The 135853-nt window shown below is 37.9% G+C and overlaps 4 protein-coding genes across 12 annotated transcripts in view; 1 reads left to right on the top strand and 3 right to left on the bottom strand.

Moving 5' to 3' along the window:
• Positions 1-24804, bottom strand: part of kif6 (kinesin family member 6) — a 48800-nt gene extending 23996 nt beyond the window's left edge. Inside the window, exons 1-12 of the mRNA XM_017431709.3 lie at positions 24645-24804; positions 22857-22966; positions 21834-21908; positions 17691-17838; positions 17363-17472; positions 16001-16130; positions 13007-13213; positions 12388-12531; positions 11910-11996; positions 7928-8031; positions 6538-6643; positions 5118-5265 (exon numbers count right to left, since the gene is read on the bottom strand). Of these exons, the coding sequence (XP_017287198.1) occupies positions 5118-5265; positions 6538-6643; positions 7928-8031; positions 11910-11996; positions 12388-12531; positions 13007-13213; positions 16001-16130; positions 17363-17472; positions 17691-17838; positions 21834-21908; positions 22857-22966; positions 24645-24704 (1429 nt within the window). The 5' untranslated portion in view covers positions 24705-24804. The remainder of the gene's footprint in view (positions 1-5117; positions 5266-6537; positions 6644-7927; positions 8032-11909; positions 11997-12387; positions 12532-13006; positions 13214-16000; positions 16131-17362; positions 17473-17690; positions 17839-21833; positions 21909-22856; positions 22967-24644) is intronic.
• Positions 24805-37785: 12981 nt separating this feature from the next.
• On the top strand, positions 37786-119573 carry daam2 (dishevelled associated activator of morphogenesis 2). Of its 7 annotated transcripts, none has more exons than XM_017431734.3 (26): positions 37786-37956; positions 68611-68898; positions 76714-76803; positions 83397-83471; positions 87252-87346; positions 95157-95490; positions 96413-96523; positions 96984-97087; positions 97364-97430; positions 97566-97683; positions 97814-97952; positions 100156-100214; positions 100303-100487; positions 101230-101535; positions 102554-102661; positions 104040-104069; positions 105384-105490; positions 106460-106544; positions 106833-106939; positions 108298-108386; positions 110552-110720; positions 111908-112015; positions 112242-112302; positions 112510-112641; positions 115499-115669; positions 115747-115959. In XM_017431734.3, the coding sequence occupies exons 2-26, from the start codon at positions 68731-68733 to the stop codon at positions 115957-115959; spliced, it is 3231 nt and encodes a 1076-aa protein (XP_017287223.1). In that variant the 5' UTR covers positions 37786-37956; positions 68611-68730. The 7 variants fall into 7 exon arrangements, with proteins under 7 accessions (XP_017287223.1, XP_017287224.1, XP_017287222.1 ...); XM_017431735.3 differs by having other exon boundaries at positions 37787-37952; XM_017431733.3 differs by lacking the exon at positions 37786-37956 and adding an exon at positions 56144-56418.
• A 4399-nt stretch (positions 119574-123972) lies between these two features.
• Positions 123973-130210, bottom strand: LOC108245081 (interferon-inducible GTPase 5-like). 3 transcript variants are annotated; one of them, XM_037977981.1, is made up of 5 exons: positions 130060-130210; positions 129831-129980; positions 128069-128135; positions 126509-127060; positions 123973-126198 (listed from the first exon to the last, which is right to left on the bottom strand). In XM_037977981.1, the coding sequence occupies exons 4-5, from the start codon at positions 127050-127052 to the stop codon at positions 125561-125563; spliced, it is 1182 nt and encodes a 393-aa protein (XP_037833909.1). In that variant the 5' UTR covers positions 127053-127060; positions 128069-128135; positions 129831-129980; positions 130060-130210; the 3' UTR covers positions 123973-125560. The 3 variants fall into 3 exon arrangements, with proteins under 3 accessions (XP_037833909.1, XP_037833911.1, XP_017287208.1); XM_037977983.1 differs by having other exon boundaries at positions 126509-127696; XM_017431719.3 differs by having other exon boundaries at positions 129831-130170.
• Positions 130211-131260: 1050 nt separating this feature from the next.
• Positions 131261-133098, bottom strand: LOC108245076 (interferon-inducible GTPase 5-like). The gene is made up of 2 exons (XM_017431714.3): positions 132464-133098; positions 131261-132043 (listed from the first exon to the last, which is right to left on the bottom strand). Exons 1-2 carry the CDS (start codon positions 133005-133007, stop codon positions 131406-131408), a joined length of 1182 nt encoding a protein of 393 aa, XP_017287203.2. The 5' UTR covers positions 133008-133098; the 3' UTR covers positions 131261-131405.
• Between the last annotated feature and the right edge of the window lie 2755 nt (positions 133099-135853).

A 135853-nucleotide genomic window follows, 5' to 3' on the forward strand; every position in this document is an offset into this window, starting at 1 on the left:
ACTTTTAGGTCAGAGTAAGAAATCCTGACTGTCTAAGATATGTTTCATACCAGAAGCCACCATAGTTTACTTCAAATCATAAGCTGTAATTGTAATGTAAAACTAAAACCCGTTCATTTCCCTTAGACTAAGTCTAAATCAAAAGAGGACCTCAATCATAATGACTCAAGGTCCATAAATAATTTATCCTGTTATCTCAAGAAATTATGTGTTTCAGAAGGCTTTGATAAACTACATTATCATCTTGATTTTGGATATCAAATAAGAAAACACAAGTATAGAACAAACTTCTTTGTTATTATAAAAATCTAATATATTCAAGATGTATGTACTGTCAATAACTTGCATGAAATCAAAATTTTATTAAGAAAAAAAATCAAAGCTTTCCGGACAAAAAACAAACACATTATTATTCACAGGATATATTATTTTGAAATAGCTGGTTCACCTAAAGCCTGGCATGCATTATGGCCTCCTAAGGTAAATTCTTAGATTTGCCACCTTTGACAATATTATATCTTACAAGCAGTTTTCTTTTAACATGAGCTGAGTGTGCCAGTATGTTTGAGAAATTATTTCTTTATAGTTTTCACAAATACATAACCTTTCAGTGAGACAAACTGAATATTTTATAGCTGTTATACAACTTTTGAATTTTTTATTATGCCTTCCACAACCAAATGGTTGTTTTGATTAAAAAAAGAGAGGTTAAGGTGTGTTTAAAACACAGATTTGTGAAAGCAGAGACAGTTGTTCAACAGACATCAACGACATGTCAATCCAAACTCTTCTGTTAAGACAACACTTCCTGAGAACCAAGTAATATTTGCCTGTAATTAATATATATTCAGCAGTTCTAATCTACACAAGTTCCAGTTAGGGTATTTTCCCTCAATCGAAACTCTTGCCACCATTTATATTTGCTAGTTCAGTTCAGAACCTAACCTGAATGAATTTCATATTTGACTCACAAAACAATCAAATGTCTGAAAAACCAGCAAACAATTCTGATTTAAGTATAAGACTTGATGACAGATTTCCATATTCATCAACTCAATACAAAGCCTTGTAATTATAATTACATATCAAGATTGTTGAGATTCTGCTTTAGCTGTCTCATCTGTATACAAAAAGCTGTCAAGCTTTCAAACAATATGTTAAAATATGAGGATGGGGTAGTTTTTCCATACGTTTTTTTAGTGAGCAGTAAAGCATAATATAAAGTAAGGATGTTTTCTTTGTAATCTCTATTTTAAATCATGAAGTATTATTCTGCTACATGAAATCACACACTGTCTAGAGAAAACATGTGTGTCATAAATTTTGCCACATCATCTGCTGAAGTGAAAGTACTCCTAAGTCACTGTAAAAAAAATATGTGCATAAAAATAAAAAAAAGAATCATATGCCGTATCAAAATACTATATTTAATCTCTTTTTTATATTTATATTTATATTTATATCTTTTACCCTCCTTTTTCCATTTCACTTGTAAAATACAACAGTTGACTGGCTTGGTTCTGTTTCTGCAATAAGTACAAACTCTATATCTGAAGTCTAAATCTTGCACATTGCTGCACAAATCATGAATCATCTCTGAGTCCTGCTGAGATTGTATAAGAGCAAAGCCGAAGGGGTTTGATAAAACCCCTGCTAAGCTCTGTCAACTTATGAAACATAGCAGAATATGTCTCATGTACAGTAAAGCTTGTTGCTTTAGGTTGAAATAAAAATGATAAGGTCCTATATTTTGGGTTGCTTAGTGTTCAACACACTAAATAAGTTTTCACAGAACAAAACGGTTGTTAAATCATTGCTTTATGAACACTGTAGTTAGATTTATCAGTTGACCTACTGATAACAAGCATGTTTGATGTTGGTGTAATTAAAAATGTAAATAGTGTTAATTAACAAAATCCCCAAAGTGTAAGCACTTTTGAGTAAGACATCAACATGGAATGGAAATAAGATCAATCTGTTATGTATGAGCAACAGTTGGAAGCTTAAAAATGTTTAAACAAGTTTCAATAAATCAAAAATGAAAAATGTTTTTGAAGAAATGAATGTTATGGGGTAAAAATGATGTCTACTTATATACTATCTACTTAGATTACATGTTAAAGACCAGTAGAACAACTGTTGCAAAATATGGGTATGTGTAATTTATTTCCTGGGGTTTTTAATTTGGGGTGTGGTGTCTCTGCATTTGTGCACAAATTCCACAAGGTCTCACTAATAGGCTGTGGACTATGCAGTGAAAATATTATACTGCCATACATCATGGCATGATAAACACAATTATCAGATATGGCAGATAATTAGCCAGTTATTCGTGGTCACGGTTGTAAACTACCAACATAAAACAATTAATAAAACAGAAAATATGCGGGGAAAAAATAGCATTTTGTCATTTGAGGCAAACTTGGGTAATAAACTTTATAAAGGTAAAGGCCAGCAATTTAAAGCAATTTAGCTTTTGAGTTCAGGTGCCTGTATAAAATATATCACTTATAATTTATTACATTAGTTTGTGAATTATTTCCCTTTTATGAGACTCTTTTCTGTTAACGAGGGAAAAATGAGATTGTGTGGAGCATCAGTGATGAATTAAAAGTTGATCATAGATGTGGAGATTGTTGTACTCCTCTTGACTTTTGATGCCAAAGGCGTCAACTGAAGCAGGATTACTCATGAGAGTGGGTTTTTTTTTCAAAATGTTTGCAGTGTTTATTGGTCTCTTTTGTTCCACCATTATGTTATTAGCTAATGTATCATCCCACCAGCAAAGTCCGCTAAGCAGTACCAGGTGCTCCAATTCCCTGGCAGAGTCAACCATGTTTGGAAACATGCGGGGGTAGAAGATAGTTATACACTTTTACATGCAACATTCCTACTATTACCTGTGTAAATACTCAGTGTAAGTGTGGGAACAGTGAACCTGCAGCACATACAGTGGCTCACAGAAACAGCTTTACAACATTAAATTTCATGATGTGAACAACTTATGGAGCCATGGACAGCATGCTAATCAGTTGGTGGATACTAGTTTGAATCCCTTGGTGGTGTGGCTGGAAATGGTGTCACACCTCTATAGGCTTGGTACACCTATAATGTTACATGCTGCAGACAGACTACTCTGTCTAAAGGACTGGTTGTTTAGGCTACTGCAACTATACATACAAACTTCACTATGAAGGAACATGAAAGCAATATGGTCAGTAGCATGTGTGCGTTACTGACTGAAATATGTGCTTTTTAACACGCACAAGGACAATTTAGGTAATTACATTTGCATCATGTGAAAACCAGTATGTGACAGCTTGAGAGGGAAAATATACAAAGGAGTGAGGAACTCACATTACATATATTTGGTCCAAGAAACACTATGGTAAAATATCTGCATGATAATGTTGAGTTTATTTTAGAGAGCTGAGGTTTGGTGGGTTAAATAATCAAGCAGATATCTCAGCTTACCTTCTAATGTGCTAGGATTTAACAACAAACCACAACGAGATGGGCTGAGTGCAGAATAATCCATTAAAGTAAGTAGAAATGCCATATTTAAACACAAGAACCATAATTACGATCAGTAGCATTTATCATTAACAGTAGACATGGAATTAAGATTTATATGCACAAACATGTTAAAACAGGGTTCAAGTGTTTGTTGGAGCATTGGCCCTGATTATAAGACAATTAATATTTCATTATTTAGGTGTATCAAGAAGTGCAGTGATCCAATAAAGTAACAAGGCAGCCAAGGGTTTTTCTGGTAATGTGGATTATCCTAATAAGATGCTCAATTAAGTTTTCTAATTGGTTACCCTATTAATGAAATTGCTATGTATTACCTTACCAATTTTTTATTTTTCCTATTTTCGTGCCAACTGCAAAAGAAGAAGAAGAAGAAAAAAAAAACAGAATTGTGCCATATGTTATAGGTTAGCGGAAGATGCTGTTTTACTCATGAAAAAGGTAGTTTGAATGTAATGTGCACATTAAAGCAGGCCATAGAAGAGTTATCTCTAGAATCATTGTAGATCTAAATCTGGATCCTATACTGGAAGCTATACAAAGACTTTTTACAATGACGTTATTCTTGGAGCTACTCTTTGATTAAGCTATTATTCATATGAATGGTGATCGATATCCAGGCATGTAGCATTTTGTGAAATTTTCCTTCCTCTGATCACTTTTCATGTAAGACTTTCTAGGTTGTTGTGTAACAAATCATCTGTGATGTGATATCATGATGTGAGATCATAATACGTCTGCTGGAGATGGTAAAAGTGATCTAAATGTAAAGCTGGAAACTATCTGGTGTTGCAAGTTTAAGGCAATTGTTGTGTGTAGAAATAAAATGTGTTGCTAATAAATTTAAGACGAAAAAGAAAAGGGGTGTTGACTTTCTGTGATTTACAACTCTCCTTCTCAGCGACACAGTGGCATAGAAGCAAATTTAGGCCTTTAAGAGGCAAGTGCCAATTTTCAAACAAAACTTAACGTTAGAATGTGCTTAAAAGGTAAAAAAAAAGCTGTACTGCAACAGATATAGGTAGGCTGAAGGGCCATAACACAGAAGGCTTGTTGTTCTGCAAAGAATAAAATGCAATTTGAAAAAAAGAGCCAACTCTACCACCACAGACAAAACCACAAAAAAGGGCCTTTTTAAGGAGAGCAGATGTTTTGCTGTTAAGGCACAAGCCATTCAAATGGTCGGGTATGTTGGAATGTGTTCTAGTTCAGAGATCCAACATACTGCTGATGTGTCTGAACTGAAGGCTACATGGATACCTCTGTGAGAAAGAATATTTGTGTTTTTTTTCATTATTTGTCCTGTGTAGATTCTCATACATTTTCTTTTTAATTTAAGGGGCTTTCTTAGTTCTAAATGATCAAGAAGTTCAATCTCTGATGAAGTCAGTAGCACCCAGCCTACTATAGTGAGGAACTTCTACACTACATGAATACATATTTTACTGTCTTCTACATTGTCCCCTTGGAATATCTCAATATATCCTAAAACAAAACAATTCAAACTACACACCTTGACCAGCAGTCTCTCAAAACTCAGAAAATGAAGTTATTAAATCTGGCTGAACCATTTCAAAGGATACTAATCTCATTATCTCGTTGCTTAAGTATCTCCTTTAATTTGGCCACTTCACTTGTGCTGACAATGCTGGCGTCTTCTCTGTTTCCTGTTGGCGACGGTTGTTGCTTACTGCACACATTTCTTTCACTTTGGTTGTCCAAAAACATTGACTGTAGGGAAAAAAAAGAAAGACTACTGAGTTATGAAAAATAAGATTTTGTTTGTCCAAACTACCTGCTGATAGAACAAAATGTTAGTAAGGGGATGAGGATGGTCCAAAAAACAAAACGGAAAGGTATGTGGATGAAATCATATTAGGGAAGAGGAGGATTCCCTGGGTTTATAAAACAACATCATTTTTACGTCATCATGCAGCTTTGGAACCCTTAACTGAGATCACACTGTACATTAACAATAACAGACCTAAAAACGAGAAAAGTGCACGTCTGTACATCACCCTGAAACCAAAACAAGCCGAGCGTGAAAGAGCAAACCAGTGTTAAAAACAAAGAAGAAATCAAATTTGAAACAGACAAATTCCTACAGAAACACTAGAGCATGATGGGGGTGATTCTTGCTGGAATGTAAACCAAACAGGAGATAGAGTTTGTGGATCATAACAAACTGTAGGAGATATAAACACTCATTCAAGTGGGATCTGGATCTGCATCTGGTGGATGCTGAAGCTTCAACCAAATTATAGCTCAGGAACACAGTAAGCACCCAAGTATCTTCCTTTTGGCTATTAGTAGCAGCAGGAAAACAACAGCTGTTTGAGAAATGAAGGATTGAATATATAACAAACTGTTTTTTTTTGAAAAACAAAAGTATTTTCCACTAAAATTTTGTCAGGTATCACCAAACACAAACATATTTTCTTTAGTTTTTTAAAGCAAATTCTTTTAGGTTTTTAGTTCAAACATTTGCATTAAAGCTGGCGTGTTAATAATACACCAGACATCAAAGTGATTAACACAAAACTGCAAAACATCAAGACTGAGGACATGGAGATATTCCGCAGATCTGGAATGTATTAAACTTCCAAACAGGTCTGAAAATGACAATCATATGTAATATACAACTGAACTATAAAGTTTAATTAGACTACCCTGCTAGAGAAGTTTTGACCATATTAAAAAGAAGTATCTGTAATGAAGGATTTTCAAAGAAATGATCGATGTTGTGCTGCTGAATCACTTGACATAAATGCTAACCAACAAAACTAATGGTCATTTTTTTCAGTCTTTAATTAAACGACCAGAACTGAGAATATCCTTTGAAGTAACACTTGTATGGTAATAGCATGTAAATCATGGTAGTGACTAAAAAGCAAAACAAACTTAGGAAATGATGAATGAATGAAGAGATCAGACAAAAATAAGTTCAACCAGAATAACTGCCTCTACATAATATAAACACAGAGATAACTTTCAATATGTCACCTTCAGAAAGGAAAAACAGCGTTGGATTTTTCTCATGTCTGGTCCCAACGAGAGGGTCACATCTGGATCAGTGTCATTTAAAAAAGCCTTTACTAGCTCCTCCAACCTAAAAAAGAAAAGACAAAGACATAAAAATACACACTTTTACTAATAACAAATCCAGTAGCAAGTTTCAACTTATAACACCCAACCTCTTCTGATCCAGGAAGGCAAATCGTTAAGATCTTTATCCGTATAGTTTAAATGTGGGTCAGGTGAAAAAAAAAACTATTTACTTAAAGCCGTGTTTCAACTCCAGCAGACTGACCTGTTGATAAACTATCACTAAATGATCATCCAAACACCATATGCTGAAATCTGGAAGCAGCCACTGGAAAACACCAGGAGGCAATCGTCCAGACGGATTCAATGTAGACACGCCAACCTGCGGTTTTTATTTTCTGTTGCATGTTCAACCTAAAAACATGCTAAGTTTACATGATGAAGGACTTAAAACAAACGTAGTGGTAATGTTTCAGAGCCCTGGAAAACATCATGGTTTTATGATGTAAAGCTGGATTCCAAAGCATCCCCATTGGATGCAATGTACACTTTGTAGGAAAACAATAAATCAATAAAAACAGTGGGATCTCAGATTCCACAAAGTTGTTCCAATGCGAGGTGATCTGTCATCAAGCAGTTGTAAAACAAACAAACAAAAAAAATAATGAAATTTAAAAAAAAAGTATTTTCTGGAAAGAAAAAAATGCAGCACACCAGAGGATGTACATATGTACATTTAGAATAAGAAAAGCAGTTATTCAGCACACAGGAAGACAAAATGAAGTAACAACAACAAAGAAACTTGTCATGGCCATGCAATGTGGTCACTATAGTCATTACTAAAAATTTCCAGTGTTAGCTGAACCACAAACAGTCCCAAACAGTTGGAAATAAGAGATAATCACCTGGAAATAGTTTGAAAAAATGACTTAGCGTGGCGAATGAACAGGAAATCTATCAGCTCTGCAGTGGGAATCTGTCAAGTTTTTGATGAGCCCTCTGGTCTAAACTCTGGCCCTGATTGATTGAGCCTCTCTGTGTTATATTTGGTTAGACTTCAGAGAATAAGAATTTAGCTCAATACTGACACATCCCCATCTGTATTAGTTATGTTGACACTTCAGGAAAAGATTTAAATAATTACAAACTGTGTCATATATTTGCTCAAGCATCAGCTGTTGTGATCGACACAGACAGCTCTGAGTGCTCTGTAAACATCCGAGGAATCTATGAAGTGATGTAAACATCTAAATCATGATTCTGTGATGAAAGGCCTGTGATGCGTTTATCCCAATATTAGATAGATTAAAAGCATTGAAAGTAGAATGAAGAAGCGGAGGTGGCATACTTCCAGATTTCCTCTGCAGTCAGCTGATCATCTCGCTGCTCTCCCGTCACCATCGCCAGCTCTTCCTTCAGTGACACAACCTCCCTTTTCAAACGTGCAATCAGCTGAAATACACAAACACAAAAAGGACAGTAAGAGGTCACCTGTGTTTGCACAACAAAACATGCACACAATTCCTGGGCACAGACAAGGATTTAGAAAGGGTCCATTTCCCTGCAGCCAGCTGACAATCTTCAAATGACCTTAATCTTGAAGTTTATCATACTTGTACTTGTGACAACAAAAAGCTGTATGTTCAGGAGGAAAAGCAGACAGCTTTTAGTAACTAATCACTGAACATGTTTAGTGACTCAAACTTCAAATATCACACCAAAGCCATACAAAGTTTTTGTCCCATTCCTGTTTTTTGGGAATAAAAGGAACAGCAAAGTAAAAATGAAGAAATGTAACAGTGAAAATGCATATCAATGTCAAAAATAATAACTGCTGGGTGAATAAATCTGTAATTTCCTGCAAAGGATCAATAAAGTATCCATCATAAATTTTCCCAAATACCCCTAAAGTAGTTTTTATGAGAAGTATAAAACATAATCTTCTCCAAAACCAGGGCCCAATGTTTATTTTGATCAGACAAATTAATACATTTTAGACAAAAATGTTATCTTTACACTCAGAAGAAAAAGCAGTAATCCAATATCTACAAAGTAACTATACAGACAATTCATTCACTGACCACTAATTGTCAGAGAATAAAGTCTGACCAAACAGAAACCTTCCAGACAGTAAGATCTGTGTCACTAACTCTTCACTTTTAATTCTTTGTTCTTCATATACACTTATCTGTTCAGAGGGATTAAGATATAATAATCTGACTATGTGGTTTTACTGTGATGCTATGTGACACTTTCCTGTTTTTAAACTTTAGGTGCTGCTAAGAATAAAACTGAAAATGAGATTAAACAAATATAGTGAATTAACAAGATGTAAATTATAGCAGATTTGATGGCAAAAATGGGAACTATGTAATAATAGGCAAGTTTTTATAATGTTGTACTTGATTGTTGTAAATGCCACTTCAAATACAAACACAAACACAAATAAAGCAGTCTTAAATGCTGGAACTGTCTCAGTGTTATATGAAAATAACAACTGCGTGTGAGTCACTCAGCAGTCCTGGCACAAACATGCCAGGGAGCAAAAGGTCAGTGGGAATCGATACAAGGTCAAAGGTCAGAGTGAGTGATCTAACACAAACTAAACGCAGGTATTTCAGCTGGCATATTTTCTAACTGGAAAGCCAAACCCAGTCCGACAGACAGACACTGTCAGCTCAAGATGCTTGTGAAAAGAAACAGACCTGTTTTGTGGTTTTGGTAAGGTGCCACTTTTCTAAACAAAAATTTTGCTCCTAATCCACCCAGATCATATGTTTGAACATTAAACATCATGGCTGACCATTCCTTACCAGAGCAGCTCCCTGTCTCTCTTTTTGGGGGGGAACCACTCCGTCTGATGTTAATTCTCACAGCTGCATCCTCAAAAATCCGACCGCCGGTTGTTGGTCAGCGGAATGATGCAGTTTATTTCAGAGCGCTAGGCCCATGCTGGCTTTTCAAAACCACAATGGGCTTACATACACTCCAAAATAAAAAACTGACTCAGACCATGTGACTGATTATGGTGTTTTTCAAAAGTCATGACAGTGCAACAATGCAACATAATGTAATAAAGATGTAAATTTCTTCAATCTACTACACATCTGTCACTGTCTACATGCTGACTAACATAATATCCAATTAACTTTGAAGCATTAACACAATCCAAACTTGAAATTAACTCCTCTTGTGCACAAAACCACCCACAGTAAACTGTAAGCACTAGAGCATAACCATAGGTTTTACACTAAATGCTTGTATACAATATTGCACAGAGTCCCACTCAAACATGCTGCTATTACAGGGCCTCCTTTTTATGAGGGGAGAGGAGGCAGTGTTTCCCCTTACCTCTTTGGGCGAGGTTTGTATCCTGAACAAGAAAAAAATAACACACGTTCTGTATTACCCATATCACATGGAACAACCACACATTTTCTTTTTTCTAAAAGGATGCTCGTCACGTTGACAAGACAACAAAATGCAGGAATTTTCACACTCACTTTCTGAAAATGTCTCTCTGGTTAGTGATAAGAAGCTTCTGTTTGTTTCACAGGTACATGCTAATAACGAGCTGTCTCTTCGAGCTGACATTTGTGCCTCTGTGAAGTTCGACTGTAGGAGGAAAGTCAACTAACTAGGCAGTTAGCCTTCACATACACTGGCAAACCAGTTCAACTTAAATTAGGCATTCCTACACGTGAAGCTTAAGTTTCACATAAGTACACAAACAAATGCGGCGGCGAGCTGTGAACGCATCTGATACCAGCAGAAAATTCCCACCAACAAAAACAGACCAGGATCTTTCTCATCTAAAGCTGACCTTAGTGCCCTTAGAGAAACTAACAGCCTTATATGGTGTGGCCACTGTGGCAGACTTCATTATATCCACAGGTCACTTTTCAGCACTTCATTCTTTCACTGTTCCATGAGTGACTTGTTAAATATTTTGTCTGGTCTGGCCGGTTTCCTGCTGTTCAGAAATCCCATTAGTACCCTGCAGTAGAAAAACTACTCCGTTAATGTCGCAAACACGCTTACAAAAAGCAAACTGCAGGTTTCAAACCAGTTACCAAAAGCATCAAGTCCAACAGTCAGTCAGTCACCCCAAACCTCAATAAAGAACATTGTTGCAGTTTTTTTTTTTTTTAAACTATGTTGCAGGCTTTGCGATGTTGTCATTTCAGTCAGCCAGAGAGAGAGATACAGTTTGGAAACAGAACCAGCAAACAAAATGAGAAACACTATAAATCCATAAACAGAGACAAGATGTTTGCCCATGGAGCTTGGCTTTGCCTGGAGCTGTAACCATGTCGAACCCAGTTGGGAGCAGCCAGACACTGTCACAATTACTGGGCCAGCCGCAGACTCTCTTAAAAATACCTCTGTAGGGTTTGCAAGTGGCCAGCCAAATCTCAGTAGCAGTAATACAGTAGCAGTTCATTCTGAGGCAGATCTGGGTGGAAGCAGATGACGTGGATATAGCAGGTATGGTTTATAATTGATGCTCTCGGGAGGCCTTTTCAACAACTATTAGCTTTAATAGGTATTGTATATAGAGAATGCAGAAGGTAAATTTTTGTCAGATTGGTGAAACTGCTCTAATTTTGACGCCCACATGTGACAATCTCTAATGCAAAGCAATAAAGGGAGCATGGGTATGAACTGTTAAATGTAAAAAAAAAAAAAAAACTGCAGCGAGGCTTCACTGTCTTAATGTGTGACCAAAAACCGTAAAAATCCCCCCCCCTCCCATCATTTTCTGCTCGAGATGTTTCTCAAACGTACTAAAACACCAATATATGCTGAAAAAAATGTCGGCTATCCCTGTTTTAAAAGTGTCCTTACATCAACTTCTGGACAGAAAACAAGTCACAAACAGGCAATTTGTACTTTCTAGCAACGAAGTGTAGAAACAGTTGTACAGATTACTTCCTAGGTGGATTTTTCTTTCTACAGGATGTTAGGTATTAGAACAAAATATGCTAAACAAGAATCGGTTACATGTAAACAAGACAAAGAGAAAATGCAAACAGGACAAGTGAGCAGTCTAAATATCACAAAGTAAATAGAAATTCAAGTCCTAAAGGTTTGAAAACTTTTCTTTGAAAAAAAAAAAAAAAACTAAATCTGATACTGGAAATTTAAGCTTATTCTGGGTTAGAGTTTGTTACATGTAGACTCTGGGTTCTCGCTACATATAATAAGCTGATCAGTATCAACCATATAACCTAAATGTAGAGTCTGGTCATGTGAAAAAACAAGTCAGCCTCTGTGGTGTGATTGGTATTTGGAGCAACTGGTGAAGTACGAGTGTCTGGCAGTCTCACCAGGGCAGGATCCAGTTCTTCATTCAATATGGCCTCATTCTTGATGAGAGCCACACGCTGAGCGAAGCGACACGTAGAGATGGACTCCTGGTAAAAACAGTTTTAACAACGTCTCATTATTTCTCTGCAAGACAAATAGAAAATTAAACTTTTAAAAAATGTACAGGTTTCTCTTGGAAATGAGACTACCTGTCTCAGTGAGATTACCTATTTCAATAAAAGCAAATAAAATGTTGCCGTTTTAAAAAGCGATAGAAAGTTATGTAAAAATAATTGTAATAATTTGCTAATATTTATGAATTCCCTAAAAGATGCAATCACAATATCCAGCCCCATGTGGCTCAGGATTCTATTTGGAATAGGTTTTATGTTTTGATAATATTTTACATAGTTTTCTGTTTCTTTCTTTCTTTCTTATTGTAATTATTTTCTAACAGAGGATTGTGTATAAAAATGACCACAGGTTGCCCATCCTCACATCAAGGTTCCTTTTGTCGACTGCCAGCGTGGCGATCATAGTTGTCATGCAGTTGCCCCCCAGGCTGTCCCTCAGAACCGACGTCAACATGGAGTTTCTGTATGGGATGTGGGAGCGATTCTTCTCTGACAATGCTATTATCACCTGAAGAAGAGAACAAAGAAAAAGCTCCATTTGTAAAACAAGACATACAGCGGCTGTCAAAGGTTTTGACACCAAAAGCTTTTAAATACTCATTGCAACAATCACATATTCTACGACCCCAAATCGGAGAAAGCTCAGATAGTTAGGAAACTGTCATTGTTACAATTATTTTGACTTTTATTTTACAGGAGACAGCATGAATCAAAGATATTTCTTCAATCAATTAAGCACTTTAGCTGGTATATACCTCATTTTTGTTTCAGAATTTCTTGCTTGGATTTGCTATTTGAGACTTTGACCATCAACAGACATGTAAGACCTTCCAAAGTTTTCAAAACAATCTTAACCAGTGCATGTCAAAAGAAATTATGATGAAACACACACATGCACACACACACTCAAACTGAAAGGGTGAAAATAACTGTTGTGGATTACTTGTAATATTTTAAACAAGAAAACAAATGAAAGCGTTCACCTGTTCCAGGTAGTGGAGTGAGAGGTTGATATATTTGGCTTCAGTGAGCAGCTGCCCGTCTAGACCCGTCTTGCTAACCCTGTCGGACCCAGCCAGGTCCACCAGGTGGAGTTTGGATCGCCGCAGGGTGGCTGAGCCGGGCTCACGCCTGCAGAGGTGCACGGTGAAAATACAGTGTGAGCGAGTGGAAGCCTGGTTCGTGGGAGTCTGAGGATGACAAAAAGAGAAAAGGAGGTTAGAATAAATTTGGAAGCCTAAAACATTGTGAGAGCCTTTTTTTTTGACAGATCTTTTTCCTTCTATGCTTGAAAAATGCATCACAGATTCCCACAAGACACTTTGAGTCAATCAACTTTAAAAAGTGTTTACTGGCTCTGAATTCTTTCAGGCGTAAATGTGCCAACACTTGCTTGTTAGGGTTGTGACAGCTCCTGACAGATCTTTCACTATCTTAACTTGCTGCTGTCATCTTTTTCCTCAGTCCAAATTCCCTTCACTCTGCACGTGTCCAAGTTTGCTCCAAAGGCTATCCTTCTGTAATCTGAGACAGCCTTTAGATGTAAGAGACACAGGTGTAAGGTCAAGGGTGGGGACAGAGAGTTTTAGACTGTGCACCACTAAAGAATAATCAGACTTGTTTATGTGTTTTGTTTGCTGCTGGTGAATGTAAAGAGGCCTAAAAGTCGCCAAACCAGATCAAACGTGTTAGGACATAAGAAAGCCTGGAAAGCACTGCCTTTTGTTTTAAACAAACAAACAAAAACTAAATCTAAAACTTAACCTGAACACAAAACATATTTTACTTATTACAAGATTACCGTTAAAATACTTTTGGCAATATTTAAATACATTTATGCACTCAATTAAGTAAATAAATCCTATAAAGTATCAGTGACTCCTAATTAAAAAAGAAATCTGTTCAAGTGCTCATGGCCAGCAGCTGTTTGCAGATAAGAAGCAATTGTTTGCTCTTATCTTTGACTGTTATGTCAATTGAACCGAGATAATTATCAACACACGAGACACCACGAGAGTCTGAGTGTGCACTTTAATAACTTCATTTTAATTTTACCAGAGGTGATGAAGTTCAAGAATAAGAACAGAGGTATACAGGCAAGACCACATCCGGCACAGGATGTGTTTTTTAAACAATCCTAAACTGTAAGAATGGCCTCAGAGGAAACAGTTCAAAATGTGTCCTTAGCTGTGAAAATATCTGAGACAATGCAACCTTACTGGAGCCTGAACTAAACACATGTTCTGCACAACACACTGACCACACACAGTTCTGAAGTGGATCAGCAGAAAGGAGCAATTTGGTGCTAAAATAGCATATCATTAGGGTATTATTGACTCAATTATTAAGAGCAAGGTTTAAATTTAGACAAACTGCTATGCGCCCTACCCTCCACAACAAGTTCAGAGGATGTTAACATGTCCTACATGGAAAGATGAGCACCTCAGGCCTTGTAGTTGTGGAAAGTGAGAGTCAGAAAAGACCAGATGAGAGGAAACATTTCCTGTTGAATTGACAGAGAGGTGAAGAGTTGGGAAGGTATACTTTATTTCCTGTCCAATAAAAGTGAAGAGGGGATTGCTGAGTCTCAAAGAGAGTGAGCTCATGGTCTGTTGAGTTTGGCATGAATGAATGTGTCATGTTTTATCCACATGGCTGAGATCAAGAGAAGAAAGAAGGCATTGCTGTTAAATTTACTGAAAGTCTCTGGGGAGCACAAACTTCTTGGAGCATTATGTTAGAGATGAATTTACAATTATAAAGATTCTTTGTTTGCTTCAGGCTCCAGAGAAACTTCTTGTGATAGAGTCCCAGAGAGAACAAGTAAGCAAAACTTTCTGTGTGGGTGAACTATTGCGGGGTCTTCTGGTCATTGTGAAACTCATATGCTAAGAATGTGTTTCCACTAAAATATCCCTTCAGTTTTACAATATTCGACACGGGAACAGTGTCCTCCAGGTAACCACAACAAATGCACACTGTTTTGGTAATGGGTTACTTTTGGTTAAAACATTTATTTTTTTTGGTCTACAAATTTACTGTAGTATCCTACGAAACCTTTTCATCCATCCATTTTCTTTACACGCTTGTCCTTTCTGGGTCACAGAGTGCTGGTGCCTATCTGCAGCCATCTCTGTGCGAGAGGCGGGGGACAAGTCCATCACAGGGCCACATAAAGACAAATGAGACAAACAACCATTCACGCTCTCACTCACACCTAGGGACAATTTTAGAATTACCAATTAACCTAACATGCATGTTTTTGGTTTGGGATAAAGGGAGAACAGGCAATCTCCATCCAGAAAGGCCCCAGGTCAGGAAGTGATCCTGCAACCTTCTTGCTGGGAGGTGACAGCTCTAACCACTGCGCTGCGGTTCCACCCAACTACTGAACCCATTTCATTAACTAAAAGAAAGAAATGTCGTCACACATCCAGTAACTGCCATGTTTCTTTGCATCAGTTTGTTTGATGGAAGAATCACAGCCACATCAAAAGTTGACTTAAAAAGAATCTCAAAAATGAAAAGCAAAACTAAATGGAACCCTATTATCCAGTTCACTTTTACTGTCTTCTATTTAGAGACAAACTAGTAACAAAAATAAACAAGGTGAGATCAGCTTTTTGGTCCAAAACCTCAAGTTACAAAGCAAAAGCTGACCCACCTCAGAGTAATCGGTGTGGGGAGTCTGAACAAGTAACGAAAAAAAAAAAAAAAATACCACAACATAAAGATAAATTACAGAGAAACTGCTGTTTTTACAGGGGGAAGAAACTAGTAAAAGGGTAAGAGGACCAAAATAATATTTTAGAGGGGTCTTAAGGTAGCTTTCAGAATGCATATTGCATTTTTGGAACAAAAAATAACCTTCATGGCACTTACCCTGGGAGTGGTCAGTGGCATTTTTGCTTACTGTTTACAGTTCTGATGAAGAACACTGCAAGCATGTTTGCGTGTGTGTGTTCCTCGTTTCTTACTTCTGCAATCATACGATTGGTGTCACCCAGGAAGAGTAGATTCAGCGCCTCCTCTTCGTTTGCTGACTGCTGCAGAGACAAGTTCCTGAGATGGATGTTCTGTTCTGGATCCTCCATTATCAATACTTTCCTAAAACAGAAAAAAAAAACAGTAAAACCTGCTATCAAAGACATATGTAAAATGTATTCATAGCACATTCATGAGACATGACAATGAAATTATAAAACTACATATTTTCAATAGATACTATTTGTAATCTCACATATATATATATATATATATATATATATATATATATATATATATATATATATATATATATATATACACATACACACACACACAGTACTAAATCCAGAGCAGACCAGATATGCAGGTCAGTGTGGGCTACAGCCCTGTCTGACATACAATGTATCTATATGGGGGTTCATAACATAATAACAGGCATGGGTTGGTTTTAAAAACAAATAGGTGGCTGTTTCATGCCCACATAAGACAATCTGAAACACAGGGTCCTTTAACAGATGGGGCTGAATGACTACTGTGATCTTACCACATCATTCAGCCACCACTGATGTGAGAGTATGGCTGTTTGACTGACAAGTCAAGCAGGGAGGAAAGACTGGAGAACACATGCAGACAATTATGTTAACATGTGTAGGTAATTGAGGTGGTCTGATAAAACAGTATTAATCTTATTGTAATTAAGCTCTGTGTCCTGGCAGGGTAACTTTCCTAAACACTCACGCCAACCCTAAATATAATTTGATTATTGTACTTCCACAAAAATGACATAAACATAGCTTGAATGAAGGTAATTTGCAGATCTTCAGGAATTCAAACAATGGAAAGCTGAAAGCACGATGCAAACAGATGAAGAGTAGAGATGTAAAGTAAGAATAAAGAGTGTTGGTATGTCAAAGAGAAAAGAGGGGTTACTATAGGGAGAGGGAGAACCAGTCAGGCAGCTAAAGGGAGAAATTTGTCAGTGCCACAACCTCTGTTTGAATCAGCAAGTGTAGCCACAGCATGGTTAACAACGGGCACTGTCTATTTCCAGAAGACTGTGATTTGTGGGTATTTAAAGTCTGAGTTGGGTTTTTAGCGAAAGGACAAACTTCAAAATTAGGTTTGTGCCTGGAAGTCCTGCTTTAATATTAAGCGTTGGAAATAGAAAAAAAAAGAGAGAGAGAGAGAGAGAGAGAGAGGGCAAAAAGGACTAAACAAGATCAGATGCATTCTTCTAGAAAGCATGAACAGTAAAACAGTAGTCAAGATAACAAGAAATCAGTCAGAACAAGAAACAGGTTAAAACAAAAAAAGAGTCAGAAAAAAAAACAGTTGTTTAGAAAAAGACTGACGGCAGGTCCTCCAGTCGAGATGCCTCATGTCGAGAATCCAAAAGGTCATATCCCAGCTCATTGTAGATTTCCAGGTAGGATATGTGTGTGGTGTACATCATGCTGCTGTCCTGTGAAGCAAAATAAAATTAGCTAAAACCAAAAAAAAGATTGATACATTAACATTTAGGAGAGACTTTTGGCACCGTTTAGTCAGGAATGAATAGCAAATGTTGTTAAAGATTGCCAAAAGGAATTTACATTTCCATTATTTACATATATTTTTTATCACAAGTGAGCACTTTATTTAACAAAGGTTGAACTGAAAAGCAGAAGAGACTCGGCTGACCTGACTGAAGCGCTCGTACAGGTAGGACAGAGTGCGAGGAATGATGCCACGATCACAGTAACGTTCGGCCCCTCCTGTGATGGTGAAGGTTTTCCCGCTGCCTGTCTGGCCATAAGCAAATATGGTGCCATTATAGCCAGCCAGTACACTGCACAGAAACCAATAACAGGCACTGAGGAAACCTGCTACACTTCAACTGTAACACAAACAACAGAATTTGGCTATATAAGCTTTTGTTGGTTAAGACCAGCTGTAAATGAACTTATTTCTTTATTTTTCTTTCAAAATACCAGTTCTGTGACTTAAACATGACTTGAAAGTGTTTATAAATGTTTTTAATTGGCTGCTAACATTGATCAATTCTTTGCAACTTACGCCTCATATGCCATCACCATTTTAACTTCTGAAGCTATTCTAAGCAGGCACTAAGAGTCTATGTGAATCAGAAGTGACACTTGAAACCCACAGAAAAGCGTGGCAGTGAATTCAGAGCTGCTCTGGCGGCAGACATCTGCTGGTGAGGGAGGAATGCCTTGGAGCATGAATGACAGAAAGAGCCCAAACCATCTCAACCAGGCAGGGTCTGGTGAATTTTGCTTTGGCATACAGCTGTCCTTCTGCACGTGCACAAAACCATGGAAACCAGTGATATTCCAAAATAATGGAACTCCTATAAGACATAATCTTTAAGTATAAAAAAAAACCCTGGAAATAAACCAGAAAGAAATGGTAAAATGACAGAGTGGCCTTAAAGCACTGATCGAATGTGTGGATAAACTCAGAGACTCGCCTCTTGTGAGAAAAAAAAATCCATACATTGTATTTTACAAGACAAATTTTGAATAAACTTAATCCTCCCACTTGTAATAAATCTGCCATTCCAGTGTTTGTGCAGTGGGTGGATATGCTGTGCTGTGTGCTGTACAATCCCACACCTTGCATGAGAGCAGTGCGGGGAAAAGCAGCATATCAGTTTATATGAAACACTTGTCCACTCAGGAGACTGGTGGTTCGTTAGTCCGACTTGGACAGCCAATGGGCATCAGTTCAGCCTAGCGTGAGTCAGAGCAGTGATTGGCAGCGGGGGAGAGAAGACACAGGCTCAGTGTTTAACCGAATGTCAGTCCTAATGATGCGGCATGGGTCCTACCACTGAGGCTTGGGCGTCTCTCAGTGCTTGTTCCTGTTTACACCTCAGCTTTCCTGGAAACTCAACAGAACTTTGTTCTTGTTGAAACTTTGTCTGCAGGTTTCACTGTCCTCTGAAGTGGGCTTAGAAGGTAGATAAAGGAGATTGTCTTACCAAACTAGTATTGTTACACTGACTTTTCCTCTCCAACAGTTATTAATGCTGGTTTGTTTTCAAGCTACTGTGTTGAAGACAGAAGACAACTGTTTTATGTTGTTTGTTTGTTTTTACACCACAGCAGAGACAAAGACTAAGCCTTTTTTGGCAAAGAATTTTAAACATGTCAATTATTATGAATGCTACAAACAGAAAGAATTAAAAAAAGAAAACTGACAGCTGATGTGTCTGTAGGCCTGAGCTTCAGTTTGACAGGAAAAATGCAGCTATTTAGAAAGACCCCAGACTAAACCTGAATAAATATTTCCAAGCTATACAGGCTTTATAAAAACATTATGCCATTTCAAATTGGTTTCTTCTCATGAATACTATACAGTATTTCTGCCTTCCAACTGAGTTTCACAAAGTTAGGTTTTAGTCAGTCCCAGTCTCTGTCAAAGCACGACAGAGGGTAATATACAGAGGACAAACTACAGCCAGAACCAGAAGCAGCAGTCTTGAGGAAAACTGACATTAAGTGTAAAATAAACATCTTGGATATCTGAATTTAAACCTTTGGAAACATATTAGGTTTCAAGTTTTATTTGCCTGATTAATAAGTTCAGTGTTTGGAAGAATCAGATAGGAGAAGATGATAAAATAAGTGTTTAAAAATGAGAGAAAAAGACTAAATGTTGGATTTTAAACCATGAGCTGACATCTAAATGTTCTGTCACAAGGATTATTTCAAAGTCAGATTTGTCTTGCAACACCAAATGTTTTTTTTTCTTATTTAATATGTAGCTTTTTGATTGGTTTAAATCAGTTTGATTGATTGTTTTTAAAAGCATTCATTTAGAACTATTTACCCCTTTGCCTCATGGGTTTTAGCTACAGAAGTAGGATTTCAAAGGGCTGGACTCACAGTGGACTAAGAAATGCCTAATTGGTGAGACAGACTGGTCATGACTAGACAGAATGACTCGCGAACTCAACACTGCAGACATAGTACTTATATCAAAAACCAAAAAAAAAGCCCAGCTCAAATTGATAAAAGACATTGTCTGGTTGTGACTTTATCTTGATGTATACCATCTGCCACAACAAAGGGGGAGCTATTAAAATGATGGCCTGGGAGGGCAACCTAATACCAGATCAGTGAACCATTGTGAGTCAAGTCAGACACATCCAAGCCTTTAGTCAGCCATTCCAGATGGCTAACTGTGTTGTTTATATTGTCCTAATAGCCAAAATAATCCAAAGCACTTGTGGGATTCTACAAATAGGTCCCATTGTGACTAAGATGACTGAGTGGAATGTCAAGAAGATGGCAGAGCAAAACTGAGTGGTGAAGGGAAACAGTTGTAGGAAGAAGGAGAGAGAAGAACCTTGTTTACATGACAACGACAAAACCAACATTCGATCACAGGAAATTTCAAGGAAATTCCCTCTCTTGTTGGCTGTTTTCTGTTTTGAAATTATATCCGAGCAGGCGGTGAGCAAATGTCACGAACAGAAAGGGTTTCTCTTTGTTAAAACTGAGTTTAACTCGTGTTTACACCATTCTTAGAGGAACAAGAGACCTAATGTAATTACTAAGTAAAAACTTATACACGGATAGATCATAACAATTACAAGTATTTTATTACAAAACCTGCTAAGATTAATAACTCATTGTACATATAATTTGATTTCAACTTTACATTTTTCACTCATATGCCTACTTTTCCTCAAGTCTTAATTATACATGCTGTATTTTCTCATGTTCTTTTTCCAATGTGTGCAAAAAAAACATAAACAGAAGGGTAACAGTGAGTTGATGCTTTAGGCCAAATTCAGAAAATCACTGACAGGTGAACAAAGTGACATTGTAGGTTAAGAAGGTAAAGTGTGAATTCTTAAAGTTAATGTGATGGAGGCAGGGAAAATGGCTACAGGTAAGGATGTAGCTGACTTTAGTGGCCAAATTGTAATAGTTATTCTGCTCTTGCTGCAGAATAATAAGTGTGTGTGTTTTTGATGAAAGCAGTGAAAGCACTACAGAGCTGCTGTAAAATGCAGAACAACTAATGGAGGCTTAAATACAGCTGTGGATGATAACCTGATGCATTACAGATGACCAGAAATTAGAAACTCAATCAGGGTGTCTACAAAAGAAAAAAAAAAGTCAAACTAATTCTAGTTTGACTTAAGAAACAAGTTCCACAAAATCATAAAATAAAAAATAATTTAAAAAAAAATGATAAAAGAACACAAAATAATACAAAAGTTAGAAGAACAAGAAAGCCAAAACTAGGGCTGGCTAAAAATAAAAACATGCTAAAATAAAGAAAACCAACAGACCATAACAGTACATGCTACATATAACTGTCTTTATTTCATCACTTCCTTTTTTAAGATGAAACCATGACGGGAAAAAAGAAAGCTACATGTAAAGTAAGCCTACATGTAAAATATAGAAAGCATAAAGCTCTGTGTTAAGGCCTAAAAATATTCTCACTCTCAGAATGGCACACTGTGCCATCTCACCTGCCAGCGCCGTCCACTTAGTGGTTTAAGTACTTAAAATGTGCCAAACATCACAGACACCCTCCATTTCCATCTTAAAGAAAGCTGAGCTTTACTGACTTCCTGTCAACAAGGATGGCTAAAGTTTGTGTGGCCTGGCTTCAGCATGGGTGGACGGAAATGTTGCAGAGCAGAAAAGATCAACAATATCTTTTAAGATTTTTGATTTTAGTTAAAATAAATGTGTAGTTGGTATACAAAACTGTTTTCTATCAATTAAATTATCTTTTAAAAATGCCAGAGAATCTAAGCAAATAAATAGAAACATGTCTTTGAAAAAAACATTTTACCTTTCTGCTACTGGTTTAGCAATATCTTCAAATATCTCCTCTTGTTTGGTGTGTTGATCGAAAATCTTTTGGAACCTGGAGAACATTGAGAAGAGCTAAGACAATGTAAACATAATAACTTGGTGAAATAAAAAAAACAGCATCAATTTGGTATTTAAATCCCCTCCTGTCCATGTCTTATAAAGGTCTTATAAAGTAACTATTGCAGCTGATCTGATCTTAATTTCTATAAGTGGATGAGGAAGAAGTTTTTGTGTTTCGTAAAACAATCTCAACCCATCATGTTTTAACTCACAGGGCGATGGGGGAGACATGAGCGGAATCCGCCCAAAGAAGGTTGTTAAATGTGGAAATTTTATTGCTATAAGGGCACAGGGGAACCTCCACAAGCTATTATGAGACTGTGTGGTTTTCGAAGGCTCTCAGCGTTCACTGCTGTCTGACTTTCTGTGAATTTAAGGCTTGGAAGCGTGGCATTGGCCCTGCACAAAGGGTATATGAGGCTGCAGCCCTTACTTTTACCATTAAACAGATGTTCTGCCTCTTCACTTCACTGACAGGACTTGGGGATGAATTATTCATGGGAAAAGTTCTAATGCAACCGCAAGAGATAAAAGTTTGAGCTTTGTCTTTATTTATTGTGGCTTTTTACAGAAGACCTTTGCAGTGCGGAGAACATCGTCTGCCATACTTTAATCTACAGGAAGCCATACTTTATATTCTGCACTAATGTAAGAGTAGTTTCCATTATAAAAACACACAACAGATGACTTTATGCAGATATATCTTTCTCATGGTTTTAGCTTCGTTCACCAAGCTTTTAAAATTTAGACAAATCAGAGACAGGTCTGAGAAAGGACAAGCCTGACATGCTACTAGTGTCAGTGACAAAGACTAATCTAATGTTTACATTATGTAACCTCAAACTCTATTGAATTTTTAATTATTTTTTTAAATGGATGGATCAGTCAGGAAACAAATTAAAGTTTTACAGCAGGCGAAAACGTTTTGTAGAGAATCTACCTGAACTTATAGCATTCCCTCTTGTTGTTAACAAAGCCATCAGCCAGGTCCCTGGGCACCACAAACTCCAGAGAGGCACCTGTCCGCTCCTCACTGTCCACAGAGTACACCTGAGGAAACCAGAGGCAACAGAAGACTCAGTCTGTAAATAGCTGGTAACTAAAGGCAGAAAATTTGCCACAAGATGAAATTTAGGGAGCATTCAAGAGCAGCTAAAAAAACAAATATGTGCTGTTTTGAAAGAGTAGTCTGCTATATATACATAAATTTGTTTTGGTTATTTTTTTCAATTTTATGCTGTTTTTGTACATGGAACTATACATTCAGCCCTTTTTCAACACAAAACAAATATATCATGTTAGGTTTAAAATATAGGTTTGGACACTTGTGGCTTGGGTATTGCAAACCCTCCCCAAAAATGAAAAGATGGAGTTTGCGGAGCACATATCCCGTGGAAAGCAATATAACTAAAGATGAACTCAGGATCAGTGCACAGAGCAGGCAGGCTCTGCAGATTCAAACCAAAACCAGGCCTCAGGGGAGGCAAGAAAATTGTAGAACATTAAACCAATATCAACTCAGCTCTAGCACTGGAGGCCATTTAACAACGAATTGGGCTAGGACAGTCTAAGCACCCCCTTTTACGCTTTTGAGCTTGAACATATGTTCTGTCATATGTTTCCAATGGACACTGATGCAATTAGAAGTCCACAGGGCTACAGAAATGAAAGATAAAACCTAAATGATTAGATTGGTTTTCCACTGTCACCCTGTTTGTTGTATAGCACTCCTGACCAACACTGTTTTTCTTTTCCATACACGTGTGCCAAACCTTGAAAGGCCCTTGAAACGAAGTTGTGCTCATTTAATTTCATTGCATATTGTCAGCTAATGTTAAAGAACCTCAAAAACTCCAATTTGCATGTTTCTTTTTTTGCTGTACGGGCAACACTGAGATGAAAATACATTTCCAAGGTTTCTGCTGATGAGAACTTTTATCTTTACATTAATGTTAAATAAAGACAGCCTTCAGATGTCTGGTAATAAAAGCACAAATGTGTTTGTAATTTTAAAACATCCTTATTTTTTGATATAATTGAATTTATTTGTAGAAAAAATGCAAAAAAAGGATGAAGTAAAACAGCAGAGAAACATCAAAAACAGCTATTGTTTTTTCAGTTGTATAATGCAAGCATATCAAACAAATAAGCACAAAATACTTTTTTAAAAGTATAAAACTTAATATGGTAAAACATAAGAGGCTGTATGGCAACAAACCTGTTTTCTACAGTAAAATAAAAACAAGTTATAGCAAGAAAAGCACAGGTGTAACTAAAAAACAATCTAAGACGAACACATTCCTTTCAGGTATGCCAGTTCCAAAGGCCCTGAAACTCTATTGTAAATTCTTATTCACCTGAATGATTTATTGGGACATTTCATGGAAGGGAGCCATCGTGATTAAAGTCATAGCTGGCAAGCCAGAATTGCAAAATCTCTTTCAGTGTGGAAAAGCTGTCTGTTGTGGGGCAAAAGCAACAAAAGTTAGCAGCAGGCTACTGTATTTTGGCAGGTGTACACAGTTAAACCTGTTTGTGGATTACATTTTAAATACCTGGCGTTTCTTCTGTTTCATTTCAAAAAAGAAGGCTTCTATTAAAACGTCTAGACTCCATAATACTCAGATAAGTTCTAGTAAGTGGACTTCTTGCCAAAACAAACATTGAGCTACTTCAATGAAACGCTTCTCCTTTGTGTGTGTGTGTTTAACTGAATATAGCCACTTACCGCCACAGTTTTCTTTGTGGGTTTAATGCGACCAAATATCTGTATCGTTTGTTTAACCATTTTCTTTGTTTAAACGGCAATTTTTGAGCCTAGCTACTTTTTTTTAGCTCGGAGGCTAATCTTTACTGTCAGCGCCGAGCTGGCAGGGACTTGTTGTACCTTGTTGCTAGGTAACAGCGGTGTCCTCAAAGATCGTCTATTGATGCAAAGATGTGTCCTCAGTGTTGAATAATTGTGGCGAGGATGTCTGTGGCAAAACTATTTCAATTATAGTAATATTTTGGCAAATTACTAATTAAATAAATAAAAAACGTGCATTTTCTCAAAATGTAAACGGACTATTTAGGTAAAGAACTCATATGGTTAACACATTTCTCTGATGTTATTAAATTTGCAACATCCTGTATAGAAACTGCAAAAATGGAGCTAGATTAAAAAAAACAAACAGTAAATTTGCTTTAAGAATTCTGATTACTTACTGCAAGATGTATAAAGCCAAAAAATATAGACAATTGTTTTTTATTGCTAAGTGAGGTACATTTCCATATGAAAAACAGATCTGTCCAAAGAATGGGCTATATGCTGTGCATCATATTTCCATGTGGAAATAATACATCAGGTAGCACAAAATGTAAATTCTCAAGTATGTGTAGAAGAACATATTTTAATTTGTAAAGCCTCTTGTCAGAGGTAAAAAAAGCAAAGCTGCAGAATTGCTTGAAATACATGTTATTCTTCTTAAAAGAAAACCACTGAATATTCAAGACAGGTGACTGCAAGGTCAGTGACTCACTCAGAGGGCATATTGACAGACGTATTTCCAGTACCTCAGTCACTCCCCACATTTTAAATGGGTTTACTTACAATGCAAATACCCATAACCACACCTGCTTGAATTGGAAGACTTTATAATTATTAGTAAAATATATGTATGTGTGTGTGTGTTTGTATTAACAAAAACCAAGACCATACAGCATCCTAAGTATTTTTATAGAAAAAAATGCTCATTTAAATGAAAGAAGGCAATAATCAGTACCATGGAAAATTTTTGTTTTGTGATTTCTCATTTAGAACAGTGTTTATCAAACTTGATGAGCAAGTATGCTGCTGGGTGAAAGACTTCAGGAGGATAGTTGTGGTTCATTATGAAATTCAGTTACATCATACTCATTATTACTCATTTGAGTTACATAAATTCAGCCTGTGAATATGATGATATGTGTATTTCATATGAGCTGCAGATACTCCAACCTTCAAGTTGGGCTGTGTAGATTTGAGATAGTTTATGTTGCGCAATAGTCAGGTGTAACATTTTTTTCAAATTGCTGCTGACATGTTGCAGTTCACGTGAAAATGCTCTACAAAGCGCCACCAGTTGTCTGGCTCAGGCAGCCATCAAGCCGGTGCAACTAATCCACGCATGAAAGAGCAAAAAGCTGATTTCGCAGAAGCCTGAAACCTGTGAGGCAGCTTCAAAGGGATGACTCGCCTTACAGGACTAAATTTAGCAGCAGAGGTCTGCAGTTCATCTGGAATACAATACACAGATCTGTAATATTCTGCATCTAAGAAAAGATCAGTGAATAGATCTTTATTTGTAAACTACTTCACTGTTTTAGCAAAGATTTTAACGAGTATTTTATTGAGTAGACTATTACAGAATGAAACTATTGAGGAAATGACACTGACAGTATCGCCTGTATTTTTTCCTCCCTTTTCAAAATATCTGATTGCGATCTTTCATGACATCTAACACAGTCATCGACTGTGAGTAGACATCCTGTCGACCCAATTTGTTGCCTTCTCTCTTAACAATAAGGAGGAAGTTTAACCTTTCCCGTCAAAGCAAATAGGAACTCCTATCAGCAGTGATCTTGTATAAATCTGCAGATTACATCACATGATGCATACAGAGCGAAACTTTCCTATGAGTCTTCAGTCAGGAAACAGACACTCTACAAATTATCTATAGTTAGATGGGTTTTCATCACAAAAAGTTAGTGCAGTAAACACCAACCAAAACTGGACTGGGCCTCTCAGAGAGTTGTAAACTCCTTTTTTAATATCCTGTTTTTGGTCTTTATGTTATCTTGAGCTTAAGCTGACATAGCTGTGGTTTCTCCCCAAAGGAGCAGCCACTGCTGGAGTCTAACTTCTTTTTCTTTCAATGAACAAGTGAAACTGTTGATCTTTCTGTCTGAAACACTGACATTTTGAATGCATGCATGCATGCTCAAGTCATTCTCCTCTGCTTATCAATAAATCCCCACAGTCCTGACACTGTTTTTTACTTTCAAATTTCTCAATTCCCATAATAGAGTTCACAGGAAGATCAAATGACAATGAGACATACTAAGTTGTCTCAATGGAATTGTTGCTGTGGCTGATAAATCCAGAAGTGCATTCATGCAAATGCACAAATACATGCCTCACTGACTTCAAAAGGCAAAAGGTACATTAAGGAGTCATGTTTTGATACAAATAAAACCACTTGCTTCAACCAAGCACATTTCAAAACTTGCAAAAGCTTAAAGGTAGAAGCACGTAAAGAGGAAAACCTGTTTTTTCAGTGATCTTTGCCAGCAATTTGATGCCTTTGTCTTGAAGCGCTAACCTGGCAGCTGATCAAAAAGGTGTGCTCAGTGCACTCTTTGGACAAACTGTTCAGCTTGTGGTTGGGAGTTTATTTGCTGGATGACCTGGTAAACCAACATCGTTTGCACTTTCACAACACAATCTAATGTGGTGTGACCAAAGATCAGTTGAAGAAACAGTGGCATCATAATGGCACCACATTACCTGGCTCGCCACCTGAAAAACACTAAATAGATTTTCTTCTCTCTGTTCTTTGTCTTCTTTCTTTGCCAGCTTTCTTCCTGTTTTATAAAATCCAACCTCATTCATTAAATGCAGAGAAGTGTATCAGACATTATCAGTACTTGCCACTGCTTGCTCACACTAACTGTAGCCTGACAACCAAACACACAAGCAGCACAAGAGCAGCTCGTGGGAGTGTTTGTGTTCCTCTGCATCGCTGTACGCATTTATTTATGTCTTCATGGGTACAAGATGTAACAGAAGCTGCAAACACTTCACCTTCCACAGCTTCTGGCCAATTGGTCCTTCAGAAAGACATTTTGGTGTTTCTTTAAGAGCGGTTTAGATTTCTCCTTGCCATTATTACAGGTTATACAAAAGGATGAGTAAAGTGGTTGCCTTTTGGTGGCTTTGCGGTTGAGGTTGGATTGATTCCATTGAATGATATGTGTGTTTTGGCATGTGTGTTGGCCCAATTCTGTCAGATGAGGGCCACAGGAGCTTGGTGGTAGCATGCCAAGATGCTCCTTTAATCAAAGAGACAATTAGAGACAAGTATATGTTGCCATGGTACCTTCCATATCTGCAAGCCCTTTACACACACACAGTGGTGGATGGAAAATCACATTTTGAACTCAGAAAAGATGGCGAAAAAGCATCAACTTCATGAAATGCATGAACATCTGCATATACGACATGTGCTTGGCTATATTGGGCCAGCCTGGGAAAAGACGTTTTTTAACACCAGTTTATTTTCAAAATTACTGAATGTTCAAGTTGAAGAGAGAACGATGGTGACTGCTGTGGTGACACGGGTCAGAGCGTACAACGACCCGCACATGTAATTCTGCATTGAGTGAATGTATCTTATTTTTACTGATGCTAAAAAAATGTGAACAAGCTGGAAGCAGTAACTCTGTGTACCCACACTTGCCAACAACCCACATGTGCCTGATGGGTTAGAGGACAGCTAGGAAGAATTTGGAACAGACAGAAACACACTTTGTCATTAAGCTTACAGTTACACTGAAGATATGACTCTAAAAAAATAAATAAATAAAAGGGAAACAATGGTTATTGCAATATTCTTTTTATTTGATAACAAGGTAACTAGAAAAGTAAAACACACATTTTGCTTTGTGCTGTTGCAAAGGCATTGTTAAGTAAACTAACCATCTGATTAAAAAAAGGAGAAACACACACACACACAAACAAGAAAACAAACATGTTTCTCTGGAAACCGTACCGGTAAGGGTATTGTTGCCATGAAGGTAGTGTAAAATGATACTGGAGGTCTACTTTGAATCAAAAAAGCTGCAAAATCAGGATGGCCAAGAAAAGAAAACCAAAACATGTCTCTAAGAATGTAAAATAACCTTTTTTTTAAAAATGTCATTTGTTTTTCACATGTGAACACAAAGCAGCTAAAGACAAAGATGACACTGATCCCTGAAAATGGTCCAGTATTAAATAGAAAATGAGTGAAAAAGCAGCAAATTTCTGAAAAGCAATAAGGACTTAAACATCTGCAGCAGCAAAACGCATGTTCTATGAGAGTGGTGGAAATAAAACAACAGAATTTTGTGGGTTCAGTATTATTACAAGCCTAAGCTGGACACCTATGATCTCTTTTCTCTCAGCACAGCATCAAGAACCATAATTTTCGCCCATAGGCAATAGCAGAGTGATAATGTTTTTACCAGTGACTGTTTCTGTGTGTGTGTGCATGTGGTAGTTGTCTGTACTGTTAGCTAATCATCTCATGAATCACTGAACAAATTTTAATGAAACTCTTAAAAATAATCATTTGATGTACATCTAACATGGATAACCCTTTGGAGTTAACATGATTCAAGATGGCCAACACAACAAAGCAATCTTAGCAAACACAAAAATGTCTATGACTCAGTCAGTTTTACAAATACTGAGATACAGTTTGGCTTTGGTAGTAGCTGAGAGTCATTCACAAGACATATGCCATGCAAGATATTGCAGTAATGCATGAGATTGCACAAAATGTTATTTTTAAAGTTTGAACAACATGGATAACACTCCATCCCTTCTCATCATCGGATGATCTTAATCTAAAACATCCTAACTTTAAAGCTTGCCCTCATCAGATTTCTCATATTGCACTATTTCAAGCTGAATATAGAATTTGTAAGTCATTGCACTGTGATTTTATGTGTGTTAACTTTTTTTTTGGAAAACACTGGTTATAAAGTGCACATGTTAAAATAAAACCTTCAGTCTAAAGGCATCATATTTTTATCCAGTTTCAAGTTTGGCTGGAAACAGCATGAACTGAAGTGCTGAGTATCTATCTCAGGCAATCACCAGCACCAGAGTCCATGCTATTTAGGTTTGGGGTTTCAACAGCTTGCCTGCCCTCTGTTTCAGTGCACAGTTTTCTGGTCGGTAGCTTTTCCAAGGGGATTCTTTAGGGCTTTGGTTATGTGTTATTCTCTAAGGCTTTTGCCCTTTGTTATCCTTGCAAGGCCCCAGCATTTCAGACTTCAGTCTGCATTCCTGAAATACTGTATATGAGCATTCAAGACAAAAGGACCAGCAATATTGTGAGATGGATGTGAGGATGAGCAAAAAGTCAGGGACAGGGTGACATTTAGAGTCTGTCGGTCCCGTCAGCATGCTTCTTTTTTCTGTCAGTAAGAAGAACAATTACAAAACAATTTGAAACAGAGAAGTCTGTACTTCTGAAGGATTTGTTTAGGAATGATTTGCTCTGTTTGTGTTCTCTTTCATGTGGAATATCATGTGTCCTTTCCATGACGCAAGCTGAAAAAAGTACAAACTGTAACATAAACTTCACACAACAATGACTTCTTTTTATTATTTTAAGTTTTATTACAACTCATACTATAAAATATTATTATATCTGTGAGCCTAAATAATACCAGCATCACAGGATCAACATTAGACCCCAGTCTGTATCTTTGTTTCCTCATAAGGGGAGGATTATCTTGAATAACAGTTCCTCCTGTCAGTAAATATTGTGTTCTGACAGAACTCTCTTTGATGGCCCCCAGATAGCAGCTTGATAAATACTCTGAGGTACTTAAGCAGTGTTAGACAGTATAACTTATCTATTTGTCTGGATAGTATGATGCATACCTTTTCCTTTTATAGAAGCTCTCATGCTTGGCATTTTTAGCAAGTGAGGAATTTTTAGACTACCATTGCATAATGAACATCATGACATGCGTTTTCATTGACTGCAGTCCAGCTAAATTAGTTTTTCTTACTTTGCGCAACTGGAATTTATCTTGAGACATCTGTGTAAATAACTTCTTGGCATTCTTTAAACTTCTTTTATTCCCCTTCTCAACTCCCCTGACACTTGTGTTCATTGTTTTGGAGTATCTTTTGAAAAATACAGTAGGTACTCATGAAAAGACTGTATTTTACTCACATGTGGAGAAATAAGAAATCGGTTTGGCTGCAGATCTATGTATTTCAAACACCTCATACAGTTCATGCGAGTGGAATGACTCCTCCTTTCTGCTCATTTCTTTTACCCACAGCATCTCTCCACCCTGGCTGCATGCGGTCAGGAGCTTGGAGAGTGGGAAGGGCTGGGCGGTCCTGTTAGTCCTGGGGTGCTTGGCAGTGAAGGAAAGTGGGTGGATTTTATCCCTCCCTCCCTTCAAAAACCAGGCTCTCTGGACACAAAGCTAACCACTCTAACTACACAGTATAAATAGTACAAACTTGGGTTTGAGAAAGCAACAGGCAGAATGAGTGGATAATGAAAATACGAAGATACTTCTAATGGTTTCATGAGCAGAAGGGGAAGGTATGAAAGCCAGAAGGTTCAAATGACCAAATCACCATTTTAACCAAAATGGCTCTCTTTTTGTTTGTTTGTTTGTTTTGCTGTTTTTTGCACAAGAAGCAGCATGCAAAAGTAAGGACATCACATTTGGCCTCTGCAGTTTAATTGCATTGGAAAACAAATAGTTAAACTTTAATCTATAGATATATGTGTAACCCAGCTATACAAGTTTGCAACAGAAAAGTTTAACATCAATTCTTCCATTTATCCATCTATTGTTTTACTCACCTTCCCATACAGATTCACAGGGGGCTGGTGAATATCTTTAGCATTCATTGGCCTGGGTAAGATTTAAACAACCCTGATGCATTTTGAAAAGACATATAATTTAGGGTTAGAGTTAAACTTTCAAGCTGCAACAAACAAATTAGAAATATAAAAAGGGACCACTTCAAAAGGTTTAAAAGAAAACTCTAAATACCAAATCAGGCTTGTGACTCTTTCTGCAAACAGTGACTCTGAGACTATTTCACTGCCAAAAAGAAGAGTTGATAATCAAGAAACACAAGTACAAAGCCCTCTGTATAAGTAATTCATCTAATTGCTCCATTATGCTGTTTAATCTCCTGCTGTCTAGAAGGAGGTATTTCGTGATTGAATCAAAAACAACTTCAAAGTGCAACAGCTTTATTTCACAGGTAAGAAGACTGTAATGTAAAACATGCAAAACAAAGGCAGTCCTGGCCAGACAAAAGCACAAAAGAAACATTTGTACCAAAGAACTGTAAGGTATGGTGAACCATCAACAGTAAATTTTGAAGTGATATGTCAGAACTAGCCTTGTGTTATCCAGTTCCACTTTCTGACTCAAACTAAGTCCAGGTGAAGTTCTGGCACACACAAACAGAATTATGTAAGTTGGAAGAGCCCATTTGGCCCCTGTGGATTCCTGCAACTATGGAAGTTTCTAAGATCTAAATTCCTCTCCTGGTAGAGTTACAATGAAATACCTGGCAGGGCTGAAATCGTCAGGCTTTGAAGTCCTATTGAAAGTCACTGCTGTGGTTGCATTCCATTCCTCACACAATATGGAGTGTTATGTCACTGTTACCCCCAGCCGGCTTTGGGATGTGAGATTCAGCTCATGCTCACAATGCATTCTGCCATTGGAATGAGCAGCAAAAACAGTTTAGATACAGAATGAAAACCTTAGTATTAAAACAAATGCTTTACAGTACAGGTATAAGCCTTATTGCTTTTGCTATCAGTACTGTTAGACTTTTAAAACCTGTAGCACAAGTAGGCATGTGGACAGTTCATTGAGCACACGTCTGTTTGAATACTGACTGTGTGTATTGATTAGCAGCAATGTGTCACTATCAATCAGACGCCAGTGACGAGATGAGAGTGAGTGAGGTTGCTGCTGCTCTTTGTTTTTCCTTTCATTCACCCAGAGGGCCATTTCTGCTCCAACCGTTGCCAGGGATTGACATTTCTGTCAGATTTAGTGTTCGTATAACGGATTCCCAGATATTCTGCTTTTTGTTTTAAATCACATACATCTGTTACACCATAAACTGGAGGCGATAATAGATCAACTGCTTTGCAGCCAAGAAGGCAAGAGTGACAGATGTAGGGAGACGTAGATAATAGCCAGGAAATGAAAGGGAGTGGATCCCAGGAGACAAAAGTAGAACAGACACGGTATCTTATTGATTCTCAGGTTTTCTGCTGTCATCAGAATACAATGTGTGAAGGGGGTGGGAAACTCAAGAAGAAGATAAATGACGAAAGACTGAGAAGACTTGAGTCCTTTCACGGTGGAAGCTGAAATCAGCCGGAGGTTTAACTGAGCTGCACTTTCTCCTCCTCTTTTTCACCTCCCATCTTACAAAGGTCACATTGTTGAATGATAATGAAAGAATCCTGCTTTATGTCATGTCAGTAGACAAAAACAAACAGATCTTACAGTCCAGTTAAAAACAGGACATCTGTTTAGTGTTACACAGCTTAACCAAGTCATGCCAGGTGAAGAGAAACAAAAAGGTGATGTGTTTGTTAGTTATTCCTTAATTCAACCTGTTAACCTCTGTCTCCTCTGCAATAAATCACATTATCAGTACTATCTTCTCAATTTCTTACAACTGTGTGTAAAAGCTTTTTGATATATATATATGTACTCATACCTTGTTCAAAATACAAAACGACTTAGTTGTAAATTACCATTACCAAAATAAACTCTTCAGCCTATTCTCAGCAAAACAATGGTTGAACTCCAGGAGAGTATTTTGGTTTGCAGCAGGATTTCTTAAATCAAGGCTGCTGCTCTGATGAAAACATAATAATGTTTTTAAAAGTTTAAGATGTTCCCGAGTAAGCTGAAACAGACAATTTTGTCTGGAAAGACTTAAATTTCATCTTTTGTTTTTGAAAACAAAGCAAGCGACCTCTGGTTTTAATCGGAGCACCATCTGATTAGAGTTCAGAATGACTCATTCCAGAAGAGCTATTCAAGTGAAATAAGGTTGAGACTAGTTTGGTTGTTTCTTGGCATGTACAGCGCAACATGTGGCTTTTAAACATACTTCATCTATCATTCTAGAGATCTGCTGCACATGTTTATCTCCATCTTCCCGTTCTTTGGCAAACTGACATAAACACTACTGTGTGGACAGATAACATTGATTCAGAAATTCTTAAATTAAGAAGCTAATTTGTCATCTACAATGTATGAAGTCAATCTTCTTAATTCTCTTTTACTCATCATCATCACTCATAAAAAGAGTGGATCTACAGTGCATAGCGGAGTCATTTTCACCACTTTCACAAAAATGTGTCGGTCATTTATTCAGCTGGGTTACAACTCAGACATTCTGAGGTAAATTTCAGGTGTTCAAGGGCAGAAAAGTTTTTCATCCTGAAAGGCCTGCACACCATTCAACTGCAAGCCATACTATAAAGAAAAATTCTCTGTAAAAGCGTAACGAAGACTGTCTGACATAAAAACATTTATGATTATCAATATAAGAAATCTAAAACAACAGCACAAGAAGATATGATACAAAATGAAATAAATGGCATGATACAATAGAGTACAATATATTACTTTATGTGATACCACACAAACATATGAAACAAGATAAAATAAAAAAGATGGGTAAAAATAGCTTTTTCTGTATTTTGAAATCTAACAATTTTATCTTATTGCAATGTATTGCATTGCATCAAATAGTATTGTCAGTTTTTAAAAATGTAAAAGGTATGAAGTATCACAACAACTAATCAGGTATGATCACCTTGAAAACTGGTCCTTTACATATTTACATACATATTTTAATTCAATTTTAAGCAAGTTCTTAAAAAAGAATGCGTCACTACTAAGCATGGGATTAAACTCATCATGGTTTGGGCTTTTTAGGCTGCCGAAGGGGATGCAGACCTGGGAGGATTTGGAGTACAGCAAATTCTGTAATCAAATCATTTGTGAAGTCAACAGAAAATCTAAAAAGGATGGCTTTTGCCACAGCAATATGATAATTTACCCCTGAAAACTGGCAACCAAAAGAGGGTTTTTCATTATTTGTTTATTAAATATTAAAAACAGAAACAATGACAACACTTTACCCCTGATTTCACAAAGTAAAAATCAGGTAAACTAATCCGTATGACTGTTAGATAGCACAGTTTTACAACTGAACATTTGGCCATATTTTATTCATGTTGGCAATAAGAGAAGAGCTCAGACAGTATAGAAAATTGTTTGCACGCGAGTGGCAAACATATGTGCATGTCAAATGTGCATGTGTGAATTCACTTAACAGAACTGCGTTCTCCCAGACACCCCTGAGATCACGAGGTGTCGACTGGACCTTTTTACATCTGCGGCTCTGTCAAATCAAAAGCATCTCCAAAGGAGCAGGCTCCCGCCTGACAGACGCTCGGAGGATTCTCCTGTAACTGAATCTGTTAGTGTTGGCTTTCTGAGCCACACACAGCAGTTTCACCTTATTAGAATGGTTTGAGTTGAGCTTGATTTGTCTGCAGTGGTTTTTTAGGTCTCCTAAACGTATACTTAAAAGTATGTCAAGTGTACTTTAACAAAGACTGTGCCTGGATCTGTTCTCTCTGAGGTCAGTGTAAAACCTGGAACAATTACCTCTGAGCCTTGGATGGAGATCCTCTCTCACTGGGTTTGCTGGAAAAGTACTTAATTTGTGGTGGCGTCACTAAAGAATTTCTAGGACATGGCTGGTTAATTATGTAAGATTTTATCTCATACAGTGATGTTCCAAACAATGAGTTGGTTAGGTATAATTTGGCTTCAGCAAAATATGCATTTCTGACTTTGGGGGTCTCACTAAAAGCCCCAGGTTACTGTCATTATCTGACATGAATTTAACTCCTCCATGATATACAATCCAATCTGGATTATAGATTTAACTCCCCCGCCACCAGTTTTGCCAAACTGAAGAGATTAATCGAGGTCTCTTGCTTGTGTTTTTTACCCTGGAGTTGAATCATTTGCTTCCACTGGATAATGTCATTTCAGCTTTGACAGGCCAAACCACTGAGCTGCTAGACAGCTCCACTCTGTCTTCCTGCCCCTGAGAGAGCACCATCTCAATATCATGATACATTATTGTGACTCAAGCATTTCATTCATTCTGGCAAGGACATAAAATCTCCTACAGATACAGTCAGAACACATAAAAGTTACCTTGAACGCCAGTAGTTAGTTATTGCATACATCTACTGATGGACTTAGAACATCATCAGGGATAGTACCTGGTGTCACATGGGGTTTCATTAGACCCCTTCTCCCAGGTGACCCAACAAGGAGTGATCAAATTTGTAGCATTAACCCACTGCTTGTCACCTATGAGGCACAACCATCTTCAGGAACTCAACCTTGTGTGGTAGAGTTGAATTAAACAAAGAGATTTGCATCTCGTTGTTGTCTAACAATATGAAGGCATTTAAGGAATGCTAAACAAGTTTTATATTTCCAAAGCTGGCGACTGCTGCCATACCTTGTACCATCATTTTTAAATCAACTTAAAGTATTTATCTCTCAGTGGAGTACAAAATGTGGTAGCCATTATCGGTGGCATGTTTCTTTAAGCAGGTTTGAAAAAAAGAATGGCTGCTTCCAGCAAAGCTGCCGTTGTCTGTTGTTGGATTCTAAAGTCCGTGTGTTGACAGGAAACAAGCCTCGGTGAAGTGCCAGACACTAAACATGACCTCAACGCGTTTTTCCTAACAGATATAAGTCAGATTTCAGTTTCCAGTTCATCCACCCAGACAGGCTCCACAGTATGAATTATCTAAAATGTCACAGAGACAAAAATATGGATTGCCATGAGTTCAGTTCAGGCCACCTAATCCACTTCCCTGCTCCCTATAATGCTCAGCCCTGTTGACTGACCTTCCACTTCTTTGCAGAGGAATTATCTGCACAAACATTACTTTCATTCTCAAACACATGAATATACAATTGACGTCCATGTTTGAGCCCATGTCAAAGCGGATGCCCAGAATTTGCAATAATGAAGGATTACAAAGAGATCAAAACATGTCCGCTTATAGATTTTCTGCGTATTTCAGGGGATTAAATGCCTGGCAGCTGCAACAAAAGAGCCTTTACTATATATTTGGGGAACTCTTGACCTTATGTAGGCGACAAACACAAAATGTGAAGAACACTTTCCAGTGGAAACTATTTCTGATTGCAGTTAGAATAAATTATGTGCAATAGAAACACTGAAACCAAATCTATTGGAGTAACCTAAAACTTGAAGCTGAATGATAATATATATATATATATATTTAAACAAATTGCATTGTTGTGTAATGTAAAACTCTTTTAATATGATGTAGAGAAGTACCTTAAAATCTAATCCTGATTCAGTTTGTACTTTACCTCCAAAAACAAAAGCCACAGGAATTGTAGAGAGACAAAAAATGCAGCAATACAGGGACTCTTGTGTTTATTAAGCTTTTATAATCAATGAAAAACAATGTTGAGCTTCAGTTAAGAGAGACTAGGGAACATTTGAGGAGATAAATTAAAAAAAAAATAAAATTTAAAAAGTCGTTAACAGCTCTAAATGTGTATGAGGGAGGGGATGTTGTGTTGAAGAACGGGCTGAAAATGGAAGATATTTAATGTTTGATGTTCTGTTGTGTTGATAGTTTTTCTTTTATTTTGTGGAGGTTTTGCCTTGAGTTTTAAAAATAGCTCATAAATAGACAAAGATGATATCTCAGGAGAAGAGCTGTTGCTGCTGACTGCACTCTTCTATGATGAAGATGATGAGGATGATTGTCTTCTGAGTGGTGTGTCTTCTATAAACCGACATGAATACCTCTCTATTAGGACGGTGTTCGTTTGATTCGTAAACACGACGATTCGTGGTTAATTACCTGGGATTTGGTTTCTAATGTCTCGTTTTGACATTTTGCCAGCAGCGCGGCGGCTTTAAGGAGGGAGGCGTGGTGCTGCTGTTTTGACCGACTTGTCGGTGCTGTCACTCCCCACCATCATTCAGCTGAATGAACAGGCTCGTGCAGTCAACAGGGGATCGGCTCTCTGCTCCGACGCATTTTCAGAGGTGGTGGTGGATCCTATTTGCCTGCTGACAGCCACACGGGATTATTAGCACCGAGCAGCTGCTGTTTCCTCGTGAAGAATCTGGAAGGTAGGTGCGTGATTTCCCCGCAGATGAATGGGAAGCGAGCCGTCTTCTCCCCCGCAGCTCGGAGCAGCAGCGGCGGTGTTGGACGGACGCGCGGGGAGCCCTCGGCTGGAAAGCGTTTGACGCGTAAATACGCAAACCGGAATTTGGTGCGGGCTTGATTCGGCGTCTTTCTGCTTTTAGAACACCGAGATTACAGCGTCGCTTGTAAGACTGACGGGGAATAAACTGTTTTGCTGCTGCAGATTCCAGTTAAAACCCAACCCTTTCAAGCGTCCCTGAACGCCTCCTGCATGAATATATTTGACTCCAATTAAAATATTGCTCAATAATCCGCCGCTGCACATCAGTTAGGCAATAGCACGTTACAGGCCGCCATTAGACACATATTGGTTAATTTATAAGCACTTCTGTGCATGACATTTTGCCTCCTTTTTGACAATAGCGCAAAATGTCTGCTTCTAGTAATCAGATGTGATATGATGACAGGCTGCAGTGACAATTGGCCTGCTGCTCAATGAATTTGACCTCGATATTATCCGGGCTGCGCGTTCACTGGGCTAAACGGACACGATGTTATCCCTGGGGCGGTCCATAGAGGGCGCTGATCCACTTCAGCTGCTGTGTCATCCCAGTTCTGCTTCACCTGCACTGCAAAACCGAGCTTTTAACAACAACACAGAGGTGATTCCTGTCATTACATCCTGCTTAAATCAAAATATATATATTTTTCTAATAAGATTGAGCTACTTCTATGTCCTTTACAAAACAAAATGTTGTTTAACATACAAAAATAGGTTTTGCTTTTTAATTCTGCTATTTAAATGAAAATGAATTTAAAATTAAAAGAGTTCAGTCATTCTTGTTGTTGTTGTTGTCTGCATAAAGATCTTCAAACTGAACTAAATGCTGGTTGTGATTGATAATTCACTGCAGCGGGCAGCAGCTTCCTTTCTCCTGAGTTAAACTTGGCTGCAGAAACTTTTCAGGTTCTGTTTTACATCCAAACACCGGCACGTCAAAATATTTCTTCCTCTAACAGAAAACAGGTGTCTCCTCACAGCTCGGCTGTCTAAATATCAGAAATGAATGTAGACACTGATTAATCAAGCTGGAGGGTTTTGTTGTGAAAGAAAAAGTTGTATCCAAATATTGTAAAGTAGAATATTCAGCCGAGCTGAATACTTGGACTCTCAAGAGCATCCTTAAGTAACCCAGTCCATGCAGCTTTTTTGGTTTATAGAACAGGAAGGCATCGTGAGGTGTTTAATCTATCTGAACATCTGGCAGTGATGCGGCACTGGATCCTCTTGGCCAGTTGCTGAGGTTTTTACAAGTGCAAAGAGTTCCCCTCCTGCTCACCCACACAGCTTTGCTTGAGGAGTTAGTAGCTTTTGTCTCGTCTGGATAAGCATCGTTCTGCTTCAAGATCGTCAAGTGAAGCTAAAAGGATTCTCGGACATATTGAGAAGTAAGAACATGAGGAGCAATTAAAAAAGAGCATTATGGCAGGAAGGATTTGAATGGATTATTACATAAAGCGACATTTTAATCATGCTAACCCAAAGAGTAAGAAAGTGCTTTGGAGGATTTGTTCATACAAAGGCTGCTGAAGTTGTTTTAAATCGATGTCTACTGCAGAGACGTTACAGGCATCAGTAGGCTGCAAAATGAACCTCTTAAAGTAGTTAATGGATGTCAGCATTGGATGGATTTATTGAAAAACCCTGCTCTTTAGCCAACTGCAATCCACCAAGCCTTTAATACATTTTTTCATCTCCTTGTTAGATTTAACATCGAAATAATGAATATTCGTTTACTCTCAAATCAGACTATAAAAAGCTGCTCTTGTTGAGTATTTTTAGGTCCTCTGTTTTGACTAAAGTGCATAATGCTTATCCAGCTACCTGTGTGTTTTCAGAGGAGTGAGAGGGAAAGAAAAATATGTCTGACATCCAAAAGTAACAGAACAACAGGGCTGAGGTGTTCTGCTCCTGGCTGTGGCTCTGCTGACTGAGGACTTCTGGTTGTCTGTGTTTGTTTCTGTGGGAGGAAGGATGAGGGGGAGCTTTGATCAACACAGGGTGGCTGCGTGCAGCCACACGTGATTTTGGGTTTTACCAGGTCTAAACTACTATGCCACATGGAGGGGTGGCCTGCAGGAAAAAAGACACGATCATTGTTCCCAGAACAGGCAGCTGAAGCAGAAGTTTGCTGACTTCTAGCTGTCTCATGTTTAGGTTGGCTGTTAATTCTGCTTTTTTGAGTTGACGTTTTAATTTAATTATTATTGTTTTAGTAGCAGCAGATGGAGTGTTTCTTTCTTTTCCGTCCTTTGTGCCACCTTTTTGTTGTAGATAAAACATCTGGAACCATAAAACTAACTTGTTGCATGATTCTTCAGTTGCACTCTGAGTTTAGATGTACAGCACTTTTTTTTACCAAAACATGCAACTAAAGACAATTTTTACTACAGGAAAGCACAGGGTACACTCCTTTTCTTATCGCTGGTTATGACCTAGCTTGAAATGATGACAAACATCGTTGAAGAAGTTGGTCTCTCACATGAATGGAAGAAAACTGGGTGGGAGGAAGTTGCTGGATTTGACAAACTGCAATCAAGGTTTATTAGGACCCTAATTGTTGGCAACATAAATGTGCAACAGAAAAAAAAATGCTAGCAATTACCTACTAGTTAATGGACATATTCAGCAGACTTACTAAGTTTACAAACTAATAATTAGTTTAGGATAGAATTTCTGTCCTAAACTAATCTTGTATAGCATTAAAGGTCACGAACTAGCAAGTCAGTGGTTAATTCTTCTGGTCTCACCTCATAAAACTTTTGTTCGTAAAGTTGCCTGCAGCTTTTCAACCTTTATTTTCTGTTTTACTCCTCACTCATCTCACACACGCTAAGGGGTCACAGTTAAGGGATTATTAGGCTTTCTGCAAGTCTGCTCCAGCGTGTTCATCTCTTTGTGTGGCGGTCAGGCAGCTCATTGCAGCTGTGCTGAGTTTCTGGTGCAGACCTAAGAAGTCTGGGAATAATTAGCTGTGAGTTTTTAATTATATACCTGACAAAGTGTTGTGTATGTTACAACCCCATTTTTCTGTCCTCTCAGTCTTCATTAATAAGCAATTCCTTAAAAGTTTTGAAATTTGATCATGTGTTGACAATATAGTTAGAAAACTGACAAGACTGAACGTTTTTTGAGCTTTGTATTAGTTTTATTAGAGTTAGGAGGGGAGTAGTTGTGTCTTTATTGAGCACTTACAGTCAGTTGTTTTAATATGCTTTAAAAACTAAAAATATTTTGGATTGTTTATGATAAATAGTTTAAATTGCTTATAAAGACCAGTGGGCAGGTGGACGTGCAGGGACAGGTCAAAACTGTCGAATGACAAAATGCTTGATCAGGTTTTGTAAGACTGGCTTCTTTTTGAGAAATGAAGCTCTGCAACTGAACTTTTTAATAGTTGTAAAGTTGAGTCTAAAGGTTTAAACTCTGAATAAAAGTATTTGGTTTCAATTTAGCTTTGTAAACATTTCCAAATGTATTTATGAACATGTAGTACTTATTTTCTTTTGGTGGTATGAAAGCTTAGAATAAATATTTCAAGTGGTTCAACTCCAATATTTCAAGAAAGTCACCATTGTGGCTCCAATGGACTTCAGTCTGTTTCTTCCATACATAGTTCAGCTGTTCTCTGCTGTGAAGAACCTGAGATTGAGAGGAACTTCAGCATACCAGGAATGCTCGTGGTGCGCCAGAGACCCTTGGCATCAGATCAGCCTAGGGTTTACCCAAGTATGAAGTGCTGTGATACAGTCTTAACAAATATCTACTAGTATCTTGCATCAGTAGTTTCTCTTTCTTTTTTCTTTTTTTGTGTTATTTTTGGCCTTGTGTGAAGCTATGAAACTATTGTATGACTCTAGTTGCTCAAAGAAAAGCCAGCTCCATGTGTCTTGGATGTTAATAGTATTGGGTCTTTTAATTAAAAGCTTTTGTATAAAATGTAAGAAAAACTGCTAAAACTGCCTAAAAGTAAAGGTTTTGTACACTCCTTTGGTTTGCTACCTTGACTACCTGATCAAATGAACATGTTTCCACCTTTTGTTATAAATATCTAACATAAACTGAAGGCTTTATGGTACTTTAAGGCTTGATTTGCTTTTTAATTCCCCCTACGGTACCCATATAAACTCACCATGAAGCAGCATGAACACTGAATGATTAGTTCATTAATCATATTGACACACAGGGACCAGGTGTTCATGTAAGATTGCCTCTTCAATGTCTTTGACCATTATTTCCCCATGAGTGAGAGTCATTTAGCAAAGGGGGTAATGGGGCTGAGAACGTTCTAATATTTCTTAGCTTTGTGACAAATTTATCTTCCTCTTTGGTCAGTAGGCTGAACCTTTCTTCACCCATCAGAGATCCAGCTCAATTCACTAGTTGTTTCAGTCCACTGTCTTCATGTAGTCACAAGCAATTAGCCTACGTCAAAATAGGCTACAGGAAGGCAGGCTGAGGCTCAGGCATTGCTTCTGCCCCTTGGCTAACATCATCCTGAGTTACCGAGTGAGGTTTTGTCAGTAGATGGAAGTGGAGGGGAGTCCACATGGGACCTAGACTCGTGCTACGTCACTGAGCACAAAGCAGCTCTTTAACTTGGGATCTGGAGCACATATGGAATTATTTATAAAACCTTCAGTGTGTCAGCCCAACCTTAATCTTCAGGGCTGCAGGTTTCCCCTCATCTTTACGTTTTAAGTTCAGTTTGCCTTCGAAAATATAGCAAAAAGTGGTGCCTGGAGATGTTGCACTGCTGCTTTTCTTGGTGCTAATTGATTCAAAGTAATTTAACTGGACTTTGTTCAGTTTCTTAGTAAAAAGTTTGTCATGTTTTCAGTTGAAGTCCACAGTGGCATCACAAGATCTTTTATAGCATCGCCTTTATTCACATGGAACCAGTTGATATCACTATTTACATTAGCTATAACTGAATTTTGTGGAAGTTTAACTGCTTCTGTTTTCTTAAATGAATGAATGAATTATTTAAATGACAATAAATGATAGAAACACTACTTCCATCAGTAACACAATGCCAGTGTGACATCATCTGTAGAGATTGGCCTCTAAACTCTACAGCTGGGTGTAGATAACGGAGCAGCAAAGATGTTTATTTTCCCCCCCTCCCTCTGCATTCCAATGTCTTATTTATAATGGCCATGATCTCCGGCACTGGGGGCTACTTCTATAAAAGGAAGTTTGAAAGCTTGTGCTGACCCTTTTAATAAGAGGCTTGCATGCCACATTTTCTTAAAGATGTAATCTTGAGATTTCAAGTAGAAAGACATCAATCATACAGTGAAAAAACTTCAAGTTTGGCTTTGGTCATGGTCTGAGAGATCAATGGCTGAAGTTTAAGAACAAATGCTTCAGGAGAGTTTTATGTCATAAAAAGGTATTCAAAAATAAACTGTGGTTCTGAACCTTTATTTCTTTTGTCCTTTCTGTCTTACATTGTTGAATCCCAGGATCAAATCCTCCCTCAATTAGTCTTAACTCTTCTGCACTTAACAGTCCAGATGTCCTCAGTGGCTTGACACCCTGTTTAATTTTTGCAGCATATGGCTTTTGTAGCAGTGGATCTTTCTCAAAACTGATTACCTTAATGAGGTCATTTACCAGTTAACTGTATAGATTTGGCCAAGTTGTCTGCTAAAGTCCCTTACAGCCCTCTAGGCTTGAAAATTTAAGCTTACACTTGCTGGTTAGAAAGGTTGGAAAAAGTGTTGAGTCCTTACTTGAATTACTAAGTACCTAATAGATGGGGGGCCTTTTAACAGGAGATTTGGCCTAGCATTCTTTGTTTTGTGTTGTTGTACAGTAACTATCAGATCTTCTTTCTTTCCCTCCCTCCTGCCAACTCCTTGGTGGACAAGGGTTCTTTTTTCTCTGGCCTGTGCAGTTCTGTTTGTATTTCATTGTGGGAAAATTTCTCCACTGTCCGTGAGAGTCCCCCGCTCTCTGGACTGGCTTCTCCCTTGGGGTCCTCCATATTTCGAGACACTGAGCACCACGGCTGTGGAGCGCTGGGGCCCACGTTGTCTCGGCAACCCCTCGTGGTAACAAGTAGAATTAATTTGTCTTGTCTTTTGACTCTAAAGCAACATTTCTAAGATATTTGTTTGACCTGTCCCCTGATGATTGGACTCAACAGTGCAGTTTATCTTTACAGGTGGTAGGGAGGGGGTTTTAAGGCAGAGTCATAAGGAAGATTGGCATTAAGAACTCCCTACCAATAAATCACTTTAGATGGGGGACCAAGATTGGGGCTTGGGTCTTGATGTGCGGTTTTTTTAAGGGGGCCAGGCTATGTCTGGTTTAATTTGGCTCTATATTCAGAGTGTTTTCTGGCTTCAGAGTTGGATATTGACTTTGAGGTGTAGGGTTGTTAGTTTTTTGTTATCTTAAGGTCCCCTTTTTAATCAGACTTGTGATTTATCCCTAGATTAAAAATGTTTTTGACTCTTTTGAATTACATTGTGATGTTCAGTTATCCGTAAGTGTTTTTTATTTATTTATTTTTTTGTCGTTTTTGGCAAAGAGAGTGTTTCAGTTTCAGAATTAGATACTGGCTTTACTTTAATATCTGTGTGGGATTCCCCTGAAATACAGGGTTTTTTTTTTTTACACCAGATCAATACTTAAATGTTCAACAGTTGCTTGAGTTTTGTGTGAATGTGATCTTTCTAAACAGGCTGCCATTTTTTAGTGAAAATAACAGTTTTCTGTCTAGCAAAACCTTCCTGCTCAACTCTAAATTCAATTTAACTAACAGTAATTCACTTTACGGGTGTGACTAATGTGTTTTACTGAAGTTATCTAAAGCAAGAGCACCTAAATTTTAGCAGAAACTTGGATGGAGTTTGATTGCATTTACCTTCTGTTGTCTTTCTAATATATCATAATAGTCTTATCCTGACTCTATCTTCTGGAGCTGGAAATTTAAACAAACAGAAATGAGAAGACTTGGATAAAAATGCCTGCAGTATCAGTGAGAAACTTCTGCAAAGAGCTGACGTTGTGTTTCAAACCAAATGACTAAAACATTTTACAAGATAAAGAACATCATAATTCTTACTCAGACTTGTAGATGACTAAATTTGGCTTCTGTAGCTTCCCATGCATTTCTTTTAAATTATGTAATGACTTCATGCTGCACTTCAAAGCTCTTAAGTAGAAGAGAAAGCTGTGACAGGCACTTTTACTATGTGTGTCAGGCTTTCTCTCAGGCCCCTAATGCATCATTGGAGCTAACTGCCATTGGTTTCTATTTGAGCTGTGAGATGGATGAGTAGTTATGGATTCAGGAACCCTTCTGTCTTTGTGCCATGATCTTACTAAACATAAAAAGTCTGAACAGTAGACCTGAACCATAGCCTTCGTCCCCACAAGTGACTTTTTGCTGAAACGTCTTTACTCCCAATGACAAACCACTTTGTTGGCAGTGGCTGAAGCATTCATGGGTTGAATGAATAAGGTTCTGTCTCCGGAGAGCCTTGTTGAAAGGGCTCTTTTGCTTTTATCCTTCAGTGGAACAGATTGATCTTGAGTAGATTTAAACAGACTGATGAAAGGTAAAGTGTTTATTTGTGCTGTGTTATAAACTGTACCATTTTTCCAGGTTTAGCATCATGGGGGTGTTCTCCATCATCTGGAAACACTAATGGGTTGCCCCATTTCCTCTCCAGTTTAGTTATTCTTACATTCACCTGCAACTGTGACCTCTCAGCCTGCTCTTTAGTGTTTCCTGTGACTCTTTGTATCATAACTGACAACCACATTTTCTTCTCATCTTCTTTTCCTGATGTATGCTGATGAAAAACACAGGTATTCATGAAGATTCTGGCTTCTTTTTCTTTTTTCTTAAGTTCTGCAGATGAAGAGGAAGCCTGTTAAAACAGATGTCATCTTTTTCTGATACGCACTCTATCCTTGTGGTAAATATCACATATGGACATCATGTGACCCCCCCCCCCAGCTGTTCCCTTTAGTTGCTAAGATACACCCTCCCCCATTCCACATCCTCCTCTTCTTCCTTTGCATCTTTCATCAACCTCTCTGTTCAGTGTGCTGTTTTTCTTCTCTGTCCTCTTGTTTAAACTATTTGCCATCAGCATTCAGGAAGTGTGGGGGTAAACAAACAGCAAGAGCCTGCTGGAGGAACTCAAATGACCTGATCACGTCCTAGCAACTGTGAAGATGAGGTTATTTTTGGTCTTTTGGTGTATATTTGTTCCCTTCATTTATTATTGGGTTTAAGCTAAAGGAGCTAGGCTCAGCTTTTTTTTTTATTTTAAGCATTGTAACCCACTTCTAAACAAGTTCTTTTTCCAGTCTTGACACTAAAAAATAATGCTTGGATCCCTTTTCTAGTGGGTGTGCAATGGATAAGGTATCTGTTACCGTTTTATTAAAAAAATGTTCAGGCAAGTGTTTATGTGGGAGATAAACAGCTTCATGTAATGGCTGTCTGTGGGCACTTGTGCGTTGAAAGTTCCATCTTGTGAACAGTAAAGCTATGAAGCGAAAACCCATAAGCTAGTGGTCTGCGGGCCAAACAGTCAGGCAGACATTAAAGCTGCAGGAGGTTGATATCTTTTCCAATAGCTTAGCTTGAAAGCTTTTTCTTTTTTCTTGCTGTATCACAACCTATATATTCCTTCAGGGAGTCATCAGTCCATTAAATGACTACTTATGTCCAGCTGTCCTCCGTTTTTATTAATTTTTGCTTCCACAAATCTCTTATTGTCCAGAGCAGATACTTTCAGACTCGAAATTATTAAGGCCATCCGATTGAGATATAAAGGTGACAGGAGGCCACCATAGTGCCTGCCTGGCTGTTCTCGATGACATTACAGGGGTTGATGATGGCAGTAGGAGGGCGGCTTAAAGGTATTAGGCAGACACACTGGACCCTCGGTTCAGACGTGCTGTAATCACTGCTATAAATGTCCACCCGCACGCCCACCCCTGCCCACTCAATCCCTAGCCCCCCCCCCTGCTGCACTGACGAGCAAAATCCCTTTAAATATGCAATTAAAGCCCAGAGTTATCAGGGTTATTACGATGGCAGCTGCGATATAGGAGGAATAGAAATGAGAGGCTTTTTTTATGGTTGTACCTAAAATTAAGTGGTTATTTAATGCCAGAAGAGAAAGACACAATCAAGGCCTAAAACAGCCTCAGCTCTTTTTCTTTTTTTTTTTTTCTTTTTCCACAGACTCTTTCCCCATCTTTGCATCACTACTCGTCTTGTGCAAAGCCCCTGATTTGCTGCCAGGTTGCCTTGGTGACAGGCCGTAGTACATAAACCAAAAGATGTTTGGAGAATGCAGATCTACAACATGTTGTACATTCCTTATCTTTGAACCGTTGGATAGTGCAGAAACCACATCAGGAAATGGAGACTTTGTGTATTGTTTTGCTTAAATTTCCCCCTTTTTTTTTAAAGGCAACAAAATATATACAAGCTTGAAGTGTGAACAACCCATATTGGTTTTTGAGAAGCTGGGGAAGATAGAAGAAATTTGTGGCAAAAATAAGATTGAATAAGAAGCAGGTATGCTATGAAAACATTGAAGAAATTTGGGGAGTCTATCTGCGTTTTCTATATCGGCAGTCAAACATTCAGATGAACTCATTCTACCTGTCCTGACTTTGTTTTTTGTTACAGTTTATCCAAAAAGTACAAGGTTCTGACAGAGATTGAAGGGAAGAACCCCTGTTGTGATTCACATGTGTGCTGCATACGTTAGTGCACCCAAACTCACTTAGAAGGTTGTTGAAAAAGTATTAAAACAGACATTGATCGTAAATCTGCCTGTCTACATGTCAGTGATGTGCAGAACATTTCACTGACTTATTCTTTTTAAATTTCCTCTTAGAAATAAAGCTTTTTAAAAACCCTTTTCACATAGTGTTAGATGCAAAGATCAAATTTAGAATTTTTTTTTTTTTTTTTATTGTTTAAGTGTTCATATTTTATGTTCGAGTAAAAAGAAGTCATTCAGCCAGAGCCAAGCAGTACATTTATTGGAACGTCAGATTGAGAAATGACGGCAAGTGATGAGCATTAAGTTGCTTCGTCGATCATTGCCGTCAGTCAGTGTTCATGATTGTTGAAATGGCCGCTTTGGAAAGTGTCAGAGGGTCACCCAGGTCTTATATCACATCCCTTAAAGGATGTCAGAGACCAACTGTGTGCAACACAGTGTCTTTGAGGGCATAATAATAATTCCCGTTCCCACTCCAGCCCTGCTGTCATGGGAGGGGGGGAAAAAGAAAAGTCAGACTCATTGTTCTGTGAAGGAAACTAAGATGCAGAGAAAGGAAAAGCAGTGGGAGGAAAATGCTGACCCACATTTTTGTTGCAGTGTGTACTGGGACACAATTTTAGGCCCAAACTGACCATTTAACTTAAATGGCATGTAATCGGAACAATGTGTGTTTGCTGCCAGAGCAGATGTGATTAACGTAGATTTGTACTACTGGGGTCAAGGTGTTTTTTTTTTTTTTTTTTTTTTTTTTTGGGGGGGGGGGGGGTTTCTTTCTTTTTATGCTATAGCAGGTTTTCATCCTGTTGAATGAGACAACTTCTTATTAGCTATATTTTTAATTTCATAGCAAAAAGTTTAAGACATTTTGGTACAATTTAATGCTAGTATGCAAGAGCTTGTAAATATAGAGGCTTTATTCATTTTTCCCCCCTTTTTAAATTTTTTAGTGTAGGGCTTGGCAATTAAAGAAATAATTTCAGAAATAAAATGCTAAATATTTTACCACTGGCTCCTTGTCTGCCTTTAGATTATTTAATTTATTTTTATTGCATATTTTTAAAGTTTTTAGTGGTCTGGCCACATGTTTTCCAGTGGATAGCCAAACAGCACTCTGATCAACCAGATAGATTTTCTTCAGTGCTTCAAGATCCAGATTTTAAAGATAAAGATGATCAAGACTCATCTTTTGTCATTGTCTTTCAGTTTGAATAAACACCTGTTCATAACAGTGCAGCTTTATTTTATTGAGAAGGAATTAACACTGAGTGGAAATACAAGAATTGGCGTAAAAACACGAATAAGGCTGATATGTAAATCCTCTTGCCTATTTAAGATGTGCAATATTAAAAGCAAATTTTTAAATGCATATTTTGTAAATGCATTATAACATATTTTATAACTTGGAAATTGAAATCAAAACCATTTAGAAAAAAGTCTTTCAGCTTTGTTGTGTAGGCTACCAGTGAGACTTGAGACACAGTAAGGCAAGTTTAATTTTGATGTTAGAATTTAAACATTTTTTAAAACCAAATGCAGCTTTGAATTTCAGCTTCAGTGCTGACAAAAAAACACTGCATTTGCCAGAACCAGTCAGTTTCCTATGGTGCTCCTGCTGATGATGATGCCTTGGTATTTTTACACAGAGCTATCATTAGTCAGATTTATTTATTTATATAATTTGCATTCAGGATTAACTGAAAATAAATAGCACTGAAGTTAATCTGTGGGAAAGCCTGGTTTGTGTAGCAGTAGATATTTGTTTATGTGTTTGTCGCTCCATAGAGTGCTAACTTTGCCTCACTGAGCTCTCGTTCTTATTATGCACAGTCTTGTTTGTGAGCTTGATTTCACAATCATTGTGGGTGTTTGAGTTTATTTTTTTTTACACTTTTCGCCACAGAAAATGCATAAACATGACCTTCTGGCCTGTCATTGTGTTCTCAAAAGAAAAAAAAAATAAGATGAATGTCACGTGCACGTGCCACTGGTATGCTCCAGGAGCCTGCTCAGGGCTCAGCTGGCTTTAATCAACACCATCATTTCCCCCTCTGGTGGGTAATCGGTGCTCGATGGACCTCTGAGTGACACCCCCCTCCAACCTCTGCTCTCTAACAACACTGCACACAGCATGGGATGACATTCTATATATTTACACTGTCTCTTAAGCACACAGCTGTAAAAAGAGCCATGCTGAAAGTGTGCTTCCATACTCAGATTAGTTTATTTAGTCATCCCTGAACACATAAACATGTCTACACAGCAGGATTATTTGATTTATTATTACTGATTAACTTTAATATTTTAAATTTAGGCTTACCATCATAATTTTGACCAAATATTCTCTCCTTGGATGAATTTGCTTATATTTTTAAAGGTAAAAGTAAAGTTAACTGTGGTGTATCTCGGCTGCAGATGTGGAGGTTGGGAAGATCTGTAGCCGTGATATCCTTCTGTACTGTGACATGTGTGAGTGTTGCTTATCAGCTAAAACGCCATGGACCTGCCCTGAAACGAAGTATCCTAAGGACCCCCTTGTCTCTGCGCGTTCCCCTTAATTAAGCACAGTTTAATCCTCATGACAATTCGCCGTAAGGGAGCTCCCTCCTAGGAGGGGAGCAGAATGGTGCAAAGGGTTGCCTAATTTAATGGGACACTAAATCAGTGTAACAACATGTCTGACCCTTCCCACCATATAAGAGGCAGCTGGACAGACAGGCTCGCTGTGTGGCTGGTTGGAACACAGTACACGAGTTTTTGAGTGATATTTTTTTGACGATAGGTATTTGCTCCGATGTGTTTTCAAAACGGACTGCATAGTTGTAGGTGAAGTTCTTCAGTCAGTGCTCCAATTTATTTTATTTTTTTAAATGTTAGCAGTTTTTTTTTTTCCAGATTATTTTAGAATTTCTTAATTTCAGCATTAATTTTTTTATTTACTTTCAATGATGTAAGAAAGTAAAAATCACTGTATATGTGTTGGAATGAGCAGTGGATCAGAACAGACCGTTCTAACCAAATGTGGAGATAAACAGGAAGTGTTTGTTATTCTTCTGACATCCCCGGAGAGCTCATAAGATTCAGTCCAGAAAGTACAACCCCCATCTACTACTCCAAGCATTACAAAGCATAAAACGACAGACATTAGGGGGGAAAAAATGTCCTACATAACTTTTATTTTCAGCAGGAGTAATCCATGGATTTGGCTAGATTTATTAGTTCCATAATGGTCACTCCAGACCAAATGATTTAAAAACAAAATTGTTGACCCATTTTTAGGGACTCCATCTCATCTGGTTTGTGATTAAATCTTTTGAAAAAGGACAAAACTTTGTTTTCTTTTCACAGTGGCTTCAAATGTATACCAGTTGTTTCTTTTCCTGCTTAATTCTTAATGTTTGTTTTGGTTCTTTGCACACATTATGGCCCTAGCTAATTGTCATAGCTCCTCAATTTTAACTTGTAATTATATAATTACGAGTATTAGGTTGTATGTTATCAACATTTGTAAAGCCCCGAGCTGTAATTTTGAAGCACTGAACAACAATTATGCCCTAATTACTGGTGGTGTAAGTCTAAGGAAAGGTGACCTTGATTGTAGAGACTGCCTCTGTTGTTACTGCATTTCAAAAAGCTCCATCCTTGTATCTAGAGCTCAGAGGTCATGAAAAAGGGCAAAAAAAACAAAACAAAACTTGGATTCAGACACACACCTGTTCATAAGAGGCCTCTGTTGGCAGGACAGATGACTCCCAGATGTTTTCAGAGAGATTGTGTGACAGCCATGACCTTCTGTGTGGTGTCACATTGAAAAGGGGGCATGTTCGCTGTTTAGAGTTGAAACACTTTCGTCATACTTCCCAATGTACTTCACCATTCATGGACTTTTGATTTGCTTTTGAGGGATCCAGGGGTTGTGATTTATGTTTTCTTTGAATCACTTCACAGAAGAGAAATTATTACACCTGGAATGGCCGAGGTGGGCTTAAGTTCTGGGTTCAGACAGCAAAAATAATTGTTTTAAAAAGCTTTTTTTAGGCTTTTTTGGATGGCAGGATAAGAAAAAGTTATAAATTACAGTGTCAGTTGTACAGCTGAAGTTGGTTCCCTATAGATGGAAGACTCTTTGTTGCCAATATAATAGCAGCTGAAATGTATAAAATGGACTTTTGAATGAAAGCATCTGGAAAAAGAGCAAAGGCTTCAATTTTACCATCAGTCCTTTTTCCCTATTACTATTCTGTCAGTCACTATTAATCCCTTTTATAGTTCACACACCTGGATTCATAGTGGCCTAAAGGGAGCTATGAAAAATGAGTCATTATAATAGAAGTATGGTTTTCATGTGAGCTGTTTTACTTTTAATTTCATTTTTTTTATGCTAAAGGTGTCAGCTGCAGTGAGAAAACTGTGCTTTGTTCTATTATTCTATCTAGAGATTCAAAATGTTATTTGGAAAGCCCAGTACAATCGGGTTACACATTTTATTGTTGTAAAAACACAATGCTTTGCTTATTGGTAGCTGGCTTTACAAACCTTTTATGCATTCTGTCCAAAAAAAAACTCTGTTAAAGCTTCTGTCTCTTTATGGGCTCCTGCATGAAATGCTAAGCCTGCTTTGATAGTTCAGTTGGCAAAGACAGTTACACTTGTAATCCCTTTTTTATAGTTGCAGCACTTTGTTGGGGCTGTTTGATTTAACATGAATCAATTAAGGTTTGTGTTCATTAGAAATAAAGAAAAAGGGTAACTCAGTAAAGAGCTCAAAAATGGAATATATCATTGAATAGGGACAATCAGAAGGCTTAAAATTGACTTTTTTTGTAGCTGCAATATTGGATGAAACTCTGGCACAAGTAGTCAAAGTTTCAATAATGATTGCCTTCATGCACGAAGATCAAGCTATTACATCATTTGTTAACATGATGAAGCTGTCATGAGTCAGTCAGCGGAAAGCTGGACCATTGTCCAAACATAACAGCATTTAGCTGGCACACATCCACACAGACACAAGTGGCACTGTGGAAGCAGGCAGTTGGATGACCTTTGACGCTGCCCAGTCTGCCTCCTATACAAAAGGGCCATTCAAATATTTGGTACTTTTTGCAAAATATGGAAAAAAAAAGGACTAGACGGGTAATTTTAGGGTTGAAGTTAAAAAGGAGATTGCTAGTCACACTTTTCTAAAAAGACTTAAAGAGTTAAAAGAGAAGTTTTATTTATAAACTAAAGAGTAGAAATAAAAATGAAAAAAACAAGGGTGTAAAGAGAAGGAAAGAATGTCACGCTGATTTATTGTTGACTGCTTTGCTATGATTACTTTTGAAAGATGGATGGAAGAGTGCTACCCACTATCATGATTTATAGCGAACATACAATTAGCCTGTGTGTAAAAATGTGCCCTCACATTTAAGCTGTCAAGAGTTCAGGCTTTGTGACAGCAGTAATATTTTTCTTAGTGGCAATTTATCTCTGGGCGGGTGTGAAAGAATTGGTTGTGTGCAAAGGGTTGTCATAAGGAATTCCTGGCTTAAACAAAACAAACTGAAGTAAGAGCTGTCTGGTCAAAAGAAACCCTTAATAATACTGTAAGGAACAAAATGTTGTAAAACATAACTGTTTGCCATGTTGGCTTTGGCAGTGGCAGGCTTGGAGGAGAACCTGCCACTTTTCTTCAGTGACAAGTCTGAAGAATTTGCAATAAACTAACTTTTACACACTTAGTCACAGCTGTTTCTTTGCTTGTTAATAAGTCTGATTGCAACTGTACTGAATAAAAGCCAACTAAGAGAAAATGGGGTCTGAGCGACTTACAGTAACTGTGTAGTGCGTTATTTCATCTTATCCAGTATTCCATTCATGCTTTGCCCTATACTTACCAATTTCTATTTCTTACTGCTTCCTTTCTTTGAATAAATGGGATATCGTCAGTTGTTCATGTGCATCCTCACCTTTAATATCACATATTTTCTTTTCCTCAGCATACTTTGCAGCTGGATATCTGTTGTGACATTTGTCTTTCAGTGTGATTTACTGTGGGCAAACAAATCACCAGCTTTGCTTGTGTATAAAGGAATAACCATTGGAGGCTGTGAAAGTTCACCAATGTCAAGCCACAATCTGCGGTCATCTCCTCAGCTCACAAAGTGACAATGTGGAGTTGCACATGACTGTCTAACCTCTTATTTTCTTTCATTTTTTCTTTCATCAAAATATGTGCTGTAAAGGACAAGTGAAAACAAATATGTCCTCAAAATAAAGAAGCAGATGGCCTTAAAAATTGGTTTCATAAACTCCCCACCCACCTTTTTTTGCAGGGGTTGTGGGGCATGATGTTTATCACAAGCATGTCAAACAAACTCCATCTGCCTCAATTACCAGACTGTGATGGATGATATAGGAGTAGCTGAAGTGCACTTAGCTGGACTGAAGCTTGAGTTTATTCTGCTCCTCGGGGCTTCATCAGGGTTTCCTCCTGTGCTTTGGGGATAGCGAGGTCACCCTGGAGAGAAAGTAGAAGTGATGCAGCAGAGAAAGAGAAAGGAAAAAGCCAGGAGCGGAAGTGGACATCTTGGAGATAAGATGGCTTTGTCTCTTAGTTGGGTTAATGGACACGTCCCCAGGGCTCTCAGGAATGCACATAGGCATCACTGCCAGCAGCTTGGTGTCATCTGTCCTTTGTCCCCAGAGAAATATGACAAATGGTTTATAATTCCTGATTTTAATCTTTTAGCATATAAATAATTGCAGTTTGTGTGTGTGTGTGGTAAATGCTGGTTTTATCACAAATGGATGGTTGTTGCATTTAGCTGTGTAATATATTTATTCAATGTGAACTATTTTCAATCAAAAAATGCATCAGATTCCAATGTGACTTTATTTTAAAATCTCTTCATTCCCAATAACTGCTTTCAGTGCATTACTGGTGTTCACTAATTAGGGCTAAGGAACATAACAAATGAAAAATAATGTTTTAGAATAACTTCTGAACTCCTTTAATAATGTAGTCAAATACAATCACAAGACAAACACAATCAAAGATAATTTTGATTGTGAAATAGTGCAAAATGACGTGGCAAGTCATTGGGTTTCATCACTGATTTGTCTGTTCTGGTCAAGAGGTAATCAATAATGTGTAAAGGTCTTTATTGACTTGTTTTTCCACCTACACATTTCATAAGGGGAACAGCGGTCTGCACAATAAATCAGGTTCAGCAAATGGGGGATGTCACATTGCTGGTTATAAAACTTAGGAAGTTTGTCCAAGTCTTTCCAACTTTGAGTGGTTTATACGGTGATTTGTGTTGGACATGAATCACCAATTAAATACAAGTTTAGAGATGGATCTTAATAAAATAAGAAACTCTATTGGCCAATAGACAGTGGTTTGTCATGTGTTGCTGTGTTATTTCAGACATAAGGTTAAGGTTTGCAAATCAGTTTACCATGTTAACAATGCTGATTGATTTATAAAAACCCAGGGGCCAAAAATTAAAAGTGCTTTGTTGTAACCTTACCTTAAACACAGTTAATAATGTTTAATTTTATAGTGAGTGATTCATAGTGACTTGTTCCTTAGTTGTGGTTTCATGGCACCAAAATGTTGTACTGTGGATGTTCAGGGGTTGTAGGTTGTCCAGAAGTGGGAGTCATGGGTGTCTTGAGTTTCTGATGCTGATCAGTCACTGACCCTTCATTTTTTCCACAACTTGAATTCTACTTTGCAGACCTGCCTATAGAGTGGCCCTCCAACTCACCCCCTAGCAGTTTAATGCATAACATTAGTCTGAGCTAATGCTCTGAACGAGACAAAGCCAACAGTGCTTTGTATAATCAAACCTGCCATTTCACCTTCTCAATGAACACTGATTGGATCACAGGAAAATCATTTTCCTGTCTGAGTCACTGAGACGATTACTAATGGGTAATGCCACGTTTGAGACATTTTTGTGTTTGTTCGTGTGTTGATGAGACAACCCAACAGGAAAAGGGCTTTCCCTTAGCATTTTTGTCATATTTTTCCTTCCGTAATCTTTGTTTTATGCTCACTCTGTAAAGAACTTCATTGGGTGGAGTTAGTATTACAGGCAGGGTGGGAAACACAGGTCATCAAGGGGCACTTCCTCTCATCATGCCCTTTTCTCTTGGCCTCATATAAAACACATGTACTGTACATGCGTGCATTTTTTTTTTTTTTAAAGATATCTCTCACCTTGTAGCTGAACTTCACATGGATGCTGTCATAGGCTGGGGCTGGAATCCGGAGAGGGAGAGGAGAGGAGATGAGTGATCAAAAGACAGAGAGGGTGGGAGAGAGTGGGGACAATGTCAACAGCTCAGCTCCCAGCTCAGTCAGCTGAAATCCAGAGCCAGACTCACAAGCTCAGAGAGAAAGCAGACAAAACGCAGCAACTTCACTCAAAATCTACAGGAACATGAAGTCTAGACCTAAAGCTCACATTCTGAAAAGGGCAGAGGGTTTTCTAAAACGAGAGGATGCAGGAATGCTCTAAATTTCTTTTTTGAAGCTTGCGTTGTGGAGTAGCTCTTTTCTCCTTTTGTTAGTAAAGGGACACAAGGACATTTTATCTCAGTGCGGAGTCTCCAATGTGGGTAAGTGTGAGATATTTGATCTTGATACCTTTACTCGTAACCTCCTTGATCAGAGAGTGATACTGAACTGCTGTTAACACACACAAGGCTACAGATAATCAGTCCATTTAGTCCGTACACTGCATCCTGCTACTTAGTCCTGCCAAAGACAGACTATTACTAACCATAAAACAAACAGCAAGTCAGAACATTCAGTAGAAAAATTATAGGAAAAACACAGCTGCACAGCAACAAAGGATTATGTTTCTTTGTAATAAAATTTTGAAATTTTATGTTGCAATTTGAGGACAAGTTGGCATTTTACACTACTTTTTTGGTATAGTACAGTGGCTTTATAGGTCATAAACACCAGGAAAAGCAAGGATGTGAAATGTATGTGGTTTTCATGTTTGGGTTCTTTATTCAGCACTGCTGACAGCACTTCTTCACCCTCCAGTCTGGTGCAGACTATAAGCAGAGTTTGCGTGCATTACTGATATGCTTGGGTTTATTTTTAGCTGGAGTTCCTTGAATTTTGAGTCTGAGGATTGTAATTCTCTCTGGAAAAGTTGCAAGATTTCATGAATTATTCTGGGTTGAGTGTACTTGTGGTCAGAGACATTGGAACAGATCATCAGGTTTCAGTTTAAATCAAATGAGATGTGATGTGATGACATGGACATGATGTGAAGTTCAGGGAAATGTTTGATGTTTGACAAAGGTGGATGGAACATGTCACGTTATGGGTACAGATCTATTTCAGGTCTGAGACCACAGCTCATTGCACATCAATCATATGGTCAAAGCCTTTAGTGCGAGTACCATCCTGACAGCCACACATTCCATAGCTCCTCTAAGAACCGAATATGCTGACATCATGTTCTGGACTATCCTACCTCATTACTATCAAGGAAATCTATAGAGGCCTTTTGAAACAAAAACAAGGGAACTGTTTTTTTTTCTTCTTTTCTTTAATATTTGAAGTATCATTTTCCACACTGAAACATTTTCTAGAGATTTAAAAATTCATGCACAACCCACTAAAATCACTGCATGTGACATCAGTCATACAGCTTAGCTTGTGGTTCCTAAATGTTCAGTTTTTGACTTAAAAATAAACTTTGATAAATAACTACAACTTCATTTTTCATTGGTTTAGGACTCAAAAACATAGCAAGCTGAATTAATATATAAATATTTATATAATATTAATAGTTAATAATATAACACGCACTCCTTCCTCCTCTAAAAGTCTTACAGACAACAGTGAGGCCTTGATTCCCACTTTGAGAAACCACTGGTTCATCTGCTCAGATGATTTATTGATGAAAAGCACATCAACCAAAATGTCAGTATTTGTGGACGTTTTTTTTTTCTAATGCTGAGCTTTAAAATTACTGGTTTGAGAGATGTTAGTAATGAGAAAAAGCTTGAGACGAATGCTACTCGTTCAACATGTGACTGGCCTGAACTTTGATGATAAACTCTTTCATGCACTCAAAGGGCCGTTCGTGAGTGAACAAGATATTATCCATTTCCACCACATTAAAGGCTTATGCTTCAGGCTGCTGGAAACCTCCCCACATTCACGTGCACCAAGGGGGCAAGCAGTGTGATGCCTCCAGAAGATTCATGATGTAACAAAGGCATCAATGAACGTAGATGACTAATGCACTGTACGAACACCCTCTGCTTCCGTCAGCACTGGCAGGGATTTTCATATTCTATCAACCATTATGGTTAGATGAGCTGATCTGTCAGGATTAGAGGGACTCTGAGGGAATTTTATCCCTTCAGTCCTGCTACCAAGTCGATGATTTTCATTTGCACAGACAGGACTAGATGAAGTCTGTAAAGCTGCTTTAATCTGATCTTTTGGGATAATCTTTGTTGTGTTTTCAGTAGACTGGTTTCAGTGTCTGAGGAACAAAGCTATTTGAGACTTCACAAGAAAGGCTACTTACTCTGCTTTCTCTCTGGAAGTCCCCACACTGATTGTGTGTCAAATGGCACTATTGTATGTGTGCCAGTGACACACTTTCTGCAGCTTATGATGTGTAAGCATATCACTTCATTACAGTGCCTCAATTCAGAATAGCACTCCTGAAGGCTATTTAAAAAAAATTGGTCACTTCAGAGGACTGTTCCTATATGCCTTGCTATAACTGTCCCAGAGGGGCATTCTCGGCATTACGCAGAAGCCTTCTATCCTCCATACTGCAGCTGCTGACTTCTCACCCGGGCAAGATTGGTTGCTATTTGGACTGTGATGCAAAGAATGAGAAGTCAAACAAAGGCAAGGTGAACTGCTGACCTAACCAGTTTTAATGTAAGGTTGTTCAGAAGCAAACTTGTGAATCAATGTTTTATTTTCTCTACTTGTTCAAAATCAGATCTTTAAAAAGAAAGAAAAAAAATTAAGCATCTGTGTAATTTGGATGAGGTCACTGTAATTCTTCAAAAAGACAGAACCCTGGGGTGTTCGAAGAACATGGAGCCTCTGGGAAGTTTGGCATCCTTTCTCTCCTGAGAGTCATGGTAACCAGCTCTGAGGCTGAATTCATGCCAGCTTTTCTCCCCACATAAAATAACATGTCTTTAGTTAGAAAGATCTCTTGAGTCTGGTGCGTTCCTCTCAGATGAAATAAGAAAGCAATTTGACACGGCAGGATAGTGCTTTGGGATTCGAGGGATAAAAGTATTGAATTTCATTCCGAGCCCTGTTTATATGTGGGAATGTTGGGGCCTTTGGAATGTGACATGGCCGACTTTCTTCTCATTCCCAGTATTAATAGTAGCTGATCTAGTCTGGTTCATCAGCAGTGATGCACCCACTGCCCAGTACAGAACTGGGTCAGCAACAAGTTTGTATTTCTGTTATTCTCACCACCTGATTCAGTGTAGACCCAAGAATAACATCTCTAATGCCAGAATATCATGCGGCATTTGGCCACACAAGCTTTTTTGTGCAACATTAAAATACAGCCACAAGTACTTGGCCTTAAATGTAAAAAAAAATGTATATAAGATGAAGAAAGTCCTTTTGTCAAAATCAAATAAAAGTTTGCAAATCTTTCCAAACTTTTTTCTGCAAAGTTACCCAAGCTATCTGCTTCTGGCTAGATTAAACATTTTTTGAACTTCTTGTGTCTCATGAGGTTTGTGGCTCCTATGGAGGTTTCATTGTTTTTAGAATAATTTCCCTCAAAGAGCAACTGTGCGTGGCTGGGTGACAGCTGTATCAAACTCCAACATTTGGTTTGGTTAAAGGATCAAGCTCAACAGCACCCTGCTACTTCATGTGGTCTGTGCAATAATGAATGTTCCTTACATCAGGAAATGACATTTTTTTAATGAATCAAACTAAATGAAATGGCTTTTAATGGCATCCCTGGAGGATTGGAAAATCTCCCCCCTCCTCTTTTTCCAGTGGTTTTAGCTAAGGTATTTCCGTTTATTGGGTGAGGTGGGTTACTGTTCCTCATGGCCTTGTTAAAAGCAACAGTGCTTATACAGTGCTTATGTATTTGTTTTCAGTGATGTTGTAGCCAATAAGACCCTCGAGAGTTCTCAGACTCTGGACTCTTTCACAACCATCAACTAAAAATTCATTATGTCATGTTGAAATACTTTCACGTTGGGATGGTGAACATTGATCTTTGTAGTGTATTTCATTGAATTGGAAAAGTGGGGCTGAGCCTGAATGATAGGGTAACACCTTACTGACTACAGTAAAGCGTATATCTGAAAGATTATTTGCCTAAATTTTAAATAAACTGTACACATTGTTTGTTTAGATGACTATAGTCCAGCCATATCTAGACATTACATCTTTATGTAATCTTAGCAAAAGTGGTATCAAACAAAACTTGGAATTGATGTGTCCTGATTTGTAAATAAAATACAGCTGGAAGAATAAAAATACTATCCAATCATGAGCCTTCAGAATAAAATCATTGTCTTGGCATAGTTCTCCATCTGCTTGAAGCTTTCAGCTGCAGCCACTTGGGGGTTCAGTCAAAAGTATGTGGAAAATTTAGCAATGTAGGCTACTCTTACTTGTGTTTGGACTGAGGGACTGCTACGGAAGTGCTGAGGATTAACACATTGAACTCAATTCAGTGTACATACCTGAATGATGTGCAATTTGCTACTGTTTGCGAGAGGTAAATGCAAGTGTTGGACTGAGACCTAACTTTAAATAATCCAAATCAGTAGTGGGAATAAAAGATTCATTACAGACTTACATTTAGTATTCAGTTGAAAATGTATATTAGTTTGACTTGATATGGGCACAAGATTGTGGATCAATCATGCAGCCATGTATTCTTCTAACCAGATGACATTCACTTTTTTTTTCCTTTATAATCATTGAATATTGTGCAAACATGAGGCAAGTACATGGATTCATGCATTTATTGGATGTCTTACAAATGTTTGTAAACAAAAAAAAAAAAGAAAGAAAAAAGCTTCTTGGTCTAAGTGTGATTTGTATTTGCTTTGGAGCCTGTCTGGAAATATTTAGGCAACACTAATAACCACAAGCTATTAAAGTAATTAATAATAATTGTGGTTGTTAGCAATTTAAGTGGTGCAACTTTGGCTTTTCATCCTTATACATGGTGCTAGCTCTACACTTAAGTCTTAACTTATAACCCCCTTCACATTGTTCTCTTGCTGTTTGGAAATGTTGTTGCATGGGTCATATGAAGAAAAGAGCTGCTTTAAGGCTTTGTTGTTTCAGAAGTATCATTCCACTATAAAAATTTCCTGGTGCGTGTTTTGTCACCGACCCAGACGGCCTTTCCTCTGACTATGTCCCGGTGACACCATTTGCAGACACCACTCCCAGGTCAGAAGTTGTCTACATTCTCAGCTGTCTCAGCCTTGCAGCTTCCTCTGACTGCTTGCAGAGCTGACAGGAAGTGACTGCGGAAGAACATAAGCATTAGAATTGGCAAGGTTTAGAGGAATCGTGGCAAACAGTAGAGCATGAAGAAAATGGTGGTATTTTGATCTTCTGATTCTGGACTCTTTCCTTTAAGATGCACGTAAGCATATAAGTTAAAACACTCATTATCAGTAACCTCCAAACCCTTCAAGAGCCCGTATGTATGGGGTACAGATGAATATCATTTCATACAATAAGGCAATTAGCTTAGATTGTAATTCTGTCAGATATGATACAGAGAAAATATTTGGGTAATTTGTCTGACAACAAGGTCAAGACAATGCCTTCAACACAAAGAAGAAACTTTTCTCAGATGCCTACGAATTACAGTAAAAGTTGACTACCTCGTTTGGCCCCAGTAGAATTGCCCAAAACAAATCAACTGGTCTATTGTCTGGGTCCATGGGAAAGCAGTGTACAGACTCATGAAAGCACTGGCTTTACAACATGAAATCCCTAACAGAATGTGTGCTTTCAAAGTGAGTGCAGGAATTCAGTGCTTGCAAATGCACCATGAAATAATGGCACTTCTTCCACTGTCAGCTCTGGTCATTTGTCAGTTGTGCCTGTAGCTCACTGCACACCATTGAGACTTTCACAAGGAAAGATGGGTGGTATTCCCTAATTTGTGTTAAGGATTTAGAGCTGTGTTTCTCTAGCACATGTGTATGTTTACATTAATTAGACCATGGGGGTATCTTGGCATTATTAGTGCCAGTTGTTTCAGATCAATCACATTGCTGTTTCTTTACACAAAGCTGACCACCCATGCTACTAAAGCCCTCATAATTGGAGAAGTTATGCATGAACAAGAGGACTTTAATCTTTGTTTTTAGAAAGAACAGACAGTATTTTGTATGTTTGCATATGTTCATCTGTGTTGTGGCAGATTGAGGGGCTGCTTATACACATGTTGCTCAAATGTAACTGATTACCCATGTGGCCCCTGGCTGAACAGGGTGAGATGAATTATGTGTACATGGCCCTACTGTGGGTGGGCCATAGATCTGATGGGATCCATGGGAGAATTAATTTGCAGTGTCCCAGTTGATTTGGCTTGCAGCAAGTTGTTTTGGAGTAGGGAGGACATAATTGAAGAGTGAACCTATCAGTCATTGAACAAACAGGCAGTCAGTTGGGAGGACAAGAGAAGGGCATGTTGGGAGGGTACGTCTGGGGCAGCAACAGCCAAAAAGTGGCATGGCTCCAATGGGTTCAGTGGCGCGAGTGAATAGCTACTTCATGTCGAATTAATGAGTGGGTAGTTCACTTTCAGTTCAAAGCAGTTTTCAGAAAGGAGTACCAAACAAGGACAACACACAAATATGGGTCCTTTTAGATCTCCTCAAAAAACAATTGTCAACTTTTTAATTATAAAAGTCATGATATCTTCTGCTCCACAGCAAAATAAAAATAATAAAAAGTTTCCAATGGGTTATATTCCCTTAGTTAAAGAATTCACAGAACCACTTAATGAAAGACACTTTTAGGGCTCTTATGTGCCCTCTTGATCCTTCAGATCTAATAACCATTTGTGTTTAGTTGTCCCGAGGTCCAGGCTGGTCTACAGAGGTGATCAGGCCTTTTAAGTTGTAGATCCTAAACTGTGGAACCAGCTGCCCTTCCAGATCAGACTGACTTCATCTCTTGGTGTTTTTAAGTCTCTTCTTAAAACATATTTGTACTCATTGGCTTTTAATAAGGCATGAGAGTTGAGGAATGGACAAGTAACTTATCCTCATGGGTTTTTAAATTTTTTTGTTGTTGTTGTTGTTGTTTGTAATTTGTTGTTTTTGTGTGCAGCACTGTGGCCAACCACAGTTGTTTTAAATGTGCCATATAAATAAATTTGATTTGGTTTGACTTCATTCCGGCAAAGGTTGTTTTTTTTCTGTCTGGATCAAACCAAGTATCCTCTTAATTTTATCAAAAAGGAAGTTTATTCAAGCAGGTTTTTTACCTCCTAGTAAGTTTTGATGCCATTTTTAAGGTCACCTGAAGATTTATAATAATAAAATGTTGAGGTCGCCGCATCATTAAAGATCAAATTGTAAACATCTGCCTAAAACTCTACTCTTCCCCTCTACAGCAAAGCCAATTCCTTAATCTGCTTTAGATCTTTACATTTTCTTCATGTTTGTGCCAGCATGGCACGGCTTCCTCCTCTCTTGCATCGGATGCTTACATAAGCCTGCCTGTTCCTCCTTCATGGCCCAACACCCTGCAAGAATGGTCCTTATTTGTGGAACCCAGAAACAATGTGCGCACACAAAAGTGCTAGCTACAGGCTCAACTCTGATCTTTTATTCAGTGCCACTTGAAAATGCAGACTTTCTTTTTGGTGTTTGTCCATTCTGCTCATAGCCAGTTTTATTGTTGCTGCTTATTTTCCTCCAAACCAACATCTGATGGATAAAAAAGGGTTAGATTAGGAAAAAACTCTTTGCATACCACAGCATCTGTTGTTTAACAAGAAATTGGGGAGTGAATTATGCAGCTTTTATTATTCAGTCCTTGTAAATTCAAGCTGCTTCACAATTTTATTGTACACTTGTGCATTTTTAACCTCTCTGCATACTTTGAGTGTGAGAAGCAGTTATTTTTACTTAAGTTTTCTATAAACCACATATTTTTATAACCTTGCATAAACCGTCTTTTGTGCACATAATCTTAGCTTTCTGATTTATTTCTGATTATGCACTTGTGTATTGTGTGTCTGCGTGTGGCTGAAGTTGAAAAGTTATACCAGTACAGATATTTGACGGATATTCACCTTTTATTCTGTCCCTTGGTCTCACACTCACACATTCACACACCAGCAGCAGCAGCAACAGTCTATTCTCTCCTCAGCACCACACCCTCCTCCTCTTCCTCCTTCTCCACTGACCTACTTCCCGACGCTGGGAATGAGAAAATGAGGTAGTGTTCTGAATAAAAAGTGGCAGCAGCTTCTCGCTTTATCCTCGTCTTCCTCATCTCACGGTCTTCATACTTGGCTGCTCCTTAAACCCACAGAGCAGTGGCAGTCTTCTCTTTTTGCTTCAGGGCTTTTGGCGTGTTTGTATTTGAAAACTGCATGTGTATGTGCTTACATTGGAGTTTTTAAGTGGGTGTGCCTGAATTTTAACACACATGTGCACAGCTTGCACAACTCAGTGGCCTTTTTAGTTTAGTTTTGTTTTTCTTTTCATCTCCATAAGCTATAAGCAGAACTTGTCAGCATTCACACTTTATACAGGCATACATCAGTGGGTGAAGAAAGTTCATGTATGTTATAAGAAGCCTGTGACAAATGCCAATTCATCAACTCTTGTATCTTCCGGTTTCACACATAAAACTGATGGTTTTATGTGATATTAGAATCATTACATGTCCACTCATTAATCTATTCCAGTTCATTTTATGAATTTGGTCAAATTGTGGTCAATACTTTAGTTATGTAATAATTTTCATATTTACTTAACTCATTGTCTTTAACATGACAGGGAGGTTAAAATTAACCAAGAAGTGTTGGTGTCTTCAAGGGGTGTCTCATTTTGTACTGAAATATTTTAACTACTAACCCCATGCCTTCAAATTAAAGGCCAAAGGAACACTTTAGTTGTAGGTGTAAATGAGAACCAGTGAGAAAGTAAAATGTAAAAGATTATGCTTTCTTCAACAGTTTGTCAGACTCGTTTCAGTTGTTGTTCATTACTGAGGTCATACATTTTTTAAAGAGTCTAAATATGCTGTCTGTTTAGATATAATTACACATAACCTGGTACCTTTTGTGACAAACCCTCAGGATGAAGTGCACTTTCCCTGCTTATATGAGAAGTAATTTCAACATGTGGAACCCTTAAAAATAAAATATCTATGTATATATTTTTTTACTATAAGTGAAATTTCCAGCAAAATTAGGATATCCTGAGTGTCCTGTTGAGGTAGCCAAACTATTCCCTCACTCCAGCTTTAAATCTCTCCCTCAGAATAACAAAAACATCCATTTAAGTTAAACCACTTCCAGAATAAAGTAAAACAACCTTGAGCGGAGAATTCAACAGGGAACAGAAGAGGGATTAAAGATGGATTTAGACGGTAAGCAGTGGCAAGGAAAAATGACAGATGTTACTGTCAAAAGGAGGGAGGGAAGGCGGGGTGTTGGAGAGAAATGTCACTCTGACTTACGCTGAAAGAGAGGGAAAAAATGCAAGATGACACAGGGGCAGGGTGAGAGTGCGGAAATGAAAAGCCCAGAGATGGTCAATCTGGATTGACATTTTATACAGATAAAGGTTACACAAACAATCTGGTATTTTATTTCCATCTGTATACAAGTCCTACTGTGTTACTCTGTGTATGGGGTGTATCTTGTGTGTGTGTTTGAATTTATTGGCCTGCTTTTCGTGGCCATAAGCTGGAAGGAGGCCAACAGGAGATGTGTTGAGTGAGGACTGCCTGCGCGTGGCCTTCAGTGTGAGAGTGAATATAGAAACTGAGACCCCAGGACAGGAGGTTTAAGTTGTACGTTATGCTGAAAGGCTTCAAAACCCCTGCAGAGTGGCCTCTTTTCTATTCGGCTGGGCCAGCTGTCCACATCACTATAAAGATTTGGCTCAACTTATAGCAGTAAAGTCAGTGTTAACACTCCTTGGCTCTCCAGGACTACCTTCCTGAGGTGTAGTTTGGTTTTGACCTCTAGTTAAAATCTGTCTTCGTCCACGTCATACACTGGCTAATTTTAGTCAGCATTCTCTGCTTAGCTATAAATAGGTGTCTTTGCAGATTTTCTTCAGTACTACATGCACATTGATCACCTTTTTAAGTTATTGGCAATTTTGTCTCTATTGGATTTAGGTGAAAGTGTAAGAACCAAAGTAGATATTTATTTTGTGCTATGGCACAGGAGAAAATTGCATCGTGGGCTTTTGGTGTTTTAGTTTTGTATTTTAAAATTAATTTAGTGTTTTCCAGTGCAACTATTACTCCAGCATCAACCAGGATGTCACAGTTTGGAGCTTACTCAGCTGATAAATAGATGTTTTTATTAAAGGAATTAATTTTTTTCTTTTTAGTTTGTGACTACTTTAGTATCAGGATTTCAGAGAAAGGCTCATCACTGTTACATTGGCTGGTATTGTGTTTACTTTGGCATGTGTTCAAGATGAACAACTGGTCTTCTGACCCTAATTCTCAGGAGCCTGTGAAAACTGGCAACAAGCATTAAGGTAAAGTTGGATATATTGACGGTCATCAGTGCAGTATTTTAAGCAACGATGATCCAGAAAATTATTTTATGAGCTTCTAAATTTAAATCATATAAAAAGTTCACAAATTTTCATCATCACTTCTTTTAAGTAATGTACTGTTGGTAGTCTTTAAGGAAAAAAATGAATCAGATCTTTCAATGTGTATTGTTAATCCTTCAGGTATTAAATAACTCCAGCTTTATTCAAAAACAGTAACTTTTGGCTGCATAAAAGCTCAGATGGCATTGGTCAAGTGCCAAACAGTGTAAATTGGAGGTATTTTTACCATCAATCACAGTTCTACTCAGTGAGAGGATGATGGATAAATCAGTAATGTCCATTCTAACCAAATAGTACTTGATTTAACCCCCCTGAAGCCCTCATGACTGCAGAGAGGAGGAGAAGCCCTTGTATCTTTGGGCCAATTTGACCCAAAGGCCACAGGAGGGTTAAAGGCAACAAGATGGATATAATCAATAAAACTTCAATCCTGCCCTGGCAAGAGTAACTGAGAGATTTTAACCTTGGATATCACAACTCATGAGGATAAGTTACTTGTCCAATAACTATGAAATGATCCCCACATAATAAAGTGAATATATCTCCATATGTTAAAGTGAATATTGAAAAGAATTTGAACCAATTTTTTTTTCTCATGATTCAATATTCAACAAATAATAATAAAAAACAAAACAAAACTAAAGTTCCTTTTAAACCGACCTCCGGTTTAGTTTTAGCTCTGTTCTTTGTACCTTGAGAGCAGTGGCTGATTTAAGAAGTCAGAAGAAGCACACAGGCAAAATGGAAATGTGATGTTTTCTTTTTCCTCTCTCCTTCATGCTTCTGTTGAGGACCCAGTGCGTTCATAAAGAATTTACCATGCTGCTAATTTTAGACAGCACACTGCAAACTCCTCCGCAGAACAAGTGAGGGATGGTGGAGAGTCGTGCTTAGTCGAGATGTGGTAAACTGTGGCTTCTTATGAAAACTATAGGCAAAGTTTCACTCCTTCCTAAAATGGATAAATATAAGGCTACAGCTTTTACCCAATTTCTCTCAGGTTGTATAGTTAACAGTTGTCAGTGACAGAACATTTATGGACATTTGGTTTTCAAAATGTGGCCATTAGTCTTTGTTTTTGAAATTGCATGGTCCTTTTTTTCAGTACCTTACGAAACTTTGATGGTCAAATAATTCTGCTGAATTTGCATTTCTAAGGTATTTGCATAACAGGTGTGAGGTCTGTTCATTCGCAAATGTGGAAAACTGAAGCATCTGAAAAAACTGTGGCAACTGCAAGATCCGCTGTGTCTGTTTACTTCTCATAGGACAGAATATACTGCAAAGATAGATGATACCTCCCGGTTCTCTGTGAAGTATTAAGGAAATCTTTTGAGGCAATTTTCTGCTGATATTTTATTGGTATTCACTTTGTTTCTGCACACTGCACATGCATCAGTATCTCGCAGACCAAATGTTTTTTTGTTTTTTTTGTTGTTGTTGTTGTTTTTTTAGTGGCATAATGACAGCCACTGTCAAGATGAGGATACAAGGATACAAGGGGATTCTTGTCACCAAAGTGCTTTCTTGTCACAAAGCATAATCTCTTTGTACATAAAAGCAGTTAAACAACCTGTAAGAAAAATACAATTGGATGGCCTTTAGGCCAGCATGTACCACATTTCAATTTCTTGCTTGCATATTTTCTTTTGATGTAAATTCTGCAGGTGCCTTTACATCTTTGTTAGCCTGTTGGGTCTGTTGCTGATGTATTTATTTAAAAATGATATCAAGCTGCTAAAAACATAGATTGCCTTGCTGCCTTTGCACTGTAGAAAATAGCTTTTCCAAGTACATGATGTCCAAACATGGATCAGCAGGAATCTTCAAAAACTATTTGAAGTTTGTTTGATCTGTACTACAATGGTTTACTCAATGCATCATCCTTGTCTAAATGCATGTAACATAACATAGGACATCTGGAATGGTCTGTATTTTAAATCCTTTCTTGTTTTTTTCTTTCATTTGTAGATCATGCCCCCTAGATAGCAGCCTCGTCCTCCTCTCCACTCCCCCTCCCTTGCCCCTCGGCCCCTTCCTCTACCTTCCTGGTTAAGTGCCACCACTGCCACCTTTATCGCCACAACCACCATGCCACCCAGGAAAAGGACGCGGCAGGGCCTGGGCTTCCTGTGCTGCTTTGGCAGCAGTGAGCCACCGGAGATCAACCTGAAAGACACTGTGCCGCTGCAGCTGCTGGAGTTCAGCTCCCCAATGCCTCCTGCAGAGGAGCTGCATGCACGTTTCTCTGAACTGGTGGTGAGTAAAGATTTATTGATGTTTATATATAACTGAGAAACATGTTGATATTTGGCACCTTTTCAGCAGATTAACTCACTGATTGGTCAATAACTGGTTTTATTTACTTACTGCTGCAGCAATAATAGCCTTACATGTTGGTGCATGACTCAGATTTATGTTATAGTTAATATATAAGATAATTGCCAGTAAGCTTTTGAAGTTTTGCTGCTCAGAAAAAAATACATTCTCATTTTTTCTCTGAGATTTGATGCACATTATGAGGATGCTAAACATGTATAGAGAACGTTTTTGCCTTTAAGCCACATCTTTCTGTTGTGGGTACTGCACTAAGGAGGTTTTTTTATTTCTAAAAAAAAATGAAAGTAAAAGCAAACTACGAAGTTTGTTAAAGATATTTCATAGTTTAAAGAAAAATCCTGGATTTTTGTTTTTTCTTATTTGCCACACAGCCTAGATCTCCTCCTTTGCATGTTGGTTATTATCCTGAACAAATGGGATTAGAGACAGGAATTAGAATGGTTAAGTGTTGCAGAAAACATCTTGATGGTTGGCTGCGGTCAATCCCCAACCCCCCCATACCAGCCTCTCCATCCACAAATGCAAAGAAACAGTTCACATCCTGTGCACAGATCACACTTGTTGGCAGAAGCTTTAGGTCTGTACCAGTGCCAGATTGGGAATAGCTGTGCTGACATGTGTCCATGCTGCAGAGAGAGATCAGGGCACAGCTGTTAACGGAGAGGTTTGCAGTGGCTTTCAGCTGCCTCACAAACTGACCCCAAATTTTCTGTTTCTGTCTGACTTTGTTCCTGTCTCATGGTTGCTTTCAGTCTTGTCTGTCCCCATCTTAGCTCCCTTGTCGCTTCCCTTCAGCCTTAAATTTCCTTCTTCATTCAGACTCTCTCAACATAGTGTTGAGCGGAATGACTCCGTAGTTAGCTTTGGGCCGTCAAAGTCCTCAGGAATGCTAAACGTCACCATCTGCAGGATGTGTCACTCTACTGTCAACTTAAATTCAGAAGATAAGGAGAAAATTCAGTTATGGTAGGAAATTGTTCACTGCTATCAAGGCAGATGTTTTTCCAGCTGACTGACAGAATTGACCCTACTTCTGCTGCAAAGTCTTCCTTGTAATAATGTGAAAAGCACAAACTATTGAACTTTAGTAGCTGCAGGATATTTGTTGTCTTGATTGAAGACATTTTTAATAAGATTTTAGCAATCTTGTCAATTATTGTCCCAACTGGTAACCTTAGAGTTGAATGACCAAAAGGCCTTGCAGCTGCTTAATATGAGCAGCAACAGACTGCTAGTAAATACTTAACATAAATCACGTTTTGCACAAAAGAAATCTCTTTAAAGTGACCTCATTGTTTTGAGATTGGCTTTTAAAATTGGGTTAAAACAAAGACATGTGCATCACATGGGAGCATCTAACCAAATCGAAACAATGGTTGAGAAGATTAAATGAGCTTCAGTTTCTCAAATTTGGATAAAAGTGATCCAAATGCAAAAGTCAGCAAGAAGGACAAAAATATCTGCCCCAGATTTTAAAACCTCTTGACTTATCAGGTGAGGAGAGATATTTTAAAATGTTCTCATTGTATCATGATCCTTCCACTAGTTGAGTCAAATTCATTAAGATAGTAGTTGGTTGTTACGTTTTATTGCCCATCTGAAAAGCTTATATGTTTTGTCTTCAAAGTAATGTCTTTGTTTGGTTAAAATTAATGTTTTATGCAAAACTAAACTTGGATCTCCACATCTGTTTTACCCATGCTGTGGCAGACATGTTGACGCAGATTTGACCTGTCATTCAAACACTAGTACAACCCGACCATAACAGTCAGCCAAGGCTTTCTGCTTCTAACTGAAGCAGAGACCAGATGTAAGGAGGAAAGGAGCTGTGCCACAGGGCAGGAAATAAAGAGAAAGAGAGAATAAAACAACGTAGTGTGTTTCTGTGGAAATGGGAGACAGGGATTGTTGTTCTGAAACTCTTTTCTGGTGAGCTGAATGAGAGTCTGTAGAGACTCTACAGTGGGAGCAATAGATCTGGGCCAAACAGAGGAGTAAAACACCTCTGTGTGTTCTCATATGCATAATGGGGTCTTCTTTCACCGTGACAAGAGACTATAGACTGCGCAGGCAGTGTGTCCTTTCTTTGTGAATGAATAAAAAAACTCCAGCTAACTTCAGCCATGAGAAGCAAAACTTCTTCAACTACAGAATAGAAATCCAGTTGTTTTTGTCTTTTAACCCGTTTTTGGATTTACCATGTCCTGGATGACTTAGAATCTACACCAGCATTCAGCTAACTTGTTTTAGAAAAATGAAAAATCAGTTTAAATGAAAGTAAAATTTACAATACGATCTGTTTGTTGGTTGGTGTTCTTTAGGATAAAAATAATAAACATGTATATTATTCTGGTTTCTGGTTTTTCGCAATAGAGTCCTAGCTCAAGATTCTATAATCTTGAGTTGTTGGTCATGTGAGATGGTAGAAATTTGCTGTTGAATGAGCCCCACTAGCTGTTAATTTGATATTTCCCAATACAAATTCCTCGCAGTGATTTTCCAAACTGGGTTTTGCCTGACTGCTGTCTACTGCAAGTGAGTTACTGACTGCTCACAGGCAATCCATAGAACCTAACTTGAAAAACGTATCCCTTTAATCAACAGTCTGTTTTTGCTTCATGAGAAGTGTATAGAACATTGAACTGTAATGAAGCAAAACTCTCATGACATTTTCTGTGGTCTGTAGCTCACAAATCTGATACTGCAGACTGAGCATGTGTGGGATCCATTTTGGTTTTATCTATAAACATTTGACCCTCTGTCAAATACACAGCTCAAACTGAATAAAGTCTAAAGAAAACCCTCTTCACTTTGTCAAACACCGGTATGAAAGCCTCCTGTAAACCTGGATGCAATCGCTGCAGATTTTGACACATAAGCATCACATCAGTTAAGCTTCTGGCAGTGTTTGCCCATGTTGCTGTTCTGGGTCTGTTTTTTGGATCATGGTACGATTTTTAAAATGTTTTTTCCACCAGCACTTCAAGGCTTGCATGCATAGTTGATATATAGGCCATGTGTGAAGCCTGGCAGCTCACCAAAGAATACTGACGGCTTTATTTTTGTTTGTCAGAGCCATTCGCCGCTAATAACTTTTATCATCAAATGAGAAATTGCCCTCATAGTTTGGTAATTGAAAGGGGGTTTTCCTAAATAACTTTGGTACTTGGGTTCATTTCTCATTGGTGGCAGCTCGGTAAACTAAAATGAACCTTTTGTTTCTACAGGGAGAAACCAAGTGTGAGGTTGTTTGGGGACAGTTACGCTGGCATTTTACAAGTTTCAGCTGGTAATAAAAAGCTTGTGCTGTGGAAAAGTCAGCATGTGGCCGCAATCTGTCGACACATTTGCAAAGGTCCAAAAAGAGCTGCTACTACAGTTAACCAGTCAGATTTTCCAGGGCAAAATTTAGTTGTGAAGAAATAGAGCTGAAAGTCTTAGTTTTAAAGTATTTGTTTATAAATACTGTTTGTAATTTTTGTCACATTTATTTAAGAAGAGCCTGTTTTTGTTGTTATCCAACTGTGCTGTTTGCTAAGAGGATGTACAGTATATAAGCCAAATTGAATCAGGTATTCTAGGCCAACATCTGGAGTTTACTATACTGGCAGGCATGAGATTATTGTTTGCTTTGCTCTTTGCCCTCTTTTCCTCTGTATATGTGTGTGTGCCTTTCCTTCTCTTTCTGTTGCATGATTTAGGACAGTTTTAATCCAACCATCCTGCTGTGGTCCAGACAGAGTCACTTATTGTATCGTGATGCAGTAACCTTTAATAGTATCCACACTGTGTGTTTTCCCATCACCGATTTTAAGAGAATGGAAAACTTTTCCTCAGAGCAGTGACGATAGAATTAGCATTTCTGATTTGAAACCCCATCATGTGTTTCCAGGAGAACATAACTCTTTAAAACATAAATCTTCTTCCAATTTTCCATCCAGTGTGACTTTGTAGCCAGACGCAAATCGAAATTGTTGCATAACAGCAGTGAATGGAAATGTTCTCTTCCCTCCGGGCAGTGGGAATGGTTTCCTTCCCTGTGCACGTCCTTGGGATGCACCCATCGTTCCTTTCCGTTTCCCCTCCCTCCTTTTTTTAAATTTTTTTTTATTACAATTCAGCCTTACTGACTTCCAATTTTTTAATGCTTTCTTTCTGCGTCTGTTGCAAAGCCAGTGCTTACTGTCCTGAGTCAGTCTTATCATGTAAGGGGCCAAACCTTGTTTAGACAAGGGCTGTCAGCCAGCAACAGCTACTGAGTGATTCATCATAGAGTGGATCCTGTGACTCATCTGAATACTTATGATAAGAATGTATCTGAGAGAGCATTTATGTCCTGCAAACACAAGTAATGTGACAAATTCATTCTCACTACATGGTGGTGTTTGTTTTTTAACTGTTATAAATTACTCAGAATTGATATTTTGTTAAAAGACAACTTTAACTCTAAGTAGTGAGGTCTTGTATTCACAGTACAAGCAAATGTATTGTATCTTGTAGGGGGTCAATAATGGCTGCTACAATTTCCTGTGGGCTCCCTAGAGGCCTAATATGACTTCCTGCCATCTTGTCCGTCTTTCCTCTGCTTCGCTGTCTCGCCCAGAGACTGCTGCATTATGTACGTGCAGTGAATGTGTGTGTCTGTCCTCCCATTCTGTAATACAAGGTTAAACATGAGGTAAAGACATCCATATCCACCCTGGAAATACCACTTCATAGACCCACGTGCACGAGGGTGGATGTCACATTTCTCATGTATGTGGAAACTCAAGCATTTCCAGTCCACAAAGACACTCCCACTTTAACTTTAATGCAAGTCATTCACACAAACTCACTTTTTGTCTTGTCATTCCTCATGGTCTCTTATTTTTAGTTTCAGTTGTTTCAGTCTTAGGAATTGAAACTTGCACTTGCTTATATTTGCAAAACTATTTTTTTTTTTTCGGCCATTTCTACCCGAGTTTTGGTATTTCCTCTCTACATATATTTCTGTTCTTTACTTTTGCCTCCATGAACTTGACTTCTCATGAATAGGATTTTTGTTTTCTTATAGTATTGTGAGGTGTCCACACCCAAGTTAGCCAATAGTGACTAAGATGCTAAAGCACAAGGAGAGTTTTAGGTTTTGTGAAGACAGACCAAAAAGAATAAAAGCAAGAAAAATGTACTCTTTGTTTATCACAAGCTATGTAGGCTTTGCAATATTTAACTTCATGTTTTTCTTTTTACAACTCTGCCTATAACATTAAACTTCTCAGAAATGTATCAGTCTAAACTTTTCAAAACTTGTTTTAATTAATTAAAGTTGCCTTAATTTAACCCTGCCACATTTTCAGATTTTATCAGCACATTTGAGAAGCCCGCTAAGCTTTAAAAGCAGGAAATGAAGTGACAGTGTAGATTGTTATGCAGGAAAAATGGCAATCAGAGCTCATAGCCACAACACTTAAAGAAAAGCTGTAACAGCGTGTGGTTGGCTGTTGTTCATGAAATTTGAAAAGATTTGGAGGTATGTGCTTTTCCCTCTCAAGCAGCAGGTGAAACAATATTAGCTTTGGTTTATGTGATTTCCCGACTAAAACGTGCTGCTGTTGGAAAAAGAGGGGGCACATCAAGGAAAAGTTTTGCTCAGCAAAGAAGAAATTGCTGTTTTTGTTTTGGAAGAATCAAGGAATTGCACGTGTTCTGGGGTGTTGCTCAGGTCATGAGGCAAATTACGTGATGTTGGAGCACGTTTGGAAAGTGAATGGAAGATGGGGGGGGGATTTGGAAAACTGAGCAAAATTGCATAACTCGGAAAAAAGTTCTCAAACTGTCATGACAAGAACATTTTTCTACTTGTCCCATCAACTTCCTATTTTCTTTTTTTCTATGAGGAGATGCTCTGTGTTGAGCTGCTTCTTCTCCACATTGACAACAATCAGTTGAATTGGTTTGGGACTAATCAGGACTCTGCCTAGCTACTTCCTTTTGGAGCACTTTATTTCTGGTGTTTGCTCCTAGAACTGTTGCTTCTACAACCTCACCTCAGATAAAGAAACTTGATAGGATGGACCTTAATGATGTACTTAGCAGTGTGTACTAAAACAAAAAGCCATATTTAAGACATTTCAAGATAAAGTTACTTTGTAGCATGACTAGTCAGAACACAAACTAAATTTGATTTCACAACTTGACAGTACTGTGTGTGTAGCACCATCTTTTCCAACCTTTAAATATGGATGTTTTGCATTTGGTATAGTTTTTTGAAATATGTAAAGAACTCCATGCTGTTTTTATTTAAATATTGCACAGCCTACAGTATTTTTGGATATAATGTTACAGAATGCTTATATTACACTTGCCTAAATTCTCATTTTCCTGTATCCCGCTCTTACATTTCTCCCCTTCATGTAAAACTCTCAAACTGAGAAGCTTTAGTAGCAGCAGAAGGGAGAAAACAAGCTGCATAGAGATCAGATGCTGGGCTCAACTCCCATCTGGTCTACATCCAGGGGTCTCATTCCCACAGATTCTCACCAGCTCCCAGAATTTAGCTCCTCCAGCGAGCAGCAGCTCGGACAGCAGAGCTTTGACCCGGCAACCAGGCAACTGGCCAGAGACTAGCTGGATTCTAACAACCTAATTTCTGTGCCCAAAGATGCAGAAAGAGGACCGTGATCCGAGCTGGGAGCAAATCTGTAGATATTGGAGGATACTGAGTCTGAGTTTAGATATTTAGCCCCCTCTTAACTGAAAGCGAATTGTATTTATCTTAGCAGGCCCTGTAGACCCCAAATGATGAGCTCTTCATGTGAGTCACCAGTAATCATTGAAATCATGCTGCTGGAATAAGAAATGCTTTGACCAGAGATTCTAAAGCTTCTTTGTGGTTTCCATCTCTGTTAGGCCTCCTTTAAATTCACACCCTTCAGATTTATTTTCCTGTTTTCCAAAACAGTAATGCTTCTGCTGTTTATCCCATTGAAAGGATTGGGTGAGAGATGATGTCATTCTTCATAGAGTAAAATTCTTGGAATTTAGGCTGCCTCAACCCTCCCTGTCCAGCAGAATGGGTAAAAAAAACAAAAAACCCTGGGTGGCTTGAAGGGGCCCCACCTCTGTCACCAGTGGCCATCTTCATTCTGGGAGCCCCAGGAGGCCCACCGCTCACAGCTGATGTCATGGTAGCACCGCTATTATGAGGAGATTAGTTTGAGTTGAGTGCAAAGCCTCAGTACTGAAGCCTCTCATCCTTTTTTTTTTCTTTTCTTGTCCCATTAGTTTCCACATCCACACTTTGCTCGTTTTCAGTGTGTTTCTCTTTCTCCACCCATCCTACATTTGACTCCCTTCAAGTTTGATTTACCCGTCACTGTTTTCCAAGACTTTACTTTTCCTTGCTGGCACACAGAGACTCATTTCCTGGGCTCATATGCATTTCAAAAGGTGCAGGAGGCTCTTTGCATTAAGATGAAGAGCCGAGCAGAGCAGCAGGGTGAATATTAAAACTATCCTCTGCAGTTACTGGCGACGGCTCTCAACCAGACAAGGTTGAACAATCAAATGTTTCTGTGTAAACTTTACATATCCAGTGATCTGCTTCCTTTTTAAAAATGTTTTAAAATCTCTTGAATATCTTGAGAGAGTGGATGCTTATATACATGACTTTTTCTTTGTCATAGCTTTTCCTAATCATTATATTCTGCACATTAATGAGCTCTATAGATAAAGCTTCTCTTGTTTATTTTGCAGGATGAGCTGGACTTGACAGATAAGAACAGGGAGGCAATGTTTGCTCTACCCGATGAGAAGAAATGGCAGATCTACTGCAGCAAGAAGAAGGTGAGTTGGCCTCTGTTGTACTTTTATCATACATCAGCTCTGATCTCTGGACGGCCTTCTGTTGACTGGCTGCCTGAAGCCACAGTTTAGAGTTAAATGTCAGTCTTGAATGTAGAAAAAAAAGCAGCCTCCAACAATTTCAAATCAGCTCGACCACACAGCCAGCTCCTTTTCCTGCTTCTAATTTCTTCTTTGACGTAAAAATATCCACATATTACGGCATCAGTATGTTACACAATACTTTTTGCAGCCTTTGGTGTGTCCAATATTAAGAATTAGGGGGCCATAACACTGGGTTCAAGAGTGCATTTGAGCACTCCTGACCCCAGTAATAATATTTACTCAGCAGTTGCTTTTTGTCATTTAGAAATTGGAATCATACCATCGGTGCTCTTTATCGTTCTGGGTAGCCCTCTCTTTCACCCGTTTCCCCTCACTAAAACCTCCTCATATAGTTCAGTGAATCTTTCCACAACAACTCTGGTCCCATTTTGTGGTTGAATATCTTGTAAAATGTTACTGTTCTTAAAATAAGATGACAATTTTTCACAGATTCTCTTAGTCAATAGCAACTTGAATACATTCGTAAAGCCACCCATGTGTCTTCATTTGCTTCTTTATTTTTTTTTGGTTGAGGATTTTGTCTTAGGAGTAAGATGAGGATCGGACCACTTATTTTGCTTTCCAAGACATGCAGGCTTAACTTGGCTTGAAATGATTTGACAGTCCTTTAAAAGGGAGTAAACAACACACACTGCTTTCTGTGTTTTCATGCATCTCTATGTGCCTGCATGTTCAGAAGTTTTGTTTTCTGACTTGTAAGTGGTTAATGGTAAACTAAAAAGGAATGGGGGTGTTTAGAGGGATGTCAGGGTGAAGATGGAAGCTGCAGTATAAGTTGGAAAAATGCAAAAAGGAAGATACAGTATGTCTTTATTACATTATGATAAGCTGCTGTGTCTTTGAATGCACTGCATAGTGTCAAATGGGATTGGATTCTTGGCGGAATTTGCTTTTGCACATGTGAAGCCACAGAAAAGTTCAATAATACTCTAGAATCAGTTATTGAATAACTCACTTAAGCAACCACAGACATTTATGAGGACTGTCTGTGCCATAGTAGAAGGTAGTGGAAACAAAACTTTGGCAGCAGCATAGGCACTTTGGAATTGTGCACAGCTAAACCGGGTTCAGAGTTGGGATATATTAGTTTGTCATTCCACCCCCATCTCTCCCAGTCAGAAATCATTTCCTCTGCAAAGCTGAAGTAAAAAAAAAAAAAGAAAGAAAATGGCATCGTGTCCAGGCCAGGAAACACAGAGCAAAACCAAGGTAACGTTGAACAGCGGAAAGCCGGAGGAAAATCCAAACAAACCCCTCATTCATGGACAGAGGCGGCGTAATGGAGAATGAGGGGAAAGAAAAAACAACTGGGGTGCAATATCAGATAATAACCTGCCTGTGCGTGTGTGTGTTTGCATATGCATACAGGAAGACATGAAACCTCCCTTCACAAGCACACACCCGCACAAGCTTGAAGAACCACACACATTTGGAAGGGGAAAAAAAAATGAATGCATCACTGCAGGTTATTCAGACACAAGTGCACCACACAGTAGTGCCCTCTATTGCTGAGAATTACTGTAACTCATGACTGTGATTTGAATGGAGAGCAGCGTTTTGCTCAGACTGTTCTGTCCGAGACGAACACTGGTTCCCTTGTTCACACCAGTGGAGCAACGGCTCCAGTTGTTGTGGTTAAATAACACTTTGTCAGAGAAACAGAAGGAAAGTCCAACGTTGTTCCCCTGGGGGCAAAAGAAATAAAGTAACTTTTGACTGGTTAATTTCGGAGGAAACTAGGGAATGTCATGAAGAGCAAAGTCTTTTTCAATTAGTCCAAGCAGCAGAAACCTGGCATGAACCTACTGTGTTGTTAAATATATATAAATTTTCTTTGGCTCAATTTGGACCCTTAATTACACTGACTCAGAAGTGCAAAGCAAACAAAGGAATCAAAAAAAAAATGACAGAACTTATTTTCAAAGGCCAGTTTTAAATAAATCTAATTAATTTAATCAAGTTGACAATTATTTTTGCGAAATACATAAACCTGAAAGAGAAGGCATTTTTGTGTAATCTTGAATATTTGAAAGATTTTAAAACAAGCTGTAAATCATTTAAACTTCAATTTCTTGTCATATTACTATTGTAACTGTGCCAAAACTGTAACCTAGGAGAGACTAAAAACCTGCAGATTCATTATGAAGTAAGTGGCTTAGGCAGCATAAAACATATTTTCAATATATTGCCGAATCATTGAGGCAAATATTGGATACACACACTAATGAAGCTTTTGTGTTTAAGACTTACAGAATATGAGTGCACCATATACTTTTTATTTATATATATATATAAACTTATTTAAAATCTGCACTTCTTACCTGAGCCACATCCATATGTGTCATTTTGGTTAGCCTAAGAACCAGATGCTGATATGACATTTTCTTATTTTCAATAAGGAAATAGAATGGGTGTCTATATCAACATATTACATTCATTCCTGTGAGGATTTATGTATGCTTGTTTTTGCATGACTTGTCTGGAGTCACCTCCAGAGAGACAGAGAACTTTTCATAACATCTAATATCTCTTATATTTGTCCATTGCTGGAAGCCAAATAGGGTCTCCTGACTCCTATTAGTCATGCTAAACTAACACACTAACACACAAACACACACACATTTGAGTTTTCAAGCTAAGCCATACATCCTGGACCAAACTACAACTCTGTTTATCAAACCATTAGAACACTGAATATTAAAAAAAAAACAAAAAACTGATATTAAATATTTATTATCTACAAACACAGTTCAACAGAATTGAGACAGTTGTAATAAAAACAATGAAATGAAATGCCACCTGTTATGGTAGATATCGGAAGCTGTTGGGAATGCCATTGCTTAACTCAAGCTGACTGGCCTGGCAGTAGGAACTTATTGCCTTCAATTATCATCCAAATGCACTTCATCCACATCTCTTAATGTGATCCTAGGCAAATATATCTGCTGGAGTGAGTGCAAAAAACCTTTATTGGTAACCTGTTAAGGAAAAAAAACGACTGTTACATAATCTTTCAGAACTCAATATCCTGTCTATTTCCTGTTTCTCAAGGTGAGACCTTATATCCCGGCTTCAGTAGATACTCCCCATGGACACATTGACTTATTGGAATCCTGCTCATTCCACAGATGGGGACATATTGAGGCAATGCTAGATTTCAGAATATTGAGAAAATATTCACTTAAATAACTACTAATACATACTGATTTTCAGTTGTAGAAAAGTTCCATTATGTGTATGTAAATAACTTCAATGTGTATTTATGTACAAACAAGTATGATTTTTTTCATATATCATTCCCTCTCATTAACCAAAGCATAGGATTTTTAATGTTTATACAAATTTGTGTCTATATTTTGTCTGGGAGATAGACACAACTTGATCTAAAATATCATAATTTATGAAAATGTCCAGAAAGCATGTACTGTAAGTCAGTCTTTGCTGGCACTCTCATTGTTTAAGACTTTTCCTGAGGGTCTCAAATGTACAGCCAGAATCCCATCAAACCTTTCTGGAAACATTGGAACAGAAATTGAGATGCCGGACAATCAGCCCAGTCCCTAGAGAAACAGAAGACCTCTTGGGGAAAAATGTTTACATGTCTTTTAGAGTTAACATTTAGATTCTGGTTCCGTTTAAGTCCCCAAACAAGCTGTGGCAAGTTTACTGCCAAACTAGAAGAAAGAATATTACAAAAAAATCAAAATGTAAAGCTGTGCAGAGCATGTTCGTATGGGTGTACATGGAGTCAGCACATGCGGTATGTGTCATGGTATGACTTCATAAATTGCCTCTCATGCCCTGGATCATCATTTAAAGGTGAAAGTTCTTCCTATAGTCAAGCAAAAAGGAGAATGTTGCCACAACACTTCAGGGTGCTTTTGGTTTAAAGGTAGCCAGCTGAGTAGTTGGAATTCCTCCTCCTGAATTGTTGACTTAAAAGGTATATGTGCACAGGATTCCTGCAATCTGTGAACTCAATTATTATTGTCAGTGAAACCTCGGAAGGGGGTTGAAATCTTTAGGACTGCTTGCTACATGACAGCAGGGAAGCTGAAGTTTGTAATTTCATCCGTCTTTCAACAGGTGTCTCTGCAAACACAATCACCTGCCAAACAGTCAGAGAAATATGGCTGAGCGCTGGCGTTTGTCAGGTATTTGGGTCTTCAGAGGCACAATATATTTTTCAGCAGATGGTTGTAATAAGTAAAACACCTTACAGTTATATACCTGATATGCTGTTGGGGATTCATGTCTTTCTTTGCTGCAGTGCAGATTGCAAATCACATTTAATGTCACCAAACATGAGGATTGTGTGGTGTATATGCTGCTGCAGAATGACAGGTTTGACCTTAAACTGGGCTGAACACACGACTGGAATACATTCACCCTGTAGAAAACCATTGGCAAAAAAAAAAAAAAAAAAAAACCTTTGTAGTGTAATAAGCAGTTTCATACACATAAAAACAAACAATAAAACCCCATTTTCATTCAGTTACAGAGGTTGCTGTTGATACTTTTCATTTACTCCAAGTACTGTTCTGTGAAGTCTGGTTTCTTATCGCATCACTTTAATACCTGTCATCAACTGTGATTAACTCCTAGAATTGTTAGGTCAAGCCAGCAACACACAAGAACAGACTTCACATCACTTCAGGACTTAAGAATTCCATTATAAGGATCTAAATTCAGGAAGTGTGTAGACTGATATGACTGGGACCCCTAAAACAAACGCCGTTGTCATCATTTTTAATCTGTCCTGAAACATGTTGAAAATAACCGCTTGTAAAACTGCCAAAATAAATGTTTCGGCAGCTGAGGGGTTGTAGAAAGGCAGTTAAGTTGTTAATCTCGGTGTCGGGATCAGTCTGGCATCGCGTCCTGAGCGTGTCAGAGGCACATTGGAAAAGACGGCCGGCTTAAAAACACAGGCTGTGCAGTACAGTGAGTTCTATTGTTCTTTAGCTTTTTAAGTGAATTTGCATGCTGGCGCGGAGTGCTGAGGTTCAAAAACAATGGTCATTACTAGGACTGAAATCTACATTGACCAAACTTGTAGTCAGTCCAGGAAAGTTGTAGCTTTTATAGTGAATATTGTTCAAAATTCTGGAACATTGCTTAATCTGCAGCTCATTTTTATGCCTGCATTTGAATCTCCAAATTGTCTATAATTAGAAGGTTTTATGTCTCATGAAAATCAATTCAAGCTGGTCTCATTATGGCGTTTGTCTGACCTAATCAACAAAAAGAGTAACTTGCTTTTAGCTGCCACTGCACAAACATTAAAGCTGCATTTTAAATGATTAATTTCATTATTTGGAAGTAACTCAGAGAATTAATGAAGTCTAAAGGACAAACGCCCTTGAAGAGTAAATAATGTTAAAGCACAATAGTTAAAGGGCAGTCCCACCCAATAAATTTATAGCAGCTGTCATCTTAAATAAATGCTTCCATTTGAATGTTTCTCTTCTTTATTGTGGTTTGTATAAAATAGTCATGAGGTAAATGGAGCTAGTTTAAGTTTTGGGTTTGATAGGTTCACATGAAGGTAATCAGAGTTTTTATAATGTCTGTAAAAGAGCAAAAGCACTTAATGAAATGACAAACCATGAGAAAAACAAAGTCTGAGATCAGTCATTGCCCCGCCTATTAACCACATCGACAAAAACAAAAAATATGTGTTTGTATAGCTTTGTTTCTTTTTTTTTTTTGCATCAGAAAACTGTTGACATACATGTACACAGAGTAAAAATACACTTAAATATTACTTTTTATGTCTTTTATTGGAACTGATGTGACACTCCAATTCCACAAAGTTTTAGGGATCATAATTAGGTTATATCAGTGCTCTGAGACCCAGTCAAGCAGGACCACATGTGACTGAGTCTCTGCATCATGTTTGCTTGCAGCGTCATTTTCCTCAGATTGGCCAGAACAGAAATAATGACAAGTGAGATCTAATGTTTAGCTACATTGAAACAGCTCTCTCTCTCTCTTTTTAGAAAGATGTAAAGAGAAAGACTAGTGGATAAGCTAAAATGTTTTTTTTATTTTTTATATTCATTCCCTGATTTGTGTTGTCTATACGTTAATATTGAGATTTGTTACTAAATAATGAAGGCAACATAACCCCAGGCCAAATCAGAAAATGGCTAGTGTGATAGCGTTACTTCCTGTCTAATAAATAAAGTGGAAAAAAAATGTCCAGTATGGTCTTGAAAATCTCAGCGCTGCTGTCAAGTTATTTTTAGACTGAACTGACTGAAATTCAATGCACAAAGGAACAAAACTTTGATTTAATGCTTGCAACATGGTGAATGTAATACAAACTTCTGATTGTGGTGAGAACTGCAAAAATAAACACGTTTCAACATGAACTGTTTACCTACTCATAAATCATTTCAGCTGCAGTATAACATAAAAAATGATACCGTGTGTTTTTGACTCAGTTTCTTTCTGTCCATGTGTAGGAGCAAGAGGACCCCAACAAACTGGCCACGAGCTGGCCCGACTACTACATAGACCGCATTAACTCCATGGCAGCTGTAAGTTAAACTCTTTTTTTTGTCCTTAAATTTACACATGCACAATGTAACATACCCTGCTTCATTCAAGCATTTCCCTCCTGAGAGGTCACTGTTCTCTCGGTCATTTTTCTCAGACAACTTTCTGGGCAAATTTTTTTATCGCGTTTCTGCTGACTGCTGGTTATATTCACATGACCACATTCCTTCGCTTTGACCTCTGCATTCACACACACTGTGATGACAAACAGGCCATTTAGACACTCAGCAGTTCACCGAGTGGGAATAACTGTCAGAGACACGGAGCCAAGCCAAAACGACAACGTTCATTATTTCTAGTCCGTATGGCTGCCAGTGAAAACAGCACGATGCCATCTTGGACCACTCTTCTGCTCTTCATTTTACATGTGTGGTTATGTGACATTGTGGTATTTGATTCACTCAATCACTGACCAGTTTGTACCAGTGACCTCTAACCCTTGAGTTCTTATGTGAACAACTCTCGACTCGTATATGTTTAGAAATCATTAAATGAGATCTTTTTAACAGGGGTTCTCCAAAGGTGGTATGTAAGCATGAAATGTAAAAACAAGCAAACTAGTTTTACAATTCAAGCAGTCATAATTTTTGCTGCTTTTTTTATGTTTACTTTTCTGCATTGAATTCAACTGTCCAATTTTTAAGGCATGTATAAATCTCCCCGGGCCACGAATCAGAAACTGTTCAGTTGTGATTTATGCAGACGACCATAAACATGAAACCAAAAGAATAATGGCATTAATGACTATTTATTACCATGCATATTATTTTTCTCATAAAATCCATACACATGTAACAACATCGTCTGTTTGAGGTTGCTATTTTTACAGCCGTTTTTGTTTACTGACTTCACTCGGAAGTCAGTAAAGGGAGAAATTGACCTGCTGTTGGACAGAACATCATCAGTACCTGAGCTTAGCATTGAAGTCTGGAGAAACTGTTTTTTTTTTTCTGTCAAGTCCAGACAGCACTTACACAGATGGTGCTGTACTGTAAGTGGAGCACAGAGAAATTTGTGATTTGTAAGCTGCCAAGAATTTGAAATCCAGCAGGACTGCAGCAGTGCTTTTGTAATATTAGGTGTCAGACATTCTATCAGTTATGTTTCATCCTTTCCTTTGTATTTTAACTCCTGTAAAACACTGTAAGTCAAATTAATTGTGCGTAGTTTGGTCAGCTGTAATGTAGTTTTACCAGGTTTCTTTTTAAACCTAACTTATCCACCTTCAGTTTTTTTTTAATCCATTTGACTAGCTCCATCTATTTTCTTGACTTATGAAACTCATAAGCCTTTCCAGGTTTGCGACACAATTAAGCAAAGCAAAAATAGCAAACATGTTTTAATGGAGTACCAGGCCAGCAAGTCAGCTCAAACAAAACAAAGTCCACTTTATTGGTAAAAATTTTTAATTTAACCTAGAGAAAGAAGTCTGTGTACAATCTATATTAAAAAGTCAATGATCCCTGACTACACCCCCAGTTGCAACCTATAGACTGGGTTATAATAGTTTCAGTATATAGTTTCAGTATAAATAAAAAATTACACTACTATTAGGGAGATGCTCAGACATTGGAAACAAAGTTTTAAAAGTTGTAGAGTTTTACTTACATGAAAATGGACTGCATTATTCACTGTCAAACCAGCTTTCTCCTCTTCCCAAACTGTTTTTGTTCATATTACCAGCCCTCTATTTGCTCCCCAGTGGTGCTCCAGACAGCATCTTCACAAGAAATCCATTACTTCATGTCTTGGCTTGTGGTTGAGCTCACAGGAGACAGACCTTCTACAGTAGCTGAATTATTAGATGATCTCACTTTGGCTTCGTAGGCCTGAAAGATTTCCTTACGACCAGCATCTTGATGTTCATTCATAAAGTCATGTCAGAGCTCTGAGGTTGTTTGTTGGCCATGCAGCAATAAATCAAATGTCCTTTTGACTTAAAAGCAAGTTACTGTAGCCCAGATGTTCCTAACCTGGTGAGTGGAGGAATTTTCCTGAAGAGAGAAATGTAATAGAGCCACAAAGATGAAGTAAAACGCTTCAAACCGTCACTTGAGATAAAATGAATCATCCTGAATTCAATAGGACATACTTGCAGCTTGAAACAACCGTAACAGGAACTAAAATGTGTGTTTTTTGGATTTTATTTCTGTTTGTGGATTATTTAAAGTTGAATTAATGAAATCATTTTTATCACTTATCATTTTCATCTTTCCAATATAAACTATTGGTTTTGACCATTCAAAATAAACACTTCACTAAAACCTTTTCTCATTTGCCTTTTGTTTTCTAAAGACAATCAAATTAAAAAATTTTAACTAGGGCTTTTAACAGTAAATTAAGGAAAATAAAAACTTGGCACAGATTTATATCACATTTACTGTCATCTTCAAAGGTGTAGTGACATCTAGTCTCCCAAATGACAAATTGCAGCCAACTCATAACACCACAATAAGTTTATCGTAAGTTTATGCTAATTATACTTTAATGAAAACACTGTTATGGATATTATGTAGAATTTCTGCTGGTTTGTGCTCCTTAAGAAACCAAATATTCCATTTTTTTTTACCTTAAGAGACATTTTGAAATTTCTCCAGATTTGTTACCATTATGTGGAAGATTTATTATAGCTGGTGCATTAGTGATCTATGTTGCCCAAATGAGCAGCCCTCATGGGTGCAGCTGACCAGCTCAAAGGCAAACTACTGACTCTGGGAGGCACTTCCCATAATAAAGATTTAGGGAAGTACCGTCTGCTGGTTTACCAACATGCTATAATAATATCGTTGTGTGCATGTTGGCCACAGGTATGAATGAGCTTACAAATAGCAGATGTAAGAAGGAGCTTTTTGGCTGGACTCGCTGACATGGAGAGCTGGCTCGAAAAACTGCCTCTTCAGGGTTTTTAAACTGTCTGGATTTGAGATTAAGTTGAAACGATGGTTGTTTTGACTGTAATGTTTCTAAATTAAACACTCCTTCACACTGTAGAAAGTGGAACTGTTGTTAGGCAGTCAAACAAAGACTTAAATTAGCCATTTGAGCCAGCAAATATCTGTCTGTTCACGTTGTTGTTTCTTGCTGTGGAATATTAGCATTCAGTTTCAATCTGGATGCACTATTAAATGATTGTAATAGAAGATCGTCTTCAAGCAAATGCCGTTTTTCAGGCAATTGAATTGGCAGTGCTATGACAGGCTTACTCTACTGTTGAAACAAACAGTTGAGCATTTGGCAATGAGCTGCGATGGAAACGCCTGTAGAAGCTAAACAGAAGCCGTGACTAATGGGAGCACAGCGGCCTTTTGAAGTTACTGACAGAAGCTTTTAAGTGGTGCAGAGATGCATTAACACTAACACTGGTTTGAATGTTTTTTATTATTTGCTCTATTTATTGTGAGCTTGATTAGAGCTAATTGTCTGCATGACTTAGTTTGGCATGTTGTTTAGCTTCAAACGGTTCTCTTGAGGAAGAAAAAGAAACACAAAAAGAGAAAATCCACACACTGGTTGATTAACAAAGTCTGAAATTTCAGCCTAGGGAGACTGATCAAATTATGTTACTAAGTCTAAGAACAGGTCCTTTTGAATTAAAGCGGGATATGTAATGCGTGTCTTAATATTTTTATGTTGCCCTGGTAAACACTTCAAAAATCACTTGATTGAAAATGAAAAGTATAAAATAAATGCACAGTAAAGGACTATGGACTATGGTCAAGGACTATGAATGAAATTATCTGTTTGTCTCTCTGTGCTTCCAGATGCAGACACTGTTTGCTTTTGATGAGGAGGAAATGGAAATGAGGAACAAGGTGGTGGAAGATCTGAAGACAGCACTTCGAACTCAGCCGATGAGGTCAGTGAATCTTCATGACTTGTGTCCTCTGGTTTTTTTCCTCTGCTACAAACAGCACAGATCTCTTCACTGCATGGCTCTAATTCAAGTCATTCATTCCTACTCATTGACTTGTTGTCGTAATACCCCACAAACTAATTACAGCTAATAATATAAAATACTATTGGAAAGATCTGGTTTATAATAATTCTGTCTCTTGTCATTAGGGATAATTCAATTTAATTGCTTCCAACTGAAATACAACTAATTAAAGATATTCTTAGACCAGCTGTTTTACTTTTTCCTCTCCTGACATGGTCATTGGCAGCTGTTAGGCTTTGCTTGTCTGCACAAAGAAACATTCAGACACTGGACATCCCACTTATTCAAGCCGCCGCCCTTTTCCCTTCAGCAGCTCCTTTACAGCCATCCGTCAGCCACTCATAAGATGCAGTGGTCTGAAACCAAGTGAGGCTGTTGAGTTTTCACAAGAGGAGATATAAAGTGACATACTGAATGTGTGAACTAACAAACAGTGCAGCTTTGAAGTCTGGGTCATGTCTGGGTTGTATATTTGTGGGCCAACTGTGCATCTGTACGCCTGTTTGTGCTCCATCTTTAGTCGGCTTAATATTTTCAATATCCATCTTTTTCCACAATTATTTATTCAAAGCATGATGTTGTTTATGCATCTGATGAAATATAATATCTCATAACTTGAATTTATTTCTTTTTGTTACTTCTGTGTTTACTTTAACAGATCTTCTCTGTTCTTTAACTGGACTGCATTGCAGATATTTCTAAGACTTACAGCTTTCACAAGTAATTAAAAGCAGCCGTGCTGACAAGGCTGTCTGCTCTGCAGATGTGTCTGCATTCAGTGTTTGCTTACCAACCTAATAAAATCATCAGCTACAAACACTATGAAACATTCAGCCAATGTCCTTTATCCTAAAGTTTTAACTAATCAACTAGATTATTCAAACAATCAGTCTTGTTGACCATTTAGTTTTCTGCTCTGCTGTGTAGATGGAAAATGTTTTGGGTTGACTTTTAATATTCATTGAGTGTGAAGAACAAGCCATAAACAATCACATCATGTTTACTTGCAGCAAACTTAGAAATAACCTCTCAATCTAAATCCAATAATAAGGTTCCAAAACAATCATGAAATTAGTAATTACTTTTTAATACTTTTGTTTGGATGTAAGGAAATTGTGAGATGGATAAAATGCCTCAAGTGTTTATCACTTTGGTTATCCAAATACTATATAAATTTAAAGTTAATCTTAGCAGGTTGATAACAAAAGCAAACCAAAATATCAGAATTTATGTCAGTATGGATAATAGCAAAATAACAGAGAAAACATGTAGAAACTTAACAGATGGAAACTATAAAAGCAATGTGTCCGGACAGAACAAGGGAAAATGTAGCGCAACATTGTAAATTTGCAATAGTTTTTTTGAAAATTAGGGAAACCAAAATAAAGCAAATAAAGTTTTTATTTATTAATTTTGGTTTTTGATAGTTTGAGGGTGTCCTTCACTGTTTGCCTGTTTCTTTCACTCATCCTCAGATAATTTGCCTTATCAAACTGTAACGGCTCAATCATTGCTCTTCACTGACACACCTGCGCCCGTGCTGTTCACCACAGAATGAGTTATGGCTCATTACCACACAGATGTTTTTCACTACTGTAAACTTGATGTGGGTAGCAGGTGTGTTCCACAGAATATGGGTGTCAAGGGAAAACCAGGGCAGTATGTTTATGTCCTGTCTTTGTCAAGTTTGAGACAAATGAGTGTCTAAGACAGAAAGATGGCTTCAAGCTTAAATGTCTGGAAGAAATCTGAGCAGCTTACTGTCTTTATGGGTCATTTCTTTGCTCCTTGGTGGGTTTTCATGCTGATTTTATGGTCAAGTGTTATGAGACACGGCAGTGTCTGTTCGTATTCGAGTTTGATTCATGCCGACCGGCCTGAAATGACCTCCCCCCTCCTTTCCCTCTGGCACTTTTACAGAGGCAGCTGGGCCTGGTTGTGAACAGGGTCCCTTGTTGCCCTCAGCTTGTTTTGCAGGGCCACAGGAGTCAAACACATGGTGGGTATGCAGGGTGCCAGGCAGATTACACAAAAGGAGCACATTGTCAGTATTTTCACCCTCTCTCAAAGGGTTTGAATGATAAGGTGACAGATTTTAGTTGTTGTTTTTCTATGTTACTGTAAAAAAGTGACCTAAAACAAACTGTAAGGCTTTTTTTTAAAGCTGTGCATTTCCTTCTTTCAGTCTCACTTCATGTGCAAATGTCTTAACTTTTTGGTTTGTGGAACTGAAAATTAAGAACATTTAGGACATCCTTATTAAAGATACATTTAAATTCAGAGTTGTTTGTTGTTTTAGATTTTGATGTTAAAGGTTAATAGAGGCTTTGTCTCTCAAATTATCACTAATTGCACTGATAGTAATAACTAAATCTCTGGCAACTCAAGGTAACCATTTGAAAGTAATTGCAATGCGTTTTTTGAAATTTCTGTTATTAATGGTTGATCTTTCCACACAATTTTAGTAAATTATCACAAAGGTCTGCTTTTTGTCTGCTTGTTCAAGATGGCTGCATCTCTTTCTATTTTCTTGGGTTGATTTTTGCTTCATTTCACTGTTCAAGACAGGTATGATGTATTAATAAGTTCAAATGAATCATGGATGGTAGATCCCCTTTTTTGGTAGCTGGCACAGTTTTATTGACCTTCAGCCATTAAGAGCAGCAAAACATGTAACGCGGCCCTGAGTGACATAAAAAACAATCTGTAGACTTCATTGAAATGAAAATGGACTTTTCAGTCCTTTTAATACAAGCAGAATTCAGAAGACCATTAGCATGTGATTAGCATTTATAGTACACCTCCTCAGTTCTCCTCTGCACATTTGGACAGAACTATCGACTGGTTATAACGGACTGGTAACATCAAATGGAAACAGAGTTGGGATAACAGATATAACACAACATTATAAAACAACTAGACAAACCATGCCTTTGGAAAAAAAAAAGAAAGATAAAATGATGGGTTATTTCATCTGACTGAAGCTGCAATACATTTTTCAAACACCTTAAATTGTTTTTAATAGATATATAAGTTTAGTGAACTTATAGACCCGAATGTTTTATTTGCTTTCAATATATAACAAAAAACTTTTTATTTTCATTTTTTCTGCCATCAGGTTTTGTTTTGTTTGTTTCCTATCAGATGGAGGTTGAGTTGTATATTTACAGTACTTATGTAAAACAAAATCTGAACTTTAATTGGCAATTGTGAGCAGTCATGTCATCAAATTATAAATACACAGGCTTGTGTGTGCTTCAGTTTAGCTTCCACACGTTTGGATGTGCACTCATTTGTGGTATTTTAAGTATGCAGTTAAAAGTAGTTATATAACTTAAACTGTAGAGTAAAACGCACATCTCCTCTGTTTGTGTTTATGTTGAAAACCTTCATGTATGCATTCATGCATCTAAGACTTGACACCCCTCATTTGCTTCCATTTAGTTGTGAAATAAGTGCTGGGGGTTAGAAAACCAAGCATTTCTTTCGGGTCACTGGGGCTGTGCTGGCCAAGATACACTGCAGTCAAAGACTCTTGTCATTAGAGCATTTCAGTGCGTCCCGAGACAGCTGTCTGGACGCAGTTTTTGTGAAACCTTTCCAGCAAGAATATTGACTTGAGCCGACTGAAATGTCTTCCCCCTGCTCCTGTGTCAATAACCCTTTGGATGATCTGCTACCAACACAAGCAGATATTATTATTCAAAACATTTTGTAGCCAGATCTCTTAAAGTTTCTGCTTAACAGAGAGTGAAACTTCTCTTTTCATTTATTAAAGTGTGTATTAGTGGGAGAGCAGAGAATTACATCTTCAGAGTCTTGGCCAGAGCGTTGTGTTTGCTTCTCTGAGAAGGTTGTTTTCTCTCACTGGGACACTTAACTAAAAAGAAGGCTGGGAGCTTGAGTTGTAACAGCTACATACATAGAAAAAGACCCTAAAACAAATTGCCAAGGAGGTGTGTGTGTGTGTGAATTGGTCAATGTGGCCCAGAGTGTAACATGTTGAGAGGTGTGCAGGGTAAAAGATGTCCTATAAATGCAGTCCATTTACCATTTCTTCAATTTGAAAAGGACTTTTGAGGTTTGGGTTTAATTTTATAATACATATTTTATTGCAGAAAATTGCATGATTTGGCACTCAGATTAAAAAAAAAAACACAAATGATGTGTCATGAAAATCAGATTTTATCTAAATAATCAAAATGCTGTCTTTTAAAGTTTTATTACCTTTCTAAAAAAAGGGAGCAGAACTGTGCAGTGTGTGGGCAGTCTGCTAAGTCTGGTCCAACGAGTTCAGGTTGCATAGTATTTTATGGGCAGTTTCAAAACAAAGTCTACATAAAGATAGAAAGGAGGCTATCCAAGCAGTTCAACAACAACAGATAGGGCTGAGTCTGAGAACTTAAAATGCAAGTCAAAACTAAAACCATTGAGAACACATTTGTTATGGGAAACCAGGCACTGTGTCATCCCTTAAACTTAAACATCAGTCTGCTAAAAATATACTGTAACCAGCAAGGACAGAGTTCAATACTCCCTGTAAGCAAAATGAATCTGCTTTTAATCCAACAAGAAATGTCTCGTTCATGAGTCAAAGGCAGCACCAACTTAAATGTTCAGTCTTTTTAACAACTAACAGAAGTGACTTCTCTGGTTGCAAAAAGATGTCTGGCTGTATTTAAATTTTGCTTACTTCATTGTCTTGGAAAATAATTTTCTTTTGTGTTTATGGTCTTAGCTGGTATTTTCTAGACATATTTAATGCACTGTGATAAAATTGTAAAATATCATCAAATTAGGGTAAAATAAGAAATTTTAACTCTTCGTGGCACAAGTCCAGTATTATGTTTTCTGCCGACTTCATTGACAAGTCGCAGGGGTTATTATGTTCTCATAGACCACCTGAGCTGAAACCAATTCATGAACCTCTCCCTGTGGATTTGCCAATAAACTTTATCTATGGGAACCATTCTGTCCATGCCATTATGTTCTTGACACATATTTACCACAGATGTGCTCTTTGGCCAGAAGTTTTATTGTTTTCTTTATATGCATCAGTTTTATGTGCTTGTCCTTTTTTCAGCCTTTATGTTACCTCAGATATATGCCAGGTTTCACCAAAAAAAAAAAGTGCATGTTGTGCTGATTTCATTTTATGGCTGATCCCAATCCTGCAAACACCTCCAGTCAGTTAGCTATAATTGTGCCTCCTACAACCATCCAAAGGTCCTCATTCACATTCTGGTCCTTATTACAGTCAAATCAGATATGTGTGTGAACGCATGCACATGTCCCAGGATGTAGATGAGTAGGTGTTTGAAAGAGGTTGTAAGTGTGATGATATGAAGGGCAGAAGAGAGGCTCTAGAGAGCACATGATCACTTGAGTTTGTGTGTGGAAGCGTTGGGCTCGAACGAGTTTGTGTGGTTGTGCTTCGAGGCAGGCTGTCTGCCACACAGGGGTCATCCTCGGTTCAAAAACAAAAACAGTTTGGCCTCTAAAGCGAAAACCTCAAACAATCTGTTCAGCTGAACTTGAGTTCTGAATTTAAATTTGAGCATCTGGATTAGTTTTCCACTCCATCCTGCTCATTAAAAATATTGTCTGCCTCTCGTTGGGGGATTTTCCGCTTTTTAGATCAATGTAAATTGCATGACCCTCAAAGACTGCTAACTCGCAATAATAGCAATCATTTATGTAATCAAAGAAAATATACCATGGCTTTCTTTAAATTAGTATTTACTTCTAACCTTACATTAACCTTGACCTATCTTAAACCCTTTGGGTTTTTTTTCTGTCACTTTTCTTTACATCATTTCAAGCTTATTTTACAACTTTATCTGAACATATTTTTGTCTGATTTTGTGTGTTACATTAAGTACTGTTCAGCAGGTTTGTCTTTGCTCATGCCACATGCAGCAGCTGAACCCAAGTGGGTCTTAAAGTATGCAGCCCTTGTTCCAGAAAATGGAAGTGATTATTTATTTTTTATGCCAGTCAGCTGAATGTCTTTGAATTGGAGGAGACTAAAGGAAATTTACTGATTTAAGTGCTCACTAAAGAGAACATGAATTATGGAAGAAGAGGAGAAAGTGTTGTTGGATGTTAGCAATTAGAGGATTAGAGCAGGTGAATGTCCTTCATAGCAAATATCTTCTGCTTGTTCACTTCCTTTATATGAGCACACACAGATGCGTCAGGTTGTGGTGTGTAATCCACGCCTGTGTTTTCTGGCAAATTGTCGGTGATACGGCAGAGTGATGCGAAGCAGGCAGAGTGCAAAGCCTTGAATCTCGTCCATGCTTTTGAATCCATACTCCAAGAACAACATGTCTCACCCTTTGCTTTCCATACATTAATCACAAGGATGTTCAGCCTAATTTCTCTTCCACGATGAAAGTTCTTTTATAGTTGGCCCTAAGTTCATGAGCAGATGTAAGACAATTCCTGCTGTCTGTGCTGGCCAAACACTTCTCACTAGGTCCAACTATTACAGTTGGGCCAGTTCTGCCTCACATCTGCTCCAGTGTCTGTGTTAAATCGGAATCAAGTCATATTTAATACGTGGGATTTATTTTTCACCACCTTGGTGCAGAGTGGAGGCTGAAACATCTGAGCTCAAACAAGAAGCACATTGTCTGCTGGCTTGTGATTGCTGAGAATTCAGTGTGCCGTTTAAAATGGTTGATTGTATCCATGCATGCATGCATGTAGATCTTCTCGATCTCATCAAATCACTGCTGGAAAATCAGAAGCATGACTGTGCCAGGTGATGTTTTTGTGTTTATTCCCAGACATCTGCTTAAGATCTGGGATTCATCGTGTGTGAGCAGGGGAAGTGTCATTGTCCCAGTGTGAATTACATTAATGTGATAATTTAAGAACTTTTTTGGCATTGTTTGTGTACATGCTGCAGCCAAGACAGCAGAAGAAGAGGACAGAGCTCATACTGTCTAAAAGGGGTCAAAACCATGAATCAACCAAGAAGTAGCCATAAATCTCAGCTTATTCCTCTATTCTTTGCACTCTTTCCCTTCATCCATTTTTTCTTTCGCTTTTGCAAGTCTTTGTCTTGTTTGCCCTCTTTTTCTCAATCTCACAAACCCTCATTTGTTTGAAATAATTTATGAGGCCTATCAGGAATCTTATTGAGTGGGAAACTCATTTACAAAGCAGCCCACGCTGGGCTCACTGGACGTGACATCCTTCAGTGTTTACATGTCCTGCTTGTCATTTCTTTCTCATGGAGGTCAATGACTCACTGCTTTCCAATTAGTTCAGCTAATGTGAGCTGTGAGTCAAAGGCAAGGTGAACTTGAGGTGTTAAAGTTTTAAAGTGTTGAATTAGCTTTTATGATGGATTTTGGTGAGGAGAAAATTGTTAAAGTGAAAAAAGATGTGGGTGTGTTGGAATGGCCAGGAAGAGAGGATTCATTGTGAATAAAAATGTTGTGAAAGCACAATAATGCTTTTAAGAAATGGATGTTAAACTGTTACTTTCCAAAAAATAATGACAGTATTAACCCACAACATTGACTTGAATTTGAACAAAAACAACTAGATGAACTTCTGGTTTCCAAAGAAGAAAGCCTAATGATGATTTGCAAAAATCTAAATTCTCTAGTCTCTTTATCTATGTTCTTTCACCTTTTAAACAAAGCTATATTTTATGCTATTTTACACTTCTTATCATTTCCTAAATTCGCACTTTTATTCGTGCTTCCTTCAGGTTCGTCACACGCTTCATCGAACTCGACGGGCTCACCTGTCTGCTCAACTTCATGCGCAGCATGGACTACGAGACGTCAGAGAGCCGCATCCACACCTCTGTCATTGGCTGCATCAAGGCCCTGATGAACAACTCACAGGGCCGTGCACATGTTTTGGCCCACCCTCAGAGCATCAACACCATCTCTCAGAGCCTGCGGACTGAGAACATCAAAACCAAAGTGGCCGTGCTTGAGATTCTAGGTGCAGTTTGCTTGGTACCTGATGGACATAAGAAGGTGTTGCAGGCCATGGCACATTATCAGAAATACGCTGCTGAGAGGACTCGCTTCCAGGTGAGGAAGTATGAGATGATCTTAAAGAGAACTAAACTAAACAATATGAGGATATGTGAAGTTATGCGTAGACACAACACTGTTTTGTCCTTTGAGTTTAGATGCCCGTTTCATGCTTAAATGATTTATAGTTCAGAGTTAAATCAATAACAAACAAAACACATTTTTTTTAATGATCTGGTACAAAGACTAGACTGAAACAGAGTCGGAAAGGCAGCTAAACTCCTGTTGGAAAAACAATGTCTAACCTTCAGAAAGCTTTGAAACTAATCAGGGGTGGTTTAAGACTTTTGCACAGTATTTTAGTGTAGATATATTTGAGCCATAGCAGGAGGCTTAAGGCAGACAAAATATTTCAAGATAATGTTCAAATAAATCAAGCTGTGGTCATTTAAACAAGTTGATTACTTGTGCTGAAGTACTTCAGACATTTGGCCTCAGGTTAGGTCAGCATACCATCCATATTCAGGAGAGGGGGCAAGGACATTTAGACTTATGGGGATCACTGCATGCCGAGGGCTTTAGTTAATAGCAGGACTGAGTCAACAAGCCACATCTTACACAACCCCTGGGGGGTATGTGGTAAATCATGTCACTTCAGTCCAAACTAACACCCCAGGGGCCGAATAATTAAGGACGTCTGTAGTCTTTTAATATTAGTTTGAGTTATAATTAAGCTAAAGAATGCTACGGGTCAGTTTAGGAGGCAGTAAAGGATTGGAGAACTGAGAACAGTGGTCCTGTGTAACCTTGATTTCTTCAGTGTTTAATTTTGCTCAGTCAACATTTCAAAATCACGTCTTAACAAGTTTATTTAATCTTTTCTAACTCAGTTTGTATCTGATGATTTTAACTCTAAAAAAGGATTATAGATTAACTTACTCATTTCTGGCTAACTTTCCAATGTGTTTTTAATACTCAGACTCTCCTGAATGAGCTGGACAGAAGTACAGGTCGCTACAGAGACGAAGTCAACTTAAAGACTGCCATCATGTCCTTCATCAATGCTGTGCTCAACGCGGGAGCCGGAGAGGTCTGCATGCACTAAAAATGTCCTAATCACCCTTTTTCAATAGAATCCAGCAAAACCTGTCATGTTTGGATCCAGATAGACCACAATGTGTATAATACGCTGCACTGCGTTTTACTATAATTTGTCTGTAATTCCATGGAAAGTTTACATCTCAGAATGTCATATTACTGGTACAAACTTTAAAAATGCTTTGATACAAAACTTCCAAGTAATGAATTAAAAGTTTGTACCAGTTCAAAGAATGATTATATGATGCATATATTTCTGAATTTGGGGGTAGTAGGTTTTAGAATCCCAAACAATTTGGGCAACTTTGTTATTTTTCTGACTTGTTAAGTTTAACTGACAATATTACCATTTACAAAGAAGATGCACACATTTCGTGTCATCTAATATTATAATACCACTTCTGTAGAACTGTCACAAGTCTCCTTTTTTACTGCTTGATTTTTATTGTCAGGACAACTTGGAGTTTCGCCTCCATCTAAGGTACGAGTTCCTGATGTTGGGCATTCAGCCAGTCATTGATAAGCTCAGAGAGCATGAAAACGCCACTCTGGATAGGTGAGTGATCATCTGCTGAGCTGTACATCTAAATGTTATAGTAACAGCTACACATGACATAGGTGTAATTTGTTACTCTTAACCTCTTAAGATCTCAAACAAAGTATGTATGCTTTTACCTTTCAAGCCTTATGCAATCTAATTGTTACATCTTTTTTTTTTCAAGACACTGTCCATATTTAAAACCTTGTAGGTTTAACCTGAAGGTTATTGTTTTGTACTTTTAGTTTTTTAAGAAGTTGTGAAATAACATGTTTCTTCCTCCTCTTTCTTCAGGCATTTGGACTTCTTCGAGATGGTGAGAAATGAGGATGACTCTGAGCTGGCAAAAAGATTTGATATGGTGAGTGCTCATGGAGTTGAATGATCCTCAAATAACAGTTTTTTTTTTGTTGCTAGATCAAAGCCAGAGACTGTAGTGCATTTTTGGGTTTGACTGGGTCAGTCAGAAGATGCTCTTCTTTCTTTCCCTTATCAGACCCATGTAGATACAAAGTGTGCTGGTGCCATGTTTGAGCTGATCAAGAAGAAACTGAGCCACACAGATTCCTACCCTCATCTCCTCTCAGTCCTTCAGCACTGCTTGCAGATGCCCTGTGAGTGGAGTGGGAGGGATCAAAAACAACTTTTTATTTTTTTAGTTTGTTCAGGTTTTCTGCTTTAATTTATAGAACATAACTTGAGTTTCCTTTACATCTTCATGTTTGCTTTTGTCTTTAATCTCAGATAAACGTGGAGGTTGCAGCCTGCAGCACTGGCAGCTTTTAGACAGGATTCTCCAGCAGATCGTCCTACAGGATGACAAGGGAGAGGACCCTGATGTTGCTCCTCTGGACAACTTCAATGTTAAAAACATTATTCGCATGTAAGTGAGAGCTACCCCGTGACTTTTTAAACTTCTTGTCTTACACTCCAATCCTGTGGACTTACTCTGACTTTTAAATAAAGTATTCAGTCAGTATTGATTCTCAATAAGATCAAATCTAGAAATCAGCTTTTCATGCAAGATGAAGAAGCTCTGGAATAAATGAGCTGTGCATCAGCTTTAGACTATAGAAATGTGCTGTAAGACAGTACTCACACGTTTGGCCTGATTTTAGATTCGGTGCTTGTAATGGGAGCTGAGAATGTGACCGTACAGGGAAGACGAGCTAATATGAAGGTAGCTGCAGGGGGCTGGTGGCTGAATCACAGGAAACTTTCCTGTGAGTGTGAGTTGGCATGAAGCGGAAAACAAAGATCAAAAGAAAAGTGCTCTAATCACATTAGGAGTTGACCAAGTCATCCATGTGTAGGTGCAGTGAAGCAGGCACTCTTCATCATGTAGGAAATAACGAGGAAGACTCATTTTATTTGGGAGAACCAGTGTTATGAGTTGGAGGTTTTGGCTGTGTCACTGTAGCTGTTGCTCAAAGAGAATGTTTTCCAAATGATCATTGACGTTTGCTGGGCTTTGCGGCCGGGGCTTTACTGAATTTAGTCACTGATATGTGCTTTTGTTCAGTTAATTTAATGCGTTGTGTAGGTTGTGTTAAGAGATGACATTTACAGCTTTGTCCATACAATATTTCACCTCAGTTTCTCCCTCTGACAGCCTTTCCTGTTTTTCACCATCTTTCTTCTCCTCGGCTCTCTTCAGTTTTGTTATGTTTAAACCAGCTTCACAATCAGTGATTAATGTGTTTAGTCTTTGTGGTGAAAGCACCATAAAACATGTAGGGTGGTACACTTTAGCCTCTGCCAGTTCCTGCTTTGTTCACTAATTCAGCCACCATTGTTTTTGCAATCACTTGAATGCAATTCTTTCCAGTAGCTCGCAGAAAATTGTGCTGCATTGAAGACCAAACATTCATTCCTGCCCATCATAGATTCATCACAGCGGTTGAAGCCCACCCCTCCACTTTACATCCCTGCCAAAGTCTTATTGTGTTTCCATAAACTCTCTGAGAGTAAATTGCGTCTGGAAAAAGAGTGCATGGACGGAGGTTTCCTCATTGTGCTGGCTGCGTGCCGGGGGCCCCTGACGGTTAACGGGTGAAAACGTAAGGCTCGTGCCGTGACGGCTCAGAGGGAGGGGGCGGGCTCACTGAAACAACTGTTAAAACAACTGGCAGACAAAGTCATTCATCATCTGTGGTCACCATGACGACGGCTCTGACTACTTACACGGCTGTCTGGCTGGACATGAACACTTTTTTTTTTTGTTTTTCTTACAAATCCAATTTTTCCACAGCTGTTTGACCAGTCAAAATGGAAAAGACCTTTTTCTTGTAATTAAAACATGTTATAATCAAATTAAGATGGTTCTCTTTAAAACATAAGCACTTTGAAGACCTGTATTTTTTTGATTATTACCAGTTTGCTTTCAAATTTCTATGTTAATTTATTATTGTGAATTGATTGAAAGCAATTAAAGGGGGATTATTATCACAGTATGGTAATTTCTGGAGTTCATTTGTCTTTTTTTTTCATACTTTTGAAAATTTGTATCTAATTTAGTTTCTATCTAAACCTTGTCTATTCTCTCAACTCCAGCCAAGGCTACCGCCAATGCTCCAGGTTTCACTTTCCAATTTTTCATCAACCCCAAATATCTTTTTAAAACATCCCATTTCTAATCTTTAACTTTGTTTGCCTCAGACCTTGTATATGTACCATGTGTATTAAACTCTTCTATTTTTATTAATCATAAAATCAGTTAAACTTCAAACCCCAACCCAAACCATGTCCAATTGTTAATAATTGATCAAATATAACCAATTTCAGCAGAGCAGGATTCATTTTCAGCACTAATGTTGTCCTTCAGAGCTTAAATGAGGAAACTGCAGCAACTCAGTCAATGCTGGTAATCAATCTGAGTCCCAGTCACAAAAAGGAAGTCATGGATTAGTGTCACCGATCAATGTGTTTCCAGTCCAGTGTTTAAATTCCCTCAGAATGTCCTGGCTTGACTCTGTTGGAGTGCAGTTGACCCATGTCTGTGAGCTTTTAAGAGACCCTGTTTTTTTTTTTTTGTTTATTTGTGGTTTTGTTTGTGTGTGTGCTTATTTTTGTTTGTTTCTTCACAGGCTGGTCAATGAAAACGAGGTAAAACTGTGGCGAGAGCAGGCGGAGAAGTTCCGGAAAGGTAAGATCTTGTCTTTCCAATCCTTTTGTCTCCCAACATGCAAAATTTACATCCAATTTTTTTTTTCCTTCTCCTTTGATACCTATAGAACATGCCGAGCTGCTAGCTAAACTGGAGAGGAAAGAGCGGGAATGTGAGACAAAGACACAGGAGAAGGAAGACATGATGAAGACTCTGAACAAGATGAAGGACAAGCTACAACGGGAGGGTGTCGAGCTGCGATCGGCCAGGGAGCAAGTGATCGACTTGTCGTCTCGCATCAACGACATCTCTGTGAGCAGCAGAAACTTTGCAACCTTTAGTCAGTCAGAAATCGCAATTAGTTTTACTTAGAATTTCTGTCAATGTTCATTTTAAAGTTTTATTTACTTTAGCTCCACTAAATACAATAACTTCTAATATTTTATAGTTCCAGTTGTAAGTGGTTGTATAGTACTAGCACACAACATCTGTAAATATTGACTGATTTTTTTTTTTTATGCACAGCAGCATGATATTTGACACAAACCTGCACCAGCTCTCTGCAAACCTCTCTCCAAGCTGCAAACAGTCAACTTCAAGCTATCAGTTTTAAGTGCTACCAACAAGTTAGGAAAAAATCAAATGAAAACATTGTGAAGTTTCAGTAAAAAATGGCATTGCTGTTGCCATAGTAACACAAACAAACAAGTGGCAAGATGTTACTTAAAAGGAGCTGTTTTACTCAGATTATTATGAGAGCTGGCAGCTCCATTTTACTCCGCTAAAATGGAGTAATACTGGGAGTATTTTATGAGTTCATCCTTTTTCTGTAGTGACTGTAGGGAATGATTTAAAACGATGTGTACAAACAGACAGAAGAGCTGTGAAATAAATCACTTTTTAGGGCTTTATCTGGTGCTGTTGTAGCATTTATCTATAAGTGATGTCATGTAGTTGTTGCCAGTTACTTATTTAAGTTTGAAGTTTAATCTACCTTAGAATATGATGTAATTATAATGTAACTTGTCTAATGATCATTTTGTTTGTCTTTCAGCAGAGCAGCAATATGTCTTTACCAGCTCCCCCTCCACCTCCTGGTGCCCCCATGGCTCCACCTCCCCCACCCTTGTCAGGTGGCTTTCCTCCACCACCACCTCCTCTGCCGTTCAGCTGCCCACCTCCTCCACCACCGCCTCCTCCACCAGGAGCGCCGCCTCCCCCGCCTGGTGCCCCTCCCATTTTTGGAGCCCCGCCTCCTCCCATCCCCTCATCTTTCAACTCTATGAGCACAATGCGCACCAAGTCCATCCCTCAGCCTTCTCATCCTCTCAAGTCCTTCAACTGGGCCAAACTTGGAGAGGTGAGAGAAGACTTCTCTTAAAGTGTTCCTCTTTCAAAATCTAGAGTTTGAGCTCAAAAGACGAGCTATGTTTTGATTTTTGAAATGTAAAAATTTAGATTCACCTTTTTTATTCTATTTCATCTTTATATTTGTTTTTCCAAAGTGAATGCTTCTCCATCAAATTTCAAGACATATATCCATAATTATAAGAATTATGGCTGAGATGATGGTGAATTAATACCATTATTTTAAGTTTCATTGATAATATTACCTTCAGTGCACATATTAGTTACACTATCGGTCTCTGGCTATGGATTAGTGCTGGTATTTGTACAAGTTATTATGTCCTGTCTGCAAATGGAGAAGCATCCATCCATTAATTGCTGAAGTGTTGCTGTCTCAGTCAAAGCTATAGTCAAACAAGAAATTTGCATCTCCACACTGCAGGAATCCCCTGATTATTTTCCTTCAGTTTGTCTGAAACAGTCTAAAAGCAACAACCTAACAATGGATCTATTGAGGGCTTCTCGTGTTTATTAATTTTTTTAAACAGTCCTCTTAGTTTAATCCATCTACATGAAAGCAGTTGGAGAGGCAGTTGGTTACAATATGCAAATCTGCCACTGGATTTCAATCATTTTTACATGATACATTTTTTTTCCAAAATGGCTTCAGTAAGGGAATGCTTTATCTGAGGCTCTAAGCACCAACATGTCATGGTTCAGATTGGTCAGTGCACTATAATGGCAAATGTGAGATGATATTCAGTGCAATAACAAAACACAACAGCTCTTTATGCCGTCTGGTTCTGCAAGTATCACTTTAAATACTCTGTTTTGTTCACTACATTATGCACACACATTCAACACCTGCCACTTTGTGCTAAAGTTATGCAGTTAAAGTTGAGTTCCGAGTCCTTGAAATATATTTTTCTTACATAAAGTTAAAACATCTGCTCATCACATGATATAAGGCTATCAGCATTATTGTCAGAGTTTAAATGGTAACCTCTTACTGTATGTTTGTCCTGTTTCAGAACATGATTAATGGCACCATCTGGAATGACATTGATGACCTGAGAGCGTTCAAGATTCTTGACCTGAAGGACATAGAGAAGATGTTTTCAGCGTATCAGAGACAACAGGTCTGGATTTGTCAGTGGGTTTAATGATTCTCTGATACAGCTGTGCAGATGTTTTTTTTTCTTCTTCTTCTTTTTTTCTGGTGCACATTTACTAAAGAAAACAATACAAGTTGTAGCACCAGTTGCATTTGAATTCTTGAACTGTATGAACAGAGCAAAGTGTGTGTGATGGGCAGAGGAATGGGATGTTTTAGGATGTCTTTCTGGATTTCTAAGAATCCAGCTCCATGCTAACATGAGCAGCTGTTCACTGCTGAATGCCTCATTGTAGCTTTTGCTAGTATCTACAGAGCATTTGTGTGCTGTGGGTCTTCATGGGCTTATGAATCAGTGTGATGCTGAGAAAACAAATTATTGAAACAAACAAAATTAAAGGAACTATTCAGAAAATAATATTGAACCTTTGACTAACTAATAGAATGATTGCAGTATCTCTGCTCTCATGGCAATGACATACAATATGTAGTAATTACTCTCCTTTCTGCTGCAAACTAATTGCATACTTGCCCCGCAGTAAAATTGAGTGCAGTTGCACAAAAAGGGTTTAAGTGGAGTGTTAATTTGCTCTCACAGGTTTTTAGCAATCACAGTTTGAAATGAAGTCTTTAAGACTCTGAAAGGAAAGTGTGTCACCTCTGATGTTGAATACTTGTTAAATACATTTTACAACCATATTTGAAAGTCGTCTGACATCTAAAATCATAATGTCTCAGTTGCAAGCTTTTATTAAAGAGTAATGGGTCATTTGAGGTCGTTGCTGACATTGATTTACTGCAGGCATTTATTTATACAGAGCATTTTTTTTTTATCAGCACAGCAAAACGATTAAACACAGATCCACTGGATGTAGCCACATAAAAACCCAACATCTTCCTGGCTTTGACAACTCTGTTCTTTTTGGCAGGAGTTGCATTCCATTTAAATTCAATGGGACATTATTGGCGTGTTTACGCACGGCATGTTTTCTTTTTCAAAAGTCTTTCTTTCCAAATGGGCTTTTGTTTACATTTGCACTCTGTAGGAGTAGCTACCTCAATCATACTTTATAGTTTTGCTTCATTTCACATCAAGATAGATACAGATAAAATCAAAATTATATAAATAGAGCACTTATAACTTCTGTCAGAAGACAAAATCCCAACTAAGAAACTCTGTCAGCCTGTTATTGATTCTGTGAGCCTGTGATGACTTGGACAGTAGATTATTCTCCCAAGAGCCTCTCAGCTTCAGCTTGTAGTCTGCAGACAGTAGCTGTAGCTCTTTGCTCTAGCTACAATTCTTTTTTCCAGCCTTAAATGCTAATCTTTGCATGTGTTTTCAATGTTTTTTTTTATTTTTTTTATTTTTGTCTTTCTGCACTCTTCGAATGGCTGAGCAGGACCTGCTAACTAACCAATCCTTCAAACAGGTGAGTTAAAGATCTCTTAAGCATCTGATCACATGGTAAACCTACTTTATTGCTGCTGCCACCTCCTCTTCTGCATTGCAGCAGTCAGGAACTTGCATATTAAATGAGTTATATTTTCTGTTGATGTACTTTTTATTTTGAAGTCTTTACTGGTATACTCTTTCGGTATCTTTAATCAAGAGTTACTATATATGACAATCAGTGTTTATGTAGTGAAATGAGTAATTAGAAATACCTGACTGTGGTTTGCTGGTGTCAACTTGAGCTTTCATTTAGCTCATAGTTTTGAATTTATGGGCTTTAGTTTTATTTCATTATTCCTAACAACAGCCCAAAAAAGTGAGCATCTAAAGGATTTTAGTAAAACTTTAAGCAGCAAAGTACACAACTTTGCTTCCACAATTAGTAAATGTAACATTTTTCTAATAATATTATTAATAATTAAAAAGGGACAAAAATAGGCAAGCTTTCAACTCATACATGACCACCAACCTAAAACAAAAACCTTAAACACTCCTTAACCACCCCTAACAAGTCTATGTAACTACATTTTACTTGGGTATAGAAATAATATTAACATTAGTGCACTTGATGCATAAAGGCTGGCAACATTAGCTGCAGGGTGAGGGCAGAGAGAGCTTTGGCTGGTTTTTGATGGATGGGAGTTGTCCCCCTAACCCACTGCCAACCTCAGCCTCCTGCCAAACACCCCGGGTCAACACGGACATAGAAAAATGATACTTATTTTTTTTTTACAATCCACATCTGTTTCACATATGTCATACCCGACAACCTCAAAAAAGAAAGTTTTCTGGTGAGCAGGAAACCAGCCTGGACCATAAATAGAATGTGTTTAACATGCAGCTCCAAACAGCTTTCTCAGACTCCTATTCTTCACTTTTGAAAATTTAAATGCAACATTTGTGTGAGTCTAACAAAACAAACCCACAGACTTTGATTGGATCAAGTTTTCAACTCTTCCTCAGAGATGTTTACAGGGTGTTTTGCATTGTGTTTGAAGCAGTGACTCACCAAAAACCTGCTTTGGATTTTTGTGACATTTAAACCAAAGCCTCTTGCGTGATATTTGCAGACAGTAAGTGCAAAAACAGGTCAAGTAACTTGATCTGTTGTGAGTCCGTCCTCTAAACCTGTGCTTCAACAACTATCCTTTAGTGTTTTGCATTTTATTATTTAATATTCTACATTATGAGAAATGAGAAAGAAAGGTTACTGTGGATGCACTCAGTTTTTTTGTGAACACCTATGATTATGTTCCAAACCTAATCTGGTTTTGTTTCCCCCTTTCTGCAGAAAGAGACAGGTTCTATGGATGACATATATGTCAGTACGCGGAAGGTCAAAGAGCTGTCGGTTATTGATGGCAGACGTGCACAGAACTGTGTCATCCTTCTTTCAAAGTAAGAGGTCCTTCCTGAAAAAGCTGCTTATTCTGAAACAATATTGACTTTATTGTGTTGCAGACAGTATAAACTCAAAATAAAAAGTCAGTTGCATTTATTATTTTTAATTTATTCCTACATTTTAGGACTTCACAATCAAAAAAACTTGACAGTTCATAATTTTTTTAGTTGAAATATTGGAAATGCTTCATTTTTTGTATCTTCAGTTCCAGAACATCTTTTAAGTGATGTTATTGGCAACATTACAAAGTGATCAAAGCTTAAGTGTCTAAACATGTTTGTTTTTAATCTTATGCAAAATTGAAATGCAGGAACAGATATCTCTTAACTGTATGAAGCTGCAACATAAAATGTTTGTTTAAAGAGCAATTTAAGCCACATAAACCTATTTTGTTGTCCAAGAGGGGATGTTTCTTAGACTGTAATGCTCAGCTTTCATTCTTCCAGTTATTAAACAATCAAGTGGTATCAGTATTCATGTTAACTCATATAATAGATGTATATAATTAACCCCTTTCCCTCGGGGCTCACACTCATCTGAACCGGAACCAATTGTCATCGTTTAAAATCCACTCTGCAATATGGTCACCATTCAAACCTCCAAACAGCAATGCTCCTGAGCCCTTCAGAGGATTTGAACACTGACCCCACTCTGCAGATCAATAAACAGGCTTCCTGAGTCCTTTGTGCAGCAGACAAAACAGCGGCATGCTCCCTGAACTCTTCCGTGTCGATGATGAATGACCCTGACCCAAATGGGGTCAGCAGATGGTCAATAAGGCTTTGATGCTCAGACTAACAATGCTGTTATTGATCAGAACCCAGCACACGTAACGCTGATCAGATGCACTGAAAACAGCTGGCAGTGCTCCCGGGGGCTGGCTCCAGACTGGTCCTCAAAGCCTCTCTGTCACATGTGTATTTTTATTGAATCTAATTCTGATGTTTTTTTGCCCCCATTTTCAGGCTAAAAATGACAAATGAGGAGATTAAAAGGGCGATACTCGAGATGGATGAGAGAGAGGAGTTGGCCAAAGATATGTTGGAGCAGGTATGTTTCAGTGCTTCATTGCTTTATGTTAAAAGGCAGCTTTTTATTTTCAGTCAGGCAACACAATAATAATTTTACAACACTTTTAGCTTCTAAAGAATCTTAAAACAATGCAATACTGAGTTTGTCCATCCATCCATTATCTGCCACTTGAGTGTGTCTGAGTGTATAATGATGAGTCATGTATTGTGGTTATCACAGGTTTTTAATGGATATTACATTAGTAGTTCTCCACACAGAATTGTTGTTGTAAAGACAGTGTTTAATTACATCCGTGTATCTTTGCAGCTGCTTAAGTTTGTGCCAGAGAAGAGTGACATTGATCTTCTGGAGGAGCACAAACACGAGTTGGAGAGGATGGCTCGGGCTGACCGCTTCCTCTTTGAAATGAGCAGGTATGCATGACACACCCTGCGCCTAGTGATGGCAGTGGTTTAGTTTTTGTTTGCTGTCTACATTTTAAGTTTAGTTGAACTGGGTTAATAGTTAAAGTAAATCTTAGTAAGAATTGTGTTTGTTTGTTTGATTTGGAATGGTCAGTTTTACATGAGAGAACGTGTCACAGAAATCAGCTTCCTCTGGCTCCTCCTAGTGTTTTAATGGAGCAATATGTCTGAGTGAACACAGTCAGAGCCTGCAGGATTCTGTAGCGACTGCATTTCTTCTAACTGAGGGAAATGACCTGGAAGAATCTAAGTGGGAGTCATGATAAGAGCTCAGGTTCTGTAAATGTTAATAGGAGCTACGGTGTTGCTTTTATGAACTCCTTAAGCGTAGGACAAACGAGGCCATCTGGACATTTTTCTTTTCAGCTGGATCTTCCATCTTGTTCATAGAGTCTCATTAATTGGGATTCATGTGGAAAAATATCAGGTCAGGATAATGAGTGTGATCAGGCCATTGAGGTTTTGTGTAACTTTTTTCATTTCTTATTTATTTACAATACTTATAATGAATCAATATACAGAACTGCATGTTTGTAATCTAGAGCTTATAGAAACACTGGTTTTAAAAGCAGAGAGAAATGGGCCTAAAAGTTCGTCTTTTCAATTTGTGTTCTTTAGCTTACTGAGTTCTGCTCTGAAAAGTTGGGAAACGAAGTGAAAGTCTGATAAATGTGTCAGACCAGAGTTTGCCTGGTGAAGAAGATCATTTTACAATTGAAGAAATAAGCAGATTTTATGTGGAATCAAAACTCCATCCAAACACTAAATATTTTAAAAGCTGAGTGGGTATCTGTTCAAAGGAATCATCAAGAATAAACATCAAACTCCTGTGTGATTCATTATTTAGCAGAGAACAGAAATTTTAAATGCCCCAGGAGGACTGTGGTCACATCAAACTGTTTAAAAAAAATATTTTCAACCAAATCCTTTTTTTCTGTAGTCCATTTTATCCCTAATCTTGCATTCTGCACTTTCTGCAGGGTTATTAAGTGAAATGTATTCCTGTCCACTGTCATCCCTCTTTGACCACATCTCTTTAGGTCTCAGGAATACATCTGGGTTGTTTTTTTTTTCATTTTGGTTATTTAATATCCTTTGACCCTCTTTGAACATCTCACTCCCTTTTTAGTCAAACACTTCTTTTTGATGAGAGCCCTTTAGATGAAGGTGAAACGGTGTAAAGTGAGAAGGAGTTTTGCACAATTGGTTGACATCTAGCTTTGAAGTTCCACTCCCCTAAAGACAAATGTAACTTACCTTCCCTCTCTCTCCCCGCCTCCTTTTCACCTCTTTGTTATCCTCGTCAGGATCGACCACTACCAGCAGAGACTGCAGGCTCTGTTCTTTAAAAAGAAGTTTGCAGAGCGTTTAGCTGAAACCAAGCCGAAGGTTGAAGGTAAGGACAAACATAAAAGAGCTGGCTTTCTGGTAAAATACATAAATTAAAAAAAAAAGTTTCTATGGTTGTTTACTAAGGGGATTTTATTCAAGATTTTTGTTTGTTATGTCTATATAATCTGTTACCTGCCTTTTTGCATTCATGAACTCCATTGATGTCCAAAAACTATGAATATATATATAGATCATCTATTAAACTAGGTTGAAATCTCATCTCTAAACAGACCTGACATTTTGTTTTCTCTTTGTATCATATACTGATTGATTTTTAGAAACAAAAGAAAACCACATCAAATAGGATTTCAGTCATTGCAGAAGGCATCCTCTGCAGTCCGAGCAGCAAATGATGACCGGTGGTCAGTTCTGTGGAGCTTTGGTTCATCTCAAATGAGCCTCATGCTGAATAAGTGGAGGACACCTGTACAGGGACAGATGTGGAAATGGATTTTTTTTTCCCCAGCACTTTTCAAGGCTGCGGTGGCTCAGTGGTCAGTATTGTAGTTTTGTAATGCTGAGGCTACAGGTTTGAGCCCAGGTTGCAGCAGGAAAGGCATCAGTCTTAAAACAATTGCCAAATCATTCGTGCAAGTTTGCGTGCTGTGGCAACCCTTGAAGAAGGGAGCAGCCGAAAAAACAACACAACAACTTTTCAGGGAACTTTTTGTGAGATGAAAGCTGGATGGAGCAGAGTCTTGAGAAGCATTGTCTCCATCCTAGCTCTGTTACTGACTTCTGTATGTACGCATCATCAGTCCATTGATGTTGGTGATGATCCAACAGACATGTTGACAGTCTCTCTGAACTCTGACATTTAAAACTGTATTTTTCTTGTAAACACATCAGATCCATGATATCAGTTGATCTGAGTGGGTTGTAAAAATAACACAGATGGGATTAAATATGTAGTAACGCCGGTGGCACAACTTTTTAACAGTTCCCCAGCTTTGAAGCAACAGATTACTTTTTGCAACACTAGCAGAAAAATAATTTCACCTTCTGTACTATGTTTGGCAGTTAATCCTAATATAGTGTGCATATCCCACTTTGATCAAAACTAATTCCACAAGAAAACGAGCAGGACATAAGAAAAGTGGAGACAATGTTTATAGGGCCTGACTAATTCAAATTGCGTGGTTACATGCTCATGTGTGCATGGTGGTCATTTTAAACTGTTTTTATGTAGTTTTTCTTTCCAGCCAGCATCCAAGTTACCAGGGAGGCTGTTTTGGAAAGCTGGCTCATGTTGTAAACCCTGAATCTCACTTCAAAGATGGAGGAGAAGGCCTGTTAGTGTGGCTTTAAGACAAATGTGCACACACAAACATTAAATGTCATGACTGAGCTGTTACAATGGCTGTTAGAGCCAGACTTACTGGGCTTTGATGAGCACATCACACTGCTTTTGCCGGCAGTGTTTTATTCACAGCGAGCGCTGACTGACAGTTCATTTCTGTATGAGCTGCAGATTTTTTGTCACACATTCAACTTCTTCTAGTCTGAGGTCAAACTATTATATTCTGACGTACATTTTGTTCATTGCCAGGAAGGAAAAATAAACCGATCGCTGTTTTTGAATCCAAAAATCCTCTGACCAGGCTGCTCATCGATGTTCATTGTAAAAATTTTCTCCTGTTTTATTATTCATGTTGCTTCATCACATATCCCAGATAAGGCTGTATGTGGACCACCCAGCACAGCCAGAGGATTGGTTCCCAAGCTTTATCACAGCAAGAAAGACCTGTAACAATAGCATCATGGAGGTTGTTAATGATTTTCACAGTCACACTGAGGTTTCCTCTGTGGAAACGGGGAACCACCTGCACTTTGCCAGACAGCCTGTCCTCAGGGGAAAGAAACGAACAGAGTTGGGCTATGTTTGGAATATTCCCTTCGCCTCGCTGTTTTACTGATGAATGGAATAATGTGATGTGTTTCCCCACCACCCGGCCCGGTTGTTGTGGAGAATATTGATCACTCTTCATGAGGGATGTTAAAAATGTAGGAAATTTTGGGGCAACACGAGCTGAGGTTTGACTTTCTGTGTCTCAGTGGGGTTTGAGTGAAGTAACAGAGTGGAAGGGAATACTCTAATTCCAGTTTGTTATGTAACATTAAAAGGTGAACGATCTTCCCAGCTGCATCTCTGTCTCTGTTTTCCACCAGCACTCCTAAATGCATCCATGGAGGTGGTCCGGAGTAAACGTCTGACTCAGGTCCTGGAGGTGGTGTTGGCATTTGGTAACTTCATGAATAAAGGTCAGAGGGGAAACGCCTACGGATTCAAGGTCTCCAGTCTGAATAAGATTGTCGACACAAAGTCGAGCATTGACAGGTGGGTCAGAGGGGGAGCTGCACAAAAATTTAATACCATCTTTTACTTTTTTTTTATGGACGTTTTAGAAGAATTAGTGTCTTTAATAAATGACCTTACAGATATCCAGGTATGCTGTTAAGAATAATAAAAAAAACTCCTGCAACATTTGCTTTTCCAACCTAAAAAATCTTTTGCTAAATATTTACCTTAACAATTTTGCTCCAGCATAAACTTTTTCTTTCTTTTTAAGTCCACAAAACCAAGTAATGTTTTTTTTTTCTTCCTGAGTTTGCCAATGAAGATGTATACATGTTGGAGCCCAGCATGTTGGAGTTCTCTCTGATTTTCAGGAGTAATGAAATGCTGTCTGTACAGTCACGGTTTCCATGGTAACAGGAACTACTGGGACATGATTTCCCTCAAAGCAAAAGTGTCTCGGTGTAAACTGAGAGATGGGCTGAGGCAAGGCTCACTTACTTCACTGCTGTGACCTACTTCCTCTGTGCGTTCTGACACTAAGGCAGGGTTGGATTCTGAAGCTGGCAGAACTTTACAACACTTTCTCAGATATGTGTGTTATCGACATCCAATGCTTTTGAGTGAAAAAGAAGTAGTATTGATCTTTTCTGATGCATGTCACAGATGTAATTATCACGTTAACTTCCTGAGGACCTTGATGCTATTTGTGGGTGTGTTGCTATAGTAACCTGTCAACAGCACATCCATACAATTCAGATGTGCCAAAAATGTAATTATAATAATCTAATACACATGTAGCTTCTTTTTGAAGCCTTTTTTATATCTGTATCACTACAGCTTTGCATTGTGGGAAAATCGTGCTGGCGTAGTTTCCAGTTCTTGCATATGTCAACACTTAACAGAAAATTGCATACAGCTAGAAGTGCACTGATGTTTCAAACAAATTTGGAAATGTAATTATAATTTTCTACATAACATTTTGTCATAAGTATAAAAAAATTTGTATTATATTGATTTATACAATGTTATGAAATAAAGTGTTAAAGCCTCTGAAACCAAAATAATATCAGCATAACTTATTTTATTAGGAATATTTTGGATTGACTTTAAAATTTACATTAACCGATAAATTCAGTAACAACTAAACAAACTAATCCAAGTTTTAAATCAGTGGAAAGGAGTATTACCTGTGGTACTATAGTTAAACGGTGCTTGTGATTTGACAGGAGCATCACCATGTTGCACTACTTGATCATGATCTTTGAGAAGAACTACCCAGACACGCTGCTCATCCTGGAGGACCTCAGGAGTGTGCCTGAGGCCGCCAAAGTGAAGTGAGTGCACAAAATATTACCGTGGAAAAAATGACTGTGTTTAATGCATGTGGTTTATAAAAGCCTCACCCAGCTGTGCTTTAAAGAATATTTGGTTACGGGGTGGTTATGGCTGTAATAACGAGTTGGTGTCTTTAATTTTTAAAACACTGACTTGTAAATGACAACACAAATGCTACACAAAACTACTGTAGATAATCTCTTTCCTTGCTTTCTTTCTCTTCAGTTTGTCAGAGTTGGAAAAGGAAGTGCACAATATAAAAAGTGGACTGAAGGCTCTCGAGGCGGTGAGTTTGTGTCACACTCGTCTTCTGCTGGTTTTTCTAACGCCTGTCATGTTTTCGATCAGTTCAGAGCTGGACAGCAGGGTGACATGTTCAATGTTTTAAGCTTCACGTAGAGTAGAAACAAGTTTAATGCATTAAAATGTATATTAAAGTTCCACATTCCTCTTTAGTCTGAATGTCTGATGTGTTGGTTCTGCTGCCCGTCAGGAGCTGCACTACCAGCAGAGCAGGACGAGGGAACGTGGGGATAAGTTTGTGGCTGTGATCGGTGACTTCATCACTGTGGCTGGATTCAGCTTCTCTGAGCTGGAGGACCAGCTGAGTGAAGCCAAGGACAAGGTAACTGTTAAATGTTCTACTTTTACATTCAGTCACAGCTGAGGTCATTAGTTTTGGCCCTCAAAACCCTCAGAGCTACACTATTCTTACTTGGAATGACATTAGCTCGGGTTCCAGGGCTACAGTAAAAACTTTTTAATCAGGATTTCTCTTTTAATCTTCATGTTAATCAAGTCTCTAAAGCCTTTCGCTTGTGTAATATTTCTAAAAGCAGGAACATGATGTCCCAAAGCAGTGTTGGAAAATCTCATCTACACATGTCACTTGTCATACAGGCTGGACTAATGCATTTTAGCTGGATTTAAAAGACCATTATAGTGTAGGTTCATATGTCTGTGTGGGTGGCTTCAATGCATCCAAGGAAAGATATCTTTACTGCCAATCCTGCATGTTAGACAGGCTGAAGGAAAATGAAAGAAGGGAATTTGAGAAGCACGAAGCGTCTGGACATCCCTTTAAGTCTGCTGGGATGACTTAAGCATGGCTGGGAAACCCCAAGTTGAAAGATTACCCAGGAATCCCCCTCCCACGTCTTTGCTTTGTCTTTGTCTCTTTAAGTTAGCATTTTAAATCCACACTCCTTCCATTTACAAGTGGAACAACTGGCCTTTTGAACCCTGCTGGCTCAGCTGCTGATGTATGGTAGGAAGCATGTCAGCTGAAGACGTCAGTGGGACTGAGGGATTGTCAGAGCAAGCCGGTGCTGAAAAGATTTATGTGAACATGTTTAATTTGAGTGCTTTCAGAGCTTCCTTTCACTTCTAGCATCCTGTGCAATTCTAAATCTTGTGGACTGTTGCATTAGCTCAGATGAGGCTCGTCCTCTCTCCTTTAACAAAGGAGAAGTCCTAAACTGCTGTCAGAGGGATCAACACATCATAAGACAGATGGAATGAAAGAAAGAAGGAAGGGCCCTTGGGTTTCATGTAGAGGCTCCCTTCCGACAAATTATTTGTTCAAGGAGGGGTGAAAATTGGAGGGAAAATAGTTTAGACGTCATGGGAGATGAACTGGATGAATATGGCACCAGTTAGTGAAGTAAAACAAAAGAACCTGTGTTCAACGACCCAGACATTAAACACACAGATACGCATGTCTGTGTGGTTGGTAAGTGGAGAGTAAAACATTAACTCGGTGCTTGTCAAGGCTCTCCGACGTTCTGGTAGGGTTCTAACACAAATATGGGAGACAGGATTTGTGTTTTAACCTCAAGAAGGTGGAGGATAACTAAACGGACGGAGCAGCTTGCTGAGGCTAATAAAGCTGCATAGTAGCTGAGGTGTGTGCCTCTTTTACAGACATTACTGCAAACATCACAAATGAGATGGGAGAGGTTATGAGGGTTACAAGCACAGAATCAGAATACAAGATCTGGGTTTATAGCTTTCACTGAAGTGGTAAACTGTTTTTAGGGGCTATTTTTGTTTGGATTCTTCATAAGAACTGTGCAAATTTGCACAAATTATTATGCCAGTCCCTCATAAACCAAACAGCCAGCTGACAAATATATGAACCCACTCATTTTAGGTCCCCAGGTAGGCATTGGCTTCTATTTAACTGTGCTGAAGATTAACTATTTTCATTTGTATCCAATAGAAGCATTTGACCCAAGCTCCGCTGTACCTGCACAGTACTTTGTGCACACTTTTATGTGAAGATCAGGTTTCCCTTGAGTGCTCCTGAGTAGCACATTCTCAAATATGGAGTAGTAAAAAATGTGAGTCAAAGCTCGGCTTTGTTTTGTTGTGTGTGAGACGAGGGGAATCATATTTTTCATTCCACGGAGTGTTTTAGTGTTTACTCATTTAGAACAGGCCCTAGGGGAACAAGAGGAAACCAATTTGACCAGAGACATAATTACTAGCAGAGGGAGGGATGATGGTGGGGTTGTCATGGAGACCAGGCCCATAATGACAGGATGGTTTTGCACCATCAGGAAAAAAAAGCAACTCTGTTTTATCACAGTGCAAAGACCACATACAGAAAACCAGAGTCCTATAAACAAAAGCAATACAATGTTCTGTCACTCGACTCCCACATTGAGTTAGAAAAGTCTACGCCTCTAAACTCTATCAATTGAGTTTACAGATCTGAAAAAACTCAGCTGGTCAAACAGATCATCATTAGCGTACTTTACTTTCCTTTACTTTCTGCCAAATTAGAAGTAGCTGGAGCTGGATAAGGTGGAGCTTCTCAGACAGGGAGTGGCCAAAGCTATCACAAAATGAGAGAAAATAATGCTTTTTGAATAATAATTTAAAAAAGGTTGAATTAACTTTTTAAGGAATAGACCAAAATAAAGTTCAAACTTAAAAATGTGCATGAATGAGCGTTTGTGAAAAGGAAAAAAAAAAGCTTAAACATCGACATGAAATTGCAAATATTTATGCTGATTTATATGTAAAGTAATTAAACTCAGTGGAGTTTTAAGAGAACTAATTTCTGGCTTCTAAATGAAGTGCAGTGTGTTGGAGCACTTTGAGGACACTGCCTGTGTTTGTGCTGCAGTACAAAGCTGAGTGTGTAGGAACGTTTGGCTGCAGGCCTCAGCTTGGCTCAGAGTTCTGAACAACTTGGACAGAATGGAGCGGACATACGGTGGTCGAATCATGCAGCCTCTCTCCTCTGTGTGTGTTCTCACAGTTCTTTAGAACACTTATTGGACTTACCAGGAGAATTTAAATTCAATAACTTGCATATGCAGGATCATGAATGTCATTTAGAGAAATCTGTGCCAGTTCAGATAATTTGCCCCTATATGCAACAAATGTTCATTTCAGTTCATACGTGCTGGCCTGCACACATGCCTGTGGGTCTTTCCGTGTCAACATATAAAAGTGAGACGTGTTCTTTGCAGTTTGCCAAATCTCTGAAGCACTTTGGAGAGGAAGAGGGGAGGATGCAGCCAGATGATTTCTTTGGGATTTTCGACACCTTCTTGCAGTCGTTCAGCGAAGCTCGGCAGGACCTGGAGAACATGCAGCGGCGCAAGGAAGAAGAGGAGCGGAGGGCACGGATGGAAGCCATGGTGAGATATGAACAATGAACTTGTCTACATTTGCTCTCCCCTCCTGTATGATAACTTTTCCTTTGATTTTTCTCCAGCTGAAGGAGCAGAGGGAGCGAGAGCGGCGGGCTAAAAAGGGCGGAGCCTCAGAAGAGGTTGGTGGAGAGTTTGACGACCTGGTCTCCGCATTACGCTCTGGTGAGGTCTTCGACAAGGACCTTAACAAATTCAAGCGTAACCGCAAGCGCTCCGTCAACCAGCTTGGGGAGGGTGGGGGTCGGGAAAGAGCAGTCACCAAGGTGAACTACTAAGCTGGAGAAAAGAAGGGAGAAAACAAACACTAGAGATCTAAATTCCGCCATGATGCAGGTCTCAATCTTCCGTCATGGCTGCTGTTGGGGCAGATGTAAGTAACAGCTGGACTGGACGTGTAGTGACATGCATGGACGGCTACGCTGCCTTGAAGGATGCAAAATTTCCTCTGATTGGTCTTGTAAAGCCAATTCCAACTCGTTTATCTTGACAGTTTAGATGGACAGATGGACAGACCACTGTGACACATTGTTCAATGTCATCTGACCGTATCCAGTGTGCTTCAGGTTCTCCATGTCTATCACACCACTTTTTTTTTTTTTTTGCCATTTCTGCGTTTCCTTGTAAACCTTCACTGTCCCTTTGTATGCTCTTTGGTGCTGCTGGCTCTACAGTTAGCTTAGCTGGCCCTTAAACTCACAGGACATTGGGATCAGATGTAATGTTGTACATAGATACAAGACCAAGAGAAAGGATTATAAAAGGGCCTGTGATGCCCACAAGTTTTTGTTTTTTTTGTTAGAAGAGACTTAACCATGGAATGAATGAATGTTTGTGAACTACCAATACTTCAACAAGGGATATGGGGTCAACAAATCTCAGAATAGCTCCTAAAATGAGAAGACAAGAATGCACAATGTGGAGAGTGTTTATTGCCTCAACACAGAGGATTTGTTCCAGTGGCTTCCAACTCCACACAACAGTCAGAATATGAAACATGCCAACCATGAGTTTCACAGAAAACCAACAGTTCTTCTCAAGGAATCATCTCGGTTTGATCCATCCAACCAAATGATAACTGTGCCACATGGACTAAGCCTCTCCTATACTCCTCGATGGTTGCAAAACCGCTCTGGCATTAAGCTGTGCCAAAGCAGACAGAAAACAAATGTAAATGTATTAATACAAAATATCCTGCAATTAGGCATTGATATATATTTATATTTAGATGCTGACAAGCTAATTGCAAAGATGTAGAAGTTTGTTTTTTTTTAATGTTTTGGGATTTTGTACACGATGCATTCTTTGTTGGTGTTGCAAGTTCACATTGCTGTTGAAGTGAATTTCTAGACATTCTGCGCTTTACATATGAGCGATATTTGCTTGTCCTTTTTCACAACTTTGTGTTTTGTTTGCACTGTGGCTTTTCTGATAAACATTACTCATAAAAAAACAAAAAAAAAAAACAAAAGCCAACTTAAGCTGATGAAGGAATGCCATAAAACAGATCTAAACTTAAGAATTCACTCTTCAGTAAGTTTACCGCTCTGCTGTCAATCACTAAGGTTCTTATCTGATTGGTTTTGCTTCTTTAGCTTCAGTCATAATGTCCATAGGATTAATCATTCAGCCTTGTGTTCTTATTTTAGTTGCCATTGTCAAATCACATCATGTGATGGGGCTATTTATTATTTTAACATTAGGGTAAACGTCCCCTTGAAGTCATTGCGGTGTAAATTAAGTGGACAGTAACTAACCTCTGAGAGAGTATCACTGGAAAAAATCCATTTCTTCATCTATTCTTGCAGCTATTGTTTACTTTTAGCAGCTGGTCTCCAAAACAAGCTTACAAGCCAGGATCAGTTTCCTCAAAAATTGTTCCATTTAGTGTGTCATTTTTGTAGAATTTGTAAATGCATTTTCAAAACCTAAGTAGCAGGTATGATGGAGGTTACAACATTTTGTTTCGGGGGAAATTATCACAAACATTTACTTCCTTTTTCTAATGATCTTTGAGGCTGGTAGAGAACAAGATGTGATCCTGGAGTGAAGGAAATGTCTCTCAGTCAGCGCTCCTGGAGATGAGGATAAGAATATACAACATTATGGACATAAAACACATGGATAAACTACATTAATCTTTAAATAACCCACTTAAATTGCTCAGTAAGAGATGGAAAGTGTCCCAGTCTGCAGAAGGTTTGGGCCTAATGAAATATCTTTGTGTTTCTGCTCATTAAATCTGACCATACATGCAACAGACTTTGTCTTCAGACTCTGTTTCAGTTTGAAGGAGACATGAAGTGATTGTTTCCATAGTAACAGTTAAAGTAAACAGAGTCTGCAGTTCTTTCCCTCAGTTCTTTACATTAAACTATTCCTGCTGCACTTGAGTCATAGAGCACTTACAAATGTTAAATTATAAAAAAGGATACTCAACCTCCACTACTGGACGTTTCCAGTAATGATTATCCCAGTTTTTGTCCATATTATTGCATCTTTTCTACTAATTATTTGTAAATTTCACCTTTAAGTGCCTCAAATCCATTTTTGCTTTTGTTTTTTTTTTACCACACAAATCATTCCTCTGACTGTGTTTTACTGCTTGTGGCTTTCCTGAAATCAATGTTTGCTGGCGTCGTTGGATAAATCTAACTGGCGCCATCTTGTGGCCCAACATGGGTCACATCATTTTTACAACCATGTTCAATAGTTGCCCAAGCTCCAGGTACTCAACGATATCCTCAAAACAACTATTTTAGTCATAGTTCTTTGTGACTGGCATGTATTCACAAAGGTTTGATTGATTGTTTTTGTGCACAAGTAGCTTTCATTTATCCATAGTAATTTTTTTTTCTTTCTTTTTTACTGTGAGACCTCATTCTTTCAGGTTCTTTTAATTCTTCTGCAGACTAAAGAGTAAAAAAAAAAAGAATATTTATACTCCTTTTTTGGAACTTAGAGATTAATCTTAAAACCAAACTTATTCAGACACTTTATAATTAAAAAAGGAGAAATTCTCTCCTCTTAAACCAGCATCTTCATGTATTTTTGAGCTCTTATTTTCCAACTTCTGCCCCCTTTAACTTCCTGTTAATCAGTCACTATATCGGACTTCAGCAGATTACTTTAAACTCTTCATTCAGAGCTTTAACCCATGTTGTAGTGCAGAGTATTTACTGAGGGGTATTTTGCAACATTGTCAGTATTAATTCATGTTTGTTTTGTTACATATTTGGATGTTTATCTGGCCATTGACTGGCTGTTTCGAAGTGTAAAGATGGAAATCAGAGGAAAGAATTTAGTAGCTCGTTCAATGCACTTTTATGATGGGACGTTTCCTATAGCAGCATCAGTTTGGAGGGTTTGGCTCCCTCTAGTGGTGAAAAGGGTGCAACGAAAGAGTGGTGCAAAAAAAAAAAAAAAAAAAAAGGGTGTGTAGAGGAAAAATGAAAAGGGGTAAGTGAGGTTGAAGATGCTGGCTGGACTACCGGAAACACACAGGCAGTCTGAGTGGCAGAGAAGGAATTTGTGAGGATGTGGAAACTAAAAGGCAACACTCCCACAGAGCAGGATGTTTGGGTTTTAATCTAAATATGGAAAAAGGAGAGTTCTAGGTGGGTTCTGTCGCCACCATTTTTCTGTCATATGCACAAAGCATTGATCTGCATGCCTACAGTTGGTTGCACAAAATGTGATGTGTTATTCCTTTAAAAGAACATTGCTTGTGAAATAGAAACACACCTGTCACGCTACAGTTTGTACTCCCTGAGAAAAGTTGCACCCATTCTTCAAGGTTGTATAATTGTGAGGAGTCAGTATTTTTATGGTTGGAAAAAAAAAAAATCCTCCACTGAAAGATGTACAGTTAAAAAAAAAAAAAGGAAAAAAAGGATTTTGTACACCTTTGTTGATGTTTTGAGATAAAAATTTAAAAAGATGAAAACATTGAGGAATGTTCCATTTTTCTGTAAATTGTACCTCTATTTATTTGCCTTATTTAGTTTGCTTTATTTTGTATGTACACACAGCATTACAGCAAAATGTTATATTAAAAATATAAGTAATTGAACTGTGGTCCGTGTATGATGGATAGTTCTGAGACTTGTAAAAGAATGAACCCTTTTTCTTTTCATTGCTATAATTTTATTTTTGTTTTGTATTTTTTTCCCACCTCTCGTCTTTTGTAGGGTTACAATAAACTTTTGTCCCAAAAATAATGAGTGATTTTTTTTTTGCATCTGGACTGTGTGTTGGAACAAGTGTCAGACTTAGAAAAAGCTACAGATTGGTGAAAACCTTTTCAGAAGGTTTCTCATTTAAAAGTTTTATTTAAAAACCACTCTTATTGATATTAAAATCAATTATTTCAACAAAGTCTTTAAATGTTGTTTGTGATAATCAGAATTTTTAGTTTGTTAGCCCAGCAAGATTTAAAAATGTTCCGAAAAAACAAAAAAGGTCAATGAATGAAACTTTTGAGATATTTTATTGTACCTTTTTTTTTCTTGTGTAGCAAAGAAAAACCCTAGATAGTTCATGTTTTGTCTCCTAATCCTAATTTGAAGTGTTCATGTACATTCTTATCTGCGTTTCAAACCTGCCAGACGTTTCAAATAAGACCAGGATGGTAAAATGTTGCCAAAGAGTAAACTGGGTGACGTCAAGGAGCCTGAACTCTGATTCCAAGCAAACAACATGACATAATGGTCAACCAAAAATAAAATGGTGATAGATGTCTCCAGCTAGAATATGAGCTCATAAATAGACCAAATTGCCAATGAAATTGCTTTGACTAATAATTTACAGTTTTTGTTGCCAAAAAATAAATAAAAATCTGGAACTCGGACAGAAAAGTGTCCTATTAAGGCTCAGTTTTATTGTAATCACTTTAAAACCACAATGACTATTCAGGTTAAAAGAAGCTGATGTCTGATCTGCATTAAGAGCACACAATAATAGATTTATTATATACTTTGTTTTATATATACCTAAATGCAGAGCACATCATATAGTGGATGAGATTATTTAATTTCTAAACCTCAAGGGGTTTCTTAATCCACAACATTTTGAATAAATTATATGCAAATACGTATAATTACACAGTTTAAATTGAATGTTAAAAGATTAAATTCAGCTTGTTTTAAAAAAATAAAGATTAGAAAGCACATTAAGTGATGTTTACTTAAAAGTATAACCTGAATGCATTTTCTGCAGGCTAATTGAAAATAATACTCAGAGGTGAAAAGTTGTTGGTAAAGAGAGGGCCACTGCTGCTGGGTTTTTAAGTATTCAAAGTATTGTTATGAAGCTGCCCACAGTCCATGTTTTTGCCCAACACCATCAGGATGAGAAGTCTTATCAGTGGTCAGAACACCAAACCTGTGCTGCCAGATACTGTGTGCCTACCACCCACACAAATAACTAACAGAATCAAGGCAATAATAACAACAAAAAGCCATGGGTGTAGGACAGCTGCTCCAACTCCAAACAAAACCATACATGTTAAAACCAAACTCCTGCTGTTGTCAGGCATCATCACCAGCAAAGTTTGTGTGTTTGTGGTTCAAGACGTTTTCTCACAAATCACTCGTGTAAGGAAGGGAGTCGGGCAGGTGAAGAGCGAAGCTGCAGAGACTCAAATCCTTGATTCTGAAAACATGATTCAAAAACAGGAAGGAGAAGAAATGTGATTGGTTTATGGTACTGGTGTCTTCAAGGGGGTGGGATGAACATCAGGGGAATCAAAAATCAGTGACTAAATGTCACAACAGCAACAATAAACAGTAGTGTCTTATGTGACTTTGAGAGAATCACTAAAAAACAGTTTGTTTCTTTTACTTTTAAATTTATTTCACATAACTGATGAAAGTACTGAACAGATCCAAAATACTGAATGTAGTTTTAAAAGACAACATCACCTGTTTCTGTTTTTTTCTCCTTCCTCCAACAAACCCGGCAGCTCTGTCTCTGACTCTGTTGGACAGAATGTGTTATGTTACTGGTAAACTAATGCAGATGATACATCAAACATTTTTCTTTTCACAATTAAAGCCAGACATATGTAATCAGACTGCATTTTTCAGATTTACCTTGTTATAAGGTATATCACACTTGTTGTTGTTTGTCAGCACAGCAGGTTAGGCAGTGTCTTGTGACTATTAGGAACTATAAATTTGAAAACTAACTAAATCTTTAAATTCAACAATATATTGTTTTTACTGGTCAATAAATGCTGATGAGTTTATTCCAAAAACTTTTCTTTTGTAGAAGATACTCCTCTCACAACATACTTAGATTAAACTTCCTAAATATCAACGACAAGTTATTTTAGCACTGCGTGTGGCGTGGCTGCCATTTTGTAATAAAATATTATATTATGGATAAATGAGAAATAATTTAAACAGATTATAAAGGTTAAAATGTCTTCTGGTGTGACCAGCTGTCCAAATTCTTTCCTGACCTGATAAGACGTTGTTCTGTCAGTTCTGTCAGTTTAACTTAGTGTCATTTAATTGGAATGCACAACGAAAAACACCAAATAAAGCTGATAAAAGTTACATCAGCTTTACTTCTTATGTTTTAAATGACTCACATACAGATAAAATCATTATATCTGTGTTAAATATCAAAGTATACTTACACAGGATTCCTACTGGATTTCAAATTGTTGATTGGAACCAAGACTTCACGAGTTGAGAATTCCACTTATGGGGTAAAATAAGGATCAATGGTGAGCTGCACAACAAAATCTCTTTTGATCGTTGTACAAGGAAGCTAGTTTTACCAGTTTATTATGTTGCAGATACTAGCCAGTAGAAATGTATGTCACTGACTGACAATCAGCCCAAAGTTTTAGGCTAAGTTCATTTTATCTTGAGATATGATGGAATTGAGGACATTTTAGTTATATCTGTAAAATTGACAGACATAACTTGAGTAATAGCCAATTTTGTCTTTTTTAAGGTCAGTTAGCTGTGCACTGGCAGTCATCTGTAAATGTGTTGGAAGGCACAGAAACTCCTCTCTGTTCAGGACTCTCCTTCTGCCTGAACAGGACGCAGGAGGAGCTGCAGGTGGGTAAAAGAAGGTCTCATTTTTAGGCTGAAGGACGATGGATGAAGCCTTCTGCCTGTTTTGTAGTTTTGATAGAAATGTCTTCAATGGGTCTGTTAGAAAAAAAAAAAAAACAGCAACTCAACAGTAACAAAGAAAAAGCATTCTAATGCAAGAAAGAAACAGATTCCTCTTTTTTTTCTTGGTATAAATCACTTTTTTTGGATGATTACTTCCTCTGGTATCGGATGCTGTGCAGCTGGAAGGATTTTTACCAAAGCCTTTTTACTTTTGGACATTTTGTTGTGATGTGTAACCATGACAACAAGAGTTAAACATGAAGAACCCTGAAGTCCAGTCATGGCCAAAAGCAAGCAGACCGCTTGTAAATCCACCGGAGGTAAAGCTCCCAGGAAGCAGCTCGACACCAAAGCCACCCACAGGAACACGCCGGCCACTCGTGGAGTGAAGAAGCCTCATCTCTACAGGCCTGGTACTGTGGCTCTCAGGGAGATCTACTACTACCAGAAGTCCATCGAGCTGCTCATCCGGAAGCTGCCCTTCCAGCACCTGGTCCAGGAGATCGACCAGGACTTCAAAACCAACCTGAGCTTCCAGAGCTCAGCCATCATGGCTCTGCAGGAGGCCAGCGAGGCTCACCTGGTGGGGCTCTTTAAGGATACCAGGACCGAGGACAGACTGCTACAAGAGCTCCTTCCTGCCCACTGCCATCAGGATCTATAACAACTCTTTAACAAAACCAGGATAATGAGCTACAACAACATTTAATTTCCATGTGGTATTAATAAAATATTTTTGAATTGAATTGAATTTGATATACCTGGTCAGACCCAGCTTCTGGATGGTTCTAAAAAGTTAGTTTTGTAGAGGGTAGGTTGCAAATTACTATATAACAATGTCACTGTATTAAAACATATTAAAATTGAAGAATAGTACTTTTCTAGTGCAGCAACTTGAATGTCACAATCTGCTTTTTGTTGCCTAGTTTCTTGCTGTAACCACAAGAGGGCGACAAAGACTGTCTGTATAATTAAACAATATATTCAGGTCTTTGTTTATTACATCAGATCACAGTCCAACTGTCTGAAAATTGATTTTAATGATTGAGAAAGATGCAAAAACACCTGCATGGTTATTAATGTCAGACTATAATTTCAGACTTTTTTAGAAGTGTATTCAAGATGGACATATCAATTATTAGTTAGAAAACAAAGTAGTTTTTATCACAATTTATTTAATCCCACAAAACAAGATAGAGATGTTTCAAATACAGATTTTATATGATTTAACTTTTTGCAAATTACTGATAATTTCTCACATAATAAAAAAACAAATCTGTTTTCACACAGAAATTTCTCATCATCATAAACAGTTTATACTGAAACACACATAAATATATATTTTGTAACAAATGTACAAAAAACACTTTTGCTGCAACTCATGTTTAAATGCACAGTTGAAACAATATGTTTACATACACTGTAGAAAAAGACAACCATTTTCCTCACTGATTCTGGCTGAAGCTTGTAAGAGAGTGTCGTAATCCACTGTGTCTTTAAACGAGTCCTGCACTGATATTGACTAAAAGCCCTCTCAGTGAGGAAGAAGCTGTTATTCTGAAAGCAATATAAAGCCAGATTATACTTTGCAAATGCACACAGGAACAGACATTCATTTCTGGAGATCTGTCATGTAGTTTCATAAAACCAAAATTGAACTGCATGGTCATAATAACTATTGTTACATTTAAGGACAAAGTGAGATGCTTGTACCATCCCAACTGTAAAGTACAGGAGTGGCAGTGTTGTGTTTTGCTGCAGGAGGGACTGCACTTCATTAATATAGGTGAAGAGGAAAAAACGTTATGTGGGAATATTGAAGAAACATTTCAAGACATCAGCCAGGAAGTTAAAACTTGGTTGCAAAAGGCTTTCCAAATAAACAGTAACTCATTTACACCAGTTCTGTCAGGAGGAATGGGACAAAATTCAAGCAAACTATTGTAAAATATTTGTCAAAATGTTTGACTTAAATCAAAAAGTTTTAAGGCAGTGCTACTAAATACTAAAAATAAAATACTTTTTTGACTTAAGTAAATTTATGACTTTGAAAGAAGTAATTAAAAACTCATTCTTTGGACATTTAACAAAAAGGGATAATTTGAGGAATTCTAATAACGACATGGACATAATGTAGAGGTGTGTTTCAGAAACTTAGGTTTCAAGAAGTTAGTTATATCCAGACTGAGTCCAGATAAGGCACAAAATTCCTTTGTTTGAGTCTATTTGATTATGTCATTTCAAATATGCAGCAAGATGTGAATATTGTGTTCATTTTAAAGAATGTCAAACTTTTTATTGAAAAAATTTGAAGGCTTACATTCCTTGAAGAAATGTATATGTGCTGTCTTGTATGTCAAAGTAATAAACAAAGATGCTGTGTGATGTGTTAGTTCTTGAGTAAATGTTGGGAATGACTCTCAGCTACTACATCGCCAAAGATGAGTTCATTATCTGCAAAACTGACTCAGTTAAAGCCATGTTTGTGTCTGCTTAGGACAATTAACTGTGACAACCATTTTAATTTGAGCTGACTCAAAAAGTTAATAAGATGTAGATGCAAACCCAGGGATTACTTTAAGTAAGATTACCCAAAATCTGTCCAGTGGTTTATGTGATATGTTGCTAAAAAACAGCGAAATGAAGCGAAATGAACCCACAATTCATGGAAGTGATAATAATGATAAAACAGAATCTCTTTAGTTCTTTCCAGCTTTAAATGACAGATTTACCCCTCTTGACCTCACACTGAGCTGTTTAAACCCAAAGCTCTTTTAAAAACCCTGTCTGCACTGTCAGCAAGTACGTTCAGAATATGACTTAAAGCTTTGTAGGTTCCTGCAGAAGAAAGTGCCATTGCTGCTGGGATTACAATTACTGAAATGAATCTGTCCGCTTTCTCTCCTGCTATTAATACACCAACACCTGCCATCTGACCTAAAACCTTCATGATGACAGCTGGGGTTATCTCTACTGCAGCCAGTGGTGACAAGATGACTTGTATCAGATCATCATATGGCACACCTGTGGTGTCAGCTAGTTTCTTCAGTGATGGGATATCAAGCCTAAAACTAACAACATACTGTTTGACAGCTGTAACTATGAGGCCTAAATCAACAGCAATAGAAACCCCTGGAACAGGTGCAGCTGCTCCAGCTGCAGATGCAGCAGCATGATACTTTATTTGGGACTGAAGATCTTCTTTCTTCTTGTTTATTACCTCCTGGTGGAAGTCTGACATGATCGTCAATGAAGCACGTCTCTTGAGTTCAGGAAGTTCTCTGTTGAAAGTTTGATGTAACCGAGGGAAATCATACAGGTGGCGATCAAAACTGCACAGCAGGAAGACCTGTGGAGACTTAAATCCTTCTTTCTGAAGACCTGTATTATAAGAAAAATACAATATCATTCAGATTTTAACTTTTAAATCACAGTGGTTAAATTTGATCATTTTTGAATGTCTATTTTGTGACAGATAAACAAGATTAAACAAACACTATTTTTCTAATGAAAAGATCAGATTTGAAACATTTAATTTAAAAAATATTGTGGTATGGGAAAAAAAGAGTTTGAAATATTTAAAAAAGAAATGGTGTGAGTTGGTAATTGTAGGGTGTTATTCAATATTAAATATTAAATAACAATAATAACAAAATTATTTTAAATACAAATGATAAAATAACAAATGTACCTTGAATGCAGTCTTTCCTGATTTGTTCCAGAGTCTCCTGTTCATTAAAATTCCTTTTACCTCTCGCCTCAGCTTGTAAATCATTGTCGATCTTTGAGCGAACAAAGTAGAACTTCTTCTCCATCTTCTGAATTGCCTTAGCAAGTTTCACATAATTTTTTCTGAAGCGAGTGTCTGAGATGATAACAAAGAAATCAAACTTCTCAGATCCTACAAGCTCCAGGTATTTGTCAGCTGGAAACCTTGTGGTACCAACACCAGGAAGATCCCAAAAGATAACATTGGGATACTCTGGGTGGGGGTATGAGCTGATGTCTGAGGTGGTTTCTTCAACACCAGTAGGAGCTGCTTCCTCATCATCGTTGGTCATCCCTCTAAAGTAATTAATAAACGTGGATTTACCAGAGCCAGTTTCTCCTGTGATGGCAATGTTGAGTGGAGTATTATTTTTCTGTTCTATATATTCTTTAATCTTTGCAACTGCTGCAGCAGGGTCAGTCTGCATCAGTGATTTAATCATTTCTATTTTCAACTTGTCATCCATGTTGACTCCTAAACAGAAGTATTAGAAAAATATGAAAGTTTTAATATTAATTCAAACCCAAGACAGGATGAGGAAAACTTGATTTGCAGCAAACACTAACACATAATTCTACAAAACAGGAAACACACATACTAGAAGTTTACTTTTACACTTTGCATCATTTGTGCTTCATTTGAGATGTGTACAAATCACAAAAACTATTTTAGTTGGACACAATTTTAAACATAGTTATGACTTTGACAACAAAAAAAAATTAAAAATTAAAATATTCCTATTAATAATATGATAAACAGCCATTTCTTCTCTCACAAAGTCTAACAAGAATTTCAAAATAATCAAATTACAAATTAATTAAAATGGAGTATATTTGAATAACAAAACTGTACACTGAACCACATTTTTGTTTTTTTAGTTTATGAATTCATATGAAAAGTAAGTTAGCCTGGATGCAGGTTTCGCCGAAGGCCGGATGTAGTACAAAAGGGGGCGGGGCTAAAGAGCACTCCGGAGAATTGGGACACACTATGCACTCAAACCCTTCAAGCATGAATGCGCATGTGAATGACATGAGGGTGGAATGGGGGTGGGGGGCGAGTATTGGGACCGGGCCCTTGTAACCCGTTGTTTTCTGTGTTTTGCAGTTCCTGCAAAAATAAATATGTTGCACGGGAGATGAGTTTGCCCATCATTTTCAGCTCTGTAACACAGCAAATTTAAAACTAATCTTTAATAAAAAAAACACTAAATACTAGTTTGTTTTTAAATAATCTTAAATCTGTTCATCTGCAGCAGCAGCAAACAAATATATTACATTATTCTGGACAAATAAAAAGAGATTTTAAAGTGTCTACTTTTAACTGACAGATATATAAAATCAAATCAAAGGAGAAAAAAAACATTTCAGTAAATTGTTGGAACATCTAAAATGTAGGTCTTTTTCCCTCTATATACTTTCACAAAACTGTAAAAAAAAAAAAATCACCAAGCATCAAACTATGAGTAAAAGAGCTACTCACTTAGAAATCTTCTGAAACTTGAACACTGGAGCAGAAACAGCACAGTTCTGTCTTACACTTTGTAGATCTGAGAATAAATCAGGCAACTAGTCAGATTAAGTTGAACTTAAATCTCTGAAGTATCCTGTAACAGGGAATCTTCTGTAGGAGGTGGCTTTATAAAAAACACAGAAGTGAAAGAGAAACCAAACATATTTAAGTTTTAAAGTCCCTCTGTGGGCTGCCAGTATGTATGACTCAAACATTATCATGATAATCAAGATAAACCTGTTTTCATGGGTGCGTTGGGAAATATTTTCATTCAAATGCAGAACACAATGATCCAATGATAGCAGTGCACAAAAAGTTCTGAAAATTTTAAACATCCACACAAATTAATAAAACTATAAAAAAATATTCTGCCTCAAATCCAGGCAAATGTGAAGCAAAACAAGTCAACTTTCAATGCAAACATTTATTCCTTCATGTAAAAGGTGCTTCTTTGATTCAGCATTTCAGATGGTGAGCACTGTCTAAATTTATTTTATAATAAAAATAAAAGGTTAGAAAAGTCTAAGACGCACCCACACAAATTCAAAAATTCATGCAAATATACAGTCTGAAATCCAGGCAAATATGAGGCAAAACAAGTCAACTTTCAATGTAAACATTTTACAGTCAAATGTTTACACAGTCAGTGAGAGAATGAATGGTTGTTTGTCTCTATGTGTCTCTGTGAATGACTCGTGACCTGTCCATGGTGTCCTCTGCCTCTCTCACAGTGGTGGCTGGAGATAGGCACCAGCTCCCTGTGGGTACGATCAAGATTTTAGTTTTTGTTGTTGTTTATTTTTGTATCTTTTGTGGTTATATAAAGCTCATCTTGATATCTTGTTGTCCATGCATAAGAGGTCCACTGGACTAGTTTTAAAAAAAAAACTAAATCTGCCTTTTGTGGCAGAGGAGAGAGAACTGACCATCTAGACAAGTTTTCTTTCATTAAAAAACATCCAGAAGATCTTGTCCTAAAAACTCACAAAAGTGTTTCAAAAAATGTTGGGCCTGAAAATAGGTTATGTACTTTGGTTTCAAATTATGCTGTATAATAATTGTAAAGAAAATAAAAGTTCCTACTTCACGGATTTTGCCTATCACAGGCTCTTTTTGGAACGCAACCCCCATGAAAAATGAGGGATCACTGTAATCTAAAAACATCCAGTTTCACCCTAGATCCCAAAGCGTTAATAGCTAATTTTGATTTATGTGGTGTAACACAGCAGTTATCAGATTCCAGCAATTCAGTCAAAGCAAGCTGGCAAATATCTTGATCATATTGAGCTCCCTAAGAGTTTGAAACGTGTGTGTGTGTGTGGTCCAAAAACCCAGGATTATTTGTTCAGAGCGCAAAGCCGAAACCAGACACGGAGGCGTAACTATCCGCAGCTTCAACCTGCGTCTTACAAAAGAAGACGTAATTCTGTTATTTAAACCGAAATAATTCCCCTTATACTGACGGTTCTGGTTTCGACCCACTCTGGACATTTTGGTGTGGCTGGAGCATACTGTCAAAACCCCAGGATTATTTGTCCAGAGCGGAAAGCCGAAACCAGACACGGAGGCGTAACTAAAGGCAAGTGAGTTTATTTACAGGTGGTGCCAATATATACAGTGAGCAGGTCTCGGGAGTAGTCTGTAAGGCAAGAAGAACTGGGTGAGTCTCGGGTACGATTTTGGTCAGTGTAGTTCAAAAGGATGAAGGAAATAATGTCTCTTGTTCTCTTACAGATCTAGGAGGTGATTTACTGTGCAGAGGAGGTGAGGAATAGTTCCAGAGCGATCCAGGAGATGACGAGCCAGTTCCAGCAAAGGTAAGTATCCGACAGGTTCCAGGTAAGTTCTTATAAAGGTCCGCAGTCTTGGCGTGGCAAAAAACCTAAGTTTCAGGCAAGACAAAGAACGTAATTAATACACAGAGCATAACTGAGGTTAGACGCTGAGGCGGAGAATCTAACCCGGAAGGTTTGATGCTCCAGCGAAGATCTGGTCTCAGCCTGAGGCTTAAATGCTGGCTGGTCTCGTCAGCAAAATCAGGATCACCTGTGAAGTGGAGGTTAGTGACGCCGCCCAAGGGCGGAGCTAAACCCAGATCCTCACAGGGGGGCAACAAGTAAAACTTACTTTTTTTTTTTTTTGAGCAATCAAGTCTTCAGGGGTTGTCCTACTATTCTGCTATTCGTTACATTCTAACAGTTTCTAACTTATTACAGACCATACAGAGTCTACATTAGTTTTTACCCAGTCTGGATGTCAGTTCTTCAGTAACACCTGGACCTGTTGGAAGGTGCCTTCTCTGCAGCCACTATTGTTGAGACGTGGATGGTTGGATCATCATTGATCCACCTAGTAACACTTTCCCAGGTTCTTGATCATGTTAAAGTTAAAGCAGGAATTTTCTGCCACACCGTTCTGAAGAATCCAACCCTTTGACTCAGACTCTGGAACACCAAGCAGGGTAATGTTGTTCATGGCCATCTGCAGGTACCTGATCAGACCCAGCTTCTGTCTAGTTCTAAAAAGGTTACCTTTGTGGCATATTCCTATATAACAATATCATTTTAATAAATCCTATTAAAACTGAAGTAAGGGACTTTTTAGTGCAACAAGTATAATGTCACAATATGTTTTTCTTTTCTGACAAGTTTCTTGCTGTAACCACTAGAGGGCGACAAAGACTGTCTGTGTAATTGAACAGAAGATATTTTAGTCCTTTACTTTTTACATCAGATCACAGCCCAACTGTCTGAAAATTGGTTTAAATGATTGTAAAAGATACAAAAACACCCGCGTGGTTATTAATGTCAGACTATAATTCAGATTTTTGTTTTAGAAGTGTATCCAAGATAAACATATCAATTTTTATTTATAAACCAAGTAGTTTTAATCACAATTTATTTAATCATACAAAACAAGATAAAATTGTTTCCAATGTAGACTTCATATGATCTATTTTTTTTATAATGAGAGAGATCTTTTTTATTACTTTCTACAAGGTCACAAGTTTACATATAATTTATGTGAACTTGTCAATAAAAAAGTCAATTAGATGTGATGACCATCTTAATTTGAGCTGACTCAAAAAAATAATCAGATGTAGATCCACACCCAGTGATTAGATTCAGAAAGATTCATTAAAATATGTCCAGTGGTTTATGTGATATTTTGCTAACAGGATAAGTGCCAATAGTGGCACTTACAAGATCATGATTACCTGATGACCTTCCTGGCAGTGATAACGATGATAAAATAGACTCTTTTTACTTCATTCCAGCTTTAAATGAGACATTTAGCCTCACTGACATCACTCTGAGCTGTTTAAACCCAAAGCTCTTTTAAAAACCCTCTCTGCATCCTCAGCAAGCATGTTGAGAAAATGACTTAGCGCTTTGTAGGTTCCTGCAAAAGAAAATGCCGCTGCTGCAGGGATTCCAATTATTGGAATGTATCTAAATGCTTCCTCTCGTGCCATTAATGAAGCAACACTTGCCAACTGACCTAAAACCGTCATGATGAGCTCTGGGGTTATGTTTACTCCAACCAGTGGTGACAAGATGACCTGTTTCAGATCATCATACGGCACATCTGTGGTGTTAGCTAGTCTCTTCAGCGATGGGATATCAAGCCTAAAACTAAGAACATAACGTGTGACAGCTGCAGCTATGACGCCTATATCAACAGCAAAAGAAAGCTCTGGAACTGGTGCAGCTGCTCCAACTGCAGATGCAGCAGCAAGATACTTTATTTTGGAATGAAGAGCTTTTTTCTTCTCATTTATCACCTCCAGGCTGATGTTCGGCATGGCCATCAGTAAAGCACGTCTCTTGAGTTCAGAAAGATCTCTTTCTAAAGTTTCATGTAACAGAGGAAAATCATACAGGTGGAGATCAAAACTGCACAGCAGGAAGACCTGTGGAGAGTCAAATCCTTCTTTCTGAAGACCTGTATTATAAGCACAATACAATATATTTTAGATTTTAACTTTTACATCACAATGGTTAAAATTTATCATTTCTGAATGCCCTATTTTGTGACAGATATGACGAAACAAACACTGTTTTCCTCATCAACAAAACAGATTTGAAACAATTCACTTAAAAATATTTTGGTTTTGGTACAAATACTTTGAAATAAATAAAAAAGAAATGGTGTAAGTTGGTAATTGTGGGGTGTTAGTCAGTATTTATACAAAACAAATGTCTTAGAGAAATTTTGCATGTAATGATTTAAACATAATCCTCCTGAAGTCCTCGTAACTAAAGAGAGAGGAAGCCCTTGTAACTCTGGGTCCATTTGACCCAAAGGCCACAGAAGGGTTTAAAAAAAATATATTAAATCCAAATGATAAAGTAAAAAATGTACCTTGAATGCAGTCGCTCCTGATTTTTTGCAGAGTCTCCTGTTCATTAAAATTCCTTTTACCTCTCGCCTCAGCTTGTAAATCATTGTCGATCTTTGAGCGAACAAAGTAGAACTTCTTCTCCATCTTCTGAATTTCTTTAGCAAGTTTCACATCATTTTCTCTGAAGCGAGTGTTTGAGATGATAACAAAGAAATCAAACTTCTCAAGTTCTACAAGCTCCAGGTATTTGTCAGCTGGAAACTTTGTGGTACCAATACCAGGAAGATCTGAGAAGATAACATTGGGATACTTTGGATGGGGGTATTCTTTGACGTCTACAGTGGTTTCTGTAACACCAGTAGGAGCTGCTCCCTCATCATCGTTCTTCATCCCTCGAAAGTAATTAATAAAAGTGGATTTACCAGAGCCAGATTCTCCTGTGATGGCAATGTTGAGTGGAGTATTATTTTGTTTTTCTATAAATTCATTAATCTTCACAGCTGCTGCAGCAGGGTCAGTCTTCATCAGTGATTTAATCATTTCTATATTGAACATAACATCCATGTTGACTCCTAAATTGAAGAAGAAAAAGATGAAAGTTTTCAGATTAAATCATACTCAAAATGTTTTGCAGCAAACACTAACACAATCCTACAAAACAGGAAACACATCCTAAAGATTTACTTAGACACTTTGCAACATTTGTGCTTCATTTGAGATGTGCAGTTACTGTCTACACAAATCACAATAAACTGTCTTAGTTGGACAAAATTTTAATAATAGTAAGTCTCAGCTCTTTCAGATGTTACTAGAACACTTGGGAGGTTGAGGCTGAGGTGCTAAGTAGAAGAGTGGTTTAATGAACCAACTTCAAGTTCAACTCTTTTTCTTATCACAGTACATAGGAATTTTTGAAACACCAGTGTTTAATAAAGTACTAGTTTGTGTCTTAATTCTTAAATGTTTTCAGCTGCAGCAGCAGTGTCAATCCCTATCAGTTAATTTGCTTGTTCAGGATGATTAAAATTTATTAGACTGTGCATGGAAACCACTGAAAAGAAGAAGTGGAAAAAAAATACTGTTACATTATTCTGGACAGATAGAGAGAGGGACTTTAGAGTATCTACTTGTAACTTACACTTTGAAGATCTGAGAATAAATCAGGCAAACAGTCAGATTAAGTTGAACTGAAATCTCTGAAGTATCCTGTTACATCTGAAGATGGTCAGATGTAACACAGAAACTTCTGGGGGAGGTGGCTTTATAAGAAACAGAAGTGGAGGAGGAACCTAACAACCTTTAAAATTTTCTGACAGATATGAAATGTTCAAACAAGCCCTGACTGCTTTTTGCTTGTTATACTTTCAGTTTTACAGTTTTATGGTTTTACCTTCTAAACCTCTGATGAATATAATCCAAAGACACATTAAACTGCAATCAAAGACTCTTTATTATCTGGTGCCAGAGAGACAATTACACAAGCAGACGCTTCTGCACGTCCCCCTCTGTCATGAGGATGAGTTATATGTTCACTTATACGTGGATGTAACCAGTACTGTTAGCGCCTCTTTATCTTACAGGAAAATGTTTCTACACATCTCTATGGCTAACAGCTCATTCTGCCGTGCCTGTGGTGTGATCACACTATGTCAAGTTGAGATAAGAAAACTGTCAGTCGCAAAGGTCACTTTCTTTCACTGTGTATGGGTCGCAGCTAACACACACACTCAAAATAACTGCATTAATAGACAAATGAAATAAAACAAAGCATCTCCACAAAACAGGCTTCTGTTTAGCCGTTTCTTCTCACACAGGAAGTTAGCAGAGAATTCTGCAGAGCTTAAAACAGTAGTAAGAGTAAGTACACTCTTCTTTTCATCTGCTAGTTTAAATGGTGTGTAAATATATTTCATTTTGTTTTTGCACTTGAATTTCTACAGCGTTTTATTTTTTAGGGGATTTTTTTGTTTTAAATTTTTCTGTTGTTTTTTTAAAGAGGGACAATGCACATTAATCAAACACAAGCACAACAAAAGCACAATGTAAATGTGCCAGATTAAGCCATGTAGGCTAATTTTAAGATATCTAATTGTTAAAATCCCTTCTTATTCTCTGTGCCTTGCACAGGAGAGACCTGCTCCTTCTATTTAAAACATAAAGTGACTTTTTTTTTTATTTTTCAGCAGTAATATTTACTTGAGTAGATTTCTACATGGTTAACTTTTACATAAAGAAAATTTCATCATAATAACTGTTTTTACTTTAGCTGTTTCATTTATTTCTTTGATGCTCACATCCTGTTTCTGCACTTCTTTTGTGAAGTGCAACACCCATATAAAAACCACAACACTTATCTTAAAACTTAAACATGAAGCTCTGTTTTCTGTTACCAGTTGACAGACACCATTTTTGAATTGAGTTTATAAAAAATGACCAACAGTAACTCAGCTTGACAGAGAGAAAATTGAATTTTAGCATCAAGGTTATTCTCAAAGTGCTGTTTGCTGAAAACTTGTATCAAGTAAGAAATAAGAAGGTACAGGAAATGCTCACATCCTGTTTCTGTACCTCCTTTTGTGAACTGCAAGATCCATTTAAAAACCACCAAGCATGAACGGAAATGAAAAGCATTCTGAAGCTAACAGCTAAAAGGTGCTTGTTTTCAGTGTCTCTCATTTAAAAAAAACAGAGTAATTAAAAATTATTAAAGATTGAAAAACAAAAAGAAAAAGAAGAAAATATCTTTGTCTGTTACCAGCAGACAGAGGCACCATTTTGAAACAGAGTCTATAAAAATGACCAACAATAAACCAGTTTTGTTAGGATTGGAGTATTACGAGTTATTGTTTGGTAATCATTTCATCATGTTTATGAGGCACCTTCATATCTTTCTGACCTTCAGCATCTGTATGTCCCACCTCAGGCTCTCAGATCTCAGGGTACTGGCCTTTTAACAATCCCTACAGCCAAAAGACAAACTGTAGGAGAGCATGCCTTTTCCTTTTGTGCCCCATCTGTTCTGTGGAGGTTTAAAGCAAAGTTAAAGACCCATTTGTTCACTCTGTCCTATACATTTTAAATCCTATTCCTTTGTTTTATTGGGTTTTTATCTGTACTTGTTTTTTATATTTTCACTGCTTTTATATTTTTATTGTTTATATCTTCTTGTAAATGTTCAGTGCTTTGGTTGAAAGCGCTTTATAAAGTTATCATTAGGCCCGAGCAGCGACAGCGCTGCGAAGGCCTATTGTATTTCGTGGAATTCTTATTCTTCTTATTAGGCCCGAGCAGCGACAGCGCTGCGAAGGCCTATTGTATTTCGTGGATTTCTTCATTATTATTTTTCCGCGTCTTTCCGCGGCTCTTTGGACGACTTCCCATATTCAAAAACTCACCAAACTTCACCGAAA

Source organism: Kryptolebias marmoratus, linkage group LG10, assembly GCF_001649575.2.
Source record: "Kryptolebias marmoratus isolate JLee-2015 linkage group LG10, ASM164957v2, whole genome shotgun sequence".
Taxonomy (NCBI): Eukaryota; Metazoa; Chordata; class Actinopteri; order Cyprinodontiformes; family Rivulidae; genus Kryptolebias; species Kryptolebias marmoratus.

Coding starts and splice junctions, on each gene's coding strand:
- LOC108245076 (XM_017431714.3), bottom strand. CDS start 133,007: ATGGATGTTATGTTCAATATAGAAATGATTAAATCACTGATGAAGACT. Junction 132,044..132,463: donor CAGGAGCGACTGCATTCAAG/GTACATTTTTTA, acceptor CTTATAATACAG/GTCTTCAGAAAGAAGGATTT.
- daam2 (XM_017431734.3), top strand. CDS start 68,731: ATGCCACCCAGGAAAAGGACGCGGCAGGGCCTGGGCTTCCTGTGCTGC. Junction 83,472..87,251: donor GCATTAACTCCATGGCAGCT/GTAAGTTAAACT, acceptor CTGTGCTTCCAG/ATGCAGACACTGTTTGCTTT. Junction 101,536..102,553: donor ACTGGGCCAAACTTGGAGAG/GTGAGAGAAGAC, acceptor GTCCTGTTTCAG/AACATGATTAATGGCACCAT.
- LOC108245081 (XM_037977981.1), bottom strand. CDS start 127,052: ATGGATGACAAGTTGAAAATAGAAATGATTAAATCACTGATGCAGACT. Junction 126,199..126,508: donor CAGGAAAGACTGCATTCAAG/GTACATTTGTTA, acceptor CTTATAATACAG/GTCTTCAGAAAGAAGGATTT.